The following is a 140,379-nucleotide window of genomic DNA, read 5'->3' as shown; positions in this document are numbered from 1 at the left end:
GTGAGACTTGAGGAGGGAATGAAGGCTTCTGGGAACTAAGAATTTTAATATTTGGGCCAGGGACTCTGCTTTTTTTTTGTCAGTGGGAATTTACTAAGTAAGCACTGATTATACGTGTACCAGACCGCTGTGCTAAGCCCCATGCAGAGAATGGCAAAAACAGTCCCTGCTCTCAAGGAGTGCCTGGTCTAATGGGGAGACCCCACCTACCATCTAGGAAGAGGGAAAATCTATCCGGAGGACATAAGAGCTAGGCTGGAAGAGACATTTGACGTCCAACCCTTCATTTTTCCAAATGAGGAAACTGAGGGCCAGACAGACTAAATCTCTTGGTTGGGGTCACAGGGCCAGATTCGATGCTTTTCCATTTGACAGGTTATCTGTTGAGTGCCCACTGTGTGCAAGGCTTTGGGTTAGACACTGGGAATCCAAAGATAAAATGTGCGCATCCTTCCGCGGTCTGAGTTCTCTAGTCCACCAACCAGGCGGCCCCGTTGTCTTACCCGTAGGAAGTCTACGGGAGGAGGAGGGTGGGGGATGGGGAGAAGGGGTTGGGCATAACCAACCCCTTTGGTCCGGGCTCTCCCTGCCAAAGTCCACTGGAAATTGGACTCTCCTGTAACCTTGTTAATCAGTCTGGGAGCTCCAAGGACTTATTCTTTTCTCTGCCCTTGGGTGGTGGCCTCTGGTTTGGACCTGCCGGTTCACTGCCCTCCTCTTTCTGGTCTAGAGAGACAGAGAAAGTCACAGCTTTAGAATCAGAGGTCTTGATTTTGAATCTAGCCTCCGCTACTTAGTGACCTGGGCTAAGTCACTTTCCAGACTCAGTTTCCTTATCTGTAAAAGAAAGGGGCTGAATCGGATAATCTCTAAGGTCCCTGCTCTTCCCAACCCCCCAGGCTCTCTGCACCTACTCTGGGGAGGCCAGTGGGGGGTCAAGGGCTGGGCAGGAGGCCAGGCCGCTCCCTCTCCCAAACCGGTTTGCCTGCTTCTCTGGTGCTACTTGGCAAGTTTTCAGGGGTTTGTCCCTTGAACAGGGTTCTGTTCCCTTCCATTCCCTGGTAGATGTGCACCCTGTGGTTGGGAGTGGCTAGAATCCTCCAGACAACTGCCCCCCTTCCCCGATTCCTCCCCATCATGGTGACTTCAGGCTCACTCAAGGAGGCTTCTTGGTTGGGGCTTCTGGGATTATAAATGTGGGATCATTTAGAGCTGAGATCAAGGGACGGCAGAAGTCATCTGATCCACATCCCGAGACAGGGAGGCCTTGTTCCCTCATGTCCCAGGATCCTAGATCAGGAGCTGGTGGGCTGCAGTCCCCTCATTTTACAGATGAGGAAACTGAGGCCCAGGAGCTTAAGCACAGGAGGAGGAGTGTGAAGAGCTCGGGACTGAGGAGGTTCAGGGAATAGTTGATTTAGAGCTAACCTCAGAGGCTGCCTAATTCCAACCCCCTCATTTTACTGATGAAGAAACTGGCTGGGGGAAGGAAAGTGATTTGCTTAAGGTCACCCTGGTAGTAATCATCTAAAGTAGAAGATGATTCTAGTTTTCTTACTTTAGAACCTTAGCTCTTAGCCCTGGGCCATGCCTCCTAGTTTTGCGGATAAGGAAACCGAGGTGGAGATGTTAGATTGCTGTATTCAAGGTTACATAACCTAAGTCATAGTGGAGCTGAGATTTGAACTCTTGCTCTAGAGTGGGTCAGTACCAGCCCTGCTTTTGATGACCTGTCCTAGGAAACGTTCCTGGACTGCCACCAATCCGTGAAGTTGGTCAGAGACTTTGTAAGTGTCCATTTCTGAAACTAAGCTGGTGATCGGGTCATTGGCAAAGGCATTGACTTTATAGGCAGCTCTTTCTGGGAGCTCTGGGACTTCCCATTTTCAGCTGGGAAAGAGGAAGCAGGAAGAAACAAAGGGCCTCTCTTGGGGGCCAGGTTTCTGTGGTTTAGTAGCATAGTGGGAAGAGCTGGAGATGAGACCTGGGTTCGAATTCACCCTGATACTGTATGACTGTGCCAATCACTTACCTCTCAGCTGGGGCTTCCTCTGAACATGAGGGTAATATTATACCACCCATCCCATAGGGTCGTTGTGAGGAAATACTGCATACTCCTGAAGCCGCTGTCGAAGTGTGAGTTATTAGGACTGTTCCTGCCCAGCCCCTGACCCTTAGAGGCTCTAGGGTCATCCTGGGGGGCTGGGGAGCAGGTATAGCAGTCGCCTGCTTTCCCCTTTCCCAGCTTTGGTTGATTTGAAGGACTAGGAGTGTGATGTCATGGGAAAGAAAATTAGATTTGGCATCAGAGGACCTGGCTTCAACCAAGTGGCCCTAGCCAAGGTAATATGGGGTAACAGATAGGGCAGTAGACTTGGTGGCAGAAAGACCTGGGTTCAAATCCTGCCTCAGGCAATTATTAATGACAGCTGGTATTTCTGTAAGGTGAGGTTTGCAAAAATCCCTCAAGAGCCTTTATCAGTCAACACATCTTAGCCCTGGAAAAACAAGGTTGTGGTGATAATGAGACCACAGAGGATTGTTGCCAAGTTGAAGGGGCCAGAGTCAAGAGAAGAGTGTGAAAAGCTAATGGAGGTTTCCTGCCCTGGGAGGTAGGTTATCATCCCTATTTTGCAGATGAGAAAACTGAGGCATATAGAGGTTAAGTGACTTGTCCAGAATCACACTCCACGTCTAACCCTCTTATCTACCGAATCACCTAGCTGCTTCTAGGTTTTCTTAGCTGTGGGACCGAACAAGTCATTTCTATCTGAGCCTCAGTTTCCTCAGCTGTGAACAAAAGGGCTTAAGACTAGTCCCAACCAGCTCTAAATAGGTTTTTAATAGGGATCCATTTTAGGGGATCTCTGAATTTGTGTGGGAAAGAAATTACATCTTTATTTTTAATAACTTTTAACTGAAATTTAGCATTCCCTTCAGTTATGAATTTAACAAGCCATTATTTTGAGGAAGCGTCCATAGGCTGTCCCAGAACTGACGAAAAGCATGTAGGGCACAAGATGGAGTTGGCTTGTGCGATCGATCGGAAAACCCAGGCTGAAAACGTAGGCCCGATTGCTGGGATCCCGCTGGAACCGCAAGACACTTGTATGAGGTAGGTAGTGTATCATCCCCATTTTATTGATGGGGAAACTGATTCATAGAGAGGTAGAACGACTTAATGTGCATATGTATAGTTTTGAGCTTGAAGGCAGGAAGACCTGAATTTGAATCCTGTCTCAGACGCATTAGCTCTGTGGGCCCTGGGCAAGTCATGTAGCCACTGTTTGCCTCAGTTTCCCTGTTTGTAAAATGAGGACAATAATAGCACCTACTTCCCAGGGTTCTGTGAGCATCAAATGTGGTAGTGGGTGTAAAATGCTTTAAAAACTTTAAATCACTGTATAAAGACCAGCTGCTATGATGATCTCCTGGGATCGCTGGAAGAGATCTTAAGGGGTCACCCAATCATGGAATCTTAGGGTTCACAGGAAAGCTAGTCCAAGCCACGTCTGCATCTTTTCTACACTCGCCAGCAACAGGTGACGTTTATGTGAAAGCCTCCTGAAAGGCAGACCTTTAGAGGCGGCCCATTCCACTTTGGGGCGGCTGTGATTGGTAGGAATCTGCCCCTTTTGCCAAATGTGTCCCCTTATCAAAATATGGTGAATCCAATGGCCTTGGAGGGCCTGTGTTCAAATCCTGACTGGCTTGTCAGCTCTGTGACCTTCTCCCTCCTTAAGTCTCCGCATCCAAAAAGAAAAATGGTGGCACTAGACTCGCTGAGGGTGGAAGGGCCCTCCAGCTCCAGTCTGTCAGCCCTCTGGAGCCAAGCTGAGGTAGTGGCATCCTCTTCGTTTTACAGAGGAGGGCACTGAGGCCCAGTGAGAGCCAGAATTAGAACCTGGCTCCGTTGGCTCCGCTAGGAAGCAGTGGAGCCAGTCCAGGTCTTCTGAATGTATTGGCGGCTCTTCCAAGGCGGGGGAGGAACTTTCTGTGGAAAACAGGAAGGCCTTGAATCCTGGGATTGTATGGGGGAGGGCTGATTTGGGGACCCTCTCTTCCCCTAGGCCAGGAGGTTTTGGCTTTCTAAAGTCCCTCCTTTCTGGAGTGAAAACTGCCCCTTATCGACCCTACCCTGAGTGTGCCCCACATTCCAAAGTCCCCCAGCAAAACTTCCTGCCCCGAGGCATCACATTCTGCTAGAGCTCTAGATTAAGAAACCACATTGAGGCAGAAATGCCTGGCCTGCTAGGCCACAGGAGATAGTCACTTTTAATGAATCTCTAGCGGTAGAATGGGGTAGATGGGCTTTTTGGGTAGGTCCCTCCTAGGTTCTTCTCTGCTAATGCTTGTCAACCATCCTCACTTCTCCCGCCTCAGGAAGTCAGTAGGTAACAAGAAAGTCACTCGGTTTCCATTTCTGACAGGGAGTACCGATTTCTGGTCTACAGAGTTGGCCCATCGTTTTTCCCTGAGAAAAAAGCCAACAGGCAGGTCCCACCCTGTCCCTCCTTTCTTCTCATGTGCTGTTCAGCTCCAGAGGAGCTCTATGCTTCCCCCTTGCTCTTCCCATGCTACTTTTTAGTTTCTGCCTACTGAATTCCCTTTGATAGGGGTTATGGAGGTGGTGACAAATGCCGTTTTTGAGGAGAGAGAGGTGGTTGTTCTGGGTCCTTTTCAGACTCCTGCCCCACGGCCAAACTGTGAACTTCAGACCATTTTCAGGGTTCCCTCCTAGTGCCCTCACTGCCCAGGCTTTCCTACTGAGGCATCCCCATTTGACCCCACCCCCTAGGGCAATTGCCCCACGTGTCACATCTTTACCTACCCTGCTCAGTTTCCCCATTTTACAAATGAAGGGGGATTGGGCACAAATTACCTCCAAGGTTCCTTCTAACTAAATTGTCATAAGGTCTCTCTCTCAGTTCTGATGTGCTCTCTTTACCAAAGTCCCTCTAGGCTCTGATGTTGCAAGCTCTAAGGCCACTCCTAGCTTGTCCATTCTGTGTTCTAAGGTCCCTTCCTCACCATTCTCTGTTTCAAGGTCCCCACTAGCCCTGGTGTTCTGTTTCCTATGTACTTTTCAGTTTGGACAATGACAAAGGATAATTTATGTAAAGGAATTTGCAAACTTTCAAGTTAGTCAATAAATATGAAGGTCCTAGTATGTGCCAGGCACTGTGCTAAGTGCTGGGGATACAAAGAAAGGCAGTTCCTGCCCTCACAGAGGTCACATTCTAAACATGCAAACAAGTTGCAGACCAGAGAAACTGGAGATAATCAATTGAAGGAAGGCACTAGAATTAAGGGAGGTGGGGAAAGGATTGCTGGAGAAGGTGGATTTTAGTGGGGACTTGAAGGAAGCCAGAGAAGCCGGGAGGCAGAGATGAGGAGGGAGAGCATTCCTGGTGTGGGGAACAGCCTGGGCAAAGTCCTGGAGTCGGGAGATGGAGTATCTTGTTCCAGGAATAACAAGGGGGCCAGAGTCTGGATCAGAGAGTACTCGGGGTGGGGTGGAAGGTGTAAGAAGCCTGGAAATGTTAGTCCTCCCCCTTCCTGGCCAGGCTCTAGGCAATTCCTCAAGACTGAGCTGCAGAGAAGGTGCTACCTGGTGTTGGTAAAGGGCGTTTGCTGTCCCCATAAAATCACAGGTATTAGTTATTTATTCATCATTATTCTATTACCCACCATCACCAAAATGCAGCCTCGTGTTCATCATCTCAGTGGTCTGTGCTTGCTGCCGGCGCTAAGCTGATATGTTCATCCATGTCAAGGCAATTAGGGTCGTCCATAGCCCAGAGGAGGAAAGCTCTAATGGTGGAATTTCAGGCACCGGGGATAAGCCAGTGGGGAAGGTTTTTTTTTTTTTTGAGGGGGAGGGAGAGTAGGGCTTCTCTTTTTCACCTGCCCTCCTTCCTTCAGCATCATGTAGCTGGTAACCCCTTGGATTTGGGTCAAAGCACTTGGGGTTCAATCCCCCTCTCTATAGGACAGTCTTGGCTTGGGCCGAGTCTTTGACGTCCCTCCTTGCTCCAAGTCCAAGGCTCGCCCCGCCTCCCTTGGCTTCCTTCCTTCCCATTGGTCGGGGCTCCGGGCAGGGGCGAGCACATCGAGAACTACAACTCCCAGGAAACCTCGGGGCTGGGGCAGCCGCCCCGGTTGCCATGGTTAACGTAAACAATATGGCCACCCCCAGGAGGGGTTCCAGGCTCGGGCTCAGCAGGCAGCGGCGGCCGCTGGGGACGGCAGCTGAACGGCCGGGGCTAGGGCTGGGGAAGGAACCGCGACCTGGGCGGGGTAGGAGGGCCGTGAGCGCTCATGGCGGGCGGCGTGGACGAGGAGGTACTGCACCAGCTGTACCTGTGGGTGGACAACATCCCCCTGTCCCGGCCCAAGCGGAACCTCTCGCGGGACTTCAGTGACGCAGGTGAGGCTGGGGGCTCTGGGGTGGGGGCGGGGCAGCATTCCAAGTGGGCGGGGCCGGAGCCAGGCGGGAGCTCCCCCAAATATGGGGACCACCCCTCCAGTTGGACCCCAGGAGACTGAGGCCTGAGCCTACCTCTGGTAGGCACCCCAAGAATCCCCCTCTTTCCCCAGCTGTTTCCAACTTCATTTTCTGAGCCCCCACCAGTTCCGCCCTGTTCTTTTCCTCATCCCTTTCCTTCCATTATCTTTCTCTCCATCCCTGACCCCCCCCATCTTTTCCCCCTCCATCCCCTTTTGTTCATGTCCACTCTCTTCTCCCTTTCCTATTGTCCATCCCTGCCCTACATTCCCATCCTTCCTTCTCTGCCGTCCCTCTCTCCATCCCTGCCCTCCATCCTTCCCATTTGTCTCTCTCATCCCATCCATTCTTCTGTCCATCTCCTTCATGCACCTTCTAATCACCTCTCCATCCCTGTCTTCTATTTCCCCTCCCCAGATCCTTCCTACATCCCTCTAGTCTATGCATCTACTACCCATTCTACTCTCCATCCTTCTCCCTTCATCCCAGTCCTCCATCTTCCCCTTCAGCCCTCTCCCTAACACCCATCCAACTCTCATCCCTTTTTCTTCTCCACCCTTTTCCCATCTCTCCATCTCTCTTCATCTTTGTCTTTGATCCTTATTATCCATCCATCTATCCATCCATCCATCCATCCATCCATCCATCCATCCATCCATCCCTCCCTCCCTCCCTCTCCTTCACCCCTCTGCCCATCTCCCCTGCAAGATGACTTCTGAGGTCCCTTCTAGCTATGATCAATGATCCTTGGATTCCTCTTTCCCCATGCCTGTCCTACCATCCCATTTCTCTATCCCTCTTTCCCCATCCCATTTCTCCCTCTTCTCTCTCCTCTGTCCTCCATCCCTCCCATCTCTATTTCCTCCCGACCGGTCCCTTGGTTGTCCTCTTCTTTCTCACATGCTCCCATTTTCATTCTTCAAGCCTAGTTTCTAAGGGCTCGGACGTGGTGCCCTTGAAAGTGGCTCAGACAAGCAAGGGTAGGGGGGAAGGGGTTGGGGACCTCCTTTAGCTTTTCACACTCTTCTTTGTCAGTTGACTGTTCTAGAGAGGCTGGGGCAGAGGAAATTCCACCTTGTGGGATCCTTCCCTGGGAAGGGAGAGCAGCCATGGTCTGACTCCTGGCCCGTTAAGCCTGTGGCCCGACCTAGAAGAGGGAGAACGGCCCTCATTAAGCTCTGTAGGTTAGTAGGACGTTTCCAGAAAACAGGGTGAAGTGAAAGTGCAGGGCCAGCAGGTGGCAGTGTCACCTCACTGCCAACCTCCCCAACCAATCACCGCCATATCAACACCGCACAGAAAGCTTTGACTGTTGTCCTCAACCTTTCTCTTGGTGTGTTGGGGTTGGGGTAGGCAGGAGAGGAGAGGGCTGTTCTCTGGCTGGGAGCTGCTGGGCTCCTGGGTGCCCAGTGACCACCTTGCCTTGCTCTTGCTACCCAGCTGGGGAGCCTCAGTTTCTCTATTTGTCAGTCTTGACATTACCCAGAGGATAATGCCTGCCTGAAAGAGTTGTCCCAGTTTTCTCTTCCTCCCACTCCTTTCCTTTCCTCTCCTTAACTCTTCTTTTTCTTTTTCCTCCAATCTTTCCTTTCTTCCTCCTATTTTGTTCTCTCCCTTTGCTCCATCCCCTATCTTCCTCTTCTTCCTTTCTCATTCCCCCCTCCAATCTTTTGCCTTGTTTCTTTTCTCTCTTTCTCTCTCTCTTTCTCTCTGTCTCTGTCTCTCTCTTTCTCTCTCTCTCTCTCTCTCAATATCTCTGCCCATTGGCCCTCTGTTTCAGCTCTTCTTTCCCCTCCTCATTTTTGTCCTTTAATCTTCTCCTCTTCTTTCCTCCCTCTCTTCCATGGGGTTCCCCTCTGTCTGCGTCCCTCCCCTTCACCTGTTTCTCCCCTTCACCTCTGTGTGTCCCCTCCAGTCCTGGCTGCTGAGGTGGTGAAGTTTTACTTCCCCAAGATGGTGGAGATGCATAACTACGTTCCAGCCAATTCCGTACAGCAGAAAATCAACAATTGGATTCACCTGAATAGGTAAACTTAGACGTCAGCTGGGAGGGGATTGTGGATGAAGCAGGAATAGGGTCAAAGGAGTTAGGACTTCTCCCTCCTTCTGGAGTGGACATTCCATGATAAAATTGTCATTCGGGTTTCTCTCAATCTCCCAGGATTCCCTGGTCACTCTCTCCCTGCCACCTCTGGCCTTCCACTGTCTGTTGTTAGAATCTTAGAGAAAGTCAACCCATTTGTCTCAGGCAAGCAAAATTGGGAAGGTACTACTGTTTCCTGGGTAAAAAAAATCAGAGGATGCATTTCAGAGCAAATTAGATTAAAAAAAAATCCATCTGGTATTTTGGATTATCTGGCCCCTATTAACAGTACAGAGGTCCACTATTTGGATTTCAAAATTTTTTTTTGTCTTCACAGCTAAATTAGGGACTGTTTTAGGCCCAACGGTCCAGCTTTGGAGAGTCAGCAGCATAGGGGTAGGGCATAGAGGGCCAGCCTTGGAGAGGGAAGACTTGGGATCTGGGTCCAAGTCTTGTCTCTGACCCGTCCTGGGCAAATCGCTTCACCACTCAATGCTTCAGGCAACTCTCCAGGGCCTCAACTTTCCGAGGAGCTGCTGATAGATTCCAGGAAGGAGTTTGCACACTGGAAGTTCCCCATAGTGATTTGATCTAAGTCCACCTGGGCCAAAAAAGACACAGCCTCATATGTGTTCTAGATAAGAGTCTGTTTTGTCTTAGAAGACTGTGGCTCTTTTGGAATGGCATACTTAAGCAAGTGTCACACCCCCAGAGATTAAAAAGGGACAGGAGATACCATCCTGTTACCTTTTTGTGATCTTGCCTGATGGCAGGAAAACTACCTGCTCATCTCTTTTTCCCACTGAAATGATAAATCATAAGCCACATTTTGTTTTTTATTTCAAGCCTTGTTTCACCCCCTGACCAAAGATGCAGCTGAAATCTATAGCTTTTTCTTTCCTTCCCCTAGAAGAAACTTCTCTCCTCTCCCTTAATCCCTGGCTTCCCAGAAGTGAAACTGGTTAAGTCATCCAGTTCTATTAAAAAAAAATCTATAAAAATCACCATGTAGTCAACTAATATTGAAGGCCTGTTTCTTTTTTAAAATTTAATTTTTACAATTAACAAGCTTTCATTTCCTCTCCCAGCACCTCCCCACGGAGGAAAAAAACAAACCAACCAGCCCTCATCACAGATATGCATAGCCAAGCAAAGCACATTCCTACATTGGCCACGGCCCAAAATGTCTGCCCCATCCTTCATCTTGAGTCCATCATCTCTCTCTATAAAGAGAGTGCTTCATCTGGTCCTGTTTTACAGGTTGGCACAACACCAGGAGAGAGAGCTAATGTACCAAATGAAAGATCTCGCCAGGCTAGAGCATTCTCAATCTAATAAGATGAAATTCAGTAGGAATAATTAGAATGTCTTCCATTTGGGTTCCAAAAAATCAACCTCACAAGTACAAGACAGAGGAGCCACCATCAGGCAGCAGTTTGTCTGAAAAAGAACGGGAGGTCTTAGTGGACTGCAAGGTCAATTTGAGTCAACTCTGTGTTGGGAATTGGGCCCAGGCCTGGGATTTCAATGGAATGGGGAATTCCCAGAGAATGAAAGTCCCACCACCAATGCAGGTTAGCGCCTCTTCTACACTTTATAAGGTTAGAGAATTGCCCCAGGCATTGAAAAGCTAAAAGATGAGCTCAGGGATCTCACGGCAAGGGCCAGTAAATGTGTCTGAGTCTGGGTTCCAATCCTGGTCTTTCTGGCTTTGAGTCCTGCTGTCTAACTGCTTCACAGTGGAATGTGGCAGCTGAAACAGCAAATCTGGTCGTGGACTGCGTTAAGAGCAGCGTCTCTTTGAGGTCTGAGCTGGTGGTCCTTCTGTTCTCTGCTGGCTTAGACCACCGTGGGAGTGCTGGGCTCCCTTCTGGGTGCCATTGTTTAAGAAGGCCATGAATAGCCCGGAGGGCAGCCGGGCGATGGAGGGACTGGAAGTCTGTGCCACATGAGGGTAAATTCAAAGAACTCCAGATGGTTAGCCTGGAGAATTGGGGGAGGGGGCAGGGAGAGAGAGAGTTTCAGGAATTTAGTGGTCCCCAGAGGGCAGGACCAGAAGCAATGGGGGAAAGGGATGAAGAAGTCAGTTGAGGCCTGATGTCAGGGAAAAAAAAAACTTTGGGGTTCAAAAACTCAGCTTTATAAGTGGAAGGTGGAGGAGCCATGATTAGGGAGCATTTTGCCTGAAAAAGAACTGGGGATCTTAGTGGGCCATCCAGCAATGATAACAATGAGAGTAGCCCAAAAGGAGAAAGGGTCGTTTTGGGTGCAGTGGATTCCTGGTCCTTGAAGACCCTCAGCCAGAGGCTGACACACTTGTCTGGTGTGTTGGAGCCGGGGTCCTTCCTTGGGCATGACTTGGGGTCCTTCCTTGGGCATGACTTGGACCGGAGGGCTGCTAAAGCCCTACATGGTGGTTTGGGTCCCTGGGGCCAGCCCCTTCCTTCCCCAGCGGCCAGTCTGCGTCCCTGTCCTTAGGCAGTCTCGATCTCAGCAGACAGGCGCTGAACGTGCTGGGCTTGGGCCCCTAGACTTGCAGGGCGTCCTCTGCTGGCCCCAGGATGCCTGCAGCTTTAGGATCTCTCCTACCTTTTTTTTTTTTTTTTTGGTGAGGCAATCGGGGTTAAGTGACAGGATCTTGGTCTGTTGCAGGAAGGTGTTGCACAAGCTGAATTTCTCTGTTCCTGAGGATGTGATCCAGAAGATTGCTCAGTGCTCCCCGGGAGTGGTGGAACTGGTGCTGATCCCGCTGCGGCAGAGGCTGGAGGAAAAAAAGCAAAGAAAACAGGGGGTTGGCTCATCTCAGGTCCATGCCCTGGACCCCGTCCTCTCTCCCACCCTCCTTCCGGGTTGCACAAGGCCTCCCCAGCCTTATATGTTGGCAGACTACAGGCTGCCTGTGAAATATGTTTTGAGGGTTAATCCTTTCCCACTTAAGGAAAGCCCCTTGCATATTTAGGGTGGGGGGCCCAGGGTGTCTGGAGTCAGCCTTAGGGGGTGGGGGTGGGGAATGGACTTTGCCTTGTGGCCCTGGTCTCAGGGGGTAGGGAGCCTCCAGGCCCTGAGTCCAAAGGCAAGTATCTGCGAGGGAGGGGTCGTCATGCTGCTCTGCCCAGGGCTCCTTGGGTGGGACTCTGTGTATGTTTCCCCATAGGAGCTGGATCTCCAGGAAGGCAGTAACTACATGGATATGGGTAAGGTCACTTCCCTTGTCATCCTGTCTCTTCTTCCCTAAATTGTGCCTGGCATCCCGGGCATGGTCCAACAACAGGCCGGGAGGCAAGAGATCTGAATTCTGGTCTTTAGCAGTGTCCCTGGCTCCTTAGGTGACTGTGGACAGGCCACTTGATCCCACGGGACCTCAGTTTGAGGGGGAGAAAGGGGGGATGAGAGAGAGGAACCAGCATGCCTGCATGTGGCCAGGCCTTTGCCCTCTGAGGAGAGGTCACATCCACAGGCTCTGCCTCATGGAGCCTTCATGCATCCTTTGTCTGTGATGGGTGTGGACAGGACAGGTCCCTACCCTCCTGGGCCTTCATTCTCAGGATGGAAATTCCTCCCCTCTGCCTCGAACCATCTGGGAATCTAGGCTCTGAGAGGAGGTGGGCCAGGGCTCTTATTTGCAGGGAATCTCTAGTCTGTCTGGACAGATGTGGTCCTTACCCTCGGGGATCCCAGGGCTGGTGAGGAATGATAATAATAAATCCCTAACATTTATATAGCACTAACAGTATACCAGGCACTGTGCTAAGCTCTTTACAGTTACTATATCATTCGATGCTCACAACAACTCTGGGAGGTAGGAACAATATCATCCCCATTTTACAGATAAGGAAACTGAGGCAGAGGTCAAATGACTGGGTCCAGTGACCAGATGTAGATCAGGATACCTGGAGTTGGCCCAGGATGCACTCTGTGTGTGTGTGTGTGTGTGTGTGTGTGTGTGTGTGTGTGTGTGTTCTGCAGCTCTTCCCCCTCCCCTCACCCCTTCCCAAAAGACCCTTATGGAGAAGAGCCTGCAGACTTCTGTCATTCAGCCTGTTTTTCCTCACACAGATTTCTCGCAGAAGACCCCAAGGGGTGGCACCATGGAGCCCTGGAAAGCCGGGCAGCTCAGGTAAAGGCTGCTCCTCCCGTGAGTGGTCACTTGTCTCCAGTTCAGGCAGCACATTGGGGATTTCTGCCCCAGGCTCCCCCAGCCTTGCCTCTGTATTAACCTGGACCTTCTGAGATGTCTGGGCTAGGGACGGATGGGGTGGCCGACGGAGAAGGGAGGGTATGAAGAGAGGGAAAAGGGTGAGGGGAAAAAGCTGGAGAGAACGGGACTGGAAGGAGGAATCAGGGTGCTGAAAGAAACTGGAGCGGGGGTGGGGGAGGAAGGGTGCGAGCCACCCAGTGGCTTCTTCAGGGTGAGTCATGCATGCATGCGTCTGAGGGGGACTGCCTCGGCTCCCCCAGGGGGGGCAAGCTTCTCCCTGCAGCTAGCCGGGCCATGCAGGGGGACCCAAACTTCGTAGTCCAGATGGCTGAGAAGGAGCAAGAGCTGTTGGCCTCCCAGGAGACTGTCCAGGTGAGCGTCTCTGACCCTCCATTCTTGTTTTTCATTCATCGGGTGTTTATTAAACACTTAGTGTTTGCAAGGTGTGCCAGATAGAAAAGTAGGCAAGGGCAGTCCCTGCCCTCAAGGAGCTTACAGTTTAGGAGGGAGGGGAAATTATGGGGAAAAGACACTTTTGGTTCAGGAGACAGCCTGGCATGATGGAATCTTTCTACAGATCTGGCCAAGTGGTATGAGAAATTGGAGGGGGGTTGTGGCAACTATGGGGAAACTAACAGAGGAGGGACTTAAGAGGCCTAGAGTCCCACCAGAAGTTCTCGTGTCTCACCCTCGTCCTAGTACATGGTATGTATGTGTGTCAACCATACAACACATGTGTACAGTACACAGACACACACATACACACTCATGTTCATTCCCAGAATTCCTCACCCTGAAGTGGTTCCCATTGGCTCAGCTGTGCCTCATAGCCAGCATCCCATGTCCCATCTCCACAACTTTGCACTGTCTGTCATCCACACGTACTCTGTCCTCACCTCTGCTTCTCAGAATCCCCTGCTTCCTTCAAAACCCAGGTCATGGGCCGCCTCCCCCATGAGGCCTTTCATGATCCCTACTTCCCCAACTGCCAATGTCCTCCCCCCTGAAATTACTCTGATTTTACTTCACACACATGTATATGTGCGCATATATATACATACACATACGGGTATTATGTGTCCATAAACACACACATATGTACAATTTACTTAAATATATATTGTTTCCTTCCCAAAAGAATGTAAACTCTTTGAGAGAAGGGACCTTTATGTTTTTGTCTTTGTTCTCCCAGTGTCTGATACAGAGTAAAAGTTAGTAAATGCTTGTCAAATGAATGGATGGATGGATGGATGGATGGATGGATGGATGGATGGATGGATGGATGGATGGATCAATGGATCAATGGATGAATGGATAAATGGATAAATGGATGGATGGATGAATGGATAAATGAATGGATGGAGAGATGGATGGATAAATGGATAAATGGATGGATGGATGGATGGATAGACAGATGGATGGATGAATGGATGGGTGGATAGATCAATGGATCGATGGATGAATGGATAAATGGATGGATAGATGAATGGATAAATGAATGGATGGAGAGATGTATGGATGGAGAGGTAAATGCATAGATGTATGTATGGATGGATGGATAGATATATAAATGGATAAATGAATGGATGGGTGGATGGATGAATAAATGGATAAATGGATGGATGGATGGATGGATGGACAGACGGACGGATGGATGGATGGATGGATGGACAGATGGATGATGAATGGCTTTGCTGGGCCCACTGTGAGGACGGGGTCCAAGCCCAGCTGGAGCTGCAGGGCCAGGGTTGGGGGGTGGACATCTTGCTGTCCTGGCCCTTCAGGTCCTTCAGATGAAGGTGCGACGCCTGGAACATCTGCTGCAGCTCAAAAATGTCCGCATTGATGACCTGAGTCGACGCCTTCAGCAGGCCCAGCGCAAGCCTCGGTGAGCGGAGCAAGGATGGAGGCCCTGTGCCAGTTCCCACTCCCCTTCTAGCCTCCCTTCCTGGAAGTGCCTCTACTGACTGCGTGTCCAGGCCCAGCTGGACAGACTGACCTCGGGTCCTGGAATCCTGACCCCTTGGGAGTTTCTGCCCTGATCATAGGCAGTGAGCGACAACCACAAAGGCTTGGGCTGCCCGCGTGGCACCTCGGAGCCTGGGGGGGGAGGCCCCTGAGAGGTACCCAAACAGAACTCCCAAGTCAGGATCTCTTCCTTCCCTCTGGGTCAGGAAGGACGTTGGGAGCGCTGGAGGTGGGGCTGGCCCAGCTGCCGCTGGACCAGAGCTATGCTGGTATGGGGGGTGCTGAGTGTCACAAAAGAGGGTGGGGAAGCGGGTCAGGGGCTTGGGTGGCTGGGGAACCAGCCCTTTCGCCTATGCCTGGCATCTTTCCTTGTTCTGGACTCAGCCTCCTCCTCCCCCTGGGCCAGGCAAAAGAGGTATCCCTTGGAACCTGAACCCAGAACCCAGACATCTTCCCTGCTTCCTGAAATCCTGGTCACAGGGGCTGCAGAGTGCTCTATGGGGCACCCTTCTACCCTCCACATGCTCTGGGAGAACATGGCCCTGGCCCTCATTTCCAGTCGCACCCCCTGCAAGGCCTGTAACTGGGCACCATCGACCAGCGCTTTGAGCCATCTTGTCCCGAGCCAGAGGGGCATGTGCCAGGCTTCTTCTCGTCCTCCCCTTGCCCTTGGCCAGCCCCACCACCACAGCAAGGCGGAGCCGGTCCCGTGTGCCCACTTGTCGGCCAGGAGCACCAGGGCAGGCCAGGGCTTCCTGAGGCCAGGACATCAAGGACAGAGGTCAGGGAAGACACAGGCTGCCTGACTTTGGCCCCCCGCCTTAGCCTGGAGCAGCCCTTCTCAGTCCTGGGAAGCAGAGGCCTCGGGTCTTTGGTCCTTCCGTCGTCGCTAAGATCCCCCAGGAAAAAGGGCTGGGTTTGAGAAAGATGCTGGGGCAAGAAAGCTGGAACACTCCCCCCAATAAATACGTATCATTCTCATGGTCTGCTGGTTGATCCTGGTCTCTGCTTTTTGGGCTCCTGGCTCGGTGGAATGCCTGCTTCCTCCGTCTTTCCCTGCTTCTTTTGAACAGTCATCTTGATGCCCTATGGGACGTGGTAGTTCAAAGGCCAGCCCTGTTAGAATCTGGATGGCTTAACCAGAGTCCCTGTGTCCAGGCTGGTGAGGTCAGGGGTTAGAGGCCAGCATTATTGCCAGAGGTCCGGTAGTGGGGCTCATTATCCATCTAGGCTATAGGCTTCATGTAGAGAAAAGCTGTTCCCCAGCCACAGATTGAACCCTGATGGACCAAAGGCTGAACTTCTACCTAAACCTGCTCAAAGATGGACCCGAAACTTGGACCATCTTAACCCTGGTTAAAGACAAATCTTTCTAACTTTTGCAAGAAATTATTCCCCAAGCCCTGACCAAAAACCAGCTCCTGACCCTGGGTCACTGACTGGCCCCTGGCCGTGGTCCTAGATTGACCTCTAGGACTCCATGGGGGGTTTAACTGCTAGCTCTCAGCACATTCTGGCTACCCAACCTGGCCGCCAAGTTCTTCTAGGACAGAGGGCAGCAGTAAATAGCCTTGTGTCTCTACAAGAAGCATGGGACTTGGAGGAAGAGCAGAAATCAGGAAACCAAACAGGGGAGGTGGGGTGTCTATGCCCATCAGTTCCCCTCTTCCATTCCTGATGAAAACCATCCTTCCCCCTGGCCAAGTCTTCTTGGAGACATGATCAGTACTCCTTCAGAATGTTGCTTTTGTCTGACGTGACAGTACTTTAACTCATCTGGCTGAAAGCATCACCTTCAAGCGTCTGTTTCCCAGAACTGTCCTGGGTTTGAGTTGCTAATTTAAGAGGCTAGAAAAATGATTGCTTTCTCCCATCCATTCCCCAACATTTAGCAGCAAATGCTTTCTAAATGGATGTCTATGTGGTAAGTCAGTCAACAATCATTTATTAAACCTTTACCATGTACCAGGCACTATGCTAAGCATTAAGGGTACAAAGAAATGCACAAACAATCCCTGTTCACATCTAATGAGGGAGACAGCCTACATACAAGATATATATGGGGTCAATTGGGGTAGTCTTAGGGAAGGCACTGGCATTGAGGGAGACCAACACACAACTTACTTATCCAACAAGGGGTTGTTGAAGGATAAGAGAAGAGCTAGCCAGGTTCCAAGGTGATTAAGGAGGATGCTAAAATACCACTGCCTCTGATGTTTTTCATGGACTCCAGATGAATCCTCATATTTCCCCACTGAAAGGGACCTCCCACATCTGTGGAGGTTAAACATTAGGATTTGAGATTGAGCTGTTCTTGCATAACTATATATAGAAAAAGGCTCCATTCTGACGTAGTCAGTCCAAAAGCATTTTTATGAAGTACATCCTATATGCCAGGCAGAATATAAGTCACAAGAAAGATGGTCCCTGTCCCCAAGAAGCTTACATTCTAATGGGGGAAGAAGACCCACAAAAGACATCTGAGAAGCTGGCTGGGTAGAGAAGTGGCCTAGGGCATCCTGAACTGAGCTGGGTCTGAATTGAGCGTGCCTTCTGAGCTCCTATTGGTCTGATCAGCCACAGGCAGACACACCATGCCTTGACTGCAACAAAATGATGCCATTTTGGTCCTCTTCTAGAACAAAGGAGAGCATAAGCAACCTAGTGCACATTATATACATTATCTAATTTGATCCTCACAACAACCTTGGGAGATAGGTGATTCGTTATCCTCATTTTACAGTTGAGCAAACTGAGGCTGGCTGCAGTTAAGCGATTTGCCCAGGGTCACACTGGTAGTAAGCGAGGCCAGATTTGAATTCGTGTTTGTCCTCATTGAAGGCATCTGACAACATTGCTGAAAACATAATGCTAAAAATAAAAAGCAGGGAGCAAGCTCACAGCCGTGTTTCACATCATTGGTGACTGGAAAAGCTCGAGAGCATGGTCCGTTATCTAGAACCTGGGCAAGCATACTGTTGTGAAATTGATGTACCATCCTGATGAACTTCTCTGGGCAACCAAATTTATTTATTTATTTATTTATTTGCTCTTTCTTCTTTTTTTTCTTCTGGTTTCTTTTTTTTTTTTTTTTGGCTAGGCAATGGGGTTAAGTGACTTGCCCAGGGTCACACAGCTAAGTAAGTGTTATGTGTGTGAGGCCAGATTTGAACTCAGGTCCTCCTGACTCCAGGGCCGGTGCTCTACCCGCTGTACCACCTAGCTGCCGCCGGCAACCAAATTTAGACATAATTTTCCATAAGCCTTCACGAATGAGGGATCATGACTCAAGATCTTGGTCAGATTGATGAATGTCGTGTACAGACCCCTGTTCTAGCCCTGGCATTGTCCCTGAAGTTGTCGGGCAGCAAACACCCTGTCAACCGGTTGTTTCTTGGCCCTTTCTGAAGCCACACTGGCTCTCAGGTAGATGATCATCGTCCAGGTGAAAGACCAGCCTGTTAAGGAGGAATCTGGCAAGAATCTTGCTACTAATGACTAAGAGAGAGCTGTCCCTGTGATTATCATAGGACAAACTATTTCCTTTTCCTTTAGAGATGGACAGTGGAGGCGTCCTTGAACTCCTGAGGTCTAACCTCCTCTGGCAATGTAATGTGGAAAATTTCAGTCAGCTTTTGTACGAGCAATGGACCCCCTACCTTGTAAATCTCAGCTGGAATAGAATCAGCACCAGGCATTTTGCCACAGGAGAAGAGTCTAATGGCGTTCAAAACCTCTTCTTCAGGTTTTTAGAAATTTGGCTAGAGAAGGATTGACTTCAACCTCAGGTTGAAGTCAATGGCTTCAGCATTGATTGATGAGGGAGTGTTCCGCCCGTCTCTCCAGGATCATGTCCTTATCGCTAATCAATGTGGCTCCATCAGTGCTGAGTAGTTGAGATGCACCATAGGTCTTCGGCCCATAAATAGCCTTCAGGGCATCATAAAAGCGCTTTGGATTGTTACTATCAGCCTAAAACTGAATCTCATCTGCCTTCTTAGTGAGCCAAGAATCCTGCATCTCTCTAAGCTTGGCTTGTACTTTACTTTTGTTGTTGTTTTTTTATTTAATTTTGTTTTTGTACTTCACTTTTGATGCAGTTAAATGCTGCCTTCTTAGAGATGGATGACTTAACCTGCTGGTAAACCCTGTGGAGTTCTGGTTTTTCATTTAGCAGCTTCAGAATTTCCCCATCATTGTCATTAAACCAATCTTGATGTTTTCGAGTGTCCTGGCCCAGAAGAGTAAATGCAGTGCTGTATATCAAATCTCTGAGAGCTGCCCACTCCTTTTCTGCTCCACTGTTGCCAACCTTTGTTGGCTCAGCTTTCCCTCCAAGTTAGCAACAAACTGTTCCCTATTAGAGAAGTTGTCCAAATTATTGACATTAAGTCTTCTGGCAGTCATCTTGCCTTGGGGCTAAAGCTTTTGTTGAATGCAAGTGTTTAGCTTAGAGAGGATAAGTCTATGATCAGTCCAGCACTCTGTATAGCACATTGGCTTTGTCACTCTCACATCCTGTCTGTCTCTTCTTATAGTGACACAGTCCTATTAAATGCCAGTGTTTGCTTCTAGGGTACACACACCAAGTTTTATTGCACTTAGGTAAACAGAAGTGATGAGAAAGTCATGAGATGCACAAGTCTTCCATAGTAAGTGATCATTGCTCATGCTGTTTCCGACTCTATTATGGTAGTCTGTGCCTGCTCTAGCATTAAAGTCACCCAGAATTATAAGCTTGTCCTCTTTTGGCACACTGATGATGAGGGTTTCCAGGTCTTCATAAAAATTGTCTTTGACTTCATCAGGGTTCATTATGGTGGGAGCATAGGCACTGATCATGGTGTCATGGTGCTTTCCTGTGAGTGGCAATCACATTGTCTTCTGGTACTTTTGGTAGGCATACAAGCTTGTTGACTAGATTAGTTTTGATTGCAAAACCTACACCAGCTTTATGGAGTTCCCCTTCACTGCAGCCACTCCAGAAAATCTCGTGTCCAGCTCCGAGTTTGGGTAAGCTGATTTTCATTATTCAGGGCTGCTATCCGGGTGTGATACCTGCCGAATTCTCTAGAATCAAGAGCTGTTCGTTCAGGTCTATTGGATTTTGTGCTGTCTATAAGTGTGAGCACATTCCATGTACTGATGGTGAATAGAATCATCTTTACAGAAATTTTTGTACTTTTTTTTGTGTGTGTGTTTTGACTATAGAGTGAGATCCCTGCCTGTTGTGCTAAACAGGCCAGGGTTGGGTAAAGTAGATACTTTTTAGGGCACATTTTCTAGTCTCTTTCTCACACCAGGAGGTGAACAGCTTGAAAAGCTACTCAGACTGCCTGATCCCACTGCTGCTTCCCCTGAGAAGAGTATAGAAGACTATAGTAGGTACTTAAAAAGTACTTGTTCTCTTCCTGCCTTCAATGGGCTTATATTCTAATGGGAGAAATTGTACGTAGACCAGGCAGGGCTGAAATGTTACAGGGATAGCGAGTGGGCTACAGGAGAATAGACTGATATACTGCTTCTGATAGTAATGGCAGCTGATTTGATCCTGTCTCCAGAACTGGGGATGGGGTGGTTGCAGGAGGTGGCTGCTATCCAAATGGCCTATGGAAAGTGTGGCTGAAGATGTGCAGCTGAATTACTCACTACACAGGACAGTGGGACTCCAGGGTAAAAGGTGTTAGAGATGGAGGGTGCAGACCAGCAGAGCTTAAGCACGGTCCCTGATACGGTAGCAAGGTTGCTGGCCAGGCTGTTGAGAAGGTAAAGTCTGCTCGTTGGGAAGATGGCTTCATTGGTCCGAATAGAAAACCTGGCCTAGCCCTGGTGAAAGGGGACTAGCTTGGAGCACCATTTCTTTGGACCCTGGCTCCCCCATGTATCAGCTGCATCACTAGATGGCCACCCCATTTCTGTGTGAGCCCTGCTTTCCTCACTGGTAAGATGGATAGAATAATATTGTGCTGCTCACCTTGTGAAAATTGAATGAGATAATGTAGATGAAGGGTTTTGGAAGCTCGATTTAATGAGATTAAAAAGAATAACATATTTTGATAGTGGTTTTTAAAGCTTACAAAGGACTTTGCTCACAGGATGGGAAGGATTTGGAGAGGGAGAGAAGAGAAAAGAGGGCATGCCAGATCCAGGGAAACAGCAGGAGAAGGCTTGAGGAATGTTGTGTACAGGGCCATAGGTCATAGAATGGCAGAGCTGGAAGGAACCTTAGATCATAACAACAATAATAACAATAATAAACTAGCATTTGTGTGGTGCTTTAAGGTAATGTACCTTATCCACACCATCTCTTTTTATCCTCACAACAACCCTGAGAGGCAGTGCTATTATCAGCCCCATTTTTCAGTTGAGGAAACTGAGACAGACGGAAGTTATGACCTGCCCCGGTCACATAGCTAGGAAGTAAATGTTTGAGGTCCGGTTTGAACTCAGGCCTTACTGATTCCAGGCCTAGCACTCTATCCACCAGAGCTAGAAGCGATGTTTGAGATCTGACAGCTCAAACTCTTCATTTTATAGAGGATGGAACTACAGTCCAGACAGAAGTGACTTCGCCAAGGTAACACAGCAACCCAGTCAGGCCTGGAATCCAGGTCCCCTTGAAAGCATGTATGTGATGCAGGTGAGAAAGAGGTTGGAGAGGGGGCTGCTGTGGCTGGTAATAGAGGAGCCAAGTGAGCTTGGGGACATGGAAACTCCCTCACATCAGAGGTTCCTGGAGGGGAGGAGGAAGAAAGGACTCTCTCTTTCTTTCCAATATATTTCCACCTAATGTCCAGTAGACACAGGCCAGATAGGGACTCTATCCTAGCTTCCTGACTCTTCTACCCAGGTACTGTATGACCTGGGATGAGTCTCTTTCCTTTCTAACATTCCTTCTTTCCTCCCTTCCTTCCCTCCCCCTCCCTTCTTTCCTTCCCTCTCTCCTTCCCTTCCCTCCCTTCCTCTTCCCTCCTTCCCCTTCCTCTCTCCCTTTCTCCTTTCCTTCCTTCCTTCCTCCCTCCCTCCCTTCTTTTCTCCCCACTTCCTTCCTTCCTTCCACCTCTTCTTCTTCCTCTCTCTCTCTCTCTCTCTCTCTCTCTCTCTCTCTCTCTCTCTCTCTCTCTCTCCCTCCCTCTCTAACCCCCCCAACCACAGCAACAGTTCCAGAAAAGCAGAAACACTAAGGGAATCCATGGCCAGGCCTCCTCAGGACAGAGTCAGAGCCTGTGCCGAGCTCTGGGGCATCCCAGCACTTCAGGCCTTTGGTGGGTCCCTCACGCCACAAAAGGCAATATCTACCCTCCCGTTCTTTGCCTGGTCCATCCCCCCAGTCTATACCAAGCACTGAGGTTTCCACCTGCTCCGCCCCTGCCTTGGGACTCTGGGAGGGCTATCTAGGTCTGAGCAAGAAATCCCCTGGTGTCATGGTGATGGGCACCATGGAGATGGGAGGAGAGGCTGGGGCCTCAGGGACATCAGCGATGCAGAGGAAGCTCTTTGTCTGAGCCCAGAAACCGAGGCTGAAACTCTGGCCTCCCCATCCTTCTCTGGCTCTGGCTCCTGCTTCTCTCCTCTCCCTCCTCCTTCCTCTTTTCCTCTTTCTCTTTTCTATTCTCCTCTTTTTTCCTCCATTCTCCTCTTCTTTTCTCCATTCCTTCTCTTTCTGTCATCCATCATCTGAGGGGGTAAAGTAGGGGTCCTGCCCTCAGGGAGCCCCTGGTCTGATGGAGTTGTCACATGGGCAAGTGAGAGGCAGGAGTGAGCTACTGACCCAGACACACCTACCCAAGTTCCCCTTTGGCAAGATCATCTCATATGGACTTTATGTGACACTGGATGACATTAGCCGACATTATTACAGTGTTTTAAAGTTTCCAAATCACTTTATCTACATCATCTCCTTTGAGCTCTCTAATGACCCTGGGGATCAGCCAACAAGTATTTATTACACACCTACCCTGCGCTGGGCCCTGTCTTTGGGAGTGGAGCAGGACAGAGAGGGGAGGGAGGAGGGGAAGAGAGGGGAGTATGGGAGAGGGAGGGGATAAAAATGAAACAGTTTTTGCCTTCTGGGAGCTCACAATCTAATAGGGAGGATTAGGTATACCCATAAATATGAATACATACAGCATCTACAAGGTAATTTTGTGTGTGTGGGGGGGTAGGAGACTGTAACAACTGGGGGAACCATGGGATCATAGATTTATAGCTAGATGGACTTTAGAGGCCATAGAGTCCAACCCCCTCATTCTACAGATGAGGAAACTGAGGCACAGAGCAGTTAATGAATTGCTTGGGGTATGAGATCATATAGCTGGTAAGTGTCTGAGGAAGGATTTCATCTGAGGTCTTCTGAACTACAAAGCTGGCACCCTATCCATTAGGCCTTAGGTTATACAGGACATATACTGGTAGTTTAGGGGACAGGCCTGCCAGGATGAGCTCTGGGATAGAAGATCAATTCAGGAATGCTTCCTGGAGAAAGTGGGATTTTTGAAAGTGTTTTGAGTCAAAACACAGATCAGAAAGGAGGAGTCCTAGTGTTCTCTGCTGCTGGTGGTAGAGAGAGGACTGTGTTTTATTATTTAAGTTATTAAGTTATCTAAGAAGGGAGTGATGGGGCCCAAGTGTCCTCTCTCCAGTGGGTAGGCAGAGGTGCGGAGGCAAGGGCTGGCCAAGGAAAGCCTGATGTTTGGGGCCTGGACAGATGGCCCGTAGAGGAAAGAACCTATCAATTCCCATCTCAACAGTATTGATTTGTGATTTGAGAGTCAGTAACCACCGCAGAATCACAGAGTTGCTGTTTACCTTTTACTGATGGTGTGCAGCATACCCTGGGGGCTCGGGGAGAAACATTTGCCAGCTTCCTAAGGCTTCTGGTCTCAGCTTGGGAGTAGGGGGCCTCTTCCACAGACAAAACCTCCCCCCACTCTCCTTCAAGGCACATTGTCCTTTGTCCTTTTCACTGACACATCTGCATCATCTCATTAGCATCTCAGAGCAATAAGAAGCGAAGATGATTTAGAAGGAAGAAACACAAGTGATTTAAAATAAACATGAGGCAGTCCCGTAGAAAGGGCTCTGCATAAATGGCTTGGATTTGAACCTTGGCTCTGGTCCTTGGATGACCTTGGGTGAGCCACTTAAATGAGATCGTGGGACCAGATTTCTTCCAAATCTCAGTCTATGAAAACGCCGTGATTCTATGACCCTCTTTCTCCCCTAGATTCATGATTCCATGAAATGGGAGTTTGACACCCATTTTACAGAGAGAAAGCCTAAGGCTAACCTCTAGCTTCATAATCTGAGTTGAAAGAGACCTTCACCAAGAGGACCTCCTGACTTTATTATCTGAAGGCCTCAAGGTAGGGAGTTAACAAATTCCCTTCCACTTGAGTGTCTGTTAAGGAATTTTTTCTTTAGTATAAGAGGCAAGCACTTGAGAAGAGGGATTGCTTCACTTCTGTCTCTCCACAACACACAGCAGGTGCTTCGTTAGTGTTTGTTGATTGAATAATTGCTTCCACAACTGAGTCTACTGGCCTAAATTTTCAGCACATCCATTTGTACTCATTGTTCCTTGTTCTTGTAGAATTTTAATATTCCCTTTCAAATAAATGCCTGAACAGCCATCAGGTTCCTCCCCTGAATCTCCCCCTTCTCCAGGCTAACAACGCCCTGTTCCTTTCACTGATTCGTGTTCAGTGCAGTGTCTGGGGTCTTGCCCCCTCCTTCTGGTCATCCTCCCCTGGATAAGAGCGAGTTGAAAGGGCAAGTCTGGGTTCACTTTCTATAGGAATTGGCCCTGACCTCCCTTTGCAGTGGTCAAAAAATTCATTACCCTGAGGCCAACCAGGTGACGAATAAGTAAATACTCGTTGAGGGATTGATGAAGTTAGCTAGGCTAACTGCTGGGTGACAGACAGACAAGTATACCCCATCAACCCCTCTGTACTGTAAGCCTTTCCAGAGACTTCCCTGAAAGGAGGGAATAGGAAAATAATAATAATAGACATACACACACACACACACACACACACACACACACACAGAGTAGACACATAATAGGCAAAAATAAACATTTATGGAATGTTTTAATTTTCAAAGCGCTTCACATCTTTTATTACTGGAGCTCCATTTTACTGATGAAAATACTGAGGCTGGGAGTCAGGGGTGGGGACTTGCCCAGGGTCGAGTAGCCAGTGTCTGAGGGAGGATTTGAACTCAGGTTTTCCTGCCTGCAGAGCCTGACCTGTTTTGAAGATACTTATGCTGGTGTTTTCAAGCGTTTGAATGGCTGTCTTGTGGAAGGGAAATATTCGAATTCTGTTTAGCCTCAGAGACCGGGACTGCAAGCAAAGGGCAGGCTGAGCAGCTCAGTAATTCAATTGAGATTTCAGTCCAATTCAACTCGACCAGCGCCTTCTATGCACAAAAGCCAGAGCTTTGTTCAGCTAGTCCCATGCAGCCTTGGCATTGTTTCCCCCTCCCCCGTCCCTCTATTCTTTCCTCCCTCCGCTGACTTGGGTCCACTCGGCTCTTCTCGGCCAATCCAAATTCCCTCCTTATTTCAAGATTCTGCCCGAATGTTTCTTGGGGGGGGGCGGAGAGGGGGACTCATTTTTGCCTCGGAGCTGCTTTCCACATCCCACTAGCCCGGCAGTGGAAAAAGCCTGCATTTTAAGCCACAGATTCCAAAGAGTGCCTGACTTTTGTTACCTATGTGATCTCGGTGGGGTTACTCGGCCAAGGTGGGGGCTCAGTTTCCCCATCTGTCAAATGTGGGAGAGGCAGTGCGATGCAGTAGAGAGAACACCTTGAATTTGTCATCAAAGGACCTGGGTTCAAGATCCATGTCTGTCACCTGTCTGTTACTTTGCCCAAATAGTTCAACCTTCTCGATTTCCTCATCTGGAAAATGAGTGGGTTAGACCAGCAGTCCTCTGTGGCCCCTTCCAGCTTTCTATGGTTCTAGAGTTAGACCTTCAAGGGTTTAATCGAATGAGTTTGCTTTCCCAACACCACAGCGTTGACGGGGGTGGGGTGGGGTGGGGCGCGGTGCTTCGAGACCGTCTTTTACTGCTGTAATCAGACAGACAAAGCCGTCTGCTTCCCGTGGGTATGGGGGCAGGGCGGCAGGAGGTGAACAACCCGTATTAAAAGGACTAGAAGAGAAAAGGGCCAACCCCCTACTATAGCTGGAGTCTGGGCACGGTGGGTTCAAATCTCTACTCTCTCTCTCTCTCTTTGTGTGACCTTGGACAATAATAATTATAACAACAGCTGACGTTTATAAAATGCTTTCAAGTCCAGAACATTTGTTAGGTGCCTACTGTCAATCACTGTGCTTGCTAAAGGCTGAGTGGGGAAAGAGAGGCAAAAAAAAAATGCTCCTGTCTTCAAGGAGTTCACAGTCTAAGAAAGATTTGCATTTTTATTTTCTGAAAAATGGGGACAATTTGCCTCCCTGGATTGTTGTGAGATTAAAAAGAAGTATTTGTAAAGTGCCTTGCAAACTTAAAGCACTATGTAAATGCTAGTAATGATTATTTACATTGATTATTGGACCCTCACAATGACCCTGTGCCGAAGCTATCACGGGCGTCATTACGGGCCTGAGGAAACTAAGGCTCAGCGGAAGTTGTCACCTTCCCACCCCGACCTGTTTCCTTTTCTATAAAATGAGGTTGGATTAGACCAGGGGTTCTTCGTTTAACGTCCCTGAGTTTTTGAAAAATATTCTGACAGCTGGATTTCCTTTGTAATCCTATGCACTTTATATATTTAAAAGACATTATCCAGAGAAGGGGTCGGTGGGCTTCACCAGACTGATGCCTAAGGGGTCCAGGACACAGAAAAGGTTAAGGACCCCTAGACTGACGGTCTGCAAAATGGGGGTGGAACTGGGCCAGATGGCCTGGAAGGGTAGAGCCTCCAGCTCCGAATCTCTGGTCCTAGGGACTCTAAGGTCCTTTCCAGTTGCAGATCACGCGTTAACAGCGGTGCCCCAGTGCTCCAGCCACGCGGCAGTGCACGCCGGCAGCCTCCCGCAGTCGTCCGGCGAGGTCTGAGCGGTCGCGAAGAGCCAGTACACGCGGGGTACATCATGCACCCTGCGGCCGCACGTCCTGCTCTCCTAGAGCACCCAGAGGGGCGCCGCGCCCCCGCCCTCCTCCACGTGACGCAGCGTTCCAAACCAGGCTACATTGTAGCCACCGAAGTCCCGCCCATCAATGGAGTCGCCTTTCCTTTATTTCTCGCCCCGGAGCCCGCCTATTGGCCCTAGACCCCAGGCTTGAGGCTCTAGCCACGCCCCCACCCCGCGACTCGGCCCTCCCATTTCCCTCTTCGAGTGGCGGAGAGACCTCGGTGGAATCCCCGCCCCCTTATCTGGGCCAATGGGAGGCAACAGGGGCGTGTCCGAGGGGGTGGGTGTGTGGAGCGTCCGGGAAGGTTCTGCTGCCATCGGGGCCAGGGGGTTGCAACCGCGTGTGGAACCGGGACCCATAGCGACCAGACCGGCGGCCGGCGTAACTGCTGCGGCGCAGCCCGAGCCCCGCGTAGCCGAGCCTGAGCGGAGCGTGTCCGGACAGGTGAGCACAGGCCCCGCAGCGCCGCCTCCGGCCCGCAGCCCCAGTCGCTCAGTCGGCTGATGTCGGAGCTCAGCCCGCCCTGGCCCCGAAGCCCTGCTTGTGGACGCGGCTTGTCTGTCGCCGAGCTCCGGCCCCCTGGTCCCTGGTCCCTGGCCCTCCGCGGGCCGCACCTGCTCCTGCGCTCCTTCCCTCCTCCTCCCTTCTGCCTTCCTGCCTTCATCCCCTGTCTCCGTCCCTCCCTCTTTCCTTTGCTCCTTTCTTTCCTTCTCTTCCTTCTTTCCTTCTCTCTCTTCCATCTCTCTTTCCTTCTCTCCCTTCCTCCCCTTTTCCTTTTCTCCCTTTCTTCTCTATGTTCCATCTCTTTCCTTCTCTCTCTTCCCCCCTTTTCCTTTTCTACCTTCTTTCCTTCTCTCTCTTCCATCTCTCTTTCCTTCTCTCCCTTCCTCCCCTTTTCCTTTTCTCCCTTCTCTTTCCTTTTCTCCCTTCCTCCCCTTTTCCTTTTCTCCCTCCCTCTTTCCTTCTCTCCCCTCCCTCCTCCTCTCCCCTCTCCTCCCTCCTTATCTCCCCTTCCTCTTTCTTTCTCCTTTTCTCTCCCTTCTCTCCCTCTTTTTCCTACTTTTCCTCCTTTTTTCCTTTTCTCCTATTCTTCCCTTCCTTTTTCCTTTCCCTTCTCTCTTTCCTTTCTTCTCTCACCCTCTTTGTTTCTCTCCTCCCGCATTTCTTCCTTCCCTTTCTCTCCTTCCGTTTCTCTTTGCCTTTCCCTCCTTTACTTAACTGCCTCCCCATTACCCTCCCCTCTCCCCTGAGCTGTTGCCTTACTTCTGAAATCTGCTCCTCCTCCTGACCTCTGTTCCCAGTCAGTATTATTTTCCCATTGCCCTCTCAAATGCTATTACTCCCTCATTAATCCATCTCTTCCCTTCTTTCCCCGGCCCCCATCCACCCTCCCTGTCTATGTAGTGTATATAGTACCTTCGTCTTCCTCCTTCCTTTCACCTCCTTCCCTCCTTCTCCCTTTCCTCTCTCCTCTTCCTTCTACATTCTTCTTTCTCCTCCTTCCTCCCTCCCTTCTCCTCTCCCCATTCCTCCTCCTCTTCTCCCTCTCCTCCCTTCTCTTTTTCCCTCTTCCCCTCTCCTTCCACTTCCTCCTCCCATTTTCCTCCTCCTCCCTCCTCCCCTGTCCCCTTCTCCCTCCTCCCCTCTCCCCTTCTTCCTTCTCCCTCCTATCCCCCTCTTCTCCCTCCTTTCCTCTCCTCTTCTCCTCTCTTCTCCTTCTCCTTCCTTCTCTCTCTCCTCCCTTTGCCTGTCTTCTCTCTCCTTCTCCCCATCACCCCTCTTGCTCTGCCTTCTCCTGGGGTCATTTCCTACCTCCCAGCCCTTCGTAGGTGGGAACTTGTCTGTGTTTCCTTTTTTCTTGCTCTCCCCTCCTCTCAGGCCAGGGGTAGGGAATGAGCCCCATGAGCCCTCTTAGCTTGGGGTTGGAGAGACAAAAGTTGAAGATGCCTCCTTTAGGAATGGGGGGGGTGGTCCTGGCAGTTCCCAGTTAACCCCTCCAGTGCCTAAATAAGCCCTCTTCTCCTTTTCATCGTTGAGCCCTGGGGTTTAAGTCCCTCGGGGTGTGGTCCCTGGTACCCCCCCCTTCATTTCCCATGAGCCTGATAGAAAGAGAGGAGGGGGTGGGGAGGAGGAGGTGGGGTGGGGGTCCATGAAGCCTGGCTGATAACCTGCTGGGATGAGGAGGGGCTGGCTTGGCAGGGAGCTGGGGAAGAGGAAAGCCCCATTGTCAGAAAGGTGGGAGGTTGCAGTTAAAACTCTGTCTTGAAGCTTGGGTCTGTGTGAGTGGGAGGCTGTAGAGAAGGTTGCAGACGGTGACCAGGGAGAGCCTGAAAGCCAGGGCTGGGTAGCACAGGCTGGCCGGAGGAGGGAGAGGTGGTTGTCCTGTGACCCCCAAGTACCACCTTTGGTTGGGGAGGCTGCACAAGCCGCAGCATTTCCTTCCCATGCCCTTTCCCGCCTCGGCTGGGTGCCGGGGTGACCTTGCTTTAGTCACTTCCATTCAGGCCCTCCTGCCCTCCTCCTCCTGGCCTTGTTGGGGGTAGGGGAGGGAGCCAGGTAATCTCTGACAAGAGCCCGGAGGCAGCAGAGTTCCTGCGTCAGTCTCCAAGGTAATTGTGTTGAGCACTCAGTGATTATGTGAGAGCAGAGCGGTCCTGCGTCTGAGGCTGAGGCTGAGGCTGAGGCTGAGCCTGCACCACAGGAGGCCCAGAAAGTGGGTTGGGAATGAATGTGCCCGCAGCCTGCCCCGCTGGGGAATGACCTGGCCCTGGTCTCCTTTCTTCCTCCTCCTCCTCCTCCCCACCTGCTTTCTGGGGGATGGAGTTTCTCCTACCCCCCCCTTCAGGTTATTGAGGAAAAGGAAGGGGAGGAAGAAGAGGGAAGATGGAAAGCTGGGCATTATTGGGAGGCAGGGGCCCATGGGACCCCTCTAGGATTCCAGCCCCCGGGCCTCCCCTGCCTGGAAGTTCCTTCTCCCTTGCCCTGGCTGCTTGCCCCACGGAGATTTGCCCCTGGAGCTAAAAGGTGCCTTTAAGCTAACTTGGTGGGTCTGCCCCATGAAGTGAGTGAAGAAGGTCTTAGATGTCTTTGGAATAGGCCATTTTTTCCCCTGTGACACCCCTCCCCCCCACATCACAGTTGTCCTTTGGGGAAGCTTTCCTTGGCTTGCCTGGTTGGGGGAGGGTTGACACAGTTGGGGGAGGCATGAAGGAGATGCTTTCTCTCCCCATCCTCCCTCGTGGGGGGGGTGTCTTCAGTGTCTGGGGAAGCTGGAGTGGATTGAGGCAGAGTGGGATGATGTCTCTCCCACTCCTCAATTCTTTTTTTTTTTTTTTGCTAGGCAGTGGGGTTAAGTGACTTGCCCAGGGTCACACAGCTAGTAAGTGTAATGTGTCTGAACTCAGGTCCTCCTGAATCCAGGACTGGTGCTCTATCCGCTGTGCCACCTAGCTGCCCCTCACTTCTCAATTCTTTAGGTTGATTTAATGAGCCCAAAAGGCTAATGGAGAAATGAGCTATGGAAGGGACCCCCGCTCCAGTCTGCCATGTGTTCTTCACGGGCTAAAGTCAGGTTATTTTATTAGAACTTGTCTCCTTTTGGGGTCCCTGGGATCTAGGTTTGAATCCTTTGTGACCATGAGTGGCCCCAGATCTCCTCATCTTTCAGAAGATGGAGTGGGACCAGGAGATAAGCTCTGAGATCTGCTCTGAGGTCCCCCGTAGCACCAGGCTCTGAGGTTCCCTTGTAGCCACGGTCTGGGGCGGGGAAGGGGGGGGGGAAGGATTTAAAGACCAATTTCAGAAGATTTTCGGATGGTCAGGATCCCTGGGGTCCCTTTTTCATCCCCTTAGTCTGAGGACCAGAGGTGTAGAGCTGGAAGAAACCTTAAAGGCAGCCCCCCGCCCCGCCCCCACCATGAGGCTAGGTCACCTAGCTGGACAGGCCTACATCTGCTAAGCCTTCCTGTGACCTTGTCTCCTGTGGTACAACATAAGCAGTCATTGTTTCCGTTGTTGACCCCCTGGGTCAGAGGCCAGGTCAGTGGAGAGCAGAAGAGAGGAGAAGGGGAGCCTGTCTGTCTGGGAGAGGCGGGATGCCCTGGGAGCCACAGCCGCCACAGTGCTACTGACAGTTCCCATTTCCGTGGCACTTCAGAGTTTGCAGGGGTGGGAATGGGAACGTCTTACAGACTGTCCAATGCCCAGCTGGGAAGAAGCAGCCTTTGAACCCAGGTCTCCTGACTCCCAGGGCAAGGGCTTGCTCGTCCTAATAAATGTCTGTTGTCCGATTGATACCTTGGAGCTCATTGGAGGTGTGTTGGCTGGCTGCCCGCCTGTCAGTCGCCGTAGACTGGCTTCTGGCATCAGGGTGGGTTGGATTCAGCGGTGGCTCCTTCCAGCTTGAAGAATCTGGGATTTCCCATTGAATCTAACTGTGCCTGTCCTCTCCTGTGCCTCAAGAACCCCGTGAGGGCCGGTCTGAGGCTTCCTCTCTTGTCTCCCTTCAAGGAGCGCAGGGCTGGGTCCCCATTTGACATTCAGCCGAAAGCTTGCAGGCTTGAATGAAACCAGAATTCCCTGCTGTGTGCTTGGTCTGTGGGGCCAGACTGAGAGCTGTTCCAGTGTGTCCAGCCAGGCCGTCTGAGCCGTTAGAACCGATCTCAATGAGCCAGCAGGCCAAAGAAACACAGCCCAGTCCTGGACTGGCTGCCCGTGCTGCCTCCTCCTCCCCATCAGGGCCCAGAGATGCCATCCTAGAGGCTGGGTGGATTTGACAGCGTCTCTTGTTGCTGGGAAAATGAAGTGATGGGGGAAGAAAGCAGGCCCCGGGGAGCCCAGGTGCACCCAAGATGGGGAGCTGGGGGAGAATGTGTTCATCACGCTCATTAGTATCTGGAATGGTCCCCTGGAATCTGTGCTGTGTTCCTCCGGCACCCCAGGAGTTTTCCACTACAACCACCTTGCCTCTCACGCTCTCACAACCACAAATTAAGCAGCTAGGCTAGGCAAGAGATGTTGTTATCCCCATTCTACAAATGAGGAGACTGAGGCTCAGAGGGGCCGTGACTTGCCAGGATTGCGTCTCAGGTCCTTCTTGACTCTGACGTCGGGACCATCCACCCCTTCCTCCCCCAGTCTTAAAGATGGGGGAAACAGCCGAAGGCCAGAAAGAGGAGGGCTGTGGTATTGTCCTGTGTTTATGTCAGCCTTAGTTTCCACTTTCCCAAGGTGCTGTCACCCCCATTTTCTAGTAGGATTCACAACCAGGACAACAACCCTCAGGGGTCCTGGGAAGGGGGTGGTGAGGAAGCCTGGGGAGGTTTAGGGAGGATCAAGTCTGCTCCCTTCCAACCCAGGGCATTTCCTGGGGCTATAACTAGGTGGGATGACTGGCCCTTTAATTTAGGGCATGCAGTGAAGAGCACCTGAGTTCTAATCCTTCCCCCAGATCTTACTGTGTGTCACTTTCAGTAAAGAACCTTCCTGGGCCATCTGTAAAATGGGAGAGTAGGACTGGGTGGCCTTATGGTCCTTGGCTCATTCAACAAGCATTTATGAAATGCCTGCCGTATGCTAAGTGCTGGGGATTCAGACAAAGAATAAAACAATCCTTGCTCCCGAGAAACTTTCATTTGAATGGGGGCTAGGGATAGATAAACATGTACCAGGGTAGCTTGGGAGGGATCTTTGAGCCACCGAGAAAGAGTGTCTTTGCCCCTAGTTAGAACAAGTGTAATTGGTTCAAATAGGAATCTGCCAGATTGGGGGGGGGAGCCCCTGTGCCCAGCTATTATCCCGGCCTCTCCCTCCCCCCAAACCCTGCTCCATCCTGCCTCGCTACCCAGGGCCTCCAGGGGGACGTGGCAAAAAGAAGGCTGAGCAGAGACCCAAGAGGCCCCCTGGGGAGACTGGAGCCTCGTGGGGCAGGGGCTTTGGTTGTCTAACACGGGCAGAGGCCTTTCCTGGGGACAGAGGGGAGAGCCAGGGTTCCACCTGTGCTCTGATGCCCAGGCTTCTGGGAGGAGGAGGGGGAAGCCCATCTTTGGTTTCTCCTCCCCAAGAGAAGGAAGGGTTTTCTTCTTAATAGCAGTCAGCCAAACCTCCCCATCCCACCCACAGATGTGGGGGCTGCCGGGGTTGTCCATTCACAGCCGGAAGTCTTGTTTGAAAACAGTTCCTCATCAGCTGAGGCAGGAGTTTAAAAAAAGGAGAGGGTTGGGGGAAGTGCGGCTCCAGCGCAGCCTCGGCCAGATGTGTCCACATGAGCAGAATTCCCACGACAGGGACCTCGTGGGAGGCTCTGAGGTTCCCAGCACTCCCCTCGGGGCCTCTGTGGCTGTGGGAAGGGTCCCACCTTTCCTCTTTGGTTCCATTCAGATCACAGATTTGGAGGGGGATCTTTCGGGGTCATCTTGCCCAACCTTCTCGTTTTACAGATGAAGAAACTGAGGCCCTTAGATCCTGCCCTGATCTTTGAATTATCATAGGACGGGACCCTGTGGATCACAGGCCTTAGAGGTAGAACGGATCTTAGAAACAATAATAGTAATAATAATGATGTCTCATGTGCTTCTGGTTTGGTCCCACAGCCCAGTCTCTTCTCTGGTGAACTGAGAGAAGTACAGAGAGGCAGTAATGGGCAGTCAGGATTTGAACCCAGGCCCTGGGACTCCAAAGCCAGCAGCACTCTTGCCCCTCAGCCCACTTAGTCCTAGACGGGCCTCTTATTTATAGATTCAGTTTAATTCCACGTGTATTAAGCACCCACTCTGTATAAGGTACTGACTGTGGGAGGCTCTGGGGGATAAATAGTTCCTGCCGGCTACGCAGCAGGGACAGAGCTGCTTTGGAGTCCGGACACCTGGATTCCAGTCCTGCTTTTGAGCTGGTGTGTGACCCGGGGCAGGGCACCTCTCACTCCTCTGTTCTAGAGGGATTGCTGATCTGTCGAGATGGAAGGAGGTACCACACCAGGATTTCACCAGCACTGAGGCAGTCACAGACAGGTGTGGACCAGAAAACCCCAGGACAAAAGTGATTTCAGGAGGGGAAGCAGCAGCTTCCTCGAGCAGCTTAGGAAGGCAGGGCCAAGCATGCCCAGCAGGCCATGTTGTGCTCCAGGGCTGGCTCCCGTGGGCCCCCTCCAAGTTTGGGCTTGGACATCCTAACAGCCTGGCCTGTCCTGGAGTAGGTGGAATTAAAAATAAATTAGGTATTAAAAATAGCTGACATTTATGTAGGGCGTTAGGGTTTGCAAAGCCCTTTAGACACATTACCTAGTTTGAATGAGCCCGTGGGGGCAGGCAGGATAGGTGTGACGGCCATTTCACAGAAGAGGAAACCGAGGCTTGAAGGTTGAGTGGTTTGCCCATGATGAGGGAACGCATGAAAGGAAAGGCATTCATTTATCCATTGTGTTAGTCAGTGCCCACCAGAAGCTTCTGTTCCAGTCAGGGAGATGACCCATAGGGGAGTGGTGGCCAGAGAGCAGGGCTTGAGTGAGTCTGCAAAGTGGCAGGGGTGAGTGAGGCCCAGTAATGAGGGCTTCTCAGAGACAGCATTCGAACCCAGGCCTCTGCTGAGCCCAAGCCCCGCCCCACGTCTGCTGCACTGGTGAATCCACAGATGCCTCCCTGGGGATTTTCCTGCTCAGTAAGTAACAAGCCACGGTTGTTGGATCCAGCAGAGACCTGGGGCCAAATTCTGCCCGACAAGTCATTTAATCCCTGCCTCTCTTGGTTTCCTCATCTGTAAAATGGGGAGATTGGACTCAGTGGCCTCTGAGGCCCCTTCCAGTGCCTAAGTCTGGGGTTCTAGGCATGTGCTGGGCCCTCACTTACCCCGACCTCTTCCTAACTACCCTCTGCCTCCCAGCTCTGGGACATTCTCCTCTTGTGTCTGGCCCAGCCTCGTGCTTCCATGCCCCACCCTGGGCAGAGAGGCCTTACAAGGAAAGGAGATTTTACATATGAGGAAACTGAGGTGCAGGGAGTCACAGAAGAAGTGGCACAGCTAGAATTTGAACCCAGGTTTCCTCCCTCCCTCATTTTACAGTTGGACCAGAGTTTCAAAGAGGGAAAGCCCAGAGTCCTTTTTTTTTTTTTAAAGGCAATTGGGGTTAAGTGACTTGCCCAGGGTCACACAGCTAGTAAGTATCAAGTGTTTGGTCTGAGACCGGATTTGAACTCGGGTCCTCCTGACTTCAGGGCCGGTGCTCTGTCCACTGCGCCACCCAGCTGCCCCCCAGAGCCCTTTTAAGCTGCCCCATCATTGCATGATCACTGGACAGCAGTGGGGGTTGGGGGGGGTGGGGCTGGGAGATCTTGGCTCATATAGCTGAGCTGTGAGGGATATTCAGAGCAGTACTGCCTTAGGCTGGGGGCATGGCTGCTGACCTTGGGACAGGCTCCTTGCTCCATCAGGGCCTCAGGATCAGCCCAGAGCTGAGCTGTGCCCCCGCCTCAGACCCTTCCCAAATTGGGTTTTAGATAGCCAGAATGAAGTACGGTGAAGAGCGGTGCCAGTGCCCTACATTTGTCAGGGCTTTAAAATAAGCTCCTAGACCCGGGTTACAAACCTCAGGCCTCCCGGATCCTTGGGCCTGATCCCCTGACCCTTCCTTAGTGGGAAATGGTTTCTTGGTCTCCTCAGTGCCTCTCCTTGGGCCCAGGGCAGTCAGGCCATCATTTCTCAGTGAGGGTCCTTGCTTGAGCTCTGAATTCTCAGCGAGGCCAGCTGGAACCCCTCTCATTTGGAGGGCCTGGGTGGGGGGTCCAAGTAGCCATCATTCCAGAAAGACCCGACCTGGCACCCCGACGCCTCCAGCCACCAGCAGACGAGCCTATGGGCCGAAGGATCCACATTGCTTTCTGCTGCCTTCTTTGAGGCCCCTGAAGATGTTACTTGTCTAAGGTGATCTGACTATCAAGCTAAGCATTTATTGAGTCCTACTATGTGCTTCCATGGTACTGAGACAGGAGAACAAAAATGAAGTTGTCCCTACCCTCCAGGGGCTTACATTCAGTCAGGGAGACCACAGGGACCCATAAAAGTACATGTGGCTAGCTGGTGGCAGCCCTGACCCTCGGCATGGAGTTGTGTGTCCTTGGGGAGCAAGCGTGGCATGGGCCCCTTGGGGTAAGCAGGGGTTCAATCCTTCTCTGAGGTTTCTCTGTTCATCTTGCTCATGCTGTGTCCCTCAGGAGCTCTGGGGGGCCGGGTCAAATTTGAAGTGCTTTGGAGTCACAATAGAAGTCCATTGACCTGTCTGGATAGAAGGGGAAAATTGGAAAGGGAAGGCTAGTGAGCAAGTGGGCTCAGGGACCCAGGGGGCAAAGGTGGAGGAGAGCAGGATGTAGTCTCCCGAGGATGGAGGTCCAGTGGTTCAACCCTCCACCTCACCCCCCCCCAATGTATTCTTGTCTTTTTTTCCATCTCCCTCATTTACTAGCCTTTGTTTCCCTGTGTGGACAATGGGGGTAATACTTCACATGCCTCCAGGATGCACGTTGTGAACCCTGAAGAGACTGGGGTAATTCTTATGCCGGTCATCACCATTAGGCTGGGCCCAAGGGGAGCAGGCGTAGCATGTGTGGGCAGAGATGAGGACGAAGGATGAAGTTAGACCTGTCTCGTGACCTAGGATGTAGGATTCCTGCCTCATATCTCCTTGGGGGGCCTCAGTTTCCCCATCTGTAAAATGGGGGTTTTGGATGAGAGGACTTCTGAAATCCCTTGTGGGTCTAAATCTGTGATATCAGAGCAGATGATTCACTTGGCAGAGCCTTAGTTTCCTCATCTGTAAAATGGGGGTCACAAGTCGAGCCCCAACCTTGCGGGGTGGTCCTGAGGCTCACACGGTTCACAGTACGGTGCTTTGCAAGCTTCCAGACGCCAGCTAGAAGTCCGTTATTATTTCTGTTTCCCCCCAGCTCCTACCCCAGCCTCCACGAGCCGGGACGCTCCCCAGACCCCTGAGCGGGGTGCCTCAGGAGGGGCCCCCTCCCCTCCCCATGACCCATTTTGGACAATGGCCCAGCAGGCCCCGTCTGCAGGCTGCTGTTGCTTTGTGAGCAGAAGGATAAAAGAAGCCTCATTTCAGCAGACTCTGTGTGTTAGTCTCCAGACTCATGGGCCAGAAAGGGGGCCGGGGTTCAGGAAAGGGGGAGAATCCCTCCTGCTGCCCTCACCCCTGCCTTCTCCTGAAGTGGCTGGCTCTCTTCCCTACCCCTGTTCAATGTATAGAAAAGGGGAGGGGGCTTCCTGGTCTACCAGTCTGGACACCGCACCTCCCCAGGCGTGTGGACTTGCTGTGTTAACCTTAGGCAAAACTCCTTGACCTCTCTGGGCTCTTGTAAAATGGACAGAATAACAGCCTGCCTGAGAAATCGGATATAAGCGGGGAAACTCAGAGGGGTCCTGGGGGTGGTTTGTTTCAGGGGGGTAACTTGATGGGGCCAGAACGGGAGAGAATCTGACAGTGAAGGCCAAGTCGCTCCCTCCTCCTTCCTCAGCCCAGTCAGAAGGGGCACTCCTCAGCCTGGTTTGGGTGTGGGAGGGAGGGCTGGAGGAGCCCCTGGCAGCTCCCCCCTCCTCTGTGACCTCGGCTTGCCCTTTGCCATCTGCCAAATGTCAGCAGCTCTGTGGGGCACGCCTGGGTCTCTCGGGGTCAGTGGCCTGTGAAGTCATGTGTGCATGGAGCCAGCTCCCTGGGACGCATGTGGATGTCTCTAGAGGCTTGTAGGGCAGGCGGATAGCTGAACTGCCTCGGCTGGCCTGTGGGCCCCACCCTCCCTCCCCACCCCGGCTAGGATCTCAGCTGCATGCCTCTCGCCAGGGACATGTTTGGGGGCAGACTTTGTGCCCAGTCCCATGACCCCACAGCAGCTTTTCCCCACACTGTCCCCCGCTGTTTGAAAAAACAGAGAAAGGGTACACAGTCTGGTTTCCCAAATCCAGGCGCAAATTCAGTGCTTACTGCAGAGCCGGGCACATAGCAGGCCCTTAATAAATCTTTACTGATTAAGGCTAGGTCCCCCACTCTGGGAGCTGGGAGGGCCTGAGGGGACTTTGCTCAGCCAGGAGTGATGGAGGGGGACCCTTTTGAGAGGGAGCCCTGGGGTCTGGGAAGCGAGGAAGGAGTGCTGGCTCTGTGCTCAGATCCTTCCTCTGACTTAGGTTCTCTGGGCCTCAGTTTCTTCATCTGTAAAATGACTCAGATGGGATGAGATGGCTTCTGGGGTCTCTTTTAGCTCCCAGTTGGCATCTCTGGTCCGTGAAGCAGGGACAAGAAGAGCTGTTTGATATCCCCAGAGGAGGGGGATCTCTGGGGTTACATGCCAGTCTGGACATAGAAATCCCAAGGAGGGTCGCCCAGTGGGGGCGTGAAGGGCTTGGTGGAGAATGGTGAAGGCAGGGGTCTGGAGTCGGTCAGAACAGGGGTCGAATCCTGCCTGCGCACATGCTGGTTGTGTGGGCTCAGGCTGATCAGTGAACTTCTGAGCCTCAATTTTCCTTATCTGTAAAATGGGGAAGGGATGGAATGAGCATTTATTACGTGCCTGCTATGTGTTATGCATAGGATCTCACGCGATCCTCGAAAAAACCCTGGGAGAGAGGTACTATTATGATCCTCATTTTACTGATGAGGAAACTGAGGCAGACAGGGGCCAGGTGACTCACCCAGGGTTACCCACCTAGTAAGTGTTTGAGGGTTTGAACTCAGGTTGTCCTGACTCCAGGCCCAGTGTGCTACCCACTGCTCCATAACCCTTCAAGGCTTGTTTACGTGTGAGCTATTCTGACTCCTCTTGTTACAGCGTGGGGTGGGGGTGGGGTGTCTGGAGAGTGAGATTTGGCCAGCTCTTCTTGGGAGGTTTAGGGGCGCCAGGGGACTGGAGTGTCCGTTTCCTTCTCCCTCCCCCAGGGCCCTTTTGGTGTCCAGAAGTCGGGTGGGAGGGGCGGGGGGGACCTCTGGGTTGCCCTTTCCCCCCTTCCCCTTCCCCCAGGGAGCAGAGAGGCCCTTTCTTGGCCCCTCTTTGCTCCGGAGCCAGAGTCAGGACGGTCATTTTCTGGGTCAAGTCTTTCCTAAGTCTTGGGGCTCTTAAAAAGTCCCGGCACATTTTGGCTACAAAAGTGGCAGTGACTATAGCAGCTTAAGGGCCCCAAGACTTAGGAACTGCCTGTATACTTGTGGGAATCATCTGCACAGAGATGGTGATTGAACCTATGAGAGTTAATGAGGTCATCAGGAGAAGCTTAGAGGGCCCAGGCGGGAGCCCTGAGGGACGCCCGCCCGTGTTAGCGGAGGTGCCGCCCCCCCGGGGGCACCTACGGAGACTGGTCAGGCAGAGGAATCCTCGCCAGACAGGTTCTCGTGGGTGCACCTGTCCTGGGCAGGGCTGGAGACGCCGCAGAGAGCCACCCGACAGAGCCTCCAGAGATCGCCTGGTCTTGGGTGAGCCCTTATTTTACTGAGGACAAACTCAGGCCCAGAGGACTTTGATCTGTCCAAAATCACAGCTGGAGTCAGCGGCTCCCAGCCTTCCGCTGCCCCTCAGATAGCAGGTAGAGAAGAGCCCCGAAGTTAAGAGGAGCCAGTGCTGGGAGCTGGAGAGATCAGGGAGTACTCCCCAGAGGGGCCGTGTTAGGGGAAGGGGAGGTTGGATGGGCTGGGTCTGTGGAAGGGGCCCGAGGATCTGGGCTCGAATCTGGGCTCTGACCTCGGGGGAGCATTCATTGGGAGGTGAGGGGGTGGCTAGATCGCCTTTCTAAATCACTAACCCCCTTGCCCTGACAGCCCCCGTCCTGATCCTTCTTCCACCACGGCCCGGCTTGTCATAGGGCTTTCATCTGGGCTTGTGAACTGGGTGTTTAATTTGCATGTTGCCCTGGGGGTGTCTCTGTACTGGGGGGAGCTCTTGGCTTCCCCCCCGCCCCGGGGCTGGACCCCGGCCTCCACCGAAGGGCCGGGCTGGCCTCCTACCTCTGCTGTGTGTCTCCTCCCTGGAGGGACGGCTTCTTCCTGTCCCTGGGATCCTCTGTGGCGATAGAATTTTGGAGCCACGTTCCGTCCTGTTCCTGCCTGCTTCCATGACAGTGATCTGGGCAGCCTGGTGGCCCCTGGCTCTTCTGGGGACACATCTGAGCCAGTGCCCCTCTTTCTGCATGGGGCCTGTGGTGCCATTGCCAGGCAGGGCAGGGCTGGCTGGAGGGGCCCAGGGTGAAGGTCAGTGGACACCGTGCTGACTTTGGAGTCAGAGAATCTGGGTTCAAATCCTGCCTGGCCATCTATAACGGTTGCTGATCACTTGGTCTCTCTGGGCCCAGGTTCTTTCATCTGTCAGAGCCTGTGACTACTCAGGAGGGGTTTGTGGGATCGCGGGGAGGATCCCCAGCTCCTCTCCTCTCTCGCCATCCTCCCAAAAAGCATGTGTGTGGGATCAGAACACTGCCTCTGGCAGTAGGGGACATGACTTAACCTCCCAGTGTCTTCCTGACCTCTAAGGTGCTTTCCTGCTCTGGAGCTCTGGTCCTGGGGTGCTGCCTGGAGGACCTTGACCGAGGGAGGACATGAACTCCACAATTGCCAATTCTGTGCCATCTCTCAGTCCGCACCCACGGGGTGGACCTTCTAGGGGGGCTGTGAGGGCCATGGGGCCATTTCGTGGCTCTAAATGCCTCAGCAGTTCATGTGAACAGGCGTTCCCTAGGCGAGGTGCTGGGGGTGGGGTGGGATGGGATGGGGAGGGTACGAGGGCAAAGTGGAAGAGCAGGCCCTCCCCTCCTGGCACAGGGTATGAACTTTAAACTGGAAGGGGGCTCAGGCCATCTCCAGTCCTAGAGAGAGGGTGCTTGCCATGGGAAATCCAGGAGGGCTTTTCTTAGGAGGTGGTCCCCATTTTGTCAGGTCCTTTGGCTCTCCCCCAGCCCTCTCTGGCCCCAGTATTCGCTGAGGATTATCTCCTTCTATTAGAATGTAAGCCTCTTGAGGGCAGGATGTGGCGCTTGGCACCATTCCCAGCAATTAAACCAGTGCTTAATAAATGCTTTTCCCTTCATTCATGATTAGATCCCTTCCAGCCTTCCTAGGTCCCTCTTTAACCTCCTAGATTCCCCCTGCCCTGGACAGCGGCCTCATCTTAAGGCCCGCCTCCCGGTAGACTGGCCCTTTTCGTATCCCCCACCGCTCAGCACAGTCCCTGTCACAGAGCAGCCTCAGTCAGTGATGGGCTGGGAGAAGTCCTGACTCTGGCCCGTCTCCCCTTCTCTGCCAGGTTCCTGTTGGCTCTCCGTGGAGCATGGGCGGCTGCTGAGTTGGCATTGGGAGCTCTGCTTTTCGGCCGACGGGCAGCGGGCAGGGGCTCCATGGCGACGGCTAACAAAGGTGAGTGAGCGGCGCCTCTTGTGTGAAGACAGGGTGGATGCCCACCTGGCATTGGCCTCCGCTGGCCAGAAGCAGCCCTGGCACGAGCACTCCCAGGTTTGCGGGTGTTTGGGTCAGCATGCCTGCTCGACTCTCAGCTGTGCTCCCAGTTAGGGGCAATTAGTGCAGTGGACAGGGCCGTGGGTGAATCCCAGCTCTGCCTGCCCTTGCATATCCCACCATCAGGACCAAAAGGGCCTTGTCTCTAAAAGTAGGGCAGTGGAGCTGATGGTCTCTGCAGTTTGGTGTCACTTTAAATCCTCTCCTCTCCCCCTAAACAAAAGGTAAGCCTCTTGAGGACAGGCTGTGTTTTGTGGTTGTCTTTGTACTGCCCATAGTAGGCATGGGGCTGCGTCCATAGACACCTCTGACCTGACCTTGGAGGCCCTGATGTCTGTGGGCGTCTCTTTACCTCCCTAGGGAGCTAGAACGGGCCTCCCTCCTTCCTTGACCTCTTGGAAGTGCAGGCGAACAGGGGCAGTTCTGCACCATCTGAGAAAAGGAAAATAGGGGAGAAGCGTGGGAAGCAGTTCAGGTGGGAAGCCGAGGCACCAGGGCGTGGTCTGGCCCTGATGGAGATTGTCCATCATCCAGTGGTCCACTGAAGATTCTGCTGAAAGCAGAAGAGTCCCTGACTGCCTACAACACTGGACTTGGAGTCAGGAAGACCTGGGTTCGAATCTTACTGCAGACACTTGCCTATGGGACTCCAGTCTCAGTTTCCTCATCAGTAAAATACACAGCAACTGGGAAGGGCCAACCGAGATGGTGGAGGAGGAGGAAGCCATCTAGCCCTGCTCTCTCCATCTCAGCAAAGACTGAGGATGAGCACTGGCCTGAGTAGGGATGGAGCTACCCAAGGAAAAGCCACTGTGAGTCAAGGTCAGCGTAGAGAAACAGGTCCCTTGGCACTGGGCACCGTATATATGTAGCCAGGAAGGTCCCGTGCCTTGGAGTCTTCTGGCCCAGGGACTGAACTGGTGCCTTGTCTGGGCACTTGGCACCAGCAGGGAGGGGGCAGAAGCCAGGCAGTGGCTCCGTCCCTCTGACCCTAGAGCAGCTGGAGTTGAAGCTGGGGAGGGGGGTGGGGTGGCAAGCACACACTTGTGTCTCAGACCGCGAGGGTGGCAGTCATACTTTGCCCCAGATCAGATGGCCCTGGGCAACCCTGAAAGCTTGCCAGTCACCCCTGAGATCCTTGAAAAAATGCAGCCTTGCACCCAGAGAAAGCAGCCCAAGGCAGACTTGGGAGAGCCAGGCCTTCCCTTCAGAGAAAAGTGCCCCCCAACACAAAGTCCCAATCCAAGAGGGCAGGCTGGAGGAAGAGAGATGCCTGAGCCTCGGGCAGAGTCTGACAGCAGCCCTGGATTTGGGGGAACAGGTTGCGGAAAGTTCCAGGTTCTCCATTGGAATGTAATAAGCTGGTGAGCAGCAATTGTTTTGTTCATGCTGTCTGTATCCTCAGCCCCTACAACAGTGCCTGGCATGCAGGAGGTGCTCAGTAAGTCCTGACTGATGGGCGTATCGAGGGACTCACTCGCCCACCACCTTAGATTTGGAAGAAGCTGTAACGAGGATGGGTGGCTGGCGTTCACCGGAAGGATGTGCCTGTGATGCTGAGGCTTGGAAGGAGCTGAGGATGAGGAGGAGGAGGAGGAGGGGGGGAGGGAGTTTTATTTTCTCCCTAATCCATGTCATAGGAATGAAGAGGATCAGAGAAGGGGGAGAGGGTCAGTGCTCTGGGTAGATTCAGTAAGACCGAGCACTCCCGAGTCCTTGTATCTGACTTGTATCTCTATCCCAGCTCTGCCTCTGCTTGCACAGCCCGCCGTCAGGACCAAAATGGCCTTATCTCTAAAAGTAGGGGGCCGGAGCTAATGGTCTCTACAATTCGGTGTCACTTTAAACCCTCCCCTCCCCCCAAACAAGGAACACAACCTTTGGACGGGAAACTCGATGGCTCATGAGGCATTGATGCCCAAGATAAGTAAGGAGAGGGAGAACAAGTAAGCCTCCCTTGATGAAGTCAGTCACCAGGCCCAGACAGCCTCATCCCCTGGCGTGCAGATGTGAGATTAGAAGATCGTGGAGATTGGGAGAGATGACTCAGGGCTGGAGAAATGTCCTGATTAAAAAAAAAAAACCCAACCCAAAGCAAAAGGAAGGAGAGAGAAGAGGCTGCCAACAGTGGGCAGTGAGCATGGCACATTGATTCCTGGCAGCGTTGTGGAACGGATTATTAAATAGATAGCTAGTGGCCATCGAAGAAAGGAGGCAATGCCTTCAGCCAGAACGGGCCACGCCAGGCTGATCAATTTCCTTTTTCTTTTGGCAGGGCTTCTAACATGGTTCTTCAGGGGAATGTGGTGGATACTGCTTATGCTTTCTTAAAAGTGTTTGAATATGTCAACCTTATGCTAGTTGGAAAAGCTGGAGAGCCTTGGACTAGGTTGATGGTGGATTGATAGGAGATAGCCGGTGGATTGATAGGAGATAGCCGGTAGATTGGGCACAAAAGGGAGGCAGGCGTTTAATGATTTGCTCCACACACCTTGGCTGGAGGTCTCTGGTGGCATGCCTTAGGGATCAGACCTCAGCCCTGTGCCGTTCTGACTGCACAGAGCAGTGGTATGGATAAGCATTGGTGGTGTGCTTATCAAATTTGCTGATGACAGTTGGAGGGATTGCTTCCACAATGACCGCAGTTAATATGCATAATCTTGACCAGCCAAAGATATGGGTGGTATCTGTCTAGTAAGCTGAAATTCACTAGGGATAAGAAAAAAATAGCTTTTCAAGGACAGTGTGTGTGTGCACAGGTGTGTGTGTGTGTGTGTGTGTGTGTGTGTGTGTGTGTGTGTGTGTGGTGGAATGTACTAGTCTTTCTGAAAAAGACCAGGGGGATTTCTGGTGCACTGAGAGCTCAGTATGAGTCAGGAGGGGATATGGCACTTGAAAAAGAGCAAAATATGGAATTGTATATTGCAATATTGAATTGCATCGGGTAGTGAAGAAGTCACACTGTCCTCTGCCCTAGTCAGACCTGACTGAGAGTAGTGCCCTCAGTTTTGGGTTCCAGAGTTTAGGAAGTGCTAACAAGCATTGCTTAAGCACCCACTGTGTGCCAGGCTCTGTACTGAGCATGGGATACCAAGAAAGGCCAAAACATCCCTGCCTTCTAGGGGCTCACGTTCTGAGGGGGCAGACTGTGCAGATATGTCGGTCCTCTCAAGACATACACGGAGGTGAGTGGGAAGGGAACCTCGGAGGGCCTCTTGGGTCACGGAGGAAGCTGAGGACTCTCAGAGGTAGACACAAGGGAGGAACGTGCTTCAGGCATGAGGGACGGCAGGTTGGTCATGTGAGGAGTGGCAAGTGGCGAGAATGACTGAACTCTAGAGTATGTGAAGGGAGGTTAAGGGACTGCAGAGCTAGACAGGGACCAAGCTGGCAAGAGCTTTGAGTGCCAGACAGAGGCGCTTGTATTTGGTAAGGACGTTGGCGGGACAGATGTTGATCAAGGGACCCAAGGAGGATGGCTGGGCTGATGTTGGCGAGCTTGTGCCAACAGTAGGAGCCGCCTTCATGAGGAGAAGACTCCTGGGCATTGTGGTCGCTGTGTCTCGGGATCGGAAGGCCTGTCCTGCACAGGCAGAAGCAGCTTTTCTGCTTGGCCCAGAGGGGAGGACGTCAGGAGAAACATCTGAAGAATGAGAGCTGTCTGGCCTGGAGCCCGAGTGGTGTGGGAGCGGAGTGGACTCCCTCCAGGGCTAGGCGCTCTTCCCCTCCCTCCTCAGTCTTCATTTGTCAGCTCTGTTGTAATAGGGTTAGACCCAGTCAAGCAGGCAAGACCCCTTCTGAGGCCGAAAATCTGGGAATCTTTGGTGCTGTGACCAGGGTGGGAAGATGCGATGGTTTTCCTTGCACAGACTGGGCTTGTGTCCCGGGGAGCCCTGTTTTTCCAGGGCTTTCTCAGGGAGGTAATGGGGGGTCCATGCCATCACAAAGCAGGCCTCTTCATCACTGCCGGCACTGCCCATGACATCACATGATTGCCTTTACTTTCCCCCCCTGCACCCTCTGCAGCTCTCACTCTGGTGTCACCTCGGGCTCGGCCTCTTGCCCTCCCTCTTCCCCCACCTTTCGCTTTCTCCCTCCCCTTTCCTCCTCTCCTTCCCCCTCCTGTTCCCCTTTCTCTTTTCTCTTCCTTCTTCCTTTCCCTCTCTTCTTTTCCTCCCCAACGCCCCAAATGAAGCAGCCTATTCCCACCTCTGGCAGTGACCAGAGCATACTGGTCAGAGACACCCAGCAAGGTCTTAAGAAGGCCTCTGATGACCTCCACAGGGTGTCCAGCTGGTGGTTTAAGAAGAAAAAGAAAGGGGTTTTCATTGAGAAGCTCTTTCGTAAGAGGAGTGTGGGTGGGTGGCTGAGAGGGAGGGCTAGGGTCTAGAAGGCAAGAGGGGAAGGGGAAGGGAGGGACTTACTGCTTTCCCTGAGCTACTTCTTTCTTCTGTTTCTTTACAACTCTCCAGGGTTTCTAACTCACACCTGACTTTCCAGCGTTCTCCATTCCCCCAGTATTGACCCTACTAGATTAAAGGTGGGGAACCTCCCTGAGGCCACATGTGGCCATCTAGGTCCTCAGGTGCGGCCTTTTGACTGAGTCCAAACTTGACAGAATAGATCCTTTTATTAAGGGGATTTATTCTGTGAAGATGGCTTCATGTGGCCTCCAGGCCATAGGTTCCCTGCCCCTGCTGGCCTAGATTGAGCCTCTGATATGGAGCCCCACCCTGGATCCCTCTTGACACCCTCATGAGGCTCCATCCTGACCGCTTAACTGGGGCCCCAGCCCAGCTTTCTGATATCTCCATTCCCCATCCTTAGCCTCATACTGACCTCCCCAGACCAACCCCTCCAGCTGAATTCTACCACCTTAAAACAGTTAGCCAGGTCCTCCTCACTTCATGCTGAGCCCTAGGGCCACACCTTCAGACCCTGGTCCCCCCATTGCCCCCCTCCTGTACGCATTGAGCGAAGCTTGGCCTAGACTCACCCCTCAGCCTGCCCGTCTTCTCACAGAGCAGCAGAGCCCCACTGGGTGGGACAGAGAGGGTGTGGCCGAGCTGAGCCCAAGCCTGTCCCCGTGTCTGGTCGGAGCCCCCCTTGTCATGGCCAGGGTCCCTCATCTGCCCTCTCTGTGCCCCTCCCTGCCTTTCTAGGAAGCAAAACCAAAATCAGCAGCATCCGCTTTGCCGAGGCGACGGCCAGCCACTCCGTGGAAAGCTCCCAGAGCCACGTCCACTTCGATGAGAAGCTGCATGATTCTGTCGTCATGGTTTCTCAGGAGGCCGACGGCAACTTCCTCGTTAAGGTAGGAGACTGCCTCCCCCCAGACCCTACCGTGCATGCTGGTGTGTAGCGTAGATAGCTGGGCTTGGGGTCAGGAAGGCCTGGGTTCAAGTCCTGCCTCTGCGTGACTGGGGTTGGGGCGGAAGTAGACAGAGCACAGTGGGCTCTGGACTGACAGGTCCTGGGCTCGAATTCCACCCTAACTCTTACTTACTACCTGGGTGACCTCGAGCAAACCCCTTGACCTTCTGGATTTGTTTCCTGAGGGGAGGGCTAGACATGATGTCTTCTGAGTGAGGTTCCCTCTATCTCTCGATTCTGGTCTGAGGATTCTGTAAAGCCACAGTTTATGCCTCCCCAAGCCTCAGTGTCTTTGTCTGCAAAATGGGGATAATTATTTATGGGGTACCTCCCTCACAGAGTAGCTACCACGGCTTGGAAAGTGTATTGGAAAGTGATCGAAGTGTCAGTTACTTTTGTTCTTATTTATCCCGTCTTCTGAGGCCCTACCAGGATTGCCTAAGCTTCCTCCTCTCTGGGCCTCAGTTTCCCCAGCTGTAAAACCAGTGGGTGAGACTAGATGCTGTCCAGGCTGAGGTCCCTTTTAGCTCCAGCAGCTTTAGGGTCTGAGTCTTCTCTCTCTCTCTCTCTTCAAGCAATCTAATCTATATTTAATTTTTCCCAATCCAATCAATATTTTATTTATTTGTCTGTGGTAAATAGTACTTTATTTTTTTCAATTACATATAAAGTCAACTTTAAACATTCATTTTTCATAAGATTTTGAGCTTCAGATTTTTTCTCCCTCCTTCCCTTCCATCCCTTTCCCCAAGATGCCATGCGATCTGACATAGATTATACATGTGCAATCATGTAAACATATTTCCACATTAGTCATGTTGTGAAAGAAGGAATAGAACAGAAGGGAAAAGCCACAGCCGCCCCCCAAAACGAGCAAGTAGTAGCTTTGATCTGCATTCAGGATCCATCGTTCTTTCTCTGGATGTGGGTGGCATTTTCCACCATGAGACTTTTGGAGATGTCTTATATCCTTGCATCACTGAGAAGGGCTAAGTCTATCAAAGTCAGTCATCGCACAATGTGTCTGTTACTGTGTACAATGTTCTCCTGGTTCTGCTCACTTCGCTCAGCATCAGTCCATACAAGTCTTTCCAGGTTTTTCTGAAGTCTGTTTGTTCATCATTTCTTTTCTTTTCTTTTTTTTTTTTTTGCTAGGCGGTTGGGGTTAAGTGACTTGCCCAGGGTCACACAGCTAGTGAATATCATGTGTTTGAGGCTGAATTTGAACTCAGGTCCTCCTGACTCCAGGGTCAGTGCTCTATCCACTTGTTCATCATTTCTTATAGCATGATAATATTCCGTGACATTCATATACCACAACTTGTTCAGCCATTCCCCAACTGACGGGCATCCCCTCAATTTACAGTTCTTTGCCACCACAAAAAGAGCTGCTATGAATATTTTTGTACATGTGGCTCCTTTTCCCATTCGTATGTTCTCTTTGGGATACAGCCCTTAGAAGTGGTATTGCTGGATGTACAGTTTTTAGCTCCCTTTGGACATAGTTCCAGATTGTTCTCCAGAATGGTTGGATCAGTTCGCAACTCCACCAACAATGCATTAGTGTGGTGATTCTCTTTAGAGGGCTGAATGCCAGTTATGGAAGAAGCACTGGATGTGGCCTTTGTAGTTTGGGAGGGCAAAGCGAGGCTTTCTGAGCCTGAGGTTACAGGAAGGCCCATACCCTTCCCTGCCTGTATCTGCTGGCCCTTAGCCTGAGGGACACATTAGATTGATGCCCCTGCCTGCCTGCTGAGCCACAGAAGTGAGCTCTCAGTCCTGGGGGATGGGGCTGGGGACTGTGGAGTGCAGTCTCTGGGTGTGCAAGGTGACACTTATCTTGTCAGAAAGGCCCTCTGCCCCCAAGGTGACCGTGGGCCAGAGGACAAGGACGCCCCGACAGGAGGGGGAGCGTGATAAAGACACACTGATGGGAGTTCGTACTTCTCAGGATAGCTTTACTAAGGACTTTCCTCGCAGCACTTTTATGAGTTAGGGCACGAAAGTGTCAAAACCCATTTAACAGAGGGGGAAACTGAGGTCCCTGAAGCAGCAGGGACTTGACCCTCCCTCCCTCTCCTGCCTCCTGCCTAGCTTTATGTCTGGGCTGCCTCATTGGTCACTGTGGGGTGTGAAGAGCAAAGGGTTTTTCAGCTAAAGTAGGAGGAGGGGGAGGGGCAGGACAGGGAAGGCCAGGACAAGTTGATGTATCCTGGAGAGGCTGGGGGCCAGAGGGGATGGGTAAAGTTCAGCTCGAAGATCACAGGGTGGTCACAGCACAGGAGTTCACTCTGCACATTCCCGGAGACCCCTCTCCAAGTCCATCCCCAGCCATTGGGCCTCCCTGAGAGAGGTCAGCAGGATCCTTAGGGGACTACAGGGCCAGAGAAGAAGCATGAAGAGCAGGGGCTGGGAGGGAACCCAGAAAGTGCTGATGGAGGCGCTCAGCTTAGCTTAGGAGCCCAAGGAAGCAGAGAGGAAAGGGTCAGGAGCCTGGAGCCAGGACTGGTCAGTCATAATAGCCTGAGGGCACAGGTCATGGCCAGCAGGATTCAGAGCTCGCTCGGGGGAGACCCGACCTGTCATCTAGTCCAACAGCTCTCATTGTCCCGAGGAGGAAACTGAGGCCCAGAGAGGTTGCCCAAGGCCACATTGAGAGGAAGTGGCAGAACCAGGTTGGAGAGGAAGATGGCTCCCCCAGACCGAAGTGGGGGTGGTAGGTTGGAGACAGGAAAGGACCGGGGCTGGGCATGAATGCTGACTATTGAGCCTTGGACTGGAGGGGAGGAGGTAGGGTGCACCAGCTAGGGGAGTATAGCTCAGTGGGCAGGGCCTTGGTGTCCTCCACCCTCTGGATCTCATTACCCCCAGAGAGGGTGCTGGCAGGAGGCCTCAGGGTTTGGATAAACTTCCCAAAGATCAGTGCCATATAGAGCTCTCACAGAGAGCTGGGTATGCTGTCGGCCAGGACAGGACATCTCAGGGGCTGCTGGGTGGGGTGGTGGGTAGGATCTGGCCAGGAGCCAGGGAGTAACCTGATTGGGTGGGTTGGAGAGAGAAAGAGAGAGAGAGAGAGAGAGAGTGGGGGGGGCGGGGTGAAGTCAGCACTGCAAAGAAGGTGTGTGTGCAAAGGGAGACTGACTTTGGCTTGGACACAGAGAGGCTGTTGTCTTCCTAGAGGCAGCCCCCCTCGGAAGGCCTGCCAGCAGGCAGGCCGTTTCTGGGCTTCCTCTTTGGGGAGTATCGTTCAACTATCTTCTCCCTAAAGATACTTGGGGAGTATCTTTGAGGTCTGTGAAACAGTCAGCTTCCTTCCTTTTCATAGTCCCCTGTCTTCTGGGGAGCTGCCCTTCCCTTCCTCCCTTCCCTTCTCCTGACAAAGCTGCAGGCTTCCCTCACCTCACCTCCTTGGTGTACCTCGGTCACCACCTGGGCTCTGGGTGACCTTGGGAGCTTTCTGAAAATCCTGTCCACCCTCAGCAGAGGAGGAGGGCGTGAAAGGCCTGGCCATGAGGACTCTCCCTTCCCCCAGCCCCAGTCCCTGGGTTCAGAGGTTAGCTGGCCTCCCCAGGGGACCCCCAGGGAAGAGCTTGACCTGTATTTGGATGGTAGGGTTGGTGCTCATGTCACAGCTCTGAGCCCAGGGCCTTGTGGGTGGTCTTAGGCTGATCTTGGCTTTTCCTCCTGCAGCCAGAAAGAGTCAGAGCTGATGCCACCCCTCCCCTTGCCTGGCACCAGCAATCCTGTAGAGCTGTTTCTCTGGGATTGCCTGAGGTGGCAATAATGGAGGACCCCAAGGCAGAGGGCCCTGGGTTCCCATTCCGGCTCTGTGCCCTTGGGAAGAGTCCCCCTTCTCTCTGCCTCAGTGTCCTCATGTCCGAGGAGACCATGTCGAAGGTGCCTCCTGGCTCCAGCTGTGGGGTCTAGGCCCCTGACTGGCCAGAGCCTGGGGCCACTTACCATTCTCTCTGAGCACGTGGGGACCTGAACAGGAACTCCCTCTTAGAGCCTCCTGACAAATAGGCGTCCAGTCTCTGATGGGAAGCCTCTGTTGATGGGGAGCTCACTCTGTAGAGAGCATTGGACTCAGAGTCAGGAGGGCCTGGATTCCAATCCTGTCACAGCCACTTACTAGCTGTGTGACCCTGGGTAAATCACGTGGCCTTCTCAGTCTCGCTTTCCTCCTCTATAAAATGGGCATCATGCCTACCTCCCAGAGCTGTCGCAAGGATCTAGTGAGATAATGATCAGTGTATTAATAATGTCTTCCACCCTTGCAGAGGAGAGAAAGTCAGCTATGACTGTGATGGGCATTATGTTTGTCAAGAACCCTGCAGGCGGGGAAGTCCCAGGGCCTGGGTTCAGGTCCTGGTTGTAACACTACCAGTTGTGTGACTGTGGGGAAGCCATTTACCTTCCTGAGACTGCAAAGTCCAAGGTTCCAGCCCCTCCCGGGGCAGTTGTCACGCAGGTGCTGTGTAGAGGCTGAGGCACTATGGAAATTGTATCTCCCTGCCTCTGGGGAAGCTCTTCGGCTTCTGGACAGTTCATATCCTTGGTGATCTCCCTGGGGTGCACCCCACCTCAGGGACCGAGGAGAACAGCCCCAGGCCCGATGTGAGGGCCCTTTAAACTCCCCTTCCCCCTTCCCTCCCCCCTTTCCATCTCCCAAGCACACCCCCCACTCAACCCCTCCCCCTCCCCTTTTCCGTCTCCCAAGCACACACACACACACCCTTCCCCCTCCCCTCCCCGTTTTCCATCTCCCAGGCACCCCCTACCTGCTTTTTCCTCCCCCCTTTCCATCTCCCAAGCACACACGCACACCCCTTCCCCCTCCCCCTCCCTCTTTCCATCTCCCCGGCACATACACACACCCCCTGGCCACCCTCCCTCTGCTCTGTCCCCTCCACTGGACAGACATGCCAGGCTGACGGGGAGAATTAGCAGCTCCCATTTTTAGCTTCTCTAATTACTGGTTGGTTGGCTTTGTTCCTGGGAGTCCAGGCTTCTGGGTTCCTCCTGTCCTTCTCCCTCCCCCCACGCCCACCATCCCCCGCCCCGGGGCCAGGCAGCAGCCAGAGTTAGGACCGAGGAGCTCGTGAAGGACAGTGGGCCGTAGTCATTTCTCATCTGTCCTCACTGGGCAGCTGCTTCCCTCATTTGGGACTTCTGGGGCCAGGGGCTGGGTTTCAGTCCTGCCGCTCATACTTCATAGCTGGGTGAGGATGGGCCGTCACCTCACTTTCTGTATGATAGAGACGCTAGAGAGTAGCCAGCCTGGGCCTCCTAGGGTCGTTGTGAAGAAAAGTGAGAGAGTCTTGGTGGCCGGGGCTCAGAGTGGATGAGTGGCTTCCCCAGTGTCACACAGCACAGTGGGAGCAGTGAGGGGGTACAGGGATGAAACCTGGACCCGGAGTGCACCGGCCCAGATCCAGCCCCAGACAACTTGCTATGGGACTCTGGGCAAGTCACTTCAGCACCGCTGGAAGCCTCAGTTTCCTCATCTGTAAAGTGGGAGGATCACAAATAGCAGCCACTCCCAGGGCTGTCTTTACTGTCAGCCTTATTAGAATCCTGATGGCTGGTCTCCCTTAGCATTCCACCTTATTGCCTTTCGCCAGTGAGATGACCTCTGCCAGGTCCATTCAGGAGTGGTGTAGTAGCTGGACTTCAGTGTAGAATGGGGCCGCTAAGGGCTTCTTCCTCTTCTGGGTTTACATTCTTCTCCTAAGAGTTCAGCCTTTAGGGGATAGTGGAAAGAGCTCTGGATCAGGAGTTAGGACCCCTCTGACCTTGGGGATACAGCATTTCTCTCTAGGTCTCAGCTTCCTTAACTGTGAGGCACTGAGGCATTACTGTCCCTTCTTGTTAGACTGTCTGTGTCCTGAGGTGCCACCCAGCTCCCACCATTCTGTAGCCTCAAGACCCTCTTAGCTTGGGAAATCTGTCCTGGAGACCCTCCCAGCTCAGCAGTTGGGTTCTAAGCTCTTCTAACTGGGATATTCTCTGACAATATTGGGTGGATCAAGGGTGGAAACAAGTTTCTGCCTTACTTAAAAACAAAGCCCCCAAAGGATTTGGTCCAGAATGTCCCTTCAAACTGTAAACAGCTCTCTGAAGGAGAAGACAATAGTAGATGGGAGTGGCCAGCTAGGGTGGGGTTCTTGGAGGGAGGGGGGCTTTGAGGGGAGCCTTGAAAGCCAAGGAGGATTTGTAGAGATGCAGGGAGGGAGGGGGGGGACAGAGAGAGACAGAGAGACAGAGAGAGAGAGAGGGGGAGAGAGAGAGAGAGAGAGAGAGAGAGAGAGAGAGAGAGAGAGAGAGAGAGAGAGAGAGAGGAAGAAAGAGATAGAAGAGAGGGAGGGAGAGGAGGAGAGAGAGGGAAAAGAGGAAAGAGAAGAGAGGGAGAAGAGAGAGGCAGAGGGGAGGGAGGGAGAGGAGGAGAGAGAGAGGGAAAAGAGGAAAGGGGAGGGAGGGATAGGAGGAGAGAGAGAGGGAAAGGAGGAAGAAGAGAGGAGGAGAGAGAGAGGCAGAGGGGAGGGAGAGGAGAGAGACAGGGAAAGGAGGAAAGAGAAGAGAGGGAGAGGAGGAGAGAGGACAGCCTGGGCTCCTGAGGGAGTTGTGTGATCCCTTCTTCCCCTTCCCTCTGCTTTTCCTTTGTTCTGCAAGGGCCCTCAGGGTTTGATATGATTTGAGGTATATTTTTGTATCTAGCTGTGTGCTTTGGCCAGCCCTCCTAGGGCTGCGAGGTCAGTTCAGTAGACATGCTGCTGTAGTCATGTTGACTTTCCCACAATCTGATCTAACCGTTAGGATCATCTGCTCTATGGTTAGCTTGTGTTGTGACCCCCTCTCAGCCCGTTGGGTACTTGTGAGGGTGAAATCCCAAAGTGAGAAGGGAGTATGGCTTCCCACCCCCACTGCCTGGAGTCCCAGCTCGCAGCCTGCGTCCGACTGATGAGGTTTCCGAGGTGCCATCGCTATTGTGGAAGAGAATGACTTGCTGTTTCTGCTGGAGGGTCCCAGTTAGGGATGTGTAAAGAGAGATAATCCACTATCTTGCCTCACCGAAGCCCTGTTAAGGTTCAGATACCTTGAGTATTACTATCTCTATTTTACAGATAAGAAGACTGAGGCCCAGAGGGATGAGGTAGCATGGATGGGGTGGCATAGGTAGTAAGTAGCAGAGGTGAAATTCGAACCCAAGGCTTCCTTAGGACAAGTTCAGTTCCCTTTGTATCACCTTCACCACTGACAGGATTGTGTACATTCCAGAGGAAAGAGCCTGGATTTGGACATGAGGATTCTAGATAACCTTGCAGAATGCTCATCTGTAAAATGGGAGCATAACCCATGGACTACTGGCCTCACAGAGCAGGGTGTTTGTGAGGCTCAAGGGAGACGTGTAGGAAAGCCCTTTGCAAACTTTAGGGTACTACGTGGGTGTCAGTTATTCATGTTGTCATTAGTATTGGTCTGGTTCGACTGGAGTGAAGAGTGCGTGAAGGGGAAGGGATGTGCAAGAAGGTTGGACAGGTATCTTGCAGCCTGATTGATCATCAAGGGCCTTGAACCCTCGGCTGGAGGATTTGAGTGTTATTCTCGAGGCAGCAGGGAGCCCTGAACGTTGTTGAGCCAGGGAGCGACCCCAGTCATTTTGCCAGCTGTGTGATGGATGGACTGGCAAGATGGAGCCCATCTTGAAACCTCTCTTTTAAAACAGGGCTATTGTGCACTGGGCCTAAAAAGGAAATTCAGCTTTTAAAATTTTCTTTCTAACTGAATCCAAGGAAATGAATTAGGAGGCTATTAGGGCAGGCCAAGTGTGCGGGTTTATTGATTGTTGGATAAAAAGGCCAGCCTGTGATGAAGTTAGTGGACTGGAGTCAGGATGAGCAGGGCCGTAGACCCTCTGAGGGAGGGAGAGAGCCATGTGGGCCTCATGGAGAAGCTATCCAGGAAGGGCTGAGCCATGGGCCAGGCCTGATGTCTGGGTGGGATTTAGAGAGACTGAGAGGGTGGGGTGGACGTTGTAGATGGGGGGGCAGCATTAACAGCAGCAGGGAGGATTGTGGTGGTCAGGTGGACTGGGAGGTGGGGATGGGGACGGACTAGCCCCCCTTAGAGCAGATGGTACTTTGGGGCTGGGTAGTGCAGCGCCTTTAATGCTAGGCCAAGAAGTTCAGGCTTCATCCTGTCGCTTGGGAATGGTGAGCCATTGTGGCTTCTTGAGATGAAATGGTTTTAAAGGGGTTGGGGATGAAGGGAGCACTGCTGATGGTAATGGCTAAGACAGACTGGTTTCCTTCAGTCAGTGCCAATGCCCTTAGAGACAGCCCCTCAGACAGAGAGGAGATACGTTTCTGGAGATTCATCAGCATTCCCTCTGAGGGGACGTGATACCAGGGGATTGTTCAGCAAGGAACTGAGCGTTCTGGGCTGGTCCTGTGCTCTCAGAACCCAGGTAGGGTTCATAGAGTCCATGTAGTCCAGCCTGGCCTGAAAACTATCCCCATCATGACGTGGCTGACGCTGGCCATGCAGCCGCTGCTGGAGGCAGTGAGGACAGTTCTGACCAGGAGAGCTGCTTCAGTTTCTTGTCCCGGCCTCCAAGGCCAGGCCCTCTTCCAGGTGCCTGAAGCTGGCTGTCATGGCCAGCCCATGGAGTGGAGTAAAGCCTTTCTCCATCACGTTGTTGTCCTCTGGATGCACCCCTTGATCTCCACCTGCCCTTGGAGAGCTCCTGGTTTGAAGGGGGTAGAAGTAGTGATGGTGGCACATTCTCTGCTCTCAAAAACCCCTGTTAGTGTGCTGGGGGAGGCAGCCCTAACCCTTCCAGATCAGCTGGAAATAATAACAAGGGCTGGCATTTATAGTATAGCCTGTAAAGTTTTACAAAGTGCTTAATAAGTATTTCATTTGAGCTTCACAACTATTATCCCCATTTTACAGATGAGGAAACTGAGTTGGAGATCAGTCATTCAGTAAACATTTATTAAGCACCTACTGTGTGCCAGGCCCTGGGGATACAAAGACAAGGAATGGAAACTGTTGTTCCAAGGAATTTACATTCTAATAGGAGAGACAACAACTACATATATAAATATGTACTGAATGTAGGCTCAGGGACCTGTTACAGAGTTATAAAGAGGGACAGTTACAAAGTGGTTGAATACTTGGGCGTTTGGAGGGAAGGACAGTAACATTTTGGGGTGGGTTAGGAATGGTTTCCCATAGAAGGTGTTGCTTTAATTGATCCATAATCATTTATTAAATCTCTACTGGGTGCTGGCCATTGTGCTAGGCACTGGAGACAGAAATGGAACAGTCCTTGTTCTTGGGGAGCTTCCATTCTGTTTGGTGAAACAACACTTGATACACCAGAGTAGATAGAGCTAACATCAGGTAGTTTGGGAGGAAGGCCTGGGGAACGGGGGGCGGGGAGGGGGGGAAGAGGGAGGTAATCAGGAAAGCCCTTATCTGGGATGTGATTTTGGTCATTCTTGGGATTTTAAGAGGCAGAAGTGGGGAGAGAATGCAGTCCAGGCTTGGGGGATGGCCAGTACCAAGTGTTTGTGAGAGGGATAGCAAAAGGCAGTCATTTTGGCTGAATTGTAGAAAGCCTGTAGAAAGGCCCATGTGTGAAGGGTATGAATTGCCAGCCAGAGGAGTTTGTCATGGATTCTAGAGGTAATAGGGAGCCATTGGTATTTATTGAGCAAAGGAGTGATGTAGTTAGACCTGTGTTTTAGGAATTTTATTTTGGCAGTTATGTGGAGGATAAATTGGGAGGAGGTGACTAATGAGGAGGACCTTGCAATACTCTAGGTAATAGACGATAAGAACCTGAAACTAGGGTTCAGGTATGATGCTACTGCTGCTGATAGAGAAGGGAGGAGATGTGGAGGTAAATCTGCAAGACTTGGTGACAGGATCTGTGGGGAGAGGAGAGTGTGGAAACAAGGGTGACAGTGGGGTCACAAACCTTAGTGACTTGGAAGGATGCTGACACCCCAGACAGCAGGAGAGATGTTTTCAAGAGGAGCAGGGAGAGGTTGAGGGGAAAGATAATGTTTTGGACATATTGCCTTTAAGATGCCTAGAGGCCAGGCTGTGCAAAAGGTCCCACAGGTAGCTGGGGATGAAGAACCGAGGGGTGGAGAGATGAGGACTGGATGCATCTGGGCCTCATTTACATAGAGGTCCTTGACCGCTCTGGAGGTGATGAGTTCAAGGAGAAAGAAAAAGGCTAGAGAAGGGCAGAGGGCCCAGGACAGAGCCTTAGGGGCCAGGGGCACGGTGTGGTTGCTGGTGAGCCTGCAAAGGATGATGGATAAGACAGGGAGGAGAGAACCAAGAGAGAGGAGGGGTGGTCAGCAGTGTCCAGGCTGCAGAAAGAAGGGAAAAGACTGAGGCTGCTAAGAGGTCACTGGTAACTTGAGAGAAGACAGGACAAAGAGAGGTCAGCAGAGGTTGGTGGGGTGGGCAGTAGGTGAATGCTAAAAAGATTGGGGGAGAAGGGGGCAGAACAGGAGGGAAGGAGGAAGACCGCCTGGGGTCCTGAGAAGGGGAGGAGTGGACAAAGCCCTGGCTTCCTCCCTCTCTGTCTCCACCTGGGCTGCTTAGGTTCAGAGCCTCCCCCCACCAATGTCTTTGTCTTTCCCCATCTCCCTAGTGTGAGCTGTCCCTCTGTGGGGGGGGGGCAAAGCTGGTCTCTCCAGCCTCTGGGGGATAAATGCCTCTTTGCTCTCCTACCCTTCCAGCATGTTCTCAGTTGGGCTTCCCCACCCCCATCCCCATCTCTCTGTCTCTCTCCCTTCTCACTCATTCTCTCTTTTCGTTCTCATATTCTCTCTCCTCTCTCTCTAATTTTCTTTCTCTGTGTCTTTTCCCCTTTTCCTCTTCTGTCTCCCAGTCTTTCTCCTCTCTTCTTCTCTCATTCTTTCTCTGTCATCCCCCTTCTCATTTTTTTCTCTTTCTGTCACATTCTCTCTCTCTCTCTCTCTCTCTCACACACACACACACACACAAACACACACACACATTCTCTTTCTCTCTCATTCTCTCTCACATATTCTCTCTCTCACATTCTGGCGCAGTGTCAGCATTTGGGAAAGTGGTTGCATTTTTCTCACGATTAGATGTTGAATTGTTTTCCTTCTGAGAAATTTTCCAGGAAGAACAGCTTGGAACTCAGTGGGTATTGAGCCCTGTGTGTGTGTGTGTGTATACACGTGCATCATCCCCGTGTGTCTCTGGTGGCTGTGACTGACCCACGACCGGGTGACGATGCCTCTGTTAGGCCTCGGTTCTTCTTATGCAAACAACAGCTCAGGGCTCACGTGGATTTGCCATTTCCCAAAGACCTTCCTCATAACAACTGTGTCTGGCGTTGTTGTTTCCCTTTTACAGATGAGGAAACTGAGGCCCAGCGGGGTGAAGGGAGACCTCCCCAAGGCCACACCTTGAGTAGGAGGAGGAGCTGGGCCCTGAGCCCTGTGGTTTCTGGCTCCTGATGCTGTCTTTCCCTTGGGCTCCCCATCTCGGATGGGAGCAGTCAGCAGAGAGAAATCATGGAAGTTATAGAGAGCTAGCCTTGGCTTCGGGGAGCTGGGTTCAAATCCTCTCTCAGACACTTAGCAGCCTTTGTTTGATTCCCAGTGAGTCATGTCAGGCCTTGCCTGTAGAACAGGTTTGGACTCAGTGGCCTCGAAGGACCTTCCAGCTCAAAGTCTGTGACCTGTGAGCTGTGTGGGCCTTCTGCCGGCGCCTGGGACTTCCTGGTCTGGCCCACGGCTCTGACCACCAGCTTACCTGGTCTCAGCATTGGCGAAGGTCCTGTCTTCTTGGGTCTTAGGGAGGGGACGGTGGGGTCACCTAGATCTGATAAGAAGGAGGCTTCCTGGGATGGAGCAGTCAGAAGCCTGGGTCTGCAGCAGCTCTGAAGTGCTCTGGGTTTGAAGGATTGGGCAGGGTTCTGTGGGCTCAGGCTTGCCCCGGGGAAGGCGGTAGGAGCACGGTGGTGGGGGTGGTGAGCAGTGAAGTGAGTGACGTGGCTGCCAGCGCCTGGGTGGGGAGTGGGGGGCTCTTCCTCCTCGCACTTGAAGGGTGAGAGGCGGTGGACTGGGAGAGATGTAGAGCTGGCTGTCTGATTCCAGTTTAATGTAACAGTCATTTATTAAGCACCTACTGTGTGCACCAAATCAATAAACAGGCTCTTATTAAATGCCTGCTATGTGCCAGGCACTAGGGATTCAAAGGCTTACATTGGCAGAGGTGCCTTCTTGGGGTGGAAACACCTTTACCCGTGCAGGTGTCGGCATCTCCTCTGCAATCTACAGTCTTAGAGAGTTGTGTAGAGCTTTGAGCAGTTCAGTGAGTAGCCCAGGGTCACACAGCCAGGATGTGCCCAAGGGTAAGTCTTGAACCCAGGTAGGTCAGTCACTAGCCCAGGGCGACATGGCCAGGATGCACCCAAGGGAGGACTCGAACCCAGGCCTTCTTGGATTTGATGCCGGTCTCTGGCCATGGCCCCTTGAGGTGCATGCTTCCTCCTCCCACTTTCCCTTGCTAAAACAGGGCCTGTGTGTTCGGGGTGTGCCTGTGTGCCGCTCGTGTATGTAAGGGTGTGACCAGAGATGTCGCCATCCTTCCTGCTGTGCCAGCTGGCCTGGGCTCTGGGAGGCTGCTTGGCCTGGGACCCGAGGATTCAGCTCTTTTCTTCCTCTCCCCGAGGGGGGGTGTGTCCCCTCCTGCCTCCCTACTTGGCGCCCACTGGCAATGGCAACATTTCTCCTTTTCCTGAAATGAGCCCTCTAGGTCCCAGGTATACAAGTTGGTGGGGCTTCAGTCGGCCCGGAAGGATGGAATGGGTGGGATTCAATGCAAGTAGAACTGGATTTGTACCCTGCAGATCTCGGGGTGGGGTTTGGTCCCAGCCTTTGCTTTCAGTGGCCTTGGGAACTCCCAGAGAGGAATCTTGCTCTGCTCATGCCGATCGACACGGCACATTTCAGTGAGTCGTGGTCAATGGCCGGGGCGCTATGCCAGTAGCCATTGCTGGCCAAGTGCCACGCTAAGCGCTTTCAAATGATCATCTCGGACGCCTGGGAGGCGGGCGCTGTCATTACCTAACCCCATCCCTTTCTCATTCCTGTATCTATCATCTCTGTATCTGGTACCTCCATGTATCTCCCATCTCTTTATCATCTCTATGATTTTATTTATACTCTGTATCATCTCTTTATCATATCTATCCTATCTGTCTCTCTATCTGATCTGCTTACCTGCCTGCCTGTACAGCTAGGGGCACAGGGTGCTGGACGTGGAGTCAGGAAGACCTGAGTTCAAATGTGACCCCAGATATTTCCTTGATGTGTGACCCTGGGCGAGTCATTTAATAACCCTGTTTGCCTCAGTTTCCTCATCTGTGAAACGTGAAGGATAATAGCCCCTATCTCAACTGAGATGACATTAGTAAAATGTTTTGTAACCCTTAAAGCTCCGGGTAATTGCTGGCTGTTTGATTCATTGGCTGACTGTCTGTCCATCCGCCCATCCGCCTCTCTGTGTATTAACTTGTGATGTCATTGGTAGAAGGAGCTCTCTGGGAGGACACTTCTCCCACCCATGTTCCTGCAACTTAGAGTTGGGGGAGCTGCCTTGACATCTGGTAACATCCTCATTACCATCATCATGACGACTAGGACTTGTTAAGTGCCCACTGTGTGCCTGGAACTGTGTTACACACTTTACAAGTATTATCTGATTTGGTCCTCACAACAGCCCTGCTGCTATTATACAGTTTGACAGCTGAGGAAACTGAGGTAGACAGAAGTTAAGCGACTTGCCTGGAGTCACACCACTAGTAAGTGTCTAGGGTTACATTCGAACTCAGGTCTCGCTGAATCCCAGGCTGGGTGTTTTAGGTGCTGCGGCCTCACTTGGCTGCCTAGCTTCAGTGATATCGGCCATCCTTTATAAAGAAGGATCTAAAAAGGGAGGGAAAAAAAGCAAAACCAGCAGGCATTTTAAGCCCGTCTGACAGTGTATGCAGTATTCTCCATCCACAGGCAGGGTTTTTGCCAGCCTCTTTCCTGCGTTCTTATTCTCCTTGTCTGACAGGACATTGAGGCTCAGGCTGCTGATGGCCTGGCCTCCAGCCCCCTAGCTAGTAAGGCTTCCTGACCTTGAACCCTTGGACTCGGCTCCCCCGACCGCAGGCCGTGGAACATGGAAGTGCCAGATCTGTGACCGCTGATCTGAGGTGTCCTTGATGGCGGATCAAGCTGAAGTGGGGTGGTGGGGCTGTGGGCTGCCTGGCCTGATCTGGACCTTTGCTTGTCCTCTGAGGGTGAGAGGCATTGGGATTTAGTTTAGAGGCCCTGGGTTCGAATCATTGCTCTTCCCCTCACCACCTGGGTGACCTTTGACTCTGGGCCTCAGTTTCCTCTCTGCCAAATGAAGGGGAATTGGGTCCCTTCCAGCTTGAAATCTGTGCATATGTGAGTCTCATTCTGTTTGATTTACCAAGCATTCATTAAATATCACCTTGGGAGACAAGAAAGAAAATGTGTCCTGCCCTCAGGGCACTTCCATTTCCTGGCAGCATCCATACCTAGGCCTTTTCTTAGAGGAGTCCACACTTTTTTTCTTTTTTTCTTTTTGGTTAGGCAATGGGGTTAAGTGACTTGCCCAGGGTCACACAGCTAGTAAGGTGTTGTATGTCTGAGGCCAGATTTGAACTCAGGTCCTCCTGAATGCAGGGCTGGTGCTCTATCCACTATACCACCTAGCTGCCCCAGGAGTCCACACTCTTGAAAAGAGAAACACATTCAACCCATGCCCTTGGGGACTTCCTTGTTGATGTGACAGGCTTGGAGTCTAGGGATGGAGTCTAGGTGGGACCTGGCGTCCTAGGCTGAGCTCCGCCACTCTGGGTGATGTGGAGCGAGATGTTCCTTTCTTCTGCCTTGGTTTCCTCCTCTGTAAAATGGGTGCAGTAATCCCAGCCCTGCCTGCTGCCCCAAAGAAGGCTGCTTGTGAAGATCAATGGGTGTGCTTGCTCTGCTTTGGGGGGAGGTGGAAGAAGAGCCAGCCCCTGCCCTCAGGGGGCTTATTGTCTAGCTGGGGAGAGAAGGCTGACTGATGCGGCTCCCATTTCTGGAGGAAATTAAGGCTGGCTTTGTTCACAAGAGCTCTGTGACATAGTCTGCCAGTCTAGAGTGAGGGATGTGACTCCCATTTTACAGAGCAGAGAGGGCAGGGAGCCTGTCCACACCCCCCCAGCTGTCACTGACCAAGTTGGGCCTCACACCCAAGTCTCTGGCCGCTGTATTCTGCAGCCTCTCAGAAGAGGGAAAGGCCAGAGCAACCTGTCAGGAGGATTATTCTGGAAACCATGTGGACAGGGCTTGGTCTGCAGCGGTCAGATCCAGGTGGATGGCAGTGAGGGCCTGTGCTGGTGTGAGCAGGTGGAGGAAGGGAGGATGGGGGAATGAGGACAAGACTGTGGACAGGTGGGGAGTAGACCATGCATTGTGGGGCCCATCTGATGGGCTTTTTGCAGGAGTAGTCCAGGGACGCTTCCAGAGATGGTCTAGTTAGGGAGACTGGACGCGTGGTGTGTGTGTGTGCGTGCGCGCGCGTGCACACACACATGCATGCACACGTCTTCCTGCTGGCGTGCCTGCCTGGATCTCCTCTCTCTGCTCAGGGCCCCCCTAACCACTCCCTCCACCCCCCACAGATCGGTTTCCTGAAGATCATGCACAAGTATGACATCGCGTTCACCCTTCCTCCGCTGCCTAAACTGGGAAGAGACGTGTGCGCCGTCCCTACCCCCAACCTTCACCTGAAAGTCCTGAGTGTGACTCCTGTTTCTGAAGGTGAGTCCCGCCTGGGGACGGGGAGGAGCAGAAACGACCCCAGCCTTGGGAGACCTGGTCCTTCGTCTGATGAGTGGAGGGGAGAGGTGGTCTCTGCTGCGGTGGTAGCCCCTGGTCTGGTGTGGGGTCCAGGTTCTTCCCTCAGGGAGCCCCTGGTTTGATGGGACACCGAGTTCCTGCCCCCTGGGAGCCAGTGCCTGGTCTGACGGGTGAGGCCCTGCCCCTGAGCGCTTCTCTGCAGTGATGCTCTACCTAAAGACTCAGGGCACCCCAGGCTCCCCGGGCCTCCTTCCCCACCAGTGGCACCACCTTCCCTGCTGGTCTTCTCCTGACACCCACAGGGCATCTCATTGGGGAGCCTGCTCTCCTTATCACAGGATGCCCCCAAAGGGGCCTCCCCTCTGTGTCGGGGCCTTCACAGTCACACAGTCCGAAAGACCCGGCTCATATCCTGCCCCTGACGCTAACAGTGACCTTGGACGGTTCACTGCACACGTCTGATTGTCAGAGGAAACGAGGGGACTGGACTCGGAAGCCTCAGGTCTCTTCTTCCTGCTCTGAAATTTAGGTCTTGAAATGACTCATCCCAGGTGACCCAAAGGCAGGATTCAAACCCAGATCTCTCAGCTCCGAATGCAATGCTCTTTGCACTGGACAGAGGAGACCCCTGCTCATTTCTAGCCCATCAGATGGCGTGGGAGGAGAGGAGTATGTGGAGGGTGGGGCCGAGGGCCCCCCCCCCGCCTCCCCCCCCAATGGTCTGTACCAGGCTTCAGAATGGGGGCCACCAGCCACTTTGCCCTCCTCCGTGGTGGGCGGCCTTGCCTGCAGGCAGGTGACATTAAACTCGGGGGTGGGGTTGGCCTTGGGGGCCATGGAGCGATGAATAACTCTGGAAGAACCACCCACCTTGGGGGGCATGGGCCTGAGAAGATGTCTCCTGCTCATGCCCAGGGGGTGCCTTTGATGAGAAGCTGCCCCTTGGGCCCAGGGGACCTCTCACCCCCGTAGGCTGCCAGCAGGCTCCTCCACCAGCCGGTGGGCCTAATGAAACACCCATCCCCCGGCCCCTCTGCTGGGGAGTGTCACCATGGAAACCAGCAAGCCCTGGCCTCGCTTCACAGCCTTCTTTTGGTACCTGACAACCTTCCCCCCCCCTGCCTCTCTGACATCCTTTCCTCCTCCTTTCCCTCCAGCTAACCAGGTAGAAAGCCTTCTTTCCAGGACTCCCATGGAATCCAGCCATCTCCCCGAGGCTGCTCCCAGCTTCCACCTTCCTCCTGGGGTGCTGGCATTCTGAGCCTGAAGGGACCTTCTTAGGATCCCCTCCACAGCTGGGTGGCACAGTGGCTGAATGTCAGACCTGAGTGTGAATCCTCCTTCAGACATGCCCAGCTGACTGTGGGACCTGTTCCTAACTTCAGCTTCAGTTCCCTTAGCTGTGAGATGGGCATGTTAGCACCTACTTCATTTAGAGGCTTATTGTGAAGATGAGATGAGCTCATTTATCAAAGTGCTTTGCAAACCTCAGAGTTAGCTCTCCTCCCCTGCGGCTTCCTGCCAGCACACCTTGTCACTCTCCCTTTCTGGAGATGATCAGGCCTCCCCTAGCTGTGGAGACGGAGGCAGAGCCCCTGGGGTCTGAGGGCTTCTGACAGCCTGGAGTCTTGGGCACTCATCTTGCTGCCCTGAACCTCATCTGTGAAATGAATGCCATCATTCCATTAGGGTGATGCCTGATGGGTCAGGAGCAAGGAGTGCGTTCAATCTGGGGCCAGAGGACTCAGGTTCAAATCTTGGCTTTGCTGTTTACTTGTATGACCTTGGGTAAGTCACTTCATTGGATCACAGACTCAGCCCCAGACAGGACTTTATATGGTGTCTAATCCAGCCTCTTGATTTTGCTGGTGAGGTAAACTGAGGCTTAGAGCAGGGTGAGATCTTGCCCAAGGTCCTCAGACAGGAGCCAGGATTAGAACTCAGGGTCTCTGGCCTCCCTTTCTTTCCAAGCCTGAGCTTTCTCTCTGCTTCAGTCTGTCTGGACCTCAGTTTCCTCATCTGTAAAGGAAAGGGGGTAGGGTCACATGCTTTTCAGCTCTGGATCTCTGGTGGGAGACGGGCGTAGGTGGAGGAGCACTGGAGCATCAGTGCCCTGATTGATGTGCCCTTGGCAGAGGCTGAGAAGCTCGCATCTGCAGCTGCTGCCTGTGGAGATGCAGCATGGAGGGGAAGAGCGCCGTTCTCCAATACTTGGTGCTCCTGCTGTGGCCGCTTACTGCAGCCTCTCCCTGTCTTTCTAGATCGAGCTGGGGCTGGAGCTTGAGGGGAGGCTTTCCTGTGAAATCCGAGTGGGGCTCCCTTCGGGCAGGAGCTGTCTCCCCATCCGACCAGGGACAGCTCGAGGACAAGGATTGTCTCCCACACTCAGGCTAGAGTCCCCCTAAGAGCAGGGTCCACACATCTCTCTGCCCACAGGGATGCTCAGGTCAGGGGGAGGTGGCAGGAGGGGGCAGACTGAGCCAGTTGTGAAAAAGCATTATTGGGTTTGAAAATGACAGTCGGAGCTCAGCATGAGGCTGAGCTATGGGAGCAGGGAGGAAGGCGGGAGGAGGAGAGAGACGTTCCTTGTACCCTTGCCAAGAATCTCGTGCTCATCACTGGGATGGATTTCATCCCGTATTGACTTGGTGCCCCCATGGAGTAATCTAGCCTCTCTCTGGGGCCGTAACTGAAGCCCTCTTTCTCTCCTCATCCGCCTCTGTGGTGTCTCGGGGTAGTTAAGTCCCCTTGCCTAATGGCATTGCGCTGTGCTGGGGGTGTGGGAGCAGAGGGGGGCCGCCCTTCCCCACCCCCTCTCCCAGCCATAAGCCAGGGTTTGGGACTGACAGGAAGTCAGGGCAAAGCTCAGAGGGAGAGGCTTGCCTGGAGCACTGCCCAGTCACATTCCAGCCAGATGAGCCGCCGGGCTCCTGTGGTGTAGTACTGGGCTGGTCCAGGGCAGGAGGCTCAGGGATCCCTTGTCTTGATGTGGGAAAAGAGTCTGGTCCCTTGGCCTGATGGGAGAGATGAGACCTCTGCCCTCCTAGTGCTGCCCGTGGCAGGATTGTATTTATGAGACCTCCAACGTCTTCTTATCTGAGCACTCTCACCCCAGTATAGAACCCCCCTCCATGACATCACCCACCCCAGTGTAGAACCTCCCTCCACAACATCACCCACCTCAGTGTAGAACTCCCCCCTCCATAATATCACCTACCCCAGTGTAGAACCTCTCTCCATAACACCACCCACCTCAGTGTAGAACCCATGACATTGCCCACCCCAGTGTAGAACACCTCTCCATGGCATCACTGTCAGGGCATCCAGCTTCTGCTTGAACGCTTAGTTGGTGGGGAGCTTGCTGTCACAGGACAATCTATTTTGATTTTAGACAGCTCCAGCTGTTTTTTTCCCAGTGATTTTTATTGACATCTTTTAAAAAATACCGTTTCCATTTCCAAACATATCCCTCTCCTTTCTCCAGAGAGCCATCCCTTGTAATAAACAAGAGAGAAGGGAAAAAAGTGAGTACAGCAGAACTGCGCCAGGTGTGTCCTGATGGCCTGTGCCCTGTTGCACGCCCAGAGCCCCAGCCTGCAGGGAAGGAGGTCACGGCGGCCTTGCGCTGTCCGTCCTCACATTCATTCCCTCTGCATTGGGCCATGGAGGGGAAAGGTCGTGTCCAGCACCACTTCAGGGGTCTGGGCATGCTTCTGCGTTCCGTGTACTTGTCCTTTCCCACTGCGCGCTCATATTCCGGGACAGCTCCGCTGGCTAAGGCTCTTTAGCATCGGGTTCGCATCCTTGCCTTTGGCCAGACTCGGCCTTTGGAGCCACGTAGAGAATATAAGTCTAATCCTTTAAGCGGATGCTTCGCCTTTTAGCTGGTCCACTCTGGTACTGGCCTTGGAGTCATAAAAGACCGGCTTCACGTCTCACCTCCGCCACGTGACCCTTGAGAACCCTGGGTCACCATTTGCTCGTCTGTAAAATGGGGATGGTCATGACACCCACATCACAGGATGGTTATGAGATGCTCATAAAGCAGTTCACAAAGTGTTTTATGGATCAGCTGTTGTGACCTATGCCAGTGAAATCACAGGTCCAGGCCCTAAGCCTTATAAAATAATAACAATTTATAGTTGTAGAGTTGCCTAGAGCAGAAAGGAGGATCTCTGCCAGCCCCACGCTGACTTAGAAAACCAGCGAACATTTTCTGCGCTGTGTTGTACTTTAATTATTTTGTTAAATGTTTTCCAATTACCTCTTGATCTGGTCTGGGAGTTTTGCTGGGTTGACACACTTTTGACCTAGATCACGCAGCTAGAAAGCGTCAGAGGTGAGACTTGAGCCCAGGGCTTGCTGGCCCCGAGGCTGCTGCTCTGCTGGCCCTCCTGTGCTGTTGTCTTAGTGATGCCAGGGGGGTCTCATTGGGGTGGGTGCTGGGGCAGAGCTCGACCTACCTGGTTTTCTCATCCATGGGGACCTCACCAACATTTCCAGCCCCTTTTCTGACCGGGCATTTCCTGGAAGTCCCTGAGGCCTCTTCTTGTGCCACCCGGGCTGTGGAAAGGATTCCCACCCTCCCCGTCCCCACAGGCGATTGGTTCAGAGCCCATGGGAGGGGGAGGGGAAATCCCTTCGGTCCCAGTGCCCTGTGCGGATCCCATCACTTCATGAGTCACCTGGGGGCCCGGCAGGAGTCAAGGCCACAGGCCCATTTGGGGAACGGGAAGGAAGTGAAGTGACTGGCCCAGGGTCACCTGGCCAGGATTTGTCAGAAGTGGACTTAAAATCCAGGTCTTTCTGAGACCAAGGCTGGTGGTCCTCTGCTACCCCAGTAATTCTTACACTTTTGGTCTCAGGGACCCCTTTACACTCCTAAAAATGATGGAGAGCTCCAGAGAGCTTTTGTGTATGTGGGTTCTTTCTATCAGCACTATTTTGTTTTTCAGTCATTTTTGTTGTGTCTAACTCTTTGTGGCCCCATTTGGGGTTTTCTTGGCAGAGATACTGGAGTGGTTTGCCATTTCCTCTCCAGCTCATTTGACAGATGGGGAAACTGAGGCAAACAGCGTTAAGTGACTTGCCCAGGGTCACACAGCCAGTAGGTGTCCGAGGCCAGATTTGAACTCAGGAAGAGGAGTCTCCCTGATTCTAGGCCTGGTGCACTCCATTCACTGCTCCACCTAGCTGCTCATTAGCATTTACCACGTTAGAAATTAAAACTGATAAAATTTTGACATTGATTCACTAAAAATAGCAACATATTTTTATGAAAAACAACCATCTTCCAAGACAAGAATTTAGGCGGGTGGCATTGTCTTGCAGATCTGCAGATCTCTTTCACGTGTGGCTCTGCAGAAGCTGGGGTCTCCTCTCTGCTTCTGCATAGTTCAGTGTGATGTGATTTATTGTTTCGGTTGAAGCACATCAAGAAAATCTGGCCTCATAAGGTATGGTTGGGAAAGGGAGGAGGAGGAGGCTTTAGTAGGCAAAGAATGGCTTAGTATTATGATGAAAATTGTTTTGGCCTCCTGGATCCTCTGAAAGGGTCTTGGGGACCCCCAGAGGTCCTCGAACCGCACTTGGAGAACTGCTGGCCCAGACTGCTCTGTGCCTCTGTCGGGAGACTGCTGGGGTTGAAGAGCTGGTTTGTGTCAGGAAAGCTGGAGGATCCCAGAAAGCCCAACACCTCCTTCCCCCCAGAAGCTTTCCAGCCTGCTTCCTTCCTCGTTTTCCAGTCTGAGCCAGGCTCATGGTTCCCCTGCGGTGCTGGCCTTCAGTGGAACCCTACTGGAGCCCCTGATAAAAATGGAATAAGCTAGTGTGCCTGGCTGCTTCTTAGTGAACCCACACTGGGTCTGGGTGATTGCCATTTTGCTTAGGCCTAGCAGATCCTCTGTTTACTCATGTACCTTGAATTTGGATAGGGAGAGATACTAAGCCCACTGGGGGGCAGTTTCCAGAATCCCCCACTTTTTTCCTTTTGGAAACATGGTGCTCAGCCTTGGGAAGATCCTGATCTTTTGGGGAGATATCCCCTACTCTTGGGAGGTCTCTAATGGGGAGATATTCTGTGTTCTGGAGGAGCCCTTGGTCTGCTGGGGAGATGTTTTTTGCTTTTGGGAAACCCCTGGTTTGATGGGGAGTAACTTCTGTTCTTGGGAAGCCCCTGATCCAATGGGGGAGACATCTCTTGTTTTTGGAAAGTCTCTATGGCCCGATGGGAAGACGTCTCCTGCCCTGGGGGAGCCCTTGGTCTGATGAGGAGACATCTCCTGTTCTTGGACAACCGCTGGTCTAATAGGGAGACCCTCCCTGGTCTCATTGAGGGTCGTGCAAGGCAGATGAGCGTGTGGTGGAAGGCGGCTCACTCTGGTGGTCTTCTGCAGCCCCGTTCTCCTAGCCTTCTAGATCAGGCGGCAGAGCTGGGCTAGCTCTGAAATATTCATTGTTCATGGAGCCTGTGGTCTGAGATCTGCCTTTTCTCCTCCCTGGCAGTGCCGGCTGCAAACTGAGCTGTTTACTGATAGGTCTCCAGAGCCCTGGGGGCTGTTACCTCATTCACCCTTCCCCTCCCAACCCAAGTGGGTGAGACTGGGGCCTAAGGACACTAGAGGCAGTCTTGTCCTCTTGGCTCTCTGCCTCTCTTTGTAGGGGAGTAGCATGTCTTTCTCTTCCTCCACCTGAGTCCTTAATGGCATCCTAGGAATTTGAATTAAGAAGGGCCTTCCGGGTCTTACAGATCACCTGATCCAAAGTCCTCCCTGTATAGAGAGTGACACTGAGCCCCCCAGAGAGGGGAAGGGATTTTTCACCGAAGTTCACACGGCTAGGATTCAAACCCGGGTCCTTGGATTGCCAGTTCAGTGCTGGGGTGTCCTGTACGGGAAGTCCAATCTCATTGGCTCCAACTGGGCAGTCCCAGGTGGCCCTCCCGGCTTCTGAGCTCCTCCTGCTTCGGCCCTTCCTTTGCCACCATCTCAACATCGGCCTTTTCTTCACATTCACTCCTTCTCCTGTCTCCTTAGGCTCCAGGCACTGAGAGCACTGTTGGGCTTTTAAAACATTTTTTATTATGACCTTAATCCTCACCAAACATAGACCACCACTCTGCTACACACAGTTTATTATTTTTATTTTTATAAAAGTATTTTGAATTTAACATTGTGGTAACAAAATTACCCTGTTTGTGCCCCTTTCAACTTCATTTTTGTGATTTAAATGGTGTTCTCTCCCCTACCCATCTTCCTTCTTCCTCCTCCTTCTTTCCTCCCTCCCTCCTTCTCTGCTTTCCTTCCTTCCTCCCTCCCACCTTCCTCCCTTCCTTCCTCCCTTCCTTCCTCCCACCTTCCTCCCTCCCTTCCTTCCTTCCTTCCTTCTCCTTCCTTCCTTCCTTCCTTCCTTCCTTCCTTCCTTCCTTCCTCCCTTCCTTCCTTCTTCCCTCCCCCCCTCCTGCTTCCTTTTCCAGTGTCACTTTCAAGGGAACTGAGAATGTACAGAACAGACTAAGTGGTGGGTGATGCTGATCTTTGAGAATTTCCCAAGTTCTTCCATACTCTTGCAGCCTTTTTTTTTGTCTGGCCATCCCAGTTCTTCTTCCCATCACGACCCCCGGCACGAACTTGGTGTCTTCTCCTGAGTACACCCAATCCACCTTTGGGTCATTCTTCTCTGCCCTAACCCCCCATACAAAGTCCTTTGGTGCGTCCCCTGACGCTCCCAGTGGTCTCTACTGGTCACGCTGGGTGGCGTCTTAACTGACTCCATATCTTAAGGGCCTGGGCTGCAATCTCAGTAGAAAGAAGTTGCTCCTTATTAACTTGTGACCTTGGGTAAATCTCTTACTTCTCTGGGCCTCAGTTTCCATATGTGTAAAATGGAGTCAGATTTGATGTCCAAGGTTCTCTTCAGTTTTGAAATCCTGTCTGTCTCCCTCCAGTATGGGACCAACTATAAAATATAAACAGCTAGGATCATGGAATCCTAGCTATGGAACTGGAAAGGGCCTGAGAGATCTTTGAGCCCCAACCCCCCATTTTACAGTTGAGCAAACCGAGGTCCAGAGAGGTTGAGGTTGCAGCTTGCTCAGGGTCACACAGAATAAGGATTTGAACTTGGGTCTTCTGGTTCCCATCAAGACTACAGGCCACCCTGAGAGGATGCCCATCAATTGGGGAATGGATGAGCAAGTTGTGGTATATGAATGTAATGGAATACTATTGTGCTATAAGAAATGATGAACAGGCGGACTTCAGAAAAACCTGGAAAGACTTATATGGTCTGATGCTGAGTGAAGTGAGCAGATCCAAGAGGACTTTGTACACAATAACAGCCACGTTATGCAATGACTAAGATTGTTAAACTGAACCCTTCTCAGCATTACGAGGATCTAAGACATCTCCAGAGGCCTCGGGATGGAAAAGGCTGTCCACATCCAAAGAAAGAACTATGGAAGTTGAATCGCTATCACTTATTTTTACCTTCTGTTGAGTTTTGTTTCATCTTTCTGATGGTTCCTCCTGTTGGTTTTAATTGGTACTTACAACTTCACTGATGTGAAAATATGTTCAATGGGTATGTAAATGTAAAGCCTATATCTGATTGGGTGCCGTCTAGGGGAGGGTGGGGGGGAGGAAAAGGGAGAAAAATTTTCAACTCAAAAGCATATGAAAAAAAAAAAAAGACTGGAGGCCACCCAAAGGCTCTAAATGTGTGGTCTGTGAGCCGGTGACCCCCAAATCAGGAGAACTCATCTGAGCACTTGGGTCACTCCCCAAAGTTTGAAGCATTTCCTGATTCTCTGCCTCGGGTGCTGATGAAATCTCATGACCCCGGGGCCCCTTTGGGCCTCCATCTCTTTTCTACAGGCTTCTGCGTGAAGTGTGAATACGTTGCCCACAAGGAAGGGGTCCTCAAGGAAGAGCTGGTGCTAGCCTCTGAGACCAGTGACAATGCCACTGTCCGAGTGGTGCTGCAGGCCAGAGTCATGGGTGAGGAAGAAGGGGCGTCCAGGACCACGGACAGAGCACCTGCTGGGGTGGGGAGAGGCTGAGGGAGGAGTCCTGAGAACCCGGCTCTGGATTCCTCAGTCTGGGTCTGGACTCCTCAGTCTGACGGCTCGGTGGAGGGACCCGAGCTCTGTCTTTAGGAGGGCCCTTTGGTTCCTGCCCTCAACGAGCCTCTGGTCTAATAGGGGAGGGGTGCCCCAGTCGGAAGCAATAACAGAACCTAGTGCCGACCCAAGGAGGGGGGTTTAGAGGTGGCTGAGGCAGTGCCTCGCCAGAGGAGGGGGGCAGTTTGTTGGGCCGGAACCCAGGGTCAGAAGGGGTAGCGGCGCTGGGCGGGGCAGCTTGGGGGGGCGACGGTAGGATCTTGGGGCTGAGTCCCATAGCTGTTCATAGCCCAGTAAGAGACAGCCTGCCTCTCCAGGGACACCGTTAAACTGTGGCACCACGGAAGCACACTGGATCTGGGTCAGGACCGTGTCGTACCCCAGTTTTTTTTTTTCACTGCTTGTGTGTGAGACCTTGGCAAGCAGGTCATTTGCCCTCCGAAGCGTCAGTTTCTTTGTCAGTAAAAGGCAGGGGCTGTATCATAGCAAGCGGTGGAGCTGGAAGGGACCCCAAAGACAAGCAGCTTCCCCTCTGAGGGGTGCCTGGCCGCATAAGATCCCCGAGGAGCTCCAGGTTGTAAGGCATGGGGTGCTTGTATCTGCCTTTGTACCAACTCCCCTGCACCCTCTGCTGGCTGCTGAGGGTGGTGACCACCAGTCGCTGGTAGCTCCTGGATTTGAGGGGATTTTTCCTTTCCCAGAAAGCTTGGGAGGAGGAGGAGAGGGGTGTCGTTTCCCCGGCTTCATCTCTCTCCATCCGTCTTTCCCTTTCCCTTTGTTTCCCATTGTGGTGTGGGGTGTGGTAGCCTCTGGGAAGTCCCGTCTCCCCCCGGGGCAGGGAAGAGAAGGCTGGCTTTTTGGAGACCTGGAGCAGCCCCTCTGGGCTGTAAAAGAGGGGCTTGGAGCCGGTGGCCCCGAGGGTCCCTCGTGGTTTGCTTTACGGAGCCCTGATGGATGGTGGTGACTGAGTGAGGATGAGCCACGGGGAGCAGTTCCAGGAAGATTTTAGGGAAGGTGGGGGGCCTTGGAGAATGAGCTGGGCGCAAACCCAAGTACTTGTGTGGAAGGTGCTGGGGGCCCACGGCTGGAGGAGACCTCAGAGGTTATCTGGAGCAGCCCTTTCACCTTGCTGATGGGGAAGCTGAGGCCCATGGGAAGAAATGGCAGAGTTGAGATTCGAACCCAGGGCCTTGGACCTCAAATCTAGCTGGCTTCCTTCTCTGTCATGCCCATTGTCTCTAGGGCCAGTCGTATTGTGGCAGGAACTTGGGGGAGCAGGAGAACCCTGGCCTTGGGAGTCGGAAGAGCTGGGTCAGGTCCTGTCTGTGCCACTCTGACAACGTCACCTTGGGCAAACTCCTGGATCCCTCCGTTTCGTCTTCTGAAAACTAGTGTCACAATAGCTGCCTTTTAGATGAGACTCTGAGGTTTACAAAGTGCTTTATATAAAATGCTAGATCTAGAGACCTCATTGGCTGTCAGTTCAACCCCACTTGTTTTACAGATGAGGAAACTGAGGCCCATCATGACTTGTCCAGGGTCGCACGTGCAGGACGTAGATAGGGGGCTGGATTTGAAACCAGGCTCTTGGACAGACCCCAAGTCCAGGGCCTTGTGCCTGCGTCCTCTCATTGAAAATGAAGGGATTTGGTTGAAGCAGATGGTGCTCACTGCCTTGGCCTGGCAGTCTGTGCAGGATGAGAATATAGAATTAGGACAGTGTAGTAGAGGGTAGGGTGCTCATGGGGAAAATTGCTTAATCTCCAAGCCCCTCCCTTTGCTCATCTGTAAAATGGGAGTAAATTGCCCATTGCTCTAGTACTGCTGAAGAGAGGCTGGAGCTAACCCCTGTCTTCTCTGTTTTCAGACCGGCACCACGGCACCCCAATGCTCTTGGATGGGGTGCGCTGTGTGGGTGCAGAGCTGGAGTATGACTCGGAACACAGCGACTGGCGTGGCTTCGACTAAGCATCCCCATCCTGCCTCCCTCCGCTCCCATGCTCCTTCCCTGTGCCCACCCGCCCTGATGGAGCAGCTGTTTGGGGGTCTCCTTTCTGTCCCTGGACTGGATGCTTTGCTACTTGGAAGGGGGAGAGAGGACCAGGAAGGGCCGGTGGCCAGGGTGGGGAGGAACCTCTGGGGTCTCCCTTCCCCGAGCCAGGAAGGTCTTGGGGTAGGGCCCCTCATCCCTTCAGCCTTAAATTCCAGCCAGATTTGTCTCAGTCTGTGTTGCCTGCTGCCCCTTGCAGGGCCCAGGGTCTGGGGTGGGTGGTGGATGAGTGAGGGGGGCTGGAGGTTCGTATCTGGGTAGGCAGGTTCTTTTATCTGGGCTGCCTACTTCTATCCTGTGCCGGCACCCCCTGCTTTCTCCCTTCTATTGTGCTTCAGTGACTGGATGGAATCCTGCTTCCAGAACCAGGGGAGAAGGGTAAGGGAGGCCTCTTCTCTGTGTCTCAGTCTGCCTGGCGTGAAGGCAGCCATTACAGTGTGGGGAAGGGAAGGGACTGGGGGCAGGCAGGGTCTAGTGTATCAGAGAAGCCCTAGGGGCCTCCGTCCTCCATACCCTGCCCTTGTAATTGCCTGAGGGTTTCTCCCTCCCCTGTGCAGTCAGCCTTTCCCTGGCCTCGATTCCTAAGCCATAGAGCAGGAGACGCCCACCCTCCAGGCTTGCACCTATCTATATCATTGCTGTTGCTGTAGTCTGTCTGCTGCTTTAGCCATTCAACCCCCCCCCCCCAAATTGGCCAGGGTGGGGGCGGGGCTGTGGAAGGAGGCTGGGCACCGGAGGGAGGGTCCTGCGCCAACCTCCACCTTGCGTGCCCACATGCGCGCGCCTGTACTGTGTGTGTTGGTTTGTTTTTCTAAGTGATGGGATGAAAGCCCAAAGAAATTAAAAGAGAAAAACAAGTTTCTGCGGAGACCAGACTGAATCCCTGGCTGTTGTCCAAGGGGAAGAGATGGGAATGGGGACAGAAGGTCGTCCCTCCTGCCTCAGGTCCTAATGAGTGACCCCAGGAGTCATGTGACCTTGGTGGGTCTGGGTAAGAATCCACTGTTGCTTTTAGACCTCCAGAGATGGAGCCCACCCGCTCAAGGCAGCAGGCCATTTGAGGCATTTTGAGAAGGCATGAACCAAAACATCCCCCAGAATTGGGTTGTGGGGGGACTCCAGCTGGGCTCTGGGTTCCAATCCCTCGCTCCCACTAAGTTTGGGCAAATCCTTTGCACTGTTTGCTCATCTGCAAAGTGAAAAGGTTGGGCTATAGCGTAATCAGGTGCTGGACTTGGTGACATGAAGACCTGCTTCAAACCTTAGCTGCATGACGCAGTGCCTCAGTTTACTGATCTGACAAAAGGTGGTGGGGAAGACCTGATGGTGGCCTCAGCTCCTTTCTGGCTGTAAATCCATGATTTTATGACCCCTGTGGGCCTGAGACAGCTCTGATTTGATGATCTTAGGATTGGTACTGAAGGGGAGAGGCTAATTTTTCTGCCCCCTTCATGTAACTTTCATCTGATATCTTCCTCAAAATTGTCTTTAGCATATCCTTTCAGCTGTGTATATCCAGGCCACCTCACCCACCTCCTCACCCCACCCTCCACAAAACAATCTTGGGATTAGGATCACCTTCCCAGGGGATTTCAGCCGACATGCTACCAGCATGAGGTAGAGGTTTGTAGGAATGGTCATCTTCGGTAGCTGGAGTAATGACCTAAGCATTGTATTTCATCTCCCTAGCAGCTGTCTCCTTTTCTCCCCAAGGAAGCCCCATTATCCTTTCCAGGACACCCAATCCCCCATAATCCTATTCCAGGGCTTCAGCCTGTGGGGACTGGAGATGATGGATTGACAGCCCAATCCCAGGGTCTGTCCAGCCCCCCACACTCCCCTCATCTCCCTGACAGGCCATGACCTTGGGCATAAATGCTTTATTAAGAATGTGGCTTTCTCTGACAGCAACCCCAGAGGCCCCTCCCCAGTTAGAACACCATCCCGCTCTACCTGGGGGTGGGGATGGTCTTTGTTCCCCTTGGGGGGTGGCGGGGATCTGCTTAGACCCTAGAAGAAATCCTTCATGGACTTTTTACTGCAGGGAAATGACAAATTTCTCCGAGACCTGCTTGAACTATGCAAGAAATATTCCCCACTCCTCCCCCTGCCCAGGGTCCTCACCTTGCTGACAATGACTTTAGTAACACTACCGCAGACAGTAACATACTTGACTGCTGACAGTACTCCAGTAAGTTGCTCTGTTAGTAACATTGCCTGTCTAATAACATGACCCTACGATGGCATTTTCCCTACTACTAACATCACCCTGCTAATAACCTGACTCCTGGTAATTACTCTGGCTAGCACATCCATCCCTGCTCAGCAGAGCTGTGATCTCATCACTGCGGGTACTCCTTGGCCACTGCAGCTCACAACCCATCCATGACTCCATCCGGTGTGATTTTCATCTGTGTCTTGCCACAGGTGGCCAAAGGTCCACCTAATGTGGAAGGAACCACTTCTGTGTCTTCAAACATTCTCAGTCCATCTGCTCTCCTTCCCGTAGGCTCCCTGACCACCCAGTCATACACCCCCTTCACAAATGTTCCCAAGGAGGTCATCATTGCAAACATGGCGCAGCTTACTCGTATCTCCCCATTCGCCTCATTGAGGCCTTTGGCATCACCCATAACTTGCAATCTCTTGAGAGCCTCCGCCATCACCAGGAGAACATTTATGTCAGAAAGTTGGGTCTCGGGGGCAGCTGGGTGGTGCAGTGGATAGAGCACTGGCCCTGAAGTCAGGAGGACCTCAGACCAAACACTTGACACTTCCTAGCTGTGTGACCATGGGCAAGTCACTTAACCCCAATTGCCTTTAAAAAAAAAAAAAGGAAAAAAAAAGAAAATTGGGTCTCAGTGGAGATTGTGGAAAGTGCTGAGCAGTTTCCAAAACAATGCTGCCTGTTTTCCTCCGGTTCCACATGTTCCTCTGCTGTCCATCGTCAGTGATGTACTGACGTCCTTACTCAGCAGACTGTCGGTACAACCACGTGTCACAATCTGGACAATGTGCATTTTTCATCCATTTGGTTTTTCCTGTATGGATTGTTAGACTAACCTCTTGAGGAATCATTGTTCTCATTATGTCCAGGGGTCAGAAATACCACCCCGTTAGTACCTTACCCCGCTAGTAACTATCCCGCCTAGTTATATACCTGCCAGTAACTTGGTTACCCTAGTAATATACTTCTGACTAGTAATATTACCCTGTTAGTGAAAACTGAATGTAGTACTCCCCTCCCCTACTTGTCAAGTACTGCCATTGTCCAATATTTCCAGACCCTACCCGGTGAGATGGGCTTACACTCTTCACACTACCGAGTCGGGGCTTTATTGGTCTCAGCCCCTTTCTGTGCGTCACTGGCCTGTGTCCATCAGTCCCTTGTATGCATGGCTTCTGTCATCCCCCTTAGGTGGCAGGACCCCCCAGGGGTCAACGAGGTCTCCATTCCAGCGTTCTGCCTGGTAAGCCAGAGAAGTCACTAAGTGCTGTGTAGAATTCTTTGTTCCCTAGGGCCTTGCTGGTCAAAGGACACGGGGCTATGCCATCCCCCCAAAGCGAGCATCATTGAATCTCCCCTTGCTCCATTTCCCACTCTCAGCTCTAAGCCGCGGCAGGATAGGTCCAAGCTGGAGGACGGGTTTAAGCTATAAAAATAGAATCTGAATTTACCTGCACCCCTTTTCCCAGTAAGACAAAGCGAAGCATACTGAGCTATATAGGAAAGAGTGGTGCAGGGGGAAGAGAGCAGAGTTTGAACCTCATCTCTGTCCCTTGCTTACTGAGTGACCCACAGACATGTAGCTTAACCTTTCTGGGCCTCAGTCTCCCCTGTGGTTTAGATGGGCTGGGTGATCTCTAAAGCCCTTTCTAGCTTCAGCGTTCTATGATTCTGTGGACAGGGTGGGGGATTGGGATGCTGGGGATCTCCCCCTCCCATTCAACCCTCTTCTGTGGGCAGTAGGGGTGACTCTTGCCAGTTTGGCCTACCCAGGAATGAATTCCAGGGCTTCCCCCCAGCACGATTTTGGGAGGACCCTCACCAAATTCTTGCCTTCTTCACTGGGCACCCTCTGGCACCTTCTCAAGGGCTGCCTGTCAGCGGGAAAGCCCGTGCAAACTCCCTGGGGTGGAGTGGTGGGGAGAGCAGTCTCAGCCCACCAAGAGGGGGGTAAGGACCCCAAGTTAGCCCAGTAGTGCTCTTTCCATTGGTCTTAAGTCCTTGTGCTGCACTTTAGGAAGTTTTTCAAGGTCCCTCTTTTCATCCCCAGCCCAAGTACAGCACAGTGAGATGAAGGCAGAATTTGGGGCTGTGGAAGGGTGGAGTCCAAGCCTAAAAAGAGGGAATGGAAGAACGTGGGCTGGATAGGGGGAAAGTGAAATGAACAGGTAGGGGAGGGAAAGGAAGAAGAGGAGAGGAGAGAAGGTAGAAATCTGGAGGATGGGTCTCAAGAAACAAGACTGGGAGAAGGGATGGGGGTTGTTGGAGGGCACTTGGGGGAGAAGGTGGAGGTGTGGGCAGAGGGGGGAACATGAGATGTTGAAGGGAGAATTGGCCCACGGCTAAGCCTCTTTCCCCTCCCTGCCCTCAATTGGAGAGGAAGTCGATGGTGGCTCGCACAGTCCGGGAAGTGCTGACGTCCACAGCGGTGACCTTGATCTCCGTGTCCCCAAACTGCATAGAGGCCCGAATCTCCCGGCGGGTGGGAGTTGCCCCTGGAGGGGCAGGGGCCAGCTCGAGGCTGATGGCCCCACACTTGCGCACGCCAGGGTCGGTGATGTACTGCACGTCCTCGGCCGCGCAGCAGTAGATGTTGATGAGGATGCGGTGCTGGCCAGGCCTGGCTGGGCAGTAGCTGCGCTGAACCACCTCTCCCAGGGCCACGGACTGGTCGGCCGCCACAAAGCGCTCAAAGACGTCGGTGCACCAGCTCTTGCCGTCCTTGACCAGCAGCTTTTCTGCGGGGTGGCGGCCAGCCACGAACTTGTTAAGGACCCCGACGCCGTAGGTGAGCGGTGAGCGGCGCACTCGGACCACGCCAGGGTCCAGGCCGAACAGCACGGCGCCCTTCAGGATGGTCAGGCCCACGTCCTGAGGGATGATGACCCGCAGGCCTCGGCCGGTGAAGGCCTCCTGCACCGCATGTTGGAGCACGGCTGATTCGGCGAAGCCCCCCACGAGGAACAAAAACTTCACCCCCTGCACCTCTGGGCGGGCCAGCAGCTCATCTGGGGGGAGAAGAGAGAGCTGAGACCCTGAACTCTCACCCCCCCCCCCAATGCCTTTCCTTTCCCTCTGCCCGGGCAATGCAAAGCAGCTGGCAGCCTTCTAGAGTCTGGGCCTGGTGGCTTGGGGATCACCCTCTGCTTTGCTCTGTTTGGACACTGGGAAACATTAGCCCTTGGTGCTGGATTCTCCAGGTGTGGGCTCAAATAGGAGTGACTGCTTTGTGGGCCAAGGCAGACAAAGATGCTAAGGCAGGATGGGGAATGGAAGTAAAGGAGTAAAGTAGAACGTCAGAGCCGGGTGGGAGGGCCTTAGAACAGGGACCGTCAGAGCTGGGTGGGAGGGCCTTAGAACAGGGACCGTCAGAGCCGGGTGGGAGGGCCTTAGAACAGGGACCGTCAGAGCCGGGTGGGAGGGCCTTAGAACAGGGACCGTCAGAGCCGGGTGGGAGGGCCTTAGAACAGGGACTGTCAGAGCTGGGTGGGAGGGCCTTAGAACAGGGACTGTCAGAGCTGGGTGGGAGGGGCCTTAGAACAGGGGATGTCAGAGTTGAGAGGGCTCTTAAGAAAAAGAATGTCAGGTATTACAGTGTGGTATCAGGAAGGTACTTTAAAATGTAGCAGCTCAAAGCTAGAAGGAATATTAGAACATAGAATCTGAAAGCTGAGAGGCCCCTTAGGACCAGGTGTCCATGCTGGCCATTAGATTGTGAACTCCTTGAAAGTGCCCATAGTTTTTGCCTGTCTTTGAATCCCAGTGCTTGGCACACAGTAGGTGCTTAATAAATGCTAGCTGAGAACTGACTTCGGTCATAGAATGTACAATCAGGACAGAACCTTAGTCTACAGAAGGCCAGACCCGGCAGGGTCCCTAGAACATGGGATGTTAATGCTGGAAGGGCCCTAGTGCACAGACTGTAGAAAGCATCTCAGAACATAATGAAGGGACCGTCGCCTTAGTTACGCCCATCTAGTCCAGCCTTTTCCATTTTACTAATCTGAAAACCATCCCAGATAGTAGGAAGATGGCTTGTCCAGGGTCACCCAGGTTTCCTGCATTTCTAAGCCAGCACTATTTCACCATACCACAATTCCCTTTTGTTTGAGGCCAGAAAAAACAAAAAAGCCAGTCCCCTTTCTGGTTCAGCTTCTGAGGCCCCCGTGCCCCTCTCACCAATGTGCTTGATGATCTGGCTGACGGTGGGCCGGAACAGCTCATTCATGGCTTCGCAGGACATCCTCAGCATGCCCTGGGAGGACCACTTCACAAAGTTCACACTGCAGGGGAAGGATGATGCCAGCGTGAGGGGGACGCCATTCCAGGGGACAGAGGGGGCCTTCTTGTACCCAGCCTTTCCGTGGGAGCCCACCCAGACCCTGACCCTGGGAAGCGAGATAGATGGCACCGAGTCGTCGCTTTGTCTGCCACTGCAGCAGCTGACTTAGGGGAGCGTGAGGGGGAGTGGGCATGGGGAGAGGGTTGGCTCCCACAAAGGCGACCCCATAGTCTTCATCAGTCACCTCTACCCAATTCTGAGGCCGACCCCCCGCCTGCCTGTCATTTAGGATCACAGAAGTAGAGGTCTAAGCTGAGTGGGAGCTTAAAGGAGCTAGCCGAACCTTGTTTTACAGAATGATAAACTGAGGCCCCAGAGGGTCTGTGATTTACCCAAGGTCACAGGTGGCAGAGCTGGGATCAGAACCCAGTTCCTGATTAAATCCAGTGACCAGCCTGCTACTCCTCCTTCTCCTTCCCTCTTCGCTCTCTACCTTTTCCCCAAGATTCTGAGCACATTTCCAACTCTTCCCTCGTCCCCTGCCTTCAGCTGTGCCCAGGGTGAGGAGGTAACGGCCTCCTGGGCCCCTGGCCCCACCTGCTCTTGCGCAAGGCTGTCTCCACGTTGTGACCCCGCTGCTTGCGGTAGAAGTCGATGAAGGAGAAGGGCAGGGAGATGTTGAGGGGACTGGCGCGGTGGGGCCCGGCCGTTCGCTTGCGGGCCTCGAAGGCGATGGTCAGGTCCACCCAGGCCGCTGGACGCTTGGTTTTGAAGGTGGTGATGAAGTCGTCACTGAAGATCCTGCCCAGCAGCTGCTCAAAAGCCAGGTCCACCCCAACTGCCCCATAGGGGCCCCCTGGGGAGGGAAGATTGAGGGAGGGTGTTCTCATCTGCTTGATTCCAAGGGCCGCAGGGAAAGGGAGACTGAGGTGCTGGGTAGTGGAGCCTCTGGCCCGAGAAGGAGGCACAGCCCCTGCCTCAAGCCTCTCCCCACAAATCCTTCCTTGAGCACAGGTGTGGTCACGCCAGGCCTCTGCTCGGTAATCTTCTACTGCCTTTGTGCTGGCCATCTCTTATGCCTTGACCTGACAGGCTTCTTGATTTTCTTCAGTTCTGAGCTCAGACCTTCTCCGTACAGCTCTTCCTGATCCCCCAAATGCTAGTGTACTGCCTCCCTAAATGGTGTGGCATGTGTATATGCATGCACATATGCATATGTATATGCACATGCATAGGGGCTGAACCCATGCTTTCACTGGTAGAAGATTCCTCCTTTTGTTGTTTTCAGTCACGTCTGACTCTTCTTGGCAAAGATCCTGGAGCAGTTTGCCATTTCCTTCTCCAACTCATTTTACAGATGAAGAAATTAAGGTAAACGGGGTGAAATGACTTACCCAGGGTCACACAGCCAGTAAGTGTCTGAGACCAGATTTAACTCAGGAAGATGAGTCTTCCTGATTAGAATGTCAGCTCCTCATTTGTGTCTCTCTTGCCCACATCTATTCTAGCACAATGCCTGGGATACAGTAGGTGCTTAATAAATGCTAGCTGATTGACCTCAATTGATCTGCTGGAAGAGACATATGTAGCTTCTGTCCTGAAGAAGCGCCTGGTCTTATTGGGTGAAGAGATGCTCAGGAATGGGGGAATCACAGAGGCAGGCGGGGAGTGTAGGGGATTTGGGTGGGGTAGGAAGAGCCGTTCTGTCTAGTGAGGATGTGGTTGTAGTACATAGTTTGGCCACGAGAGGGCAGTGTGACCAAAGTACTGGGCAATACTAGGGAGACTAGATGAGTGAGGACTGGGGTTTCCATGGCGCTAACCTGAAGCTTTGTAGAGTTCCTTGAGGGTCCCCAAGGGCTGCTCTATCTGGTGCACGGTCAGGTCCATGGTACCGCCCCCACAATCCGCCACAATGTAGCGGTCACCTGCAGGAAAGGTGTGTCAGAACAGGACGGACGTGCGCAGACACCCCCAAACACGCCCCTGTATACAGGCATGCCTAGAGACACACATGCAAGCCGGCACAGACACACAGCATGCAGACACAGCTGCCTATGGAGACAGATGTGTATTCGCACACAAACACAGGCGCCATGCTGCTTCTCTGCTCACCCTCAATCTCTCTCCCCCCAAAACCAAACCAAATGAAAACAATCAGCCCTAGGTCAAACCGAGAGGGACCTTAGAGCCTAGAATGATAGAGCTAAGAGGAACCTTAAAACACAGAACATCAGTGCTGAGAGGAAACTTAGAGCCTAGAATGAGAGGGATCTTATCCCCTAGAATGATAGAGCTAAGAGGAACCTTAGAGCACAGAATATTAGTGCTGGGAGGAACCGTAGGACCTAGAATGATAGAGCTAAGAGGAACCTTAGAGCACAGAATGTCAGAGCTGGGAGGGAATCTTAGAACAGAGGTTCCTGAACTTATATGACCTACCACCCTCTTTAAAAAAATTTCTCAGTACCCCCCTGGAAATCTACTTTATTTAGCTCTTTGACGATTTTTGAAATGTGCATCATTTCAAAAAATATATATATTTTTAAAAAAATGATGTATCTTCAATTTAATAATTTATTATACATTTGTGGTTTTTTTTCCTGCATTGAAAATTTGAAGATGCAATATTGCCTCATGTAACTGTATGGTATCATATTGCAAACAGTCATTGCATGTATTCCTGCTGATGCATGCTGGGCTTCCCGGCAATGCATCACACGCCCACCTGTCAACATTTGCTAGTTAAGACTTATCGGTGGACTTGACCACTCATTGGTTATAACTTGCATTTTGTGTATTTATTTGGAAAATAACGAAATCGCTATGACTTTAACTGTTATACAACAGATGAAACACGTACAAATGGTTTTTCAAAATTTTCCTATCTTCTTTTCTTTCCTTGTGCTTCCACCTTCTCCTTATTTTTATTCAATGCCCTGCAATTGCACCCGAGGTTACTACTGCCCCCCCCAATCATTCCAGCATCCCCCAGGGGGCAGTATTGCCCACTTTGGGAACCTATGCCTTAGAGCTTAGAATGACGGGAGTTAAGAGGAACAGAATTAGGGAGACTGGCCGAGATAAAAATAATCATTTATGTGATGGTTTCCTGTTTTCAAAGTGATGGAGGTACAATACAACACCCCAGCCACCTCCACCCACCCACACGCACACAAAGACCCACACAGCTAGAGACAATGTCTGGTTCTCAGTTTCTCGTCCCCACTTCCATAGCCTAACCCATCGATGGGGGTCCCTCTGAGATGTTACCTCTATAGCTCTGTTGCCCTAAAGGCTCCCCTGCTTTCTTCACTTCCTGTCCTTTCTAAGGCCCCCCACTCCCATCCTACAATAGGGTTCTGCAATATAAATGTCTCTCCTGCCTCTTTCTCCTCATCCTCTGTTGCCCACTGCCTTGCCTGGGTCCAAGTTCCAGTCCTTCGGACCTGTGGAAAGGTAGAGTCACCTACCCCCGTCCCACCTAGGAATCCTAAGTCTCTGGGTTCTTCCATCCCATCTCCTTGGTGATTCTAGTGGTTGAGACTGTGAACCCTGAGATCCCCCAGGATCTGAATTCCGGATGAATCCTGCCTCTCCCTCCCACAGAGTGGGTGCAGATGTATGTCCCTAGCATAGTATAACCCTCCTTTCGTAGTGTTCCTGGTCCCTAGGGCAGGTGGTCCCCTGTGAGGGGGGTGGGGGGTTGTTCAATGAGGGATAGGGAAGATAGGGATGGAAGTTTCCTTAGGGGGGATGAAAGGGATGTAAGGGAGGAGAGACGGAAGTGTGCGGGTGGAGGCTCCCTTGGGGAGGATATATATGAGGGTGAACTCACCAGTATATTTTTCTCCCCTAGTCAGTGCTTTGGATAAATGTTTGCACAACTGTACCGAGCTGAAAAGCCGGTGTCTATTATAGCCAATAGCCTGAGCCCACGTCCCAGTGTGTGTTTGCCTGTGTTTTCAACAGGCCTAAGCTGGCAGCTTGCTAAGTGCAGGGTGTGAGGTGAGGACTGAGCCCCATGGTGCCCTGTGCTTGGGCCCTGTGTGTGAATGAGGGGTAGCGTAGCTGATATTGAACAGAAATGCCCTCCACACTTGGGATCCCCGTCCTGCTTCCACTCATATCTGCCCAGAGCAGACCAGCCCTCATCCTTCACCAGCTGGGACCTTCCAGCCCTCGCTCAGCCCTGTGGCCTGTCTCTCCCCACTCCCAGACCCTTCCCCGGCTGGCCCCCTCCTACCTGCCTGCATCTCTGCCCACAGCTCTCCGATGCCTGATTCCACCAGGAAGGTACGGCTGTGGCGTGATCTTCGCAGCTGTTCTCTGGCTGGGAGGAAGAGAAGGCAAAGTGAAGGGGGAGTCTAAGGGCTTCCTCCCCCTCCCAAATCCCATCCTCGATAGACCGGGTCACTCATTTCAGCAAAATCTTCTAGTGTCCTTGTCTGTACATACAGCTTAGGGAGCAATTGTCTTCCTCCTGCTGTCGGAATTGGGATTTCAAAAAAGAGGCTGACAAAGTTAAAGGAATGAAGCACAAATGGTGGAATTTTGGACTCGGGTGACATTGGCTTGTTGACTTGGAGCTTGATGTGACCTCAGAGTCATTTAGGTTGATGTCATTTCACAGATGAGGAAACTGAGGCCCAGAGAGATTCAGTGACTTGCCCAAGGTTGTATGAGCTATAGGAAGATGTTCCGAGGGGCAGGGGCCCTTCCTAATGTCCTTCAAATCATGTGGCTCTTTACTTCACCTTTGTGTAGATGGGACTTTGACAGCCTGGTTTCAAAATCCCTTCACTAAATACTGCTTCCCCACCCACCCCCCAAAATCTGGTGAAGATTTTCCCCACCTCCACCGTATCTCCTTTCTACCCAGCCTACTTTTTGGGGGGTCCATTCCTGCAGCCCCCCAAGGACACAACCAACTGTAAAATAAAGGGCTTGGATCTGATGGCCCCCCAACTCCCTTCCAGCTGCCAGTCTATGATTCTGTTTCTCTCCCTGCTCCCTGCCTGGGCTTCCTGTCGGGCAAGTGAACTCCCCAAGCTTACTCCTCAGTGCAGGAAGAGGAAGGCCTGGGAGAACAGCCACCCCCCAGCTCCACCGAGGCTCCTGGTCCCAGCGTCTGGTAGCAAGGCCACAACGGGCCCCCCTTTCTATGCCTAAGATGTTTCTCTGGCCATGATCGGGACAGGGCCTGTGCCCAGAATGCCCTGTGCCCTAGGGGTCCAACTTCACAGAATTATTCTAAGGAATGTTCTATAAATGTGAGTTTTATATGATACATACATATGTATGTACATATATGTATACATGTATGTTTCCAGATAGATGGGGGGCAGATAGGTGGTACAGTGGAGAGTGCCAGCCTGGAGTCAGAAGACTTATCTTTCTGAGTTCAAATCTGGCCTCAGACACTTCCTATGTGTGATCCTGGGTAAGTCACTTAACCCTATTTGCCTCGGTTTCCTTATCTGTAAAATGAACTGATAAACTACTTCAACTATCTTTGCTAAGAAAACCTCCAAGAGAATCACAAAGACACGACTGAAAAAGAATGAATAACAACAATGCAAAGATAACTAGGTAGGGTGTCACTGGTCTGGGAGCTTCCATTCAGGGAACTCCCCATGCAAATAAGATGCACACCAGACAAACTGGATGTCCTCACCAGAGGGAAGGCACTCTCATTGAGAGGGGGTCTGCAAAGATTTCTCGAAGAAAGTCCATCTTAGACTGAGACCCGAAGGAAGCTAAGGGAGGTGGGAGGCAGAGATGGGGAGAGGGAACATTCTAGGCACGGGGGACAGCCAGTGAAAACGGCCAGAGCCGGGAGATGAGGCGTCTTGTTGGAGGAACGACAGAGTCTAGTGTCGCTGGCTTATCGAGTTCACGGTGGGGGGTGTGAGGCATAGGGAGATACGCAGGAGACCAAAGGACAGTGAAAAGAATACTGTCATCTTTTCATATTTTTCCAAGTTCCAGGAACCCTTGAAACTTACCAATGGATCTCAGACCCCCTGCTCTATCTCGAGGGGCCCGGAGAGACTCAGTGGTTTGCCCAAGATCACATACGTCTTTTTTTTAAAAAAAATCTAGTTGGGCAATGGGGTTAAGTGACTTGCCCAGGGTCACACAGCTAGTCAGTGTTATGTGTCTGAGGCCGGATTTGAACTCAGGTTCTCCTGAATCCAGGGCTGGTGCTCTATCCACTGTGCCACCTAGCTGCCTCCACATATGTCAATGTGTGTCAGAATTTGGATTTGAACTCAGGTCTTCTTGACTTGGAAGCTAATAATCAATTCATTGACTATTATTTCGATATCATGATCAATATCAATTCATGATGCCTCTGATGATGTATTTTTATGAACAATAAATCAACTTGGTGGTCAGTACCTGAAAGGGCCAGCAGATGGGGCAGGAGAGCTGAGCTCAAGAAAACAATTCCGGCGTCCCAGGGCTTAGACCGCATTTAGGGTTAGGGTCAGGACTTTGGAGATTCACTCCTGGCTTCTGATTTTAGAGAAAGGGAGCCGAGGTCCACGGAGGTGAAATGATGTGCCTGGCGTTCTCCAGCTTGTTAAGGGGCAGACCTTCGCCCCCATCATGCCTCCCTCCCCGGATGTGCTGTGCCCGCGTGAACTGGGCATCACGGAAAGGGTTAAAAAATAAAACAAAACACGGCTGGGCAGAGCCGATGGAAGGCTCGGTCCCGGATTGGAATCTCTGCTGGTGCAGCTTTGCTCAGTTTTGGATACCTCCGGAAATGGTCCTGCCCTCTCCTCCCTGGGGAGATCTGGGCCCCACACCCAGAATCCAAACAGGTGCTCCTGCTATCTGTGGAGTCCGGATGAGTGCGGACCTCCCCCTCGCCTTGTCTCAGTCAGCTCAGTCCGCCCCAGGAGGCCAGACCATTGGGCTTCTTTCCTTCTGTCCAGGAAAAGGGTCAACAGGGCGAGGTTCCTCTGTCCCCCTTCCCCACCTGAGTTCCCTATGACACAAACCCTAGAGGCCTTGCATCCCCTGCTATGGGAGAGAGCAGTAGCCTTGGGAGTCAAGGCCTGGCTTCCCAGCCCTGCCACTCACTGGCTATGGGCCCGCTGACTGCTCTAATAACAGGAATAATAATAGCTAATGTGGATATAGAGCTTTAAGGGTTACAGAGCCCTCTGTTTTGACTGTCTTACTGGCTCCTTAGGATAGCCCTCCGAGGCAGGTACTATAGATGTCATCCCCATTTGACAGATGAGGAAACTGAGGCTCAGAGAGGTCATATGGTTTGCCCAGTATCACTCATTAAATCTCAGTTTCCCCCTCTGTTAAATGGGGATAATAATAACCTTGTTGCCTACCTGACAGAGTTGTTGTGAGGGGCAGAGAGTGTTTATAAAGAACTGTCATGGTTAAGTCATTTCAGACTCTTTGTGATCCCATTTGGGGTTTTCTTGGCAGAGATGCTGGATATTTGCCATTTCTTTCTCCAGCTCATTTGACAGATGAGGAAACTGAGGCAAACAGGGTGAAGTGACTTGCCAAGGGTCACACAGCTAGTAAGTGTCCGGGGCTGGATTAGAATTCAGGAAGATGAGTTTCTGACTCCAGGCCCAGCACTCTTATCCACCGTACCACCTAGCTGCTCCTTTATAAAGAGCTGGGGGATCACAAATATTTCTGGATTTGGAGTCAGAGGATTTGGGTTCAAATCCTGATTCTGTCACTACCTGTGTGACTCTGGGCAACTCACCTTGCTCTTCTGTGGAAACTGGGCTGCAGTTTCTGCCACATTAGTTAGACCAGATGACCCATAAGGCTCCTTGCATTGCTGGATCTTGGGGTCTACCACAATGCTCTAGAAATGCCAATTGCCAAGCCTAATTAAGCTTCCCTCCCTTCGAGGTGCCAGGCATCACCCTTGAAAGCATCTCTTATCCTTGGTTGTATTAGTCACCAAGTTCTGTATTCAGACTTCTCCAGGTGAAGTCCCCTTTTCCTCCTCTCCATTTCCACGGCCACTCACCATCCCAGTCTAGGGGATGAGGGCTTGGCGCCCTTCTCTCTAGAGATGTGGCAGTTTGTGATATGAGCCCCAGCTCTAGGTTCTCCCCACTTCAATCCAGGTGACTCCCTTTGCACACCTCACCCCTGAGCCAAAACCTCCAAGGGTTTTGGAGTCCTATCAACCACAGAGTATCCTGTTCTTTAGAGGATCGCATGCAAACTTCTTACCATCCCGATGCTGGCATTCTAGGCCTTGAACAATCAGGTCCCAAACTATCAAAACTAGAATGAAGGTAATGAAGGGAAGGTTCAAGGAAGGATGGCCCAGCTTGATCCCGAAATCCTCTCATAACTAATGTCCACCCCTATGATGCTCCAGGCTCTGTAATTGTGACCAATTTTATATTATCTCCACTGATGCTAGTCTGGGTATGTCTGGCTCACCCCTGTCTTCAGCATCAGACCAGGACAGGGATTGTGTTTTCCCAGAATCACAGAATCTATGTTGGAATGGTCCTTAGAAACTATCAAGTCCAACCACCTCATTTTACAAACGAGGAAACTGAGGCACACCATGGTTAAGTGACTTGAAGTCAAATCCCTCTTCCATGTGGGAGCTCTTCAAATACTTCAAGATTGCTATCACAGCCCCCTCCCCACCCCCCAAATCCTCTCTTTTCTAGGCTAAACACCCTGAGTTCCTTTAATTGAACCAGGTATGACAAGGTATGAACCAGGAATGACAAGGTATGAACCAGGTATGACCCATCCACTACAGTGGTCCACTTCTCACATTGGTAAGTTCCCACACTTAAGAAAATGCCTGGGCCATTCATCCTCACTTCTCTCAAGGTTTTGCTCCCAACTCTACGGACTTTTCTACTTTGCTCCATGAATTTACTTTTCTCCTTCCCAATCCCTCTATCCATCTATCTGTCTGTCTATCTGTCTGCCTGTCTACCTGCCTGCCTGCCTGTCTGCCTGCATGCCTGCCTGCCTGCTTGCCTGTCTATCTATCTATCTATGTATCTATCTATCTATCTATATATCTATCTATCTATCTATCTATCTATCTATCTATCTATGTATCTATCTATCTATCTATGTATCTATCTATCTATCTATGTATCTATCTATCTATGTATCTATCTATGTATCTATCTATGTATCTATCTATCTATCTATCTATCTATCTATCTATCTATCTATCTATCTGTCTGTCTGTCTGTCTGTCTGTCTGTCTGTCTGTCTGTCCGTCCGTCTGCCTGTCTGTCTGCCTGCCTGTCAATCTGTCTATCTATCCATCTATCTATCCGTCTATCTATCTGTCTGTCTGTCTGTCTGCCTGCCTGACTGTCCATCTGTCTGTCTATCTATCTATCTATCTATTTATCTATCTATCTATCTATCTATCTATCTATCTATCTATCTATCTATCTATCTATCTATCTATCCATCTATCCATCCGTCTGTCTATCCGTCTGTCTGTCTGCCTGCCTGTCTACCTGCCTGTCTGCCTGCCTGCTGCCTGCCTGTCTGTCTGTCTGTCTTAGATTAGAGCTTTGGGGACATTGTAGATCATTTACTCCAATTCCCTCATTTTCCAGATAAGGAATCTGAAACACAGAAAGGTTAAAAGATGCCCAGCTCACCCTGGTAGCAAGCAGCAAAGCCATCCTTTGATCATGTCTTCCCATTCTGCATTTGTGTAATTGGTTCTTGGAGCCTAGGGTTGGGCTTTACGTTTACTTCTATTAAATTTCACCTCATCAGTTGGTCCCAATGTTCTGGCCTCCCGACGTCTTCTTGGATCCTGACTCTACCACCTTACACGTTAGCCGGCCCTCCTTGCGCTGGCAGACTTGACAAACCAGTGCTTTTTATCGAAGTCATTGGGGAAATTGTGGACAGATCCCCAGCGGCAGAACCTTTGTTTCTGCCCTTTGTTGGACCTGTTCTTACCTTGGCGGAAGCTGGAGTCGATGGAACGCCGCTCGCCCAGGAAGCCGTTGGACACCGGCCGGCAGCTAAGGTCAATGAGCTGGTGGAGACGGAGCTTCCGACAGTAGATGGAAGCCGCTTCAGGCTCTAGGGCTATGAGGAGCTGCTCGGGATCCTCGGGGGACACCAAGCCCGCCTGCAAGGAAGCACTGAAATCTATTAGGCCCGACTTAATCTACAAAAGCCAGTGGTGGGAATCATGTACCAGGTAAAAACAGAGATAGCTAAGGTCAGGGAAGCTGCATTGTGCTTAAAGACACTGTTAATAATGAACAGCAGTCATAGCTATTTAAAATTTAGCAGTTATATAACACTTTAAGGTTGGCAAAATGCTTTATATATTATCTTGTTTGCTCTCTGAGCCCAATAATGAAGCACAGGAACCCCTCATTCCTCCACCAGGGCAGGGCTTGGGCAAGCTGGTGTTTAAGCCCTGGTTCATCTCTTCTTTCTTTGAAGTGTTTTTATTGGTATCTTTTGTTCATATATTACCTTTATTTCAGAATCTATCCTTGCCCCCTCCCCTAGGCAGAGGTCATCCCTTGTAACAAAGAAGAAAAAAATACTAAATAAAAATGCAGTTCAGCCAACCAAGTGACAATACTCCATACCCAGATGTTCTCCCCCTGGGGTAGGAAGGCCCCCCTTTTCCAATGGGCATACACTCCCTCTACCTAGCACCTGCCTTCCCATACTGCCTCTCCTGGGTCCTGTTCTCACACTGCTCTGCTCTGAAGATGTTCGATAATCCAGAGAGGAGAAAGAATCTTAGAATGTTAGAGCTGGAAAGGGACCCTTGAGACGTTGTAGTCCAACCTCCTGGATTCAAATCCAGCCTCAGACATTTACTAGCTGTGTGACCCTGGGCAAGTCACTTAACCCTTTTTGCCTTGGTTTCATCATCTACAAAATGAGCTGGAGAAGGAAATGGCAAACCAGTATCTTTGCCAAGAAGACCCCAAATGGGATCATAAGAGTTAGACATGACTGAAAAATGATGGAGGCCAACTCTCCATTTTACAGCGGAAATTGGGCCCTGGAGAGGGAAAAAGATTGGCCAAGGTCATACCGATAGTGTTTGGAGAGCTAGGACTCCAACCTAGGTCTCCTGACTTCCAGGTCAGGAGGCTTGCATCACACAGCTAACTAAGAGCCAGAGTTGGAATGTGTTGGGTTGGGGCTGGGGTCTCTCCAAGCTAACGTTAGTCCTGAGATGTCTTGTCTTCTCCATCAGGGTAAAGGCCATGTCTTCGCTGTCATATGGAGGGCTTCCTCAGGGCAGGGGTTTCACCCACGTTGAGCAGGCGTTGTCTTCCTGGATGACTACACGCCATTTTGCCTCTGCTCCCTCCTCCTTCCTGCGGGTGACTTGGTTCTCCACCCCTGGATCTCTTAGCTCTGAGGGGAAAGTTTTTGCCTTCTCTTTGATCAGACCCCCAAATCACTTCCTGACAAGGTGCTCCACTCTCTACCACCACGCTGCCCTGTACTCCCTAGCCCCCAGCTTTCCAATCTTTACCCATTAGAATATGAGCTTTTAGAGGGGTGGGACTGTCTTGTTTGCTTCTGTTTGTGTCCCCTTAGCACTATGCCTGGGGCACACAGTAGGTACTTGATAAATCCTTGCTCAGTGGGTCATAAGTCTACTTGTCTATCATCTGTCATCTATGTAATCATTCATCTGTCTATCTCTCTGTCTTTTTAATTCAGAGGCTGCCACCCCAATCAGGGCAGGGTCTGTATCTCCTTCTCAGAACAGGGAGTCTGATAGCAGAGACTGCCTCTTCCATCCAAACGAAAAGTCCTTGAAGACAGGAAGCCCTATCTCTGCCAATAAACTGGGGCCTTTCAGGGGCAAGGGTCATGTGCAGAGGCAGGGGGATGGCTGCAAAGGCCTCTCCCAGTCCTTCCAGGGAGGATCTCTGACTTTCTTTGGAATTCACAACTTCTAATGTTTCTGGGAAAGTTCCAGGCTGAGGGATCTCCTGAATGCCGTTAGGGAGGTGAAGAGTATGGGGGTGGAGGGCGGCTCACTCTGATTAGATCTTCAGCAGAGACTTTCCTCCTGCGGTCCTGGCCCTTTCCGAGCTGAGGCTTCCTTGGAACAATGTGGGAGGAAAAGCCACCAAGAGGCTGAGTCTGCGAGTGCCGGGGTTGGGAGGAGGGGGGTGTTTGTTCTGGCCTGGCTACAGGCAATGTTCTCATCCCTTGGACGGGCCTGAGGCAGAGGCTCTGGGGGAGTACTGAGCCCGGAGGCCCTGGGGCTGAGGCTCTTCTCCGCCGAAGTCTTAACCCTTTCTGGCTCCCAGTGTTTTCCCATCATGGCACAATCAGATCTGGGCCCTGCTCCTGACAGGAGATGCCCAGAAATCCCAGCCTCGCAAGGCTGGACTGGCATGCCTCTTGTGTCCTGAGCCAGACATTCCATCTCTCACCTCTGCGCTCTTGTATGGGCTGTTTCCCTGGCCTAGAACGCTTTCCTTCCTCACCTTCATCTCTTGGAATCCCTAGCTCCTTCCAAATCTCAGCTTAAGCACTGGGAAGCCTGCCTGGCTCCTCCTTGGTGGCTAAAGCTCTCCTCTCCCTTAAAACTGCTTTATTTATTGCTCTGCATATATTTTGTGTTTATCTCAGTACGTCTAGTCTCCCACTAGTATGATGTAAGTTTCTTGAGGACAAGGACTGTCTTTATATCACTAGTGCTTGGTATCCAGTAGATGCTTAATAAATGCATGTAAATAAATGCTGTAAAGCTGTGGGCCTCTGGATGACAGACTGAAGGACCCATCCTCTAGGGATTTCTCCAAACCCTTCCCGATCCTGCTTTTCTCCTTAGCCTGAGTCCCCATTGGGTCCCTGTGGTTATTCCACTCTGATGAAAGGGGGATGGCCTGAGGTTTGGCCTCCCATGGGCTAGCCCCGCAGGATCCCCTCATCCTAGAGTCTGGGGTGTGAGCAACAAAGCCATCAGCTGTCTCTCTGTCTTTTTCTGCCTCTCCTTGCCCACAGGTGCCACCTCTCTGAGAAGACCCTTCCTCTATTCTCTGTACATTCTGCATGTTTGGATGGTTTGCATGCTGTCTCCCTGACCAGATTGTGCGCTCCTGGAGGGCAGGGCCCATTTTCTGCCTTTCTTGTATCTCCAGTGCTCAGTACGGTGCCCGACACATAGTAGGTGCATAATAAATGCCTGTTGACTACGAATGACCGTTCTCCCTCAGGAGGCTATAGATTTTGATTTGGCTCCTCGGCCTGTGCCCTCCCCATCAGAATGGTATTAACACTGCTCTGGTCCCGGAGTCTGGGTTCTAATCTTGACTCTAACTTCAGTGCCTGGCCTACCCTGGGAACATAATTTTTCTTCTTGTCTTCAGTTGAAGGTTCTAGAATTTCTAGACTAGGCTCTCTAAGGTCTTTCCAGCCCTAAGCACTAGTCATTCATTCAGTCAATCAATAAACATTTATTAAGCACCTACTATGTGCCGGGCACTATGCTAAGCATTGGGGATATAAAAAGAGGCAAGAAATAGTCTCTGCTCTCAAGTAGTTTACAATCTAATTCATCCATCTATCCATCCATCCAAGTTTTCATTCAGTAAGCATTTATTAAGTGCTAACTGTGTACAAAGGGTATTTTGGTCTACTACCTCCATTTTTATTGCTCTTCTCTGGACCTTCTTTAGCCCCATTAGGTGTCTCCTATGAAAGTAGAAAGATGTTTCTTCTTCTTCTTCTTCTTCTTTCTTCTTCTTCTTCTTCTTCTTCTTCTTCTTCTTCTTCTTCGGTAAGGCAATTAGGGTTAAGTGACTTGCCCAGGGTCACACAGCTAGTTAAGTGTCAAGTGTCTGAGACCGGATTTAAACTCAGGTCCTTCTGACTCTAGGGCTGGAGCTTTATCCCCTGTGCCATCTAGCTGCCCCCTAGCAAGCTCCTTACATCCTACTCAAGACAGGAAGGGAAATAGAGAGAGAGGAGAGCTCCCTTACCTGTTTGGGGAAGGCAAAACTGGGAAATGGTGGCAGTTTGTTTCTGGAGACCTGTACCTTGCCCTTTACCTTCCCTCCAAGGTGACCCCCCCTACACCTCCAAATGCCTCTTTCCTCCGGACCTCTGTCTTTGCTGAGCATCACCATCTTTGCCAGCCATCGCTGTCTTTGCTGGCCATCACCGTCTTTGCTGAGGGCGTGGCTGGTTAGAATCCCAGAAGGACAGGATGCTGGACTGGCTGAGTCGGGCAGGCTGGCCGTCTAGTTCAGCTGCTTCAGAGGCCGAGCTAGGGGCCATCCAGCGCAAGAGCCTCATTTGCCCCAGGAAGTGACTGTCCCAGGTTGCACAGGAGAGCTGGGATTTGCACCCAGGTCCTCTCATTCCCAAGCCAGCTGTCTTTCTGCTGTGCCATATGGTCCTCTTATTGTACAGGTCCAAGCCCAGAAGGAGTGACTCGCCCAAGGTCTTACAGCTAATAAAAGTTGAGAGTGTGATTTCTCCCTCCACTTACAGACTGAAAAGCCCAGGAGACCCAACCAGAATCCTAGAGACCATGCAGCCCAATTCCTTCATTTTACAGATGAGGAAGCCGAGGCCTATGATTTGGCCCAGCACAGACAAGCAGGAGAACAAAGCTAACATTTGAACTGAGGTCCTGTCTTCAAATCCAGAGCTCTTTCCATACTACTACAGTCTCATACGGAATTTTAGACACTCTGATGGTCAGTAGGAGAGAGGGGAATGACCCCTGCCCTCCTTTATATGTTGTATTGGTTGCTGCATCTAATAGCTAGCATTTGCAAAATGACTCACAAATATTACCTCATGGTTATCTTCACAACAATCCTAGGAGGTAGCTGTTATTATTATCCCCAATTTACAGAGGAAACTGAGGCAGGCAGAGGTTAAGTGACTGATCCAGGGTCACTCAGCTGGTAACTGTCTGAGGCAGGATTAGAACTCAGGTCTTCCCAACTTTGCTTTGTCTCCAGTTAGGGCAGGGCCACTTGGGACCTCTCTCTAAGAGGAACTGCTCTCTACTGCCCCCTCACTCACCAGGTAGGCAGCTTCCCTCATGAACTGCTTGGCTGGCTGCTTCCAGATGGCAGGAACGGTGAGTACCCAGCGGATGGCATTCCTTTCCGGCAGTGATGGGCACTGTTCCCTGAGCTCCTGGATTTCAGCCGGCCGGGTTTGGGGGAGGGAGGAAAAGGAAGGAAATCAGAATCATAGCCCACAGACTAGAGGTCACGTAGCTTAACCCCTTCATTTTTCAGATGGGGAAAGAGGGGAAGGAGAGGGGACTTGTTAAGGATATACTGGTAGTACCAGGCAGAGCTAGGATTCAAATCCAGGCCCTGGGATATCATGTCCAGCATGCCTTTGATGTCTCTGGTTCTACTTCCTGCCCCAAGGCCATCTTAGAGCTGAAGAACAAAGCTCACTTTCCCTGTGAGAGGGAAGGTCTCTGCAGCCCTGCCTGCAGCAGTGGACACTACAGGTAGACCACAGGAAGGCCTTTCTGTGCTTGGTTGGGAGAGTGGCAACAGGAGGTCATATTTCTGTGGCTTGAGATCTCCTGGAGGGTCTTAAGCATGTTCTGGACAGTGTTGACCATTTGTGTGTGTGTATACGTGCTTTCACCTGCATATGCCTTCAGTTTGTGTATGTGCGTAGAACTACCATCTCTGGTGCAAATGAAGAACCCTGGACTCAGGGGACTGGATTCCAATCTGGGCTCTTCCACTTCCTACCTGTGTTAGTCACCCTGGGCAAGTCACTTATCTTTTCCTTGCCTTAGCTTCCTCATCTGTAAAATGGGCATGGTAATGGCACCTACCTCCCAGGGTTGATAGCACATGAGATAGCACAAGTAAAGTGCTTTACAAACCTTAAAAGCACTAATTATATTATCTTGTTTGAGAGTCTGATCAAACCTATTATTATCTCCATTTTACAGATGTAAGGACCGAGGTTAAGTGACTTGTCTAGGGTCACACAGGCAGTAAGTGGAAGACACTGCTCCTAAAAATGGGAGCCAGGGAATTCAATGAATTCTCTTACTGAAGAAGACACAGGATCAGAACTAAAGGGGGTGCCCCAAGGTCAGGAGCCAGGACTCCATCTGTGTCTGTGGACTCTCAATTACGCCTTGCTTCCAAAGCCCCTTGGAGGCATTCCCCACGTTCTTTTAGTCCCTCCCCCTACATCCTCCTCTGTCTGGGCTGATATCTGGAGACAGGGGAATGGACGAGATGACCTCTGGAGGCCTGTCCACTGGAGGGGTCTGTGTTAAGGCGTCAGAGGATGCACTGATCTTGGTCTTGGTGGGGGGTGAGGAATGCAGACAGGAGAAGGGGAAGCAGAGCTCACTCCCGAGGACCAGACGGACCTCCTTCCCCTCACTCCCCAAGGTCCCAGGGCTGGCGGGGAAGGTCACCTGCACAGCGTGTTTCTTGAAGAACCGCAGAGCGTGGGCGAACACCTCCAGGGCCGGCATCTTCTTCCCATTCACAGCCTCTAGCTCTGTCTTCATGGTCAGGTCCTGGGTGGGCAATGAAGCAATGTCAGGGAAGGAGATGGGGGTGGGCAGGGCCCTGACTCTGCAGAGCACCCCACCACGGCTCGGGCTGTTTTCTGGTCCCTCTCCTGCTCCTCAGCGTCCCTAGTGCCCTCCCCGCTCCTGGCCTTCCCCTCAGGCCTCAGCCCCTCCCCTGCTACCTTACCCCGCCTCCCGCCCGCTCCTCCCAGCTCACACTGGTGCTATGGATCTTCATCTTGAACTTCTCAAAGTACAGCCAGTCCCGAGCCTCCTCGGGGTCCAAGTCGTGGTAGTAGTCCCTGGCTGTGTAGCCAAAGCTATGGAAGGCACCCTCCGGGGTCAGCAGCAGGCTGGTGGGCGTCTTCTGGTGGGCCACACCTGGGTCCCCGCCCTCCCACTTCCTGGGGTGGGATGGAGTCCAGTCAGGCTTGGCCAGCTCTGGCTCTGAAACCATCTGTCCTAGCCTCAGCTTCTGTGTTTCCGTTGGCCTCCTCCTGCCTCTCTCTCCAGGCCTCTCCCCATCTCTGCCTCTCCCTGTCTCCTGTGTTAACTGTGTTTTTTCTGTTTCTCTGGCCTAACTAGGATGACCATACCTGGGTCAGATTCAACTGAGGCAGTTGGGGTGGGAGATGGGTCAGGGTGCGGACAGAGGGATCAGCAGAAATTGGGTGCAGCCATTCTGAGAAAGGGAGTGACCTGTCATCAAAGAATCCATCATTGCACTCAGAGGAGCCGGAAAAGTGGGGGCTGGCCTCCAGACAGAGTCCTGAGGGTTGTTCACCTTTGAGGGAGAAATCAAGCCCTGCTGGCAGGAAGCGAGGGCCCCTTGAATGTGCACCCAAGCTCTGGGTATTCCTCTTTCTCTCCATATCTCACCATTTCTTGCAGGCTCTCTCTCCCTCTCTCATTCTCAGGCATTGTTTCTCTTTGTGAGACTCCTTCTGTATTACAATGCTGTGACACATGCCTTTGACCATCCCTATTTCTGTCTCTCTTTTGGGCCCAGCCACTCACCTCCCTGGCACATCTCAAATAAAACATATCCACAACACAACCCATCTGGTTCTTCCCTTAGAAGCTTTTCTTGACATCAGGACAGTGCCTTGGGCACAGTTGGAGGGATGAATTTGGAGACAGGAAGACCTGGGTTGAAGACCGACTCAGAAGGGTTCTGAGATATGCCCATGGTCCTACAACTGATAGTGCTGGAACTATAATCCAAACCTTTGTAAGCCTAGGACTCTTTCTAGATTTCAAAGTCTAGGACCATTTCCAGCGTACCCTTGTGGCTTCTAAGGCATCATACATAATCAGTATGTGTGTGTGTGTGTGTGTGTATGTGTGTGTGTGTGTAGTAGACCTTCCTTATATTTTGTGGGTCTTAGAGAACTGAGGCATCCAGAAGGCCACATGTGGTCCTCTAGGCCCTCAAGTGTGGCCCTTTGACTGAATCCAAACTCCACAGAACAAATCCCCTTAATAAAAGGATTTATTCTACAAGACTTGGACTCAGTCAAAGGGCCACACCCAAGGACTGAGAAGGCCATGTGTGGACTCCCTTCTACTTTCTCTATGCAGACCAGTCTCCACTATTACACAAATTCCATTCCATCCACCAAACATTTATTAAGGACCTACTATGCACAAGGCACTGTGCTGGACTCACAAATAGGCGGAGCTCATTTTGTCCTCAGCTCAGGCTGCTCCCCCCTCCTCCCCATGCTATCCCACCTCTTCCTCTCTGGCTTCCCAAAGCTCTCCAGTCCAAGTGACCCAAAGTGAGGCTCCTCTCAAGTGAGTCCTGCCTTCTCCAGGAAGCCTGCCTTCACTGCGCCAGTCCACACTGACCTTTCATTCTTCATTCTTACACTCCCTCCTCTGGACTCATCCTGCTCCTTGACTGCTTCCTTGGCACCCCAGAGACCCCTCAAGCCCTGCTCTCCTGACTGGTAATTCCCTCCCAGGGTAGGCCCATTTATCTTCACCTCACTCAGGCCTTGACTCTCTCCAGAGTCCCCCGGCTTCCTTCCCCTCTGCCTCGTCTCCATCTTCCTCATCTTCTTCTAGCTCCCTTATGTATTACATTAGGATGCAAGCACCCCAAGGGCAAGGACGATCTTGTTTGCTAGTATTTGAATCCCAAGCACTTAGCATAGTGGCTGGCACACAGCGAGTGCTTAATATAGTCTCCCTCTCTCTCTCTCTTCCCATAATACATATTGATCAGTCTGCCTATCCATCCATCCATCCATCCATCCATCCATCCATCCATCCATCCATCCATCTACCCATCCATCCATCCATCCATCCATCCATCCATCCATCCATCCATCCATCCATCTATCCACGCATCTTTCTCTCTCTCCCTCACTCCATGTACCTACTGATTTATCTACCTATCTATCCATCCAACCGTTTCTTTCTTACTCTTACTATCTCTTCCCTTTCCCCTCCCTCACCTCTTCTCTCTCTCTCTTCCAATATACCTATTGATTGACCTACCCATCCACCCACCTACATATCCATCCTTCTATTCATCTATCTCTCTCCCTCTCTACATATACCTATTGATACATCCATTGATGTATTGATCCATCTATCTACCTATCCTGTCTTTATATCCATTCACCCACCCGTGTTTTTCTTTGATTCTATGTCTCTGCTTGTCTCTCTGTCTCTTCCCTTCTCTCTCATACTACATCTTTTACAAACAGAACTACTGGATCTTAGGCTGAAATACAGGCCAAGATTTAATGATCCATCCTAGCTACGTGACCCTAGGCACTTGACTTCTCAGTGCCCCAAGCAACTCCCTAAGAGTCTAAATTGCAGGGAGGCTTTGCTGAAGAGGGCATTTCTTCACCAGAAGCCTCAGACAGCAATAACAGCCACCATTTCCATAGTGTTGTAAGGTTGGCCAAGCACTTTCTACACATTATCTAATTAGATCCTCAAAATAATGCTGGGAGATAGGGGTTATAATTATTCCCATTTTACATATAAGAAAACTGAAGCTGAGTGAAATTAAACAGCTTTCTTAGGGTCATACACCTGGTAACTGTTGGAGACAGGATTCAGACTCAGTTCTTCCAGACTCTAATAGCAGCGCTCAAACCACTTGAACATCTAGCTGCCTATACAGATAGTATATGGATGGACAGCACAGCCTCAGTTTCCTCATCTGTAGAATGGGAATAATATTATCTGTGGTTTTTCGCTATGTAGCATGCCAGTGTCCTAGGATCGCAGGGACTGTAAAGGGCATTCTCATTTTAAAGATGAGGAAATTGAGGCACGGAGATATTAAGTGACTTGCTCTGGGTCATGCAGATAGTAACTGTCCAAGGTGGCATTTGAACTCTGGTCTTTCTGACCCATTCACCACAGTGCCTGGGCACATGGTAGACACTTAGAGAGTGCTTGATTCATTGTACTGTGTGGGGCAGAAGGGATTGAGGCTGGAAAAGGGGGAGGGGGGAATCACCAGGCAGAAACAGCTCCCTCCAGCTGTGAGGTGGGAGGAGCCAAGGGCAGAGACAATGAGAGATCGCTGGGCCAACATCTGGATCTGAGACAGCAGGGGAGAGGAAGGAAATGGGATGGGGAAGTGACCCCAGCTTGGGGTCAGTGTGTATGTGAGTGAGTGCTGGGGGGGGGTGAGGTTGGGAACAATGGGAGTGAGCCAGGGAGGGTAGGTGGGTGGGGTGTGTGTGGGCTTTGGCGTCCTGGGTAGTTGAGCGGGGTTTGTGTGGGGGCCAGGGGATGGAAGAGGAGAAAACACAAACTGGAAAATTCAAGGTTACTGAATCTCCCCTTTGCATCTGAGGGGTTGTGTAGTGAAAGCCTAGCCTAGACAGCTCAGAAACTTGGGCTATTCAGCCAACAACTCGGGACCCGCAAGCTCGGCGTCACTGGCCTCACCTCCCAGCTCCCCTTTGACTCTTCTGCATGGTCAGAAAGCCCCTCCCCCGCCATGGTCCCCCGCTTCCCTCCCCCACCTCACCCAGCTGTGCATATTATCAGAGCGCCGAGTCAGAGCCCATCTAGTCTAACTTGACAGAAGAGGAAACTGAGGCCAGGGAGGTCAGGGAAGTGACCTTCAGAGGTTGTCCTGACACTTGGGTCCTCTGATTCCAAAGCTATTACCTTCCCCATTGTTCCAACAATGGAGATAGAGGTGTAAATATTTATCTGATATTATCATCTATTACTTATAAGGGCTATTTTTCTTTTTTTAAAATTTTATTTTATTTTGAACTTAAGAAATAAAACAAGCATTTTCATAACACAGTAAAATAGAGAAAAAGATCGTACATGAAACTGCAAATCTATTATGTACAACTTGCTATTTCTTTTAAATATATAATAAAGTTATCACGTAACCTTTTTTCTCTCTTTTCCCCTACCCTTCCCCCGCCCCCTGCTCTACAGCAGCCCCAGGTCTTAAACTATATTCGAGGGCTGGTTTTCTTGAGCTGGACTTCTCCTCAGGACCAAGTTCCTTACAGTTGCTTTCTTCAATGTCCTAGGATGAGGGAACTGGCCTGTGATTTGGCCCCTCTCAGCCTCTTCCCAGCTGGGGCTCTTGGCCCTAATATCTGGGCTGGGGATAAGTCTGCTTCTCCCTGAGTTTCCCCACCTCTCCTTTCCCTTGCCACCTTCAGAGTTTATGATTGATTCTAGGCCCCCACACCTATGATCCATCCAGGCTACGCAGCTATCACCTTCTCTCTCTGTGACATCTGAGTCATCCCGCCCTCACCCTGGCCCTGGGGGCCCCTCACCTCATCATGTGAATGGACTCAGGGTCATTGGTGAAACTGAAGGCATAGCCACTAGAGGTTGTGCCAAAGTCGATGGCCACCACCACGGAGAATGGAGCAGGCTGAGGGGCTCGGGCCTCGCTCCTCTGGAAGGACAGAATTAGTTAGAACAGGGCAAATACAAAGAGAATTTCTACTTCCCACACCCTAACTCTTTTCCCTTCCCACCTTCTTCTTCAATGAACCAATCTAGGGGTCCATCCATCCATCCATCCATCCATCCATCCATCCATCCATCCATCCTCTCTCTGATGGCAGGGGCTGCATCTCCCTATCAGACCTAAGGTCAGATACCACCAGGTACGGTATCACATCTTGGAGTGTTTCATTGACTTTTCCATCCAGACAGGCACTGTTTTAAGGTTAGAGAGGACAGCAATTGGAATTCTAACCTAAGTCTCACATCTTATCTTCCTTTCTCAGTCTTGTCCTTGTCTCTGGCTCTATGGTAGACCTTTCAAGCCCCTGGGTCTGGGCTCTTTTCCAGGTGGCCTGACCTCTCATTCCTGAAAATCCTGAGTGTCTCCTCCTACCCCCCCCAACAGACAGACGGACAGACAGACAGACAGACAGACACACACACACACACACACACACACACATACATAATACAGCTTGTCAATCTATAAGCATTTACTAAGCACCTATTACGTGCTAAGTACTAGACATATAGACAAAGACAAAAATAGTTCCTGCCCTCAAGGAGATCACATTCTAATGGGGAAGACATCATGAAAAATAAATTGTACGTACAAGATACATTCAGCCAAATGGGAAGTAATCTGGCGGTGAAGGATGGGCTGACCAGCAGTGGCCTCTGACACAAGGTGGGCTTTGAGCTGAGAGGCCCCCTTCCTGTGGGATTTCCTGAGCCTGAGCCCTTTCTCTCCTGCCACTCTCAACCATCCAGGGGCACTTACCGGGGACTGAGAAGGGGTGAGTGGAGCAATGCTACAGCTGTCCTGCATCCTCGGAGAGCTTGGAGGGGTGAGCAAAGGTGACCGCTCCCCATTTGTACCTGGAACAAGAGAGAAAATGTCGGTCATACCTTGTCCCAGGTTCATCTACATGAAGAATGCATCATGGGCTTTGGAGACAGAGAGAAGAGACATGTTCAGGAACCCCTAGCCTGATGGAGGAGATGCAGCTCTTGCCCACAATAAAGAAATAAACAAGCATTTATTAAATGCTTACTGTATGCCAGCCACCATACTAAGAAGTGGAGATAAAAAAAAAGGTGAAAAATACACCTGTCCTCACTGGGCTCGAGAGGAGATAATATGCAAACAACTCGGTACATACAAGATACATACAATGCAAATGGGAGGTGATCTGTCTCTGAGGGGAGGTGATAGCATTGAGGAGGACCAGGAAAGGCTTCTTGCAGATACTTCAGGGAAGCCTGGAGGCAGAGATGAGGAGGAAGAGGCTTCTAGGGATGGGAGACAGCCACTGAAAAGGATCACAGAAAATGTGGAGGGAGGGAAAATGTAAGAAGACTGGAAAGACTGGAAAGGGCCAGGTCATGATGAGCTTTAAAAGGCAAACTGAAAATTTCATATTTGCTCCTGGAGGTGATTGGCAGCCACTGGAATTCATTGAGTAGAGGAATGACTTGGTCAGATGCACATTTTAGGAGGTCACTTTGGTAGCTGAGTAGAGAATGGATGGGAGCGGGAGAGTTTTGAGGAGGGCAGACCCACCAGCAGCTATTGAAATAAACCAGGCACAAGGTGATGAGGACATGGACCAGTGTGGCAGCTAGGACAGAGCGGGGCATGTACAAGAGATGTTGCAAAGGTAGAAACAATGGAACTCTCCAACAGATGGGATGTTGGGGGTGGGAAGGGTGAGAGACAGTGAGGAGACAAAGGGGGCTCCTCATTTGATGGGGAGACATAGACCCTGCCCTTCAGGTGTCTGAATCTGCTGGAAGGGACCAAAAGAGACCACCCATTTAGATACAAGCATATGTACTGGTAACTACTAACTAAGGATCCTTCAGTACTCATTGAGAAGGTCCCCTAAAGTCCTGAACAAGACAATACTTTGGTAGTGGAGCTCAGACCACTGAACGTTTACAATTTGCACAGATGAGGCATCATATTAAGAACTGTGGCCTGGGGGTCCACACACCTAGGTTCTAGGTTACTTGCTGGGTGACCTTGGACAAGTCACTCACCTGCTTTCTGACTCTTTTCCTTATCTATTAAATGAGGGGCTGGTCCCAGAAGGGGTTGGGGGTCTTCCTTCTAACTCAGAGCCAAGTAGTTAGGGATGAGTCAGAAAGACTTCCTGAAACAACTCAGTGTTGAGCATGTCTTTCAAGGCTGGGAACATAGAAAGGAAGGGGAAGTGTGTCTCCCTTAGAAATTCAAATGGAAAAAGCACCAACTTTGGAGTCAGAGGACCTGGGTTCAAATCCCAGTCCACCTGCATGACTTTGGCAAATTACTGGACCTCCCTGGAGCTCAGTAGGGTTGGGTTAGATGGATTCTGAGGTACCTTTCAGCTGATCTTATCCTGTGATCCTAAATCACTTCACCACCTTGAACTAAAGTTTCCTCATCTGTAAAATAATGGGGGGCAGCTAGGTGGTGGAGTGGATAAGAGCTCTGAGTCTGGAGTGAAGAAGACCTGAGGGCAAATCTAGCCTCAGACACTTATAAGCTGTGTGACCCTGGACAAGTCACTTAACCTTGTTTGCCTCAGTTTTCTCACCTGTAAAATGAGCTGGAGAAGGAAATGGCAAACCACTACAGTACCTTTGCCAAGAAAACCCTAAATGGGGTCATGAAGAGTCAGATAGAATTGAACAACAAAAGAATGATAATAGTTAACATTTCATAGCATCTAGTATGTGCCAGGCACTGTGTGCTTTTAAAATTATCTCATTTGATCCTCACAATAACCATGGAAGGTAAGTGCTATTATTATCCCCATTTTATAAATGAGGAAACTGAGGCAAACAGAGATTACATGATTTGCCCAGGGTCACATAGCTAAATGCTGGAGGCTGGATTTGAACTCAGGGTTTTTTCTGACTCTGGGCGGGGGTGCTCTATCCACTGCCCCACCTCAGGTTGGTCTCCAAGGCTCCTTCCAGGTCTAGATCTGAGTATTAGATCTATAAGATTGTCTTACCCAACCAGCCCCACATGCTGCCCCCTCCCTTCAATTTCAGAGGAGAGGAAACCGAGGCCCAGATTGGGAACTGACTCTTCCAAGCTCACACAGACCCTGAGAGGGCAGAGCTAAGACTGTAACCGTGGGTCTCTTTCCTCTTAGTTCACTGGTCCCTCTGTCCCAATTCACAGCCCTTCTACAAGACCAAGTCACCCACTGAAGGTGGAGATGGGACAGGATCTGTGATTTCATGGGAATTCCTGGGTGAGGAAACACTCTCCCCCAAAGCAGATTGCCACCGTCTCTGTAAATTAGTCTTAGGAAGAGCGTAGAGCCCCAAGAGTTAAGAGACTGGTGTAGGGTCATGCAGCCAGTAGATGTCACAGGTAGAACAAACCCAGGTCTTTCTGGCCTCCAGGCCAGTTCTCTATCCATTACATTCAAGGGGCTGAGAAGGGGTGTTGTGTATAAAGAACAGTAACAGGTCCGGTTTGGCTGGAGGGGATGCAATTTGGGCAGTTATGTGAAGGGCTATACGTGCTCAAGAGAGGTTTTTTTTTTTTAATATGATTCTAGAGATAACAAGGAACCACTGGAGTTTACCGAAGAAGGGAGCAAAATGGCCAGGCTTGGCAGTGGAATGCAGCATGATTTGGAGGGGGCTGAGACTTGAGGCAGAGACCGGTTAGTAAGTGATTGTAATCCTGTAGACCAGAGGTGATAAGGGCCCAAGCTAGACTAGCAGCTGCTTGAGTGGGGAGAAAGGGAAGGGTGGGGGAGAATTTGGATCCCACTTTTGTTTCTAGCATTCTTTGTACGATACTACAGCTGGCTCTCCTTGCATGACCCCGAAGGTCCTTCCCAGCTCTAACGCGCCGTGATCTAACTCCCTAGACAGGCACTCCAGCCTAGGAGACAGAGCCAGAAAACGGGGTGGGACAGGAGACAATGTGGGGCGGAGGAAGCGGGCCTTCCCAGACTCTAGCCCTGGCTCTCTTGGCTTTTCATTATAAAATCAAAACCTCTCCCTGGGAAACTGCAGGTAAATGAGGAGCTCTTTGGTTTCTAGACCAGGCTGCGAGGAGGCTCCCGCCCACCCTGGGGTTCAGGGAGCATCAGGAAGAGAAGGAAAGAGAGGGAGAAGGTTAAGGAAAGGGGAGAGGCCAGAAGGGGAGTGATTCAGTTGTGGGGGAAGAAGACCGGCGGATTTGTCTTCCCCAGACACACAGAAACACAGAGGATCACAGAAATTAAGAGCTGGAAGGGCTCCCCACCCTCAGTGGACATCCAGTCTTATCCATGGCTGAAAAACAGCACCCTCCTGTCCACACCTGCCAAGTTGGTCGGTCAAGGGGAGCTCCTGGGTCTCCAGGCAGGCCCACTTCACTTTTGGACAGCTCCGCTTATCAAGGCGTTTCCCCTGAATGTGCCTCCACACCACCCATAGCTCCTAGCTCAAACCTTTGATAGAAATCAACACTTGGGAGTCCTTGGCTGGCCCCTATTCATCCCTCTTTTCTTCCAGTCTGGAGGTTCTGAACACTCTTTGTGTCATGGACCCCTGGCAGCTGGATGAAGTTTACAGACCCTGTTTCCCAAGAATGTTTTTAAATCCATAGGATTGCAAAGATATATCGGAATAAAGAAGTAATTCATCCTGTCTTAGTTCAGGGACCCTCTGAAAAGTATCCATAAGACAATTAAGAATCCTTAATCTAGTACCTGGGATATAATAGGGTTACATAAAGGCTTGTGAATTGTTTGGTTTCTTTCTTATGGGGTTCCAGTGTCATCCCACCTTTTTTTTTTAAGGAGACTGGGTCTCCTTCACTCTCCTAGACTGGAGGTGTGGTGGCCACTCATGGGCATGGTCCCCTATGGACCAGCTTCCTTTCTGACCTGGGCTAGTTCTCTCCTCCTCCGGTAGCTTGGTGGCTCTGCACTCCCAAGGCCTCCTCAAAGTGGTGCTAGACTTATGAAGACACCCGATCGGCTCAGCCTACTCTAGCTCAGAACTCCTGAGCTCCAGCAATCCACCAACCTCGGCCTCCCCAGTAACAGGGGATTGGATCACAGGTGTGTGGGCTATTACATGGGGCTCCTTGTTTTCAATTCAGTTCAATTCAATTCAACAAATGCTCATCAGGCATCCGCTATGTGTCCTGTACTAGATGTGGAAACTGAAAAAAATATCTAGCTAACTCCAGTCATTAACCTTATAGAATTTAGCCTAGTAGTATCCTGGAAGGTACCAAGAGAAGCAGGATGGTAGATAGAGCTGTTTTGGCCTGTTCTGGATTCAAGTCTTGGCTCCATACTGGCAGTGTGACCTTGCATAAGTCACCTAGACTGTCAGTGTCCCCAGATAACTCTCTTAAGACTATAATTTGCAGAGCAGAGGCCAATTTGCAGTGAATTTCTCACTGGGAGTCCCCTCCATCAAAAAAAAAATCAAAGGTCTGATTATATAGAGTCCAACCCTCATTTTACAGATGTGGAAACTAAGGCAGAGATTAAGTGACTTGCCCTGGGTCACACAGCTAGTGAGTATTATGTGTCTGAGGCTGGATTTGCACTCTGGTCCTCCTGACTCCAGGGCTGGTGCTCTATGAGATTTCCTTCTTTTCTAGATGGTCCAACCAGAGAGGCTAAGAAGCAGTCGGGATTTGAGGTCTGACTAAACCCATTTTCCTGCCCAGTGCCACCAGGGTCATGCTGTCAATTTGAGTGGTTTGTGTTTATATGGGGTGGGATTCCAACCCAGATGATTCCCCCCCACCCAATGCTCCAACCTCCAACTCTCTGATGCTATGAGGGAGGGCATTAGACAAAGGCCCAGTTCTGGCTTCTTCAGGACCCTGAGGAGGGAGGGTCTTCCCTACCAACCAAAGCCCCAGGAAGGCAGTGAAATTTGAGTGGGCGTTAAAGCCTGGCAGAGAAGGGGAAGGGCTGAGGCAAAGACATGGGGTCATGTTTGGTGGATATCAACTGTCCAGTTTGGCTGGATTTTATATGAGATAAAACTGGAAACAGGGTGATAGCAAACTGGGAGGTCTTGAATGACGGGCAATGAGAAAGCCTGCTAGGGAGCTAGTGAAGACTGTTGAGCAGAGGAGGACAGTGAGCAGGAGGCTTCTGCTGCCGACACCTGCTTCTCTACTAAGGTTCCTTCCTCCTTGTTTTATGGGGTGAAGAGCCAGGGAAGGGTGGGCATGGAGGGGAAGGAAGAAGAGGCAAGAAATCCGGAGTCAGAAGACACACAGAAAAGAGCCCCATGGGACCAAGACCTCTGAGCTTCAGAACTGGCTCTCCCACTCATTCCCTGGGTGGCTGGGGGCAAATCCCTCTCCCTTTCAGAGACTCAGTTTCCTCAGCTGTAAAAGGAGTGAGCTGAGCTAACACAGGGGCATGGTGGAGCCCTGTGGCAGTCTGGTGAAGCCGACAGAGCCTTTCTCCAATGAATGCTCTTAAACGTATAACATGAAAATACATTACAAGGGATTAAACTAATTATACTTAAATACAGTTATCAAAACACACACACAGAGTTTACAGACCTCGTATTAAGAAACTCCATCCTAAATGATTTCTAAAGTTTCTTCCAAATCTAGCATTCCGAGAGTCTACGACAGAAAGGGGGATGGGCAAGTAGCTGTTAGGAGGGGAGGTGCTGAGTCTGGTGGGGAGGAAGGAAGCAAGAAAGAAAGGACAGAGGGAGAGATGCAGAGACAAATAGTGAGACAAGAGAGGGGGAGAGGGGAGGAGGGGATGGAGTGGGGAGTTTCAGATCAGGGGAATGGCTGGTTTAATGGCCTGGGAGCCTTTCCCCCTCTCCTTTCCTCCCCCCCACCCCCACCCACCCACATGGTTCCAATTAGGTCCTGAATTAATCATCCCACCCAGCCGTGGGGGACAGACTGGCCCCAGCTGGCAGCCGGGAGGAAGGAGAGGGAGTAGGGGGAGGGGAACACAACCTGAGCCTTCGTTTGATGGGCTCAATACTCCCCATGTAAGTCACCAGGTGCTGAATGAGGGAGTCCAGTAGGGCCACCCCACAAGGTTCGAAGACTTGTCTCTTTTGCCCTTCCCCCTCCCCTCTCCCCAAGGAGCTTATCTGAGCCTCCTCCCCCACATTATTAGCACTTTCTTTTCTCAAATAACCTTGTATTTACTTCAGAATCAGAATCACAGACTTTGAGCATTGGAAGGGACCCCAGCGTCCATCTGAGTACAATAAAACACCAGAGGAATCTTCTCTGTGACAGGTGGTCTTCCGGCCTGTGCTTGAAGACCCCCAAGGAAGGGGAACCTGCCCCCCCCAGCCCCAGACCCCCAGCTCATTCCACTTTGGGACTGCTCTGCTGTGGGGACGTCTTAATTGTTCTCTTATCTGTGCACACATTTTATCCGGCCCAGTCCCTCAGTAGAATGTAATCTCCTTGAAGGCAGGAACAGCTTCTTAGTCCCCAGCACATAATGGAGCCTTAGCATATCGACAAATTCACAAATATCCCAGGGATCAAGGACTGAATGCATTCCTTGTGTAGGGCTGGCCATTAAATCCCGGTTCTGGTACTGAGATGTATGACCTTGTTCGGCACCTCTGAAATTAGGGGGTGACCCTTGATGGTCTTTGAGGTGCTTCCAGATCTAAATTTGTGATGCAATGTCATTATTCTCTTCCCCAAAAAGAGTTGGGGTTCAATGCTGAAACCAAGGGGAAGGAGGGCAGACAATAGGATTTCAAGCAACTATGTTGAAGGTTGGCAGATTGGAAGGGTAGAGCCGGGTAATTTCTGGGCTGTGGAAAGAACGCTGACCTTGGTATCAGAAGACCCAGATTATGAGGCCAGCACCAATACTCACTAGCAGGGTGACTGACCCAGTCATTTCCTCATCTGTAAAATTAGGATGGCAATATTTGCTATTGTCGAGCTGTTTCAGTCATGTCTGACTCTTTGTGGCCCCATTTGGGGTTTTTTCAGCAAAGATACTGGAGTGGTTTGCCATTTCCTTCTCTAGCTCATTTTACAGATGAGGAAACTAAGGAAGGCATGCAGGGTGAAGTGACTTGCCCAGGGTCACACAGCTAGTAAGTGTCTGAGGCCAGATTGGAACTCATGAGGATGAGTCTTTGTGACTCCAGGCATGGTACTTTATCCACTCTGTCATGCTACCTACTTCAAAAGGTCATGTAAGAAAACTGCTTTGTAAACCTTAAAGTTATACAAAATCTCCCATAGGGAGGTAGGTAGCTACCATCCTCTCTGGAGAGTCTCCTTTCCCCTGAGCTCCTCAGGTGCTTTGGGGATGGCCAGGTGGAGAATACAATGGAGATGAGGGGCACCAGGGACCTTCTCAACACAGTGCTGGAACATGCCTCCACGGAGGTGGAATGAGGAGGCTCTGCTGTTCCTCTTCCTTCCTGCTCCGTCATGGGCCACCCTGCCTCACCTTCCTGGAGTAGAATTACTACCCTTTGAGTCACTAGGTGGGGAGTGGGAGGGTGTCTCCAGAAAGCCCCTAAGAAAATGGATATGTATTGTTTGGGAAAGTCCTGGGGGATGCTGATGTCTTTGGCATATGTACAGATTCAGGACTCCAAGGGGCCTGACAGGTCACCTAATTCAACCTTCTCATTTTACAGAAGAGAAAACTGAGTCCAGGGACTTGCCACTAACAGTCCTAAGAGGAAGGGCTAGGATTTGAACCCAGGTCCTCTGACCACAAATCTAGCATTTTTTCTTTGTACCATCTATCATCTCAGTGCAGAGTGAGTGAGTGAGTGTGTGTGTGTGTGTGTGTGTGTGTGTGTGTGTGTGTGTGGTGTGTGTTGGGGGTGGTGGTGGTAGTGTCCTTATAACTCCCAAGGGGGCATGATTGTGAAGAATACTGCATTAAGCCAGAACACCTGAGTTCACATCCCACGGGTAGACATGTACAAGCTGTGGAATGCTAGGCAAGTCATTCAACGTCATCTTTTCCTGTTCTGTAAAAGGAGGGGCTCAGACTTTTCCCCCTAAGGTCCCTGGAGAGGCAGGGGCTTAGCCAAGTGGGTCAGCAAGTGAAGGTGGTAGGGGGTTTGCGTAAAGTGGTGAAGGGGAAACTGGGTTTGGCTCCTGCCCTTGAGCTAGGGCTGAGCAGGGCTGGGCTAGAGGCCGGAGAGGCCCTGAGTGCACAGGGGGAGGGTGGGAAGAGGGGCAGGAAGGAAGGGCCGGCCAGGTCTTTGTGAGAGGACTTCCTGGGGAGGGCACCCCACCCCAGCTGAGGGGGACAGAGGAGAGTGGCTGGAGGCACACACACACACACACACACACACACACACACACTACATATGTAGCAAATAGTTGGTGCTTAATAAATGTTAATTTGGTCTCTTTCTGCTTCCTGGCAACCCTCTGAATACCACCCCCATACACGCACATTCACACACCACATACATGCTCATACACACCCATATTTGTGTATACAAACTCATGAACACACTTATTCACACCGGGCACCCACTTGTCTGTGCATTCAGGCATATCCATTTGTACAGACGTTCCAACAGCATCCCACCCCACAAAACAAAACAAACCACACTTGCACATACACATTTAACATCTATGCCCATTCTCACAACTGGCTGCTCCTCTGTGCATTTTGCAGAATGTTGTATACACTGTAGGCATTTAATAAATGTTTGTTGAATTGAATTGTTTTATACTCTTGTGTCTATGTGCGGGCCTATGTGTGCATAGACAGAGCCTGGTTGGGCTCTTTATGAGTATTGTCTTTGCAGGGTGTGTGTGTGTGTGTGTGTGTGTGTGTGTGTGTGTGTGTGTGCGCGTGCGTGCTCAAGCACTTATGGGCTGGGAAAGTGGTGAATACAGTTTCAGTGTAGGTCTGGGGTGGGGAAGAGAGGAGGAAGGAGAAGAAGGAACTGGGAGGAAATCATTTGAAGTGGGGAAAGAAGGGAGGAAGGTAGGGCAGAGTTGCAGGAAAAAAAGAATGGGGGTATTGGGTCTTACTTATTTGCAGACTGTGCATCTGAGACTCTGGCACGGCCAGCATCTTAGCATCCCCTGGAAGGCTGTGGATAAGAAGAGAGAAGGATGTTAAGTCAGGTACCTTGACCCCAATTATCTCCTGGAACCTTACTTAGAGCTTTCTTCCCAGCCCTCAATCATCATTCAATGACCTGATCTAACCTTTAAAAACACAGATGACACACTCTACCTCCCCACAGTAGGACCAGGGCTCTGAACTGCTTATTCAGCATATCCAGGAAGGGGTTCTGTTCAGACACTCAGCTCTCTTAAGGATATGGCTTTCCCGGGGTTGGGAGCTTACCACCAGGCACACAGACACTGACCCACACCCCATAAGCACAGACACATAAACACGCACGTATAAAGACATGCCCAGATGCATACATGGAATCACAGTGACGGGACCTCAGAGGTCATCAAGCCAATCCTCTCCTTGACCTCCAGTGGGAGGGACCCCACCTTGTGTTGAGGCTGTCCCTTTCACCGTCAGGTAGCTCTGCTGGTTAGGAAGGCATCCCTTCATCAAGCCTAAATGCTCTTCTTTTCAGTTCTCACACATTACTCTGGTTCTGCCCTGAAGGACAAGGTAATCCCTCTTTGGGGGACAGAGGGGCCTGAGGCTGAGCCACCTTGGAGGGAGGAATCCCTTGGAGGGAAGAATCTGGCTGTGGATTTCAGAGAAGCGGGCCACTAATGTGGAGCTTTGACTTCTTGCTGACCTGGAATGAGCTGATTTCACCTGGAGCTCAGTTGGCAAAGAAAGAAACATTCTCCAGAACCAGGCCCAGGGGGAGAGGTTGGGTCTAGGAGAGCCTAGCCACCTTGCCAAGCTGGAGCTGGTGGCTGAGCTGTGGTACCTCAGGCTGCCCACTTGTGTGTTCTCCCTGGATGAAGTCTGGAAGGAGAGTGGGGGGCCCCCGACAATAAGGTAAAGAGGAGAAACTGGCTTATTCACTTGAGTGAGGAGAGTGGAAGGGGCTCAAGGTTGACTGCCAGGAGCTTTCAGATTGAAGATGTCCTGGGTGATTTCCTGGCACACATGTCCACAAACACACACACACAGATCACGCCCCATTAGTGTGTAGTTAGGCCATACACTTAAAGTAAAATCTCTCTTAAAGGAAAACTGAAACACAAGTATATGCTGAAAAATAACATGGATCCAAGGTGCCACTCAGATCTTATCCAAGCCAGAAATGGGAGAAAGTAGTCTACACCCCCACATTTCTGTATGGAAAAATTGATAGATGAGAAAAATTTCCAGGGCCGAGTCCAGAAGTAGGAAGCTTAGGGGCTGGGCATCAATCCCTAGAGACCTGTTAGTTTCATGGGGAAGGTGAGGAGGTAATGAGCACAGTTATATGGAGGACATGGTGACTAGGGCTTTGTCCTAGGGAGGAAAATTTAGAGGGAAACACACCCCTTCATAGAACCCCACCCCCACCCTTGCAAACTAGGCACAGACTTTGCTAGTTATAAACGTGTTAATGAGGGCAAGGTCATGTGTTCTATGGCCATCTAAGCCAGTCAGATTTATACAGAGGCTACACTGTTCTTCAGACATAGACAGTTCCTGAGCTTTACCATGGCCACAGACAGAGCCCTAACCTCTGTCCTAGCTTGAGCCTAAACCTTGGACTGACTTTTATCCCCTTTTAGTCCAACACCCTAATTCCTAAACTTGGTCAAAGCCTGACCCAAACTACAACCTTAGACTGACCCCTGACCCTTCCCATAGAATGCCCCCTAACCTTGATCACAGACTGACCTTTCATCTCTGCAAGGGGTTGACTCTTAATCTGGACCGTAGACTGGCTCTTATTTCTTGCCATAGGCTGATCACTAACCCTGACCATAGACTGACCCTTCATCCCTCCTCCCAGACCAACCCTTAACTAGATGTGCTTACTCTGGAGAAGGGGGGATTCAGTGGGAATATAATAATGGTCATTAAGACCACTAGTGAGAATGTTATAAAGGAGAGTCCTTGTGAGTATGAATTGGGCTAGATGGCTGCCGAGGTCCCTTTCAACTTGACTGCATTCATACAGACTGACTGCTAAACTTGGCCCAAAAGGGAGCTGAGGCCTCATGGGTTCATCTCCCTAGAAGTCAGTTTCCTCATCCATAAAATGGAAAGGTCGGAACTAATGAATCTCTAAGGTCCTTTTCCAGCTCTAGAGCCATGATCTTACCAACCTTCTCATACATGCTGGTCACAACAGGCCAGGGCAGGAGGCACAGATGGTTCAAGGCAGCCCCTCCCCTCCATGTCTTGTATGAAATAAACAGGCAAGTCACTCAAGCTCCCTGAGCCTCAGTCTCCCCATTTGTAAAATAAGAGGCTTGGATTAGATGATCTCTGGGGTCCCTTCTAGCTCTAGGATTGTGTGACTTCACAGAGCATTTTGTTTAATGCCCACAACATCATTTATTAAGATATTTGTGTCTGTGCTATAGTGGCCACAGCCTTATAGTGAGGAGTCCCTGAATTTGAAATCTGCATCAGATACTTCCTACCTGTCTGCCTTTGGGCAAATCACTCAACCTTTCTCAGCCTCAGTTTCTTCATCTGTAAAAATGGAGATAATAATAGTACCTATCACAGAGTTATCGTGAAGATCAAATGAATTAATGGATGTAAGGCATTTTGGCTCTATAAAATGTCAGCTATTATCCTCTACCCAGTAAAATGTAACTTCCTTGAGTGCACATAGTAAGTGTTTAATAAATGTTTACTAAATTAAACTGAACAGTTGTTATTAAAATACCTTGTGAGGGCTGGAAGGCAAGACTTGGGTTCAAGAGCTGCCTTTTCAGCCTTGGCCATTCACAGCTTTTCGGGGCCCCAAACAACCTCCTAAGACTATAAATTGCCTATAAATTGGGTGTTTCCTCTCTTCATTAGTGGAAAGGTTTTGCTCATTGGGAGTTTATTATACTAATGAAATCCCAGGTGCAGTCTAGATTATCCATCCATATCCATCCATCCATCCATCCATCCATCCAAAGACATATACACATATACATGAATCAGTCTCTCTCCCATCCAAAGATATATACAAGAGTCTATCCCTATCTCTCTGTCTCTGCCTCTGTCTCTATCATCTCTATCTAAACATCTGACCAGATCTGAAGATTTCATTCCCAGATGAGGAAACCTCTTATTCCAATGCAGGGGGTTGGGGGTGGGGGGAGACTTGAACCCAAATCATCTTGACTCTGAGGCCAGCTCTCCATATCAATTAGAGTATGCTGCATGTGCGTGGGCATGCATATATGTAACATATACAATATAACAAAAATTAAAATTATATATAATATATAATAATTATATCTAATGTGTATATATATATAAACATATATACATACATATAATTACATTATCTCCCTACAAGACCAAAAATTTCATAAAAGCATGTTATCTAATCTTTATGTTGGGCTCATATAACATAAGTTAACTAATGTTTATTTATCCACATCTTTTCTTCCATATACCTGCACTAGGCTATCTTCCCTACATGAAGTTTTTGGAAGGGATATTAGACTAGTGATTTCATCGTGTAGGGAACTTCTGAATAAAGTCCCTCTACCAATATAGATCAGCAATTGGTCTGCCACTAGGTGGGGGGGGTGTGTGGTGGGTCTGAGAAGTTAAGTGACCTGCCTAGGATTACATAGCTAGTAGGTGTTACAGGCCTGTGTATTTATGTGCCCCTAAATTCTTCACAGACCTTATGGGTGAAGGAGTGGAAGGCCATGGACGGAGTTGGGCAGGATGAGCAGATTGTACAAGGATCCATTTGAGTATTGAGGGCACCAATTTGTCTAGTGCTTTATGAGTCCTGATATTTGCCCCATCAGACTGGAGGCTTCCTGAGGGCAGGAATAATTCTCTCCATTCTAGTTTCAGACAAGCTACTCCAGTTTCTCTGACAAGAAAGGGCCACATGGGATCATGAAGAGCTGGAAAGGACTGAAAAAATGACGGGACAGCTCCATAGGAAAAGCCACAATAATCTCAGTCCTTGAGAAAGGAGGAGGTCCAGAAGAGGAGGAAGAAAAGGTGCTTGGAGATCTTTCAGAACTGGGTGAGACCTTAGGGGAGGTGTTCTGAATCCCAAATCGAGAGCTTAGAGAAACAACCTAAGTAGAATGGTAAAATCGAATCATCATTTTAAAGTACCTACTGTGTGCAAAAGTACTAAGCCAAGCCTTGGGGATGCAAAGACAATGGAAAAACCGTCCCTCATCCTCAAGTTTGCTCTCCAGGCTGGCTTCCGGAGGCTGAATAGGAGTCACAGACTCTCAGAGGCCACTGGGTGGATCGTCTAGCTGCCCTCACATCTAGGGGCCCAGTACTAGGGACTCCTGTGAAGGTGCTGAAGCAGAGAAAACCAAGCCCAACCCAGAGACGCACACCTGACGAGTCCTGCTCCGTCCTTGTCTGTGTTTACTCTCCACTGACATGACCAGCCATTATTGCTCCTATAGAAAGTAAACACCTTGAGGGTAGGGGCTGATTTGTTCTTGTCTGGGTTCTCAGAGCCTAGCACAGTTCCAGGCTGGTATCTCGTAGGCACTCAATAAATGCTTGTCAATTGGTTGCCATCTAGACACTCCGACTGACCTGTGGGTTTTCTCACTCTCGAGTACCCACGTACAGAATGACTGTCAGCCATACAGACACTCAAACATTGACAGGCACAAAAAATTCACTTAAAATCTCAGTATCGTCCAGCAGAAACTCCCATCCCCATCTTCCTGTCATACCTGCTTCAACTGCACCAAAAGTGCTTATATTTTGATTCAGGATGTCCCAAAAGTCTTAGTGCAGTTTAAAGCTTATTGTGCCCTAAGACTTTTGGGACGCCCTGAGCAATCGCCACTCCCCTTCCCCCACCAGATAGCTTGTCCAGACCAAAAAAACATACCCCATCACAGACTGAAAGACAGAGATACACGTCCAATGGAGATGCCCACTGACAGAAGCAGAGGCAACTAGAGGTAAATATAAAACGATGGGAGAAATACCATTGGCTATGGAGTCACAAGGGCAGGGTTCAGATCCTGGCTTTATCTTCACTTATTATTATATAATGATATACTATTATTATATAATATTAATATATTATGTTCACTCATTTATTAAGCTCTTTGGACCTCGCATTCCTCACCTGTTTTTTGCCTTGTGTCCCCAGCATTTAGCACGGTGCCTGTCACAGTTAAATACTGACCTCTATAAAATCAGGGGGTCAAACTAAATAACTTTCTGAGGTTCTACATCTACAGTTTTATGATCTATGAACCAGAGATGTAAACACACATTTACTCCAACTTCAGGAACTTACTCACCACTCTCTCCCCCCTTCCCCTCCCTCTCCTTCCGTTCCACAGACCCAATTGACTTCTCTGGGGGTCCCTTAGAGCCCCCTTTGGCTACCCTTCCCCCATGGCCTCAGCTTCTCCCAGGGGACCCCCTACTCCTTTCTGTTGGCCAAGGTCAGAAGTTAGTACATGGCTCCCCATCCTATCCCATCCTGTCCACCGCCACTCCCCAAAGCACACACTTCTGGACTTTCCCACAGGCACAGAATTCCTCCCAATCCTGACCCCACACAGAGATTGCCTGGGGATCCTCCCTTAGCCCTATTCAGGAATCCCCCCCTCCCACATCAGACCTCCCAGCTTCCACAGGGAGGGGATGGATGGGAGCAGACAGGAGGGGAGCAGTGCAGGGAGGGCTGGAAGTCAGGAGAGCCTGGAATAGTCAGCCTCCACCCCTAGCCTTGGGCCCTTAAGATGGGGAACCCCAAACATTCAAAGTCAGAGACTTTTTGACTTGGGGAAAATTTGGAGTTTTAGAGTTCCGTTTCTCAGGTCCTGACGTTACCCACTGTGTGTGTGTGTGTGTGTGTGTGTGTGTGTGTGTGTGTGTGTGTGTGTGTGTGTGTATTTGTGGTGGGGTGTGCGTGTGTGTAGAGGGGTCTAGACTTTGAGGCAATACCTAGGTGCCCCGTATCCCAGCCTGTCCCCAGTCCTCCACCCTCAAAGTCAGGTAAGAAAGCCTTTTCTCTTCCTCTAGCTAGGTACTCACCTCCCTCTTTTTCTGGTCTCTCTGTTACCGCCGGATCACCGAAGCTGCCTCGTTCCAACTGTGTCTGGATGCAGATGTTCCTCGGCCCAGCCAGGCCCCCTGCGCCTAAGTCAGGGAGCGGACTAGTCTTCGTTTTTTATCAGCCTATCGCTCAGTCCTCCTTCAGGGTGGGTCCACACCTTCCCTCCTCTCCAGTGCCTTGGAGCAGGCAGGCAGGAGATCCCCAAAGTCCGGGGGATTTCTGGACTATTTCCTCCCACTCCTGTCCCCCACCCCTTCGGACCCACACACCCTGGCCCGGCCCCCTTCCCTCCTGCTTGCTCGCCCTGAGCGAAAGAGAGAGAGTGAGCGCCTAGGTTCAGATTGCAATCCCAGACACAGATGTGGGAGGGGCGGGGTCTCGGACTCTAAAGTCTCCGGGCGGAGGGGTGGGCGGGGGACAGCGAAGCTCAAAAGCTCAGCCCAGGGCCCCCTACCCCAAATTCATAGAGCAGCTCCTAAATTCTTTGGAGGAGAGGAATTCCATTCCTTGCTACCCGTTTCCCCAATTCTGCTACTCTGTTTTGGGAGTGTGTGGAGGGTCCCGGAAAGGTAGCTTGGGAAAGCTTGGTGCTGACATTGTGATTTGGACACCATAGCCCACCTATCCACACCTCCCACCCCAATGAGGCTACCCTAAGTGTGCAGGAGAGCCCCTTGGTTTCTTGGGAAGCCCAGATAGTTCAGTTGCATAGGTCGGGATCTGGAGTAAGGAAGAGTTCAAATTGGACCTCAGAATTTACTAACTGTGTGAGGCTGGCCAAATCACCTAACCTTTCTGAGCCTCAGTTTCTCCAACTGTTAAAGGAGGATAATAAGCGCCCCTCCTATCTCACGGAGCTGTTGTGAGAATCGATGAGATAATACATATGCAAAGGGCAGTGAAATCTTAAAGCTTGGAGAAGGAGGAAGAGAAATAATAATTTGTACGGGACTAGTCCTCTTGGGGTATGATTGGGACAGTGGAAGCTCCTGTCACGTCCAGCGCTCCCACCCCATTGCCTTCCTGGTCAAGCCCCACCTGATTCTGGGTCCTTGCCCAGGAATGATGTCGGAGGCTTGGGTGGACCAGCTGTGGATGAGGCCATAAGAATGTGAGCACCACCCCCTTACTCTCTCCCTCTGGCCCACGATCCTGCTTCTGCTGGACTCAGAGGGAGGAGGGTTCAAGGAAAGCTTGCTGTCTGAGTCAGACCACTCCCTCCCTCATCCCCGGCTAAGGAGGGCCCCAAACCTTGCAGTGGCCCCTCAGTGACAGTGGAGAGATCCTCCTCAGGAGATTTACCCACCTCACTTCCCATTCACCCTAGCAAGAACATTTATTTAGTAGCTATTGTGTGCTGTCCGGGGCCAGAGAGGATAGATACAAAAATGATAGTCCCTGCCCTCACTGAGCTTACATTCTATGGTAAGGGTACAATATGGATCCAGATAAGTAAATATCGAATTATACAATTCAATCAATTGACCAGTGTTAACTAAAGACTTACATTGTGCTAGGCACTGGGGATTCAGAGATTAAACTACATGGTCCCTGCCCTCAAGGAGCTTACATTCTACAATATTCAAATGAGAAAATATTTGCAAAGTTTTCTGCACACCTTAAAGCAATATATAAATGCTAGCCTTTCTATCAGTCTTTGGAGGCTCAAATACCACCTTGGAAGAGTATTACCTGTATGACCTTGAGCAAGTCACTTAATCTCCGTAGGCCTCAGTTTCCCCATCTATGAAAGGAGGGGTTGGACAGGATGCTTTCCAGCTACAGATCTTTGGTCTAAGGGGAAGCGGTCATTTCACCATATATATATTTAAGCAAATAAAAAAACTCCTTCTAGGAGGTAGCCCTTGAGCATTGCTGGAATCCTTCCTCATCCCATGTTTTTCCTGGGCCCCTTCCAGTCTCTCCGGGTTTGAGGAAAGGATGGTGGCCTGAGGTTTGGCCTCAGTCACCTCCCTCTGACTCCCTAGTCTTAGTGTCTGAGCTCTCCTTTTCATTCTTGGAGGCCTTTGGAAGCTTCTTGCTACCAGCTCCTGGGGGCAGAAATCTCTCCTCCCAGCCTTCCGAGCCCAGAGCAGCCTTTAGCTGGGCTTCCTGGCAAACCTCTTTCTTCTGCTGTGCTGGATCTCTCTCTCCCCACCAGACTAGGAGCTCCCTGAGAGTGGGAGCCACATCTCCTCCATCAGTGTCTGGGTCCTCTGTGAGGACTGCACCTTTCTCCTCACTCAGTTACCCTCCATAGATCTACGACAGGATGAGTCTGAGGTGGTGCAGCTGTGGGTGGGCTTCAGAATAGAATTAAAGAGACAGATCTCATTCTCTCTTCGGTTCAGTCACCCTGGACAAATGGAAGGTCTGCTACTTACTAGCCGTGTGATCCTGGACAAGTCAAGTTGCCTCTTCACCCTCAGTTTACTCTTTGTAAAATGAGGACAGTAAGAGCACCTGTTTCACAGCCTTGCTGCGAAGATCAAGTGTGACCTAGAAAGTTATTTGCAAAGTTTGAAGTGCTTGTAGGAGCACAAGCAGCCATTAGGATTATTGGGCAGGTCACTGCACTTCAATTAAAGAGAAATCAACTGGTCAATTGATATTGAGGAGATGGTAACTGAGAAATATTCCGGATGGGAGCTCAAGAGCTATAGTATTATAACTATAGCATTATAGTATATATTATTATATAGTATATTCTACACACTAGCAACCCACTATAATAATAATAATAATGATAGCTAGTATTTATAAAGGGTTTTAAAGTTTTCAAAGTGCATTATAGATATAATCTCATTTTATCCTTACCATAATGCCAGGAGGTAGGTGCTATTATGACCTCCCATTTTACAGATGAGAAAACTGAGGCAGACAGAGATTAAGTGACTTGCCCAGAGTCACACAGCCAATACGTATCTGAGGCTAGATTTGAACTCAGGCCTTCCTCCCTCCAGGCCCAGTGCTCTATCCATTCCTTGGACTACCTAGCTGTTTCTACAGCTGTTCCACAATGCCTCAGGGTAACCCTTAGAACCCCAGGGTGGTGCAGCCAACTGTCCTCTGGACAGTTCATCGAGAACAGGGTTGGGCTAGTGAGACCAGAATTTGCACTCTCTTTCAAAGGATTGTTGTGAACCAAGAGCTCTGTAAACCTTAAAGTGCTTTGCAATGGGAATTCTTATTCCCTTTGGGACTTCTAATTTTCTAGCTCTGACCAGGCCTCTTAAGTTAGGAAAGTCACATGTCCTTTTTGCCAGATTTCACACTTTGATATCACCTGACTCCTGTGCGTCTTGGTCCTCGGTCCTGGATTCTGGTCCTGTGGCACCTGAGGAGACTGGGCTTCCAAGGGCTGTGATATCTTGAGATTGTAGATTTAAAAGTGGCATGGTCATAGACAGTAAGAGGCAGAGATAGGATTCTCACATAGGTTTTCAGACTCCAAATCTTATGCACCTTTCTCAGTTCTATGTGGTCTCTGCTGACAAGAGAAGATGTAAGATGGCTGGAAAATCTTCTTGAAGTTCAGTCAACCAGTCAGTCAACAAGCATTTATTAAGTGCCTACTGTATGCTGGGCACTGTGCTAAGCATGGGGCATACAAAGAAAGGCAAAAGAGTCCCTGCCCTCAAGAAGCTCACATTTTAATGTGGGAGGTGACGTACAAACAATTGTGTGTGTAAGATAGATGCAGAGTGGATAGAAGGTAATCTCAAAGGAGACAACATCAGTGATTGGGGAGGGAAGTAGGGGAGAGAGAAATAGGAAATGCCATTTGCAGAAGGCAGGCTTTGAGCTGAGCCTTGAAAGGAACCAGTGAAACACAGAGGAGGAGCTGAGGAGAAGCTAAGCAGGGCAGAGCATTCCAGATCTAAGGACAAATAGTGCAAAGTCATGGAGTCGGGAAATAGATGGTGGAACAGAAAGTAAGCCACCGTCACTCTATCGTAAAGAGCACAGGGGGAATGAGCTGTCTTTGCCTGACACCCAGACCTTTTCTTTACTGATCATCACTGTCGCCCACCCAGCCCCCCCCCCAGCACAGCAAAGACAAAATATAGTGTAAAAATCTGTCTAGGAATCTGTGTAACCATGGGCAAGTCATTTAACCCCATTGCCTAGCCAAAAAGAAAAAAAAAAAGAAGAAAAAAAAGAAAGAATAAAAAAAATCTCTCTAGGAAGCCTTCTCAGATTGATAAGGACTAATGGAGTTAATCCCTCTTGCTCTTCACCCCAAGCATGAAACTCTATGACTATTTATTTATCCTTCCACCCACCTCCCATTCCTAATGCCCCCCAAGTGTGTCATCTGCCTAGCCATATATCTTATTTGCTGTCTATTGCTCTCTCTCCCTCTCATCCATCTGTCTAGTCTGTCTCTCTATCTGTCTCTCTACCTATATATCCATTCATCTATCCATCTATCTATCCACCAATCTATCCATCTACTTCTCTACCCATCCATCCAATGATCTATCTGTCCATCCATTCATCTATCCATTTAATTATTCATCAATTTATCCATCTACCTTTCTATCCACCTTATCCACCCACCTATCCATCCATCTATCTATCTATCTATCTATCTATCTATCTATCTATCTATCTATCCATCCATCTACCTATTTATCTATCCATCCATCCATCCATCTATCTATCCATCTACCTATCATCTACCTATCCATCCATCTATTCCATCCATCTATCTATCTATCTATCTATCTATCTATCTATCTATCTATCTATCCATCCATCCATCCACCTATCTATTTATCTATCTATCCACCTATCTATTTATCTATCTATCCATCCATCCATTTATCCATCTATTCATCTATCTATCCATCCATCCATTTATGCATCCATCCATCCATCCATCCATCCATCCATATCCATCCATCCATCCATCCATCCATCCATCCATTTATCTATCTATCCATCTATCTATCTATCTATCTATCTATCTATCTATCTATCTATCTATCTATCTATCTGTCTGTCTGTCTGTCTGTCTGTCTATCCATCCATCCATCCATTTATCTATCCATCCATCCACTTATCCACCCACTCATCTATCTAAAACCTTTGTTTAACAACTGGAAGGAATACTGACTCCTGCTCCAAGGCAGGAGGTTGCTCCAGCCCTGAATGAGTCCAAAAGCTTCCACCTGGCATTCAATGTTCCTTGAACTGTCTAATTAGCATAGTGGCATATTGGCAAGAGGACCTGAGTTCAGATTCTGCTTCAGGTGCTTACTACATGCCTGACCTTGGGCAAGTCACTTAACCTTCAGGGGTCTCAGTTTCCTCATCTGTAAGACGAGAGGGTCAGGCTCAAGGACCCTGAGGTCCCATCTTTTTCTAAACCTATGACTTGATGATTCTTATGCACCATGGCTTCTCTGTTAAGCCACCTTCTTCCTCCTGGTGGGGCTTGAAATCAGGCAGGTGTGCGCACAGACTTGTATGCCAGTGTTTTTATCTGTGTGGGAATAGAAACCAGGAGGGCTGGCTCCAGGTACATCTGTGTCTCTCCCCCTCTTTCCTTCTTCTGTTTTCCCCCTCTCTTTCTCCCTCCTCTTCTCCCTTCCAGTAAATTATAACCACTCTCTCCTTGTCAGGCTTCCCAGACGTGGTGGCCTTTGGTGGTCTGGAAAGCATTACCAACATGCTGATCTCTCCCTGCAGGCTCTCCTCACCTCCCCTCCCTTCCCCCACCCCTAGGAAGGCGAGCTGCTTTCAGCCCTGGGGCCCCAGACTAGCCCTACTGAGGGATGCTAGGGGGCAGCTAGGGGACTTGGCTGAGAGACTTCAGGCCTCTGAAAGGAAAAAGAAAGTGGGATATGGAGGCACAGATGATGGAGGGGGTATGGGGGAAAGGGAAGGAGTGTGGAAGAGAGAGATGCATATCCCTCCCTTCGTATGCCCCACTCCCAGCTCCCAGGCCTGCTCTGAGCTTGCTAGCCCCAGTTACAGTCTCAAGAGGAAAAGGTAACAGTTCTTAGATCTGGCAGCCTCAGATATAGAGATTGGGGGGGGGAATGGCTTATTCACTCAGCCCCCAGGACGTAGGTTTCCCTTCCCCCATGCTGAGTGAATCCAGCTTGCCTGCCTGGAGAAGTGTATAGGCCAGGCCCTGGGCTGACTGAGGGATAACTGTAGTTCTTGCTACCAGAGTCCCTGATATAGTGGGATAGGCAAGTTCTTCCTCCATAGAATTCCTGGTCTAACTGAAGGGGTCCATAGCCGCTACCCCCAGGGTCTACTGGGAATATACAAGAGAAAAGTATAGGCTAGGATTTCTTAAACTATCGGTCAATTTTGTCAGATTTATGCCCTAAGACATTAACTGCCAATTGGAGAAGATTGGATTGTTCTACCATTAGAAGGCTTTGAGTTGGGGCAGAGGGGTGGCTGAGATGACTTTTAGAAACTCTTTCCCCCTCTCCTGACCCTTGACCATGCACCCATATCTTTCAGGGTTATTTCTGTCTCCTCTGACCTGACCTTGTCCCCACCCAATCAGTCTGCTCAGGGGCTCCCACCCCACTGACTTCACCATCTCCTGGCAGGCCAGACTCCACTGCACTCCAGTTCTTGGCTTCCTGTCGAACAAGGAAGGCAACAGAAGGGAGAGAGAGCAAACCCTTATTTTAGTCCTCTGCACAAATATTTATGAGAATTTGGACCCTGTCTTTGAGACTTCCCCGGGAACCCCCTCCATTTCTCCCTCTGTCTACCCCATGTTCTTCTGTCCTAAGCTGGGATCTAGACTTGGAAGAGCCAACCATTTTCCCATCATATCACGCCCAAAGACTTGTTTATTCAAGGTTTATTCACAACTTCACCACAACTAACCTTCCCTCACCACTGTGCCTGGCCCCACATAGATCATTAGGTTCAATGATCTCAAAATGAAACCCCAGTTCCTATGATGTCTTAACCGTGGGGGTGTTGTGGTCTCATGGGTCATCCTAGGGGATGAGGAGAGATCTCTAAAACTAATCTTCCATGGTATATAAACCATCAAGTTGTCACTTTGAAAGGGACAGGTCCCAAGGGGGTGTGAAGTACAGGACATGTGAATTTCAACTGAGGTTGTAGGTAGTAGGTCAGTGACCAAGCCTGGGAAACCAGTGAAGAGAAGGAAGTCAGCAGCCTGCACCCCTTGGATCACACGCTTCCAAACTCCTGTCTGGAAAAGGGAGGAGACCTAATCCCCCAGCCCCCAGCAACATCTACCAGGCAATCATGTTTAGTTATTAGATTCCTGAGGTGCGAGCTTCCTTCCAGGAATTCCTCTGCTCTGCCCTCCCAGCCCCCCTTCCCCTCCCCTCTCAGGCCCACATTCCCCCTCCCTATAGATTTCCTCTTCGCTGACAACAGCACCATCTGGCTGGAGAATTCTTCCTCTTTAAAGGGACTAACGGAGAGTGAGTCCTGTAGACAGAGCATTTACAGCCCCCTAGGGAGGGCATGTGTGACAAGTGGACACTGGCCCCTATCATCACCAACTATGTCAGACCCCCCCCCACTCCAGCTTTTTGACAAACAGACAGATCCCTGAGCTGGAAAAGATCTCAGTCATACCTGTACAAGATTCCCTACCATAACATCCTGGCCAGTCCACAGCTGTAACTAGCTTGGGACAAACAGGGCTTTGCTACCAGGTACTGACATGGAGGCAGCTTCTATTTTTCTTCCTTTCTTCGTTTAAAATCTGCCAGAGGCATAACTTCCTGAGTGATTCTCTGGGGCACTCAGGGCCCCCTCTAGACCTACCCTGTTCTCTGAGCTACTTCCTGCTACTCTCCTATAAACACATACTTATTAAGCCCTTACTATGTGCCGGGAGCTTTGCTAATGCTCTAGGACTTGAAAGCTGTGATCTCTAGAAAGATTCTGAGGCAGAGCAAAACAGTCAAAAGCAAAAAAACCTCCTGCCTTCAAGGAGCTTATATTCTAAGGGAGGAGACAATATATACTTACAAGCTATATACAAAGTGATAGAAGGCAAACTGAGATGAGAACTCACCAAGCTGGAGGTGAGGTGGGACTGACTGGGAAAGGCTTTCTGTTCAAGGTAACATTGGGACTGGAAGGATAGAGGTGTCCTGGATAGTAATAGGAAGTTTAGAAGAGGGGTGGGTTTGGGGAAAAAGATAATGCATTCCTTTTGGACTGTGTTAAGTTTGAAATGTCTATGGGAAATCTAATCGGAAATGTCCAGTGGGCAGTTGGACGAGAGCTCAGGAGAGAGAATAGGGTGGCCTATGTAGATCTGGGAATCCCCTGTGTAGACGTGGCAATTGGAGGTGATGAAACCGATCAACCAAGTGAAGAGAAGTGAGACAGAAGAGAAGAGAAGGGCCTGAGAGATCTTGTGATATCCTCACACTCGGTGGGTGGGAGGTGGATGAAGGTCCTACAAGAGACTGAGGAGTGGTTAGACAGGGAGGAGGGGAGCCAGCAGACAGCGGTGTCAGAATATCCAAGAGAAGCTCATGATAGGTAGTGCCAAAGGCTTCAGAGAGGTCAATAGGGTGAATACCAAGAAAAAGCCATTGGAGGAGCAGCCAGGTGGCACAGTGGATAGGGCACCGGCCCTGGAGTCAGGAGGACCTGGGTTCAAATCCGGCTTCAGATACTTGACACGTACTAGCTGTGTGACCCTGAGCAAGTCACTTAACCCCATGGCCTAGCCAAACAAACAAACAAACAAACCCCACTGGATTTGGCATATTGAGCTCCCAGGTAACTTGGGAAAGAAGAGCTTCAGGTGAATGGATCAGAAGCCCGATTTCAGAGGGTTTAGAAGAAAGGAAGCAGAGGCATCAGTGTAGATGGCTTTTCAAAGAGTTTAGCTAAGACCAGTGTCTTTGTTTCTGGGTGACTTCTTAGGCCTGAACATCCATCCCTGGCTAATCCACTCCCATCTTTTGTAACTTCTTATAGAATGGAAGCTCCTTGTGGGAAGGGACTGTCTCTTTTAGTATTTATGTTCCCAGTACTTTGTGGGCGTCTGGCTTCTAGTGAACGAGAAATGCTTTTTCATTTATTACCTTACTCATTCTTTCATTTGTAGTGGTAGCAAGCTGTTCCCATACCCATCCACTCCCCACCCCTGCTCCCACCCACCCCCAGCTCAACTGATGTAATGCTACTGAGAGACAGATGAGAGAGGTAATTAGGTCTTGATGTGATAAATAAAACGTAAAGCATTATCTATAACTTGCTATTCCCTTGTAAAATGTTAAGATGTTTCCCTGATGGAAGGCTTTTACTTTTGGTTGATGAAACAATGAATATGTTCCTTGTAGTCTTTAAAAAATTTGCTAGCCTTGGGACATACCAACCTGGGAGCAATTTTGTGGGGTGTGATCCCTGTGTCTTTACTAGAAGGTAGCAGCAGCCCTGGAGGAAATTTCTCTCTCCTTCTACTTCTATCTGCCATGGAGATATTCCTACAGTAGGAGGTAACCACCACCATATCCAGCTGGAACGGAAGGAGAGAGTCAGGACAGGAAACAGCCTTAGGGAGTGTGACCCCTGGCAGCAGAGAAGAGTCAATTGTGAATCCCCTAGAAGGTGGGAGCTGAGATGCTGAGAAGAAGGACAAGGCACACTGTTCAAGGTAACATTGGCACTTAGTCACACATTACCAGACTCATAAGTAGTTTTGCACACACACACACACACCACACACACACACACACACACACACACACACTTATCTATATTTATATATTTTGCATAGCCCTCCCTCACTTAAATCCAATTCACTTGCATGTCATGGCATCACCTCCCTGATGTCATGGTTCTCTTCCAGAACAAAGGACAAATAGCAATTACAACCTTATACACGTGCCTGAGGCAGCTAGGTGGTGCAGTAGATAGAGTACCCCACCTGTAGTCAGGAAGATTCATTTTTTGTGACTTCACAACCAGCCTCAGACACTCACTAGCTGTGTGACCCTGGGCAAGTCACTTAATCTGTTTGCCTCAGTTTCCTCATCTGTAAGATGAGCTAGAGAAGGAAACAGCAAACCACTCCAGTATCTTTGTTACCGAGAAAGTCCCGAATGAGGTCAAGAAGAGTCTGCACATGTGGAAAAATGACTGAACAACAATACGTATGACTCACTCCCATACTTGCAGTTCTAAGTTGTAACCTTCCTATTGATACATGTATATTTGTGTCTGGGTACACACTCTCCTAAGGCAGTCTGTCCATCATTCCTGGCTGCCTCATTTTTGTGGAATTTGTTCAAGCACAGTTCAGGTTAGATCCAGTTCCAATCCAGTGCTCGCTTGAAGAGTTCTGGAGAACTGAACGCCCTTCGGCTAAGCAATGTCCTTCCTAGACTGCAGTGCCCAGAGCAGAGCATGTCATTCTAGCTGTAGCCTGATCTGGGTACAATGTAGCCATACCATGACTCCCCCAAACCTTGATGATACGCTTCTCTTAATGTAGTAATAATAGGTAGCATTGGGGCAGCTAGGTGGCGCAGTGGATAGAGCACCGGCCCTGGAGTCAGGAGGACCTGGGTTCAAATTTGGCCTCAGACCAAACACCTGACACTTACTATCTATGTGACCCTGGGCAAGTCACTTAATCCCAATTGCCTTAAAAAAATAGGTAGCATTCATAAAGTACTTTACAAATAGCTCGTTGTATCCTCACGGCAACCCCAAGAGTAGGTGCCAGTTATTATAATCTCAGTTTTCCATGTGAGGAATCCGAGGCAGAGAGGGGTAAAGTGACTTGTCCAGGGTCCTACAGCTAGCGAGTGTCTGAGGTGGGATTTGAACACAGATCTTCCTAATTCCAGATCCATTGCTGTATCCACTGGGCCATCTGGTTATGTAGCCTAAAGTTGTGCTATATTTTTTGGTTGCCATATCGCACCATTTAAGCATATTGAGTTCACAGTCCATTAAGATTCCCAGGTCTTTTTTATATGACCTGCTGTCCTGACAAGCCTATGCCCTGGTCCTTGGAACTGAGCTTATATTTCTTTAATTTTATGACTTTGCATATTATCTTTTTTGGATTCTCATGATATCTCTAAGAGGGAACATCCTTATCCCCATTTCTTTTTATTTCTTTTTAATTTTTATTTTTTGGCAATTGGAGTTAAGTGACTTGCCCAGGGTCACACAGCTAGTAAGTGTCAAGTGTTTGGTCTGAGGCTGGATTTGAACTCAGGTCCTCCTGACTTCAGGGCCAGTGCTGTATCTACTGTGCCACCTAGCTGCCCCCTTATCCCTATTTCTACAGATAGATTGAATTCCTCAGGGAGGTAAAGTCATTTCCCCAAGGTCACACAGTCAGCAGGAGACACAGATCACCCTGCTGCTCCTTCCTACCTTAAAATAATACCTGAAACTTCCTACTTTAATCTTTTTTTCTTTCACTCCTAAAGCTTTTCAGGAGCAACTCCGACTGGGGAGCAGGAAGGAGCCTTGGAAATTTCCCATCTATACAGTGTCAGAAGATTTAGATCTGGAAGGACCCTAAAAGTCATCTATCCAATCCCTTTATTTTACAGGTGAAGAAAGTGAAGCCAGTGAGGTGCAGTTGAAAGAGTTCTAGTTCTCAAGTCAGAGGATGTGGGTTCAAATCCTACCTTTGGTGCTTCCTACTATGTATTCTTGGGTAAGTCACTTAACTTTCCTGGGCCTCATTTTTCTCATTTGTACAATGGGCTGGGGGGGGGAGGGGCTAGATGGCTTCCTGTTCTAGGTCTATAGTTCTAATCTAAGACTCTGAGAGACCAAATATGACAAAGGTCACACAAACAATAAATAATAGAGGCAGAATTTGGTTTCTTGCCCTGTGACCCCCAGTTCCCATGATCTTTCTACTATACCAACTCACAGCTGGAGCCACATACTGGCTGGCCAGGCCCAGGCCTACTGCTTTGGATGAATACCATAAAGCAAGTCTTTCTGGGGTCTGCGTTAGATGTCTCTGCCCCTGGAACAGATGAAGGCTTCCCCAGATGACAAGTGTGGGGATGCCTGCTAGCTCTCCTTAACAGGGGGAGGCTCTAGCTCACTCCTGAAATACTCAGGGTGGGGGTTGGCCTCATCTCAGGGCAGAGGAGGGGGAGTCCCAGGGTGGTAAGGCTGTGTGGGGATTTCTCCATCACTTGGGTGTCTCGGGGGGTTTGGGCCCAATCTAAAACCAAGGGGTTGGTGTTGTCAGAGGAATGAATTCAGCTGGTAAGACTTCATTGTTGGAAGGGACCTTTGAGATCATCTAAATAGACTGGAAAGGGATTGGGAGTCAGAAAGGTCTGGGTTCAAAACCCAGTTCTGCCACCTGTGTGATGTTGGACAAGTCATATTTCACCTCTGTGACTGAATGAAGGAATGAGCATTTGCTAAGTGCTTACTGTATGAAAAGCACTGTGTTAGGGAGGCAAACAGAAGAGACACTGCCTGTTCTCAGGGAGCTGACAGAGGGGAACAACACACATGGAAGAGTTCAGGTACAAATCAAAGGTCCTCTGGCCCTTAGGATGCAATGCATGGCAACAGATGGTATTATATCATCTTCAGTATCATTCCCACTGTTCAAATCATGGCAGATTCTGATGGTGAGTCAATGGACTGTTCCAGGGACTTCAGTGGTGAGAATGCCCTTTACTTTTGTAGCTGTGCTGATAGGCTTTTCTGTGGCACCCACAGAAGCAGTGGCCAGGCCTTGTCTCCATGGTCTTTGCTACCTGGAGGTCAGCTTCTGAATGCGGGCTAGAAGAAAAGCCTGGGCATTCTCATGACTCTTGGGTTTGGGATCCTGGGATACCTCCACTGTGTTCTTTTTTTTAAAATTATTTTATTTTCAATTCATGGAACAAAACAAGCATTTCCATAACATAGTACAATAAAAAGATAATGCACATATTAAATTGCAAATCTCCTGCTCACAACTCTCTCCAAATACTCAACAAAGTTTTCATGCAAATTTCTTTTTTTCCTCCCCCAATCCTTCTCTCTGAGATGGCTACTATTAGACACAAATATATATATACATATATTATAGATATGTATATAATATATATATATATATATATATATATATAAACACAGTCATATAAGTAAAATTAGTCTATACATGCTTCTATTTATCAGTTCTTTCTCTGGATGCAGATAGCATCTTTCTTCATACGTCCTTTATTGGTGGGTTCTGAGTAGGGGTGAGGGAGGTTGACCTGCTTGACATCTGCTGCTGCCCAGGTGCCGTGCCACTCCAGCTAAGCTGGCTGCCTGCTCTGTGGGTGCCTGGCCCAGTCTCCACAGGAGTGGCTTCCAGGATGATGTGGGGGCTGGACCAGAAACCATAATGGCGGTATGGTCGGTGTTGCCACTGCTGGGTCCCTTGGTCCTACCTGCCCAGAGAAGGCCGTCAGTGTTGGTGGTGGCAGGGAAGGTGGGCTCCTCATCAGCTCAACCTTGGACTGGGTCTGACCGTTAGGATCTTGTCTGACTCTAGATCTATGGAGATAATCCAATACCCTCCTCTTCCTAATGAGTAAAATGAAGTTTCTGCCTCTACCATCTTATCCTCCTAGAGGATCTCGGGGGTCCCTTCCTATGGTTGCCTCTCATGTAGCAGAACTCAAGGCTTCCCTCTCCCCAAATTTCAGCTCCAGCATTAACAAGGGATTCAGGGGGCAGTCAATACTGTCCCCTCTTCCCACTTCCTAAAACCAATCTTCCCCGTGACAGCCCCGGGCCTCCAAGTCTCCAGAGTTCCTTGAGAAGTCAGGACACAGCTTCCCTCCCTCCCTGTGTCCTTCCCTCACACCCACTCCAACTCCACCTCTCCCCTTGTCCTGCTTCCCAGATCGTGCAAGTCTAAGTGGAGGGATGGAGTGGGGTGGCAGCACCCCCTGGAGGCGGCCGGAATCTCTGCACCTTCAGTGTGGCCAGGCCGTGAGCCAGGGTGGGACGCAGGATCACAGAACCTCAGCACCCTGTAGTTCATGGGGTCTGACCCAAACCTGAACAAGAGTCCCTCCTCCGGCATTCCGAGAAGTGGCCCTCTGGCCTTTGCCTGAAGAGCTCGGCGATACAGACCATGCTCTCTCTTCAGCAAGCATATTCATCCATTGGTTCAGCAAACGTTTATTATATGCCTACTGTGTGCTAGGAGCTAAGGATACACAGGCCATAGAAAAACAGTTCTTGGTTTCTAGGAACTTGTATTCTCTTGGGGGGGAAAACTACATCTGCACAGAAAAATCAAGGTGTAATGAATACAAAGGACATAGAAAACAATTTTTGAGTTGAGCTTTCAAGATAGCCAAGGATCGGTGAGAAGCAACGTATTCCAGGCGTGAATGGCGTGTCGCCTGGCCCAAGGCCTGGAGGCCAGAGATGGAGCAAGGCCTCAGGAAATAGACCAGATTGGTTGTAATGTAGTCTGCGAAGGGGAGCAATTCTACTTTTCAATAGCTCTAACTAGGTGGTGCCATAGTGCATAAAGCGCTGCGGCAGGAGTCGGGAAGACGAGTCTTCCTGAGTTCAAATCCAGCCTCAGACACGTCCTAGCTGGGTGACCCTGGGTAAGTCACTTAACTCGGTTTGCCTCAGTTTCCTCATCTGTAAAAAGAGATGGAGAAGAACATGGCAGACCGCTCTAGTATCTCAGCCAAGAAAACCCCAACCAGGGTTTGAAGAGTCGAATGTAACTGAAATGACTCAACAAAGACAAAGTGAAACTGTGTGTGCGTGTGTGTGTTTTGTTTTTCCTGTGCAGTTTTAAATGGATGTCTCCCCTCCTCCCTTTCTCCAAGGGAGGTTTTGATTTCTGCCGACAGAGGAAGGAGGAAGTTGGGGCCAGAGGCTGGCTTCTCTGCTATCCTTGGAGAAAGGGGGTGCTGAGTTAGAACTAAATCTATCTGCTCCTTTAAATAACACTAGCCAACATTCATATACTGCTTACTATGTGCCAGGCACTGTGCTAAGTGCTTTACAATTATTATTTCCCTTGAACCTCATGATACTATTAGTATTTCCATTTTACAGATGAGGAAACTGAGGCAAACAGGGGTCAAGTGACTCACCCATGGTCACATGGCTAGTAAGTGTCAGAATTTGATGGATTTGAACTCAGGTCTTCCTTTTTCTAGGCCCTGCATTCTCCTCTCTGGGCCACTTAGTTTAGTTGAAGCATGTTTTAGGTTCAAGCTATTTTCCTGATCATTGTTTGTTAATGGGGAAGGAGCATCCCAAGCTATGTATCCAAGGTTTGAACCCCTTCCTACAAGGTATCAGTTCCATAATGAGTGTATAGTGATTGACCCAAACAGATAGCAAACAGAAATCAGAGAAAGAATACAGGTGAGAGTATATGCCAGACAAAAGACAGAGTGAATGAGCTCACCCATTGGGAGTGAGATGACCCAACCCAACCAAGAGACAGAGAGTGCCAGATATAGGGAAGATTCCTTTCCAGTGTGGGTCCCTTCCAAGCCTCCAATTCTGTGAGTCTGGAACTCTGCATGGTGGAAGAGAACCGACCTTATTGTCTACGTAATGGTTATATTTAGGTCAGTTGGCTCTGACAGAAAATGGGCTTGGAACCACGGTGGGATCCAGGGAAAAGAGTTATGGAGGCTCCCGGGAAGGATGGGGCCAGCCCAAGGGAGGAATCTTTGATGATGGTAATAGCTAGCAATGATTAAGATTTGTCAAATACTTTACAAATGTCTCATTTGATCGTCACAGCAACCCTGGGATATAGGTATTATTATTATTATCACCTTTTATATAGGTATTATTGTAGGTACTGTTATTATCACCTTTTACAGAAGAGAAGTAAAGTGAATTGCCAGGGTCATATAGCTAGTAGGGGTTTGTGGCAGGATTTAAACTTAGTTCTTCCCAACACTGTGCCATATCCCATGCAGCATCTACGTGCCCCCTGAAATGAGGAAATCTGTTCCTCATTTAGGAAGCCCATACCCAGAGAGCAGATTCTGGAAAGGGCTGAGAATTCTACTAATTCTTGCTCCTGTACCTAGGTAGCTAGGTGGCACAGTGGATAGAACTCTGGGCCTGGAGACAGGAAAACCAGAGTTCAAATTCAGCTCACTCCCTTATTAGCTGTGTGACCCTGGGCAAGTCACTTATCCCTGATTGCCTCAGTTTCCTCATATGTAAAATGAACTGGAGAAGGAAATGGCAAACCACTCCAGTAATTTTACCAAGAAAACCTCAAAAGGTGTCGTGAAAAATTGGCCGTGACCCACGAAGACTAAATAATGACAACAATCAGCCTGAACCTCCTTCAAATTAGGAGCCTGTGAGTTTGGTCTGACATCCTCATGGATTAGAACTACATCGAATCCAGTCCTATTTTTTATCTTTTCTGGAGGGTATCCTATGGTGAATTCCATTGTTGGCATGGATGCCAGCCAATGAATGAAGTGAAGGGTAGAATCAGAGGCTCAGAACCCCAGATCTTTGGTGGCCGAGGATGCTTCTGGCTAGACCGCATGCCCCCAGATCAATGACTCTGTGTGCTGTAGTCTTGCCTGAGCTTCTGGGTTTAATTTTATTTTCTCTCTTAGTTTTCTTGCAAAGTTTACCTTTAAAAGTCTCCAATTTGACTAGACTGGGCTAAGGGGAGAAGGGAACCTAGATTGCAATTAGGACAGGGATAGCAGTGGGCCCTGAGAAGCTGGGTAAGGCTGATGTTTCATTTCCCTGGATGGTGTGAGTGATGCCAGGGCTGATCAAAGAACGACAGCTTAGAACAGGGAAGACCAGCAAAGAAAGGATGCGGATGTAGCTGAGCTGATGAGAAGAGCTTTTCTTCACATGTAGGCAAATTCCTTCCTCTCTCTGGCCCAAGTTTCCTCATTTATAAAAAACTCAGATTAGCATAATTAGCATAGATCAGGGATTCTTAATCTGGGCTCCATCTAAAAACCATTTTGAGAACTACATTTCAATATGCTATTGTGGATTTCCTTTGTCATTCTGCATATTTTGTTTTGTGCATTTAAAAATATTGTACTGAGAAGGGCTTCAAGGCTTCCAAGGGCTGCCAAAGGGGTCCAAGATACAAAAAAGGGTAAGAATCACTGGGTTGGTTAGTTTCCAAGGTCCCTGTAAATGTTGGCATTTGATGACAAAATTTATCTTCCATGGGGAGCAAGGATTTCTTTCTTTTAAAAATGTCATTCATTCATTTGCTTGCTTATTTATTCATTTATTTACCCATTCATTCATTTCTCTCTCTCTCTCGTCCATCTGTCCATCCATCCATCCATCCATCAGTCCATCCATCTACCTAACTTTCTATTATCTTTAGATCTATCTGTCCATCCACCCATCAGATCATCCATCCATCCAAATATCTATCTATCTTTCTATCCATCCATTCATACATCCATCCATTCATCCATCCCCCCTCCAATCTGGTAAATGATTCCAAAGGGGGCTTCTTGATAAATGTTGATAATGAAGTGGCGTTTGGTGGAAAGAACACTGGATTTGGAGTGAGAGGAACTAACTTGGCTCCTATTTATTTCTCATTTGACCTTGGACAAGTTACTTTCTCTCTTTTGGTCTGACTTTCCTCCTCTGTAAAATGAGCCAGCTGGATTTTGTGGCCTTTATCGTCCCTTCCAGGTCTCAATCTTATGATCCAAAGAGAGCACCTCCCTCTTCCTCTGGATTGACACCGGTGGGGATGAATGAGGGTGACATTTTTCCAAATTGGTTCCTCCCCTCCATGTTCCCCCTAAGGCTTCCTAGGTGAGACCAAATTAGCTGGATGTCATGGGTGGCTTATGTAGAAAAAGAAGCGGGGTGTCATTAGGGGTTAGGGATGGGGCGGGGCGCAAACTAAGGAAGTGTATGTGATACTCATTTGGTGTTTTGGTTGTTTTACTGAACTGTTATTTTTCTCTCTCTTTGTTATTATTTGTTACAGGATGAGTTTCTGGGGAAAAACAAAACACTCATGACCTTGCCATCACTCATAAATGCTCTACTTCCATGTTCATGAACTGGGAAATTCCCTCATCTGATCACACTCTGTTGTCATTCCACCTCTCCCTCTGCCTTGAAATCCCAAACCCTGTTCTTCATCTTCACCCTTACCTCCAATCCTTTGAGCCTACAGTATTTTCCAGGCCATCACTGTACTGATTACACTCTTCTTCCTTCCCCATTTGACCACTTGGTGAACCAGCTCAACTTGATGCTGTCTTCTCTCCAATCTCTTGCCCCTTTATCACTGCTCTTTCCCGGCTAAGCCTCAGCTTTGGATTTCTCCCATCTTCTGCTGCCTTCACTCCTACTCATGCTGCTAAATGGAGCCACAGGAAATCATGAGACTGTCCTGACTATGTCCATTACAAATTTACATTACATAACCTCCACTGGGCCCTCATTGTGGTGAGGCAATTCTTTTATATCTCCCTGATGAATTTGCGACCATTGTGAATTGCGAACACTATAATTCACTACATTGTGGTGGTTTCCTACCCACCACAATGACATTTCCAAGCCTCTTCATCATTTCCCAAGCCTCCCATGGCTCCCTCTGCCAGCTGAGAACCTTGCCCCATATTTCACTGAAAAAAATTGAGGTCATTTGACAAGAGCTCTCTGTTTCCCCCTCCTTCTTATCTCCCATCACTGATGTGCCTTCAGCAACTATGTCCTTCACCTCTGTCTCATATGAGCAGGTAGCCCTTCTCCTTGCCAAAGGAAACCTATCTACATACATGAGTTTCTTCATTCTATCCTGTCTTCTCTAACAGATTGCCCCTTCTATCATTTCTACTTTCTCACTAACATCTTCAGTCTCTTCTTGACTATTGACTCCTTCCCTATTGCCTACAAACATGTCCATGTCGCCTCCATCTTCAAAGAACTCTCACTTGATTCATCCATTATAGCCAAGTATAGTCCCATATCTCTCCTGCATTTTTGTGGTCAACCTCTTTGAGAAGTCCATTTATAATGGGTCTCCAGCCCATTTTACAGATGAGGAAACTGAGGCAAACAGGATTAAGTGTTTGCCCAGGGTCACAGAGCTAGTAAATGTCTGAGGCCAGATTTAAACTCATGAAGATGAGTATTCCTGACTCCAGGCCTGGTGCTTTGTGCACTACGGCACCACTTAGCTGTCCTCAACACCTTAGGCTTGGACTATTGGAATAGCTTCTTTGGGGGTTGGCCTGCCTCAAGTATCTCCCCACTCCAGTCCTTCCTCCACTCTACTCTCAAACTGAGAGCACAGGTCTGACCACGTCACCCTCCTACTCAATAATCTCTACCTTCGAGATCAAATATAAGATCATCTATTTGGCATTCAGAATCCTCTTGTTCCATTCTAATGTTTCCAGTCTTCTTACCCCGTCTCCCATGTACTCTGTGATCTAATAACATTGACCTCCTTTCTGTCCCTTGAATAAGACTGTCTATCGCTTAACTTCTGGACATTTTTTCTGGCTCTCCTGATGCTTGGAATGCTCTCTCCTCATCACCATCTCCTGACTTCCTTCAAGTCCCAGTGAAAACCCCCCATTCTACAAGAAACCTTTCCTTTCCCCCCCCTTACTCTTAGTGCCTTCTCTCTGCTGGTCATTTCCAGTTTCTCCAATATACATTTTGTTTGTATGTAGCTGTTATCTACCCCATCAGACTGTGAGCTCTTTGAGACAGGATCTGCTTTCCTCCCCCTTCTTTTCATCCCCAATGCCTGGCACATAGTAGGTGCTTAATAAATACTTGATGACTGATTGATGGACAGAGGGGAGGCAGGAGGGAAATATTTGGAAATGAGGTATTGTAAAAACAAAACATATCAGTAAAATTGTGACAGTCATCAGCCAGTAGAATGTCAAGGAAGAAATGACATCTATGGCTTATGCTGTAAAGAGTGCCCTGTACCAAAAACCATCTCTTCCTGTCATTTCCATAACCTATGTAGGACCCCTCTCCTAGTTTCTGGACTGTATGTAGTGCCTGTCCTTAGACATAAATGAATTGGCAAGGTTTGGGAAAGAAGTGATAACATTGTCTCCAGAAGGCCTCTGTAAAACTGTACCTTTGCCATTTGGGAGGAGTGGACAGGGCTCTGGGGTTGGGGTGTATCTCCCCTACCCCTCTCCCATTAGCACCAAAGTCTAGCTAGGCCTATCAGATAGGTAATTATCATCCCAGAATGAACCAGATGTGGACCCTAAGGTAGTGAGAGCCAGGCTGGCCCATTTCAGTCGGGGCAGAGTGGGTAGAGAACAAATGAGACTGAATAGCTCAGCTAGGGAGAGCATATCCAGGTTGGTGGAGTCATTTTTTGGCAGTGATCCCAGAGGCAAAACTCTCAGAAATGACTTGGGGAACTAAAAGTCTTACTTTGCTGACTTCAGGCTTTGGCCTTGGCTCTAGGCTCCTTTTCTGTCCCTACCCCATGACCCAGTAGAGAGGCTGAGAAGACGTAGGGTCAGGGCCTCCTCAGTTTCCATTTCTCCTCTCAGATCTTTGCTGATTCCAAGAAAGACAAGTGATTCTCAGCAGTTTGGGAAGAAAAGTGTGTGTGTGTGTGTATGTGTGTGTGTGTGTGTGTGTGTGTGTGTGAAGGTGGAAGGGAGGGACCGAGAAGACTTTCCAGTGATAATTATTTTCTAGTAACACCATTTACTTTCTCCCACCACCAAACCAATTTTATTTTTGATTTGGGGTTGGCCCAAATCTTATCTTTGGGAGCTTGAAAAGGTTGTCACTGGGGATGATCTACGTCCTGGAGTTGAGGAGGAAATGGTTTTGGAGACAGTCCTGGCCTTGAAGTTCTGGATTTAGGGGATTAGGGTCCTTGGGAAGCAGGTGGTCTCATGGGGGGAGATATGACCTCTGCTTTTGGGAAGTTCTAGGCTTATGGAATAGATACAATGACCTCAAGCTTTTCCTAAAGTCTACAAGTCATGCTCGGAAGGTGGGGTGGGGCGGGGCTGACATATGCTGGTGATTAGGGGCAATTAATAGGATATGAGAGAATGATCCCTTCTGGGGAAAGACAGCATGGTCCAACATGATCTTCAGGGTTCCTTCCATCTCTAAGTTCCATGATTCTGTCACATGAGTCCAAGAAAGTAACAGTATGCCTTCAAGAATCCAACCAGAGTTAACCAAGAAACCAAACCTAAAGGGTGGTGATAAAGGATCATGAAGAAGCGTTTTCTTTTTTTTTAAAAATTTTTATGGTAATTGGGGTTAAGTGACTTGCCCAGGGTCACACAGCTAACGTCAAGTGTTTGATCTGAGGCCAAATTTGAACTCAGGTCCTCCTGACTTCTGGGCCAGTGCTCTATCCACTGCGCCACCTAGCTGCCCCTGAAGAAGCATTTTCTGCCCCAGGAATTCACCATGCAGTGAGGGTAAACATGCTGGGAAGGGGATTAGCAGCAGCGGTGAGATGGTGACCATCTCTTCCGCCTGAGACAACTCTCTTTTCTGGCATCTACCTGGTAGCCACACTCCTTTCTCCCTGCACCCAGGGAGACTTTTTGTAGACCTTTTGGGGTGGAAATGGGGAATTATCATGGGCTGAGCCAAATTAAGACTACCCAGGCAGCAAGAGTACAACCAAACCCCAGACTGTCAACCTTCTGATTTTTCTACACTGCAACAGACCTGAACGTCTTTATAGGAGGGACATCCTTGCCTCCTGCCTGGGCTCTGATGTCCCAATATAGCTTCATCTACCCTTTAGCCTCATGAAATGTATAACACCTGGAAGGGGCTAAAGTCAGATGCAGCACGGTGCTCAGTGTTGGGCTGCAGAGAGGGCAGGGACTTAGAGACAATGGTGGATGGGCACGACCACAGCTAATGTAGCCTCTTTGCTGTTGGTGAGTAAACTCTAAACCAGTGAAGGCCAAGCAGCTGTGTGAATTAGGAAGTCAAAATCAGCCAGAGGCCCTTTTGTCTTCTCTCTGCAGACAGCTGGGACTCCAATCCTGGGGTAGACAATTTCTTGTGAGTTAATTTCTTGTGTGCCACTCCCATTTTTGGGGGAGACAAGAAGTCCTAATAGAGGTCATCTTCTATGGTGTCTCTCTCGCTTCTGAACTGAACTCTAGTCTGAGAAGAGATTTTTAACCTGGAAGGCTGGAACTGAGGAGGCAGAATGCAGCATTTTGTGAAGTATCTACCTTAAAATGTTTTATTCTGCTTTTATCTATATTTAAACCAGTTGCTCAACTCAACTATGACTTGAGTTGAGGTGGTTCCTTGGCATGCAAGGGGTGTGACTAGTAAGGCAAGGCAGGGCCATATATGGCATGATTAACACATACTTCTAGATCAAAGGGCAGCTGTGTGCGGCA

General features: G+C 50.4%; 3 protein-coding genes across 6 annotated transcripts; 2 read left to right on the top strand and 1 right to left on the bottom strand.

Moving 5' to 3' along the window:
- Positions 1 to 1,611: 1,611 nt before the first annotated feature.
- Positions 1,612 to 15,743, top strand: SPEF1 (sperm flagellar 1). Of its 3 annotated transcripts, none has more exons than XM_021001192.2 (8): positions 2,328 to 6,430; positions 8,424 to 8,535; positions 11,244 to 11,397; positions 11,746 to 11,785; positions 12,648 to 12,708; positions 13,050 to 13,161; positions 14,574 to 14,677; positions 15,164 to 15,743. In XM_021001192.2, the coding sequence occupies exons 1-8, from the start codon at positions 6,322 to 6,324 to the stop codon at positions 15,561 to 15,563; spliced, it is 1,092 nt and encodes a 363-aa protein (XP_020856851.1). In that variant the 5' UTR covers positions 2,328 to 6,321; the 3' UTR covers positions 15,564 to 15,743. The 3 variants fall into 3 exon arrangements, with proteins under 3 accessions (XP_020856855.1, XP_020856851.1, XP_020856853.1); XM_021001194.2 differs by having other exon boundaries at positions 2,443 to 6,430; positions 11,244 to 11,382; XM_021001196.2 differs by having other exon boundaries at positions 1,612 to 6,430; positions 14,574 to 15,255.
- Positions 15,744 to 27,187: 11,444 nt separating this feature from the next.
- On the top strand, positions 27,188 to 74,729 carry ADISSP (adipose secreted signaling protein). 2 transcript variants are annotated; one of them, XM_021001045.2, is made up of 6 exons: positions 27,188 to 27,350; positions 41,183 to 41,292; positions 46,554 to 46,705; positions 62,516 to 62,654; positions 71,567 to 71,689; positions 73,679 to 74,729. In XM_021001045.2, the coding sequence occupies exons 2-6, from the start codon at positions 41,274 to 41,276 to the stop codon at positions 73,777 to 73,779; spliced, it is 534 nt and encodes a 177-aa protein (XP_020856704.1). In that variant the 5' UTR covers positions 27,188 to 27,350; positions 41,183 to 41,273; the 3' UTR covers positions 73,780 to 74,729. The 2 variants fall into 2 exon arrangements, with proteins under 2 accessions (XP_020856704.1, XP_020856703.1); XM_021001044.2 differs by lacking the exons at positions 27,188 to 27,350; positions 41,183 to 41,292 and adding an exon at positions 45,416 to 45,734.
- A 997-nt stretch (positions 74,730 to 75,726) lies between these two features.
- Positions 75,727 to 118,275, bottom strand: HSPA12B (heat shock protein family A (Hsp70) member 12B). The gene is made up of 13 exons (XM_021001043.2): positions 117,988 to 118,275; positions 111,870 to 111,931; positions 102,651 to 102,748; positions 101,692 to 101,816; positions 97,122 to 97,308; positions 96,806 to 96,910; positions 95,422 to 95,538; positions 90,340 to 90,514; positions 84,617 to 84,703; positions 82,194 to 82,298; positions 80,968 to 81,226; positions 80,268 to 80,371; positions 75,727 to 79,096 (listed from the first exon to the last, which is right to left on the bottom strand). Exons 2-13 carry the CDS (start codon positions 111,910 to 111,912, stop codon positions 78,456 to 78,458), a joined length of 2,046 nt encoding a protein of 681 aa, XP_020856702.1. The 5' UTR covers positions 111,913 to 111,931; positions 117,988 to 118,275; the 3' UTR covers positions 75,727 to 78,455.
- Positions 118,276 to 140,379: the final 22,104 nt, after the last annotated feature.

This window comes from Phascolarctos cinereus, unplaced genomic scaffold (assembly GCF_003287225.1).
Source record: "Phascolarctos cinereus isolate Bilbo 61053 unplaced genomic scaffold, phaCin_HiC Scaffold_2;HRSCAF=192, whole genome shotgun sequence".
NCBI lineage: Eukaryota > Metazoa > Chordata > Mammalia > Diprotodontia > Phascolarctidae > Phascolarctos > Phascolarctos cinereus.
Note: the sequence above shows the minus strand (reverse complement) of the source record. Positions and strands in the feature narration are given on the sequence as shown.

Coding starts and splice junctions, on each gene's coding strand:
- SPEF1 (XM_021001192.2), top strand. CDS start 6,322: ATGGCGGGCGGCGTGGACGAGGAGGTACTGCACCAGCTGTACCTGTGG. Junction 6,431..8,423: donor GCGGGACTTCAGTGACGCAG/GTGAGGCTGGGG, acceptor TGTCCCCTCCAG/TCCTGGCTGCTGAGGTGGTG. Junction 13,162..14,573: donor CCTCCCAGGAGACTGTCCAG/GTGAGCGTCTCT, acceptor CTGGCCCTTCAG/GTCCTTCAGATGAAGGTGCG.
- ADISSP (XM_021001044.2), top strand. CDS start 45,581: ATGAAGCAGCCTATTCCCACCTCTGGCAGTGACCAGAGCATACTGGTC. Junction 45,735..46,553: donor TTTCATTGAGAAGCTCTTTC/GTAAGAGGAGTG, acceptor CTGCCTTTCTAG/GAAGCAAAACCAAAATCAGC. Junction 46,706..62,515: donor ACGGCAACTTCCTCGTTAAG/GTAGGAGACTGC, acceptor CACCCCCCACAG/ATCGGTTTCCTGAAGATCAT.
- HSPA12B (XM_021001043.2), bottom strand. CDS start 111,912: ATGCTGGCCGTGCCAGAGTCTCAGATGCACAGTCTGCAAATAA. Junction 101,817..102,650: donor TCACCCCTTCTCAGTCCCCG/GTAAGTGCCCCT, acceptor CTGTCCTTCCAG/AGGAGCGAGGCCCGAGCCCC. Junction 84,704..90,339: donor CGACTCCAGCTTCCGCCAAG/GTAAGAACAGGT, acceptor TCTTCCTCCCAG/CCAGAGAACAGCTGCGAAGA.